Source organism: Malaclemys terrapin, chromosome 1 (genome assembly GCF_027887155.1).
Source record: "Malaclemys terrapin pileata isolate rMalTer1 chromosome 1, rMalTer1.hap1, whole genome shotgun sequence".
NCBI classification, from domain to species: domain Eukaryota; kingdom Metazoa; phylum Chordata; order Testudines; family Emydidae; genus Malaclemys; species Malaclemys terrapin.
The window spans coordinates 54,503,771-54,632,002 of NC_071505.1; the positions used below are offsets into that span (position 1 = coordinate 54,503,771).

At 44.6% G+C, this 128,232-nt stretch overlaps 1 protein-coding gene across 3 annotated transcripts; it reads right to left on the reverse strand.

The window, feature by feature from the left end:
- Positions 1–49,109: 49,109 nt before the first annotated feature.
- On the reverse strand, positions 49,110–118,458 carry GXYLT1 (glucoside xylosyltransferase 1). Of its 3 annotated transcripts, none has more exons than XM_054024477.1 (8): positions 118,151–118,458; positions 98,040–98,132; positions 80,331–80,505; positions 69,909–70,034; positions 69,171–69,422; positions 52,070–52,193; positions 51,549–51,721; positions 49,110–49,892 (listed from the first exon to the last, which is right to left on the reverse strand). In XM_054024477.1, exons 1-8 carry the CDS (start codon positions 118,366–118,368, stop codon positions 49,731–49,733), a joined length of 1,323 nt encoding a protein of 440 aa, XP_053880452.1. In that variant the 5' UTR covers positions 118,369–118,458; the 3' UTR covers positions 49,110–49,730. The 3 variants fall into 3 exon arrangements, with proteins under 3 accessions (XP_053880452.1, XP_053880458.1, XP_053880468.1); XM_054024493.1 differs by lacking the exon at positions 49,110–49,892 and adding an exon at positions 50,536–50,733; XM_054024483.1 differs by lacking the exon at positions 98,040–98,132.
- Positions 118,459–128,232: the final 9,774 nt, after the last annotated feature.

The following is a 128,232-nucleotide window of genomic DNA, read 5'->3' on the forward strand; positions in this document are numbered from 1 at the left end:
ATCAAATGTGCCAGACTGAAACCATTCCTTACTGAAGTTACAGACAAAGGGCCTATTCAGAGTCTTAAAGTAACATGTGTATGGAACTCCAATTCTGATCACATATTACCTACACAGGGACTTTCAGTTTTGGTCATCATCTTATCAGAAATACATTGACAAACTGAAGGAGGTAAACCAAAAATAATCAAGGTGTTTGAGAGGAATGGTTGATTATGCTACCTTTATTCTGTCAGTCTCACAACTCTTAGCTGGCCAGTGTCCCAATGTAGTATACATGATACTACTGCTAACATTATCGCCAATTATTCAGTTGAATTTTTAAGTGAACTAGCTTTGACGGTGTTCACATCCCTTTAGAGTTCCCTTGTGCATAGACGCTAGGAAACAAGATTATCAGCAGGAAAGTTTTTCAAAACATAGTAAATTTTAAACAATTATCAGGAAAAAATTGGATTTTGCTGCAAATACAATTTCAAAACCCCATTCCAAGATTCAGGGCTTGTCTATACAGGGACATCCAAGAAAATGAATTCAAATTAGCTAAAGGTGTGAATTTGAACTGGATCAGTTAAACCTCACTAAATCTCCACAGATAGTATTATTCTGAATTAAAATGTCCTTCATTTGGTTTAGCTAAATTCACTTTGGAAGTGAATTCAACTAAACTCAATTAAGGCCACTTTAATTCCGATTAAGGGTATTCACACAGGGATTTAAGGAGGTTTAACTAATCTACTTCAAATTCACACTTTTAGTTAATTCAGATTAATTTTCCTGGATGTCCCCCATGTAGACAAGCCCTTACTCTTATCCAATCAAGGAACACTAACATATTATATGTCCAGTCAAAACAGTTTGAATTCTGAGTACTCCCAATGAATTGCTCAAACTAGCAACAGACCAAGATTTATAGGCTGAATTATTCAGAAGATTATTTTTAATAAATGTGTTTGAGAAAACAGTGATTTATTTTGGACATATTCACAAAACCACTGAACTAAGCAGACACTTGAAAGGAGCAGAAGGGTAATGTAGTTTCCACTACAGTTTGAAGTGCTTGTACTTATTTGTACTCTCAGGAATTTGTACTTACTGTAGATTTTCTCAAAGCTGCTTTATGTTGTATTCTCTCTCTTGCATTTGGTTTCTGCTGTCTGTGTCTTGTGTGAAAAGGCAAGAATGTTACAGAGATTTGCTTCTCACTGGTTATTCCCCTTCCCCACACACACTCCATATTTGTGTCACACACATTGTTTCTAGACAGGGTGAAAATACAAAACACCACAAGATCTAACCACAGTCAAGACCAGCCCAGATTCACAGCTGGAGATCTCAAAGGTGCAACATTGTCCGGCAGCCACCCCTCTTCCATCTCATGTAGCTGTGTAAAGTGGATACAGTATTACCAACTACAAGCATTCACATAACATGCCAGTCCCTCTCCCTTCCCCCCCCCCCCCCATTCATGAGAGTTTTAAAATTATGAATTGGAGGTTCTTCTTCAAGATCTTGATTAACTGGAGAATTAGTCTGAAATCAAGAAGATGAAATTCAATACAGACAAGTGCAAAGTACTGCACTTAGGAAGGAAAAGCATATGCACAACTGCAAATGGGGAATAATTAGCTAGGCAGTAGTATTGCTGAAAAGGATCTGGGGGTTACAGTGGATCACAAATTGAATATGAGCCAACAGTGTGGTTTAGTTTTTAAAAAAAAGCTAGTCTTCTGGGGTGTATTAACAGTGTCTTATGTGAGACATGGGAGGTTACTGTCCCCTCTAGTCAGCATTGGGGAAGCCTTAGCTGGAATACTGTGTCCAGTTTTGGGCACTACACTTTAATAAAGATGTGAACAAACAGGACAGAGTCCGGAGGAGAGCAACAAATATGAAGTCAGGTTTTATAAACCTTTTATATGAGGAAATGTGTTTATTCTTGAGAAAAGACTGAAGAAGGACCTAATACCAATTTTCAAATATGTTAAGGTCTATTATTAAGAAATCGGTGATCAATTGTTCTCCATGTCCACTGAAGGTAAGACAAGAAGTAATGGGATTAATCTGCAGCAAGGGAGATTTAAGTTAGCTATTAGGAAAAACTTTCTGACCGTAAGGATAGCTGAGCACTGGACTAGGCTTCCAAGGGAGGCTGTGGAATTTGTCATTGGAGCTTTATAAGAAGAGGTTGAACAAATACCAGTCAGAGATACTCTAGGTTTACTTGGTCCTACCTCACCTGATGGGGGCTGGGCTCTCGAGGTCCCTTCCAGCTCCCCATTTCTATGATTGTGCATCAGTGTGGATCCCACTGAAGGGGAACATGTTACAGATGAAAGCAAGACCAGAAGGTTTTCTTAAATAGCAATGTCCATCACGGGCATGCAATTGCCCTATACGTTATGCTCCCATATGAGGGCATAAGAGGTGAGGTAGCTGCAACCATCCTTCAGATTCCTCTTACCACCCATGGCAGAGAGACAGAACCTGGTGAGTTCTTGGCTCAGCCTTAATTTCTACAATTTTTCAAGAACACCTTCAGAACTACTTCTGATGCAACAGTTCAGAGCTGTCAATCTGAACTGAATTCTACTGGTCAGACACTCCCTGTACACCTCCCCTTTGTACAGGCCTCCGTAACATAGCAGAGTTGAAATCTGCAAGTTTTAATCCCTGTCCATCCTGCAAAGATGCAATCTCTTCTGATTGGAGAAATTTCATATACAAAGCAGAAGCTCAGTCTGCTTGGTGTTCTCTGAGTCATAAGAGACAAGGCTAGAGCTCCATCTTCTGGAACAATCCAAGAAGGTCTCATCAGACTTGAGGAGATGACCTCCAGAGTGCTGCTGGCAGGCAAACCAGCTTCATCCAGCACCCCATTTAGCAGACACACCACACTAAAGAGCAGTCCAGAGAAGACAGCACTGAGTAAAGATCTAGCAGAGACTCCAGATGTAGCTCAGTGTTCTCCCATAAGGACTCTGTAAAGCTTCTGGAGATAAATCTATCAAATCCCACCCAACATCAAGGGTTGCGAAGAAAGGCAGAGCCTACGATGTAGCAGACTCCTTCAGCATTGACCGCCGATGCAGCAAACTCCGCCAGCATCCATCAGCGTCAACCCCCACCTCAGAGGATGAGTCCAGAAGAGAACCAAGACAGTCATCGGAATTGAGACAACTACCAATACAAATGTAGGCCATTGTACCAAGAGTGTCATACACTTCAGTGCCACTCCTGGATAAAGTCTACCCCCTCCTCACCATATACATTTTTCCCATCTTCAAGCAGAGAGCTCTCTCCTCTGAAGTTAGCAGGCAATGATGCAGACAGACCTACAAGATTACCCTACAGGGCTCAGCCACCACTGGCTTATCAAGGATGACACTGGACTGGCCGGTACCCAAAAAGCCAGTCATTTCCTACAACACGCCACTGTAGCCCACCACCTCAGGCATTCGCATCCCTAGCCAGACCATCTACATCAGAATGCCAGAAAGAGCTAGATTCAGGGACAGAACAGCACCCTGATCCCCAGCAAAGGACCTTCTGTCTTCATCACCTGAAAAATGGTACCACATGGAATGTACCATGGTACATGGAAAAATGGTACCAGCATCGGATGACTTTAAATCATTCCAGGTGCTCCTTTTGAGAATTGCCAAGACCTATTGTGAGAAAGTCAGATTCCTCTACTTCCCTATAGACCTTACTAGCCAAGTATGAGTTTCTAACCTGGGACAGACTGACACTCTTCCTTGCAAAGCTCCTGCATGGCAACAGAGAGAAGCTTAAAGACATCATTAAGAAAAGGCCAACTAGTGGCCAGGACTTCCCCAAAGGGAACAATGGATGCCTCTGAAATGATGGCCATTTCTGTGGAAGTTGAATCCGTATCTTCCTGTATCTGTATGACTGGCTGGTCAGAGAAAGGTACCAACAGACTCATGCTATTGCAGTCTCCTGTGTCCTTTCCCTGTTCTCTCAATTAAAACTCCTTGTGAACTACAGAAAATCATCACTCACACCACCAGTGTCTATATAGTTCATAGCAGCTATTCCCAATCTGCAAGAGCCTGCCTCCCAGAGATCAGGTTCCCATCTCTTCAGTCATTGACAAAGATCATATCCACAGGCAACAGTGCAAACATGTCTGAGACGGTTAGACCACATGTAGGTGTGTACAAACATGATTGCACTGGCCAGATTTCACCTGCAGCTGTTATGAATGAGACTGAGGTCAGTGTACTCAAGGCATCACATGAGCAAGTGAGTCATAGTCCTCCCTCAGATTCTATAAGAGCTTGTTTGATGGCTAAATCCAAACAACATATGGAAAGGGGTTCCCTTCTGCATCCCCTCCTAGATGATGAGACTCTTATCACCAGCATTTCACGGACAGGCTGGGGTGCCCACCTGAATCATCTGCAGATACGAGGAACATGGTCTCAGAACAACCTGAAGCTACATACAAATATCCTGGATCTGAGGGACATCATTCCTTCCTGCTCTGTGGAAATCCACAATGCAAGTCCTGCCAGACAATATATCCGCAATGCACTGTATGAACAAGCAGGGAGGCACTCAACCATTCTCTCTTTGCCAGCAAGCCATCAGGCTCTGTACCCTCAACACTGAATAGCCCCACTAGCTCTACACCTCCCATCGGTCAGCAGCGACCTGGCAGACTCCGTGAGTAGACACGGGATAACCAGCCATGGGTGATCACTGCAGAAGGTCATCATACTGTACAGGCAATATTTCATCAATGGGGGATTCCCAAGAAAGATTTTCTCACCACAGAGTGCCATGCCAAATGCCTGAATTCTGCTCCAGAGGGGTCCTAAGCCCTGGCTCATTGCCAGGCACCTTTCTCCTGTGGTAGTCTTGAGGATGCCTGTATAATTTTTCCAATGATTGCCCTACTTCCCAGGATAATATCCAAGATCAGATGGGACAAGGCTACGATCATCCTAGTCTCTTACTGGCAGATGCAGTTTTGGCAGTCGAACCTATTGCAGATGTTCAGGCAGCGCTCCCTTGCCACCCCATTCACCTTCTGATTTTCCCAGACATAATATCTCTGAGCCAAAGCCAGACCCATGGTCGTAGCATCTGATGGCTTGGACATAGGCTGGCTGACATTGTGACAGACTGACAATGTCCTGTCATACCTTGGACAAACCTTATGGAATTAATATAAACATTATTGAATTATATTTAATACTTCTGGCTACACATAGTTCAAGATTGTGGAGAATCAGCCTGAGAATCTTTGGCCAACATCTTTGGGTCCACTGAGTTGTATTTTACACAGGACACCTAGGGAAGAGACTAAAAGAGGAGGAAGCATAAAACTATCTTTGTATTCCCCAAGGCTTGTGGCCTGAAAAGGGCTGGCTTCACCCCAGCATAAGATGTAGTAGCCTCAGGGCTTCTGTGAACTTATACTGGCTTGTAATATTCCCCTTGGAGATGTTTCACTGTCTGGGGATCTTCAGAGCACAGCACACTCGAGTCACACCTTTCCCATCCCGTGGGGCCCCCTAAACTGGCTCTACACCAGTCACCCTGTAGGTCAGTTTTTTGTCTCCTTTATGACACAAAGGGAACATATATTGGGAGCTAAGCACAGGTCTATTGATACAATTTACTTTGTTTCAGAGCAGGTGGAGGCACAAACCTCAACCCACAAGGACACATTTTAAGATTAAAAATAAAATTGTCAGATTCGATGCAGAATAACCCAGAATGGTAATTACAAATAGCCATGAATATTCGATTCATTCATACTTCATACATCAAACAAAGAAATCTAGGAGGATTTTGGGGTTGTTGTTTTTCATGCAGAAAATATCCTTAGAAATACCTGACTGCTAGAGACTACCATCTCCATTAGCATCTTTTTACCACTAGACCAGGGGTGGGCAAACTTTTTGGACTGAGGGCTACATCGGCGTTGTGAAACTGTATGGAGGGCCGGGTAGTGAAGGCTGTGCCTCCCCAAACAGCCTGGCCCCTGCCCTCTATCCGCCCCTTCCCACTTCTGACCCCCTGACTGCCCCCCTTAGAATCCCTGACCCATCCAACCCCCCCGGCTCCTTGTCCCCCCAACTGTCCCCCAGGAAACTAGGAACTCTACTTAAAGAGTTGGCTGAGAAGATCTCTGGCCTGCTGGCGTTCATTTTTAATAAATCTCGGAATATCAGGGATATTCCATACGATTGGAAGAATGCTAATGTTCAAAAAGGGCAACCAGGATAACCCAGGCAACTATAGGATGGTCAGCATGACAGCAATTGTGGTCAAAATAATGGTAAAGCTGTAACAGGACTCATTTAATAAAGAATTAAAGGATAGGAGTATAATTAATGCCAGTCAGCATGGCTTTATGGAAAATATGTCTTGCCAAACAAAGACCTGATTTCATTCTTTGAGATTACAAACTTGATTGATAAAGGTAACCATTAATAAACAGATTTTTGTAGGCATTTGACTTGGTACTGCATGATATTCTGATTAAAAATTAGCACTATACAATATTGATAGAGCATACAGTAAGTGGATTAAGAACTAGCTAAGTGACAGATCTCATAAGTATCTGTCAATGGGGAATTGTCATTGTAAGGAGGTGTTTTTAGTGGGGTTCCACCGGGATTGGTTTTAGGTCCAATGCTATTCAACATTTTCATCAATGATCAGGAAGTAAATAAAATCACTGCTGTTACTGAAATGTCGGGTCTGCCTAGCTGAGAGCCAATAACAGCCAGACAGGGATAAGGAAAAGGTTGCTTTATTCTGCAGAAGAAAGGAGAGCTTTGCACCTTGGTACAAAAACTCTAACTCATACAAAAAGCCAAAGATCTTTTATATACACTCAAACACAGGCCCTGGTCATGTTAACATTTGATTGGTGGTTAACAAATTCTGCACTTCTGCAATCTGGTTAGTGAAAACCGGTTTGGGACCAGCTCCAACTGCCTTAAGTCTGAGAAGGGAAGACATTTTAAAAGTTTAGGCTACTGTGTACGTGAGGTGTCTACTTTCCCCTAATGGCCGCTGGCTGCCATAAAGTCTGCTAGCTGTTAAGGGGGAGGTTGCTGTTGACTGTCACAGTCCCCCCTTTGGGCCTGACAAACCCAAATTGTCAGGCCTGTTGTGCAATTTGTGATTAAGCTGGAGGGAAAGATACTGTGTTTTTCCACGGACAGCAGAGCCCTTAGTAACAGCACTACACAAACATTTTGCACATTGCAACATTACCCAAATGACACATAGAAAGAAAAGAAGGAAAATAATTCACTTGACAATTTTTCGGAAAAACCCCGTAAACCATGACCCAAGGTCTGGGAGGAGAGTCCTTAAAACTAAAGGTATGATTAAGAGATACAGCATGAAAAACAACAGCAGCATTTTTAATAGCTTGCAAATCCTCCTCAATTAAGCCAGAGCGATTAATATAAAAACAGCATTTTTTCCCAATGTGAGCACAAGCCCCTCCTACTTCAGCATTTATGGCATCTAACACACGCCTATTTTGCAGCGTTACTTCTGCTATTTTATCAATTTTTTGTTGTAACTTTTGAAAGGCGTCTAAGGAGGCATTAGCTGCCTTTTCAAGCTTTGCAGAAATATTTACTACCGCCCTTTCCAACTTTGGTACTTCCAGCCCAGGAACAAAGGAATGAAACCCCGTTTGCCTGACTACTAGGGGATTTTCGGCGCGTTTAACTCGAGCCCCTTTTAAGGGGTTGAAGAGCTTGTGAGAATAGGTTTCCAGATTGAGGATTTGGCGTGAGTCTAGCGTGGTGTTTACTTGAACACCTGGTAATACTCTGGCCACACCACACCGGCCGCGCCAACCCGGCGGGAGGGCTTTGTAAGCATTATGGCCACAGATGAAATACAGGCCAGGAGTTTGTAAATAAAGGCTGAGAGAGCTTTTTGCTACTTGGTGGCACCAATTTACCCTGACATTTTGATGCTTGGAGTTGCCAACTATTTGGCCCTGGCACCGCCAATGGGACACATTTAAGTGTTTTAGGGCACGGGTGTTGTTTAGGATGCCCCCACAATATGTAACAGCAAATAGGTGTGATGTAAAGCTTACTAGCGCTCCTTGGCACTTAGAAATCTTTTTAGGGATGAGTGAGGTGACAAAACACCAGAGGAAATGTTTATATAATATGTATGTGTTTCATTTATGGGGACCTAACGGAAGGAATGAAAGGAATCCACTCCCCCTGATAACGCTTGCCTGTTAATGCTGCAATATAGGCCTTTTGAAACTGGCAGGGAGGTTTCTGGGCATCTCCAACAATTTTTAAGGGGTAAAAGGTTCCATTTCTAACACTAAACTGAAGGGTTTGATTACAGGCTTCTAGGAGAAGGTAACCCATTTCCCTCCCGGTTCCGTTAACAGCCTTGAAACATAGGGCCAACTTATATCCAATCCCAAGAATATTGAAGAGAGGGACCCCCTTGGCCTCCCAACTATAATGCCAAACTTTGGACATTTTTTCACACTTATTGGACTGGTACTCCCCATCCTACCACCATTTCGTTTTTCGTACTACCTGTAGGGAGAGTGCTTTAGAGAGATTTACAGGCACAGCCCACAGTTTTATTCCTTTTTTAGAGTGAGTCTGGTGACACAACCAGCAATCAGATAAGTGTTCCAATGTGGCCAGTTGCTGAAGGGGTCTGGCTGCGGGTTGGCTTGTAAAAAGGGCAGGCTTAAAAATAATAGCCACCGCAGCACTGTCTGCAAACTCATAGTCACAAAGTCTTAGTATTTTGCTTGTTGGAACAAAAGTTTTAGTCCCTTGAGAAGTTCAGCTTTCCAGGTGTCGCCTGCTTCTGGCTTTTTCGGGTCGCAGTGGGAAGAGCTGGCGGGGCTCCCTCGAGGTCCGGTGTTGTCTGCTTCTGGCCCCGGCCTAGGGGCTAGCTTGACCCAGGCGTGGTGGATTCAGGTATTCCGTTTCCTTACTTAAATGGCAGTGTGGGAGGTAAGAAGGACTTGGAAAGGACCAGCCCACCTGGGTTGGAGAGGCTCGTTTCTCCACTCCTTTACATAGACCCCATTCCCTGGCTTGATCCGGTGAGCAGGTACATCAGCAGGTAGGGACTGAAATTGAGCTGCATACCTGTGAAGACACATGAGAGTGTTTTGGAGGGAAACAACTTATCTGGTCAACTCCTCGTCCCGCCAAGTGGCTAAATCGGTCACAGGTCCTGGGTCAGCAAATCCGGTGTATGGTCTGCCAAATAAAAGCTCAAAAGGTGAGAGCGCGAGCTGGCCCCTAGGGGCAGTTTGAACTGCCAAGAGGACCAAAGATAGTGCCTGAAGCCATTTTAACCCAGTCTGTGCACACAATTTGGAGAGCTTAAGTTTTAAAGTTTGGATCATTGGTTGCAGGGTTTAAGGTATGGCACTGTTTAATTTTTAAGTTGGTCCTGCACAATAAGGAATCTTCCAAATGTGTCAGTTTCTGATAGGTTAAATGCCGAGTGCCCTTTTGGAGTAGTAGTTGTTGGGCCGTATGTGGGGTTTGTAGGGTTATTGGATGGCCTAAAGTAATTTTTTCTGCTTGGGGCACCAGAAGGCCAGCAGCAACCACCGCCCGAAGGCAGCCAGGAAAGCCTTGTGCCACCGGATCCAATTTTGGGGAATAGTAGGCCACAGGTTGTTCTCTGGGTTCAAAAGTTTAAGTAAGAATGCCAGAGGCCACCCCAGTTGCTTATGTACATAGAGAACAAAGGGCTTCCGATAATCGGGAAGCCCAAGGGCTGGGGCTGAGGCCAAAGCTGCTTTAATTTCCTGAAAAACCTTGACGGCCCCAGAATCCCAGTGAAGGGGCTCCTCGGCATCATGGGTAATCTGTTCAAAAAAGGGTTTTGCCATTTCTTCAAAACCTGGAATCCAAGAATGGCAAAATCCTGCAAAGCCTAAAAATCCCCGCATTTCACGTTTAGTCTCTGGTTGTGGGATGTTAAGGATTGACTGGATACGGGGACTAGATAACGCTTGATGTCCCGGGGTAAGTACATGACCAAGATAGGTTACCTGGTCCTTGGCAAACTGAAACTTAGAAGGGGACACTTTATGTCCCTTATCTGCCAAGCAATTTAACAAGTGAATAGTGTCCATTTCGCATGTTACCTGATCAGGAGAACAAACCAGGACGTCGTCCACATACAAGAGATATGTGGACCCACCAGGTAGCCTAATATCAGCTAAATCGCATGCCAGGATAGAGGAGAAAATGGTTGGCAACTCAACATATCCTTGTGGTAGCCGAGTTCAGGTTAGCTGTTTTGCTCTCCCGGTTTTTGGGTCCGTCCATGTAAATGCAAAAATATCCCAGCTGTTTTGATCTAGTGGAATACTGAAAAAAGCATTACATAAAGTCTATTACCGAATAACAAACAGTACCTGTTGGGATGGCAGTCAGGATAGTGTGAGGGTTAGGTACCACGTTGTGTCTAGCCTGAACGACCTTATTTACTGCACGCAAGTCTTGGACAAATTGGTATACCGGTTTTCCATCTGGATTTGTGTTAGGTTTTTTAACTGGCAGAATGGGGATATTGAAAGGAGACTTGGTGCGGACTAGCACTCCCAACCGCAGGAATGTGGTGATAAAGTTCTGGAGGCCAAGCAGAGCTTTTTGGGGGATGGGATACTGACGAATCTGAGGAATTTTAATGCCTGGCTTCGGGGTTATGCATACTGGTTTTGTCTGGAGAGTGCCCAAGTCCGCTTTTGAAGTGCCCCATAGGGAAGCTTGTACCTCCTGTCCGAGTCGCTTGGGTAGGATCAGGCCCACAGGCAGGATCGGGTCCTCTGAAGCCTGGGTTAATGCAGCGCATAGCTGGGGAAGTTGGTTTTGAGGTAACCAGAGGACGATCCTGTCATTAGAAAAGAAAATTTGAGCACGCAATTTACACAACAAGTTTTTGCCCAAGAGATTAACTGGGGAGTCAGGAGCTAACAAAAAGGCATGGGAAGCGGAGACACCAGAGATTTTTACAGTAGCCTCCTGCAACACAGAACAATTAAACGGCTTTTCGCCTATACCCATTACCGGAATACTTTTATCTGTGAGGCTTCCCTTTTTTGGCTTGGCAGTGACAGTAGAAAGGGCAGCCCCAGAGTCCAGAAGGCAAGAATAAATGGTTCCTCCCAAAGTTAGGCGGACCTGGGGGTCATTGGAGGAACAAACATAAGTGGTAAAACCATTTGAACAGGTGACAGAAGGACCCCCTGGTCGCCATCATTCCTCGCTATCGTTAACGTCCGTTTTCTCCATAGCCATCTGGTGTTGCAGTTGGTCTGGGCGGTGGGGCTGCTGTCCAGTGCGTCGGTATGGGCACTCCCTCTTCCAGTGACCAAGCTGCTTACAATAGTTACACATATTATTGGCGTGACTCGGTGCCCCCCCCTTTATTCGGCTTTGATTGTCCCTTGGGGGGTCCCCACCACCCTCGTTTTTCATTCCCAGCATTTACAAGAGCCACCAGCATCCTCACCTGTTTCGTCTCTTGGACCTTCTCCCTTGTGTTATATACACGGGTGGCCATGCTTACCAGTTCCTCCAGGGATTTCCCTTCAGCGCCCTTGAGTTGCTGTAATCGCCTCTTGATATCTGGGGCTGACTGAGAAATAAAGATAAGCCGGACCGTGGACTTTGTGTCCGCGGTCTTGGGGTCTAAGTTAGTCTAGGTACAGAATGCTTTACAAAGTCTCCTATAAAAGTCAGAAGGGTGATACTCTTTTTCTTGCACAGTATTATGAACTTTTGACCAGTCTAGAGTTCTCTCTCCTGCCTGTTTTATACCTTCAAAATACAGTCCCGGAATACCTTTAGGTTCGCCTGGTGGGCCGAATCATTCGGGTCCCACTGGGCCAGGTTAACAAGGGTTATATGGTCATGAGAATGGCTGTTGGCTTCCACAGCAACCCGGGCACCTCGAAGGACCCGTTCTTTCTGCTCTGTGTGCAACAGACAATCCAAAAGTTGGCCCACATCTTGCCAATTAGGATTATGAGACTGAAAAATGGTGCAAAATCATCTATGGATGACATCCAGGTCATCCCTGAGGCGAGGCTTAATGGTTTGCCAGTTCATAAGGTCTGCTGTGGTAAACAGAACATGAACATAATCGTTTATAACAGTCCCTTCTGTTGTGGGGACTGGGATGGTCCGGAGGGGTGCTTGGATGTTACCCGAAGTTTTCTCCCCATAAACTGTCCCCTTTCTAGTGTGGGATGGACTACTAAAGGGAACAGACAAGGAGGTAATGAACCCACTGTTTGTCATTCCACCAGTAGTTGATTCATCTATTTGAATTGTATTGTCCTCAATTTTTGTTGGCTGGGGTTTCTTCGATATTACTACTATCCCTGACCCCGTGGCTGCAGAGAAAGGTACCGAGCCCGCCTCGCTTGGTAGTGCTGCCACTACAGATGGCCGAGGTCGAGGACAATACGTGGGGGGATTATCCTCCCAATAATCAGCCGCTATAGGGGCAGAAGATTTTGGGTATCTTCTTTAAGCGATGATGAGCTTCACTGTCCCACAAAAAACAATAATCCATTTGTCCCGGTGCCTCGTTTTCCAGTACCAGGCGTAAGGGAGTTAAATAAGTCGGAATGTCAAAAGACCCGTATTCGGGCCAACCAGTGCCCAGGGCTGGGCAATTTTGGGTGCAAAGCTGCAACAAGCGTCTCTTCGACATTCCTTCTTGAACACCGGGTAAAGGCCATTTACTTAATATATAATCCAAAGGGCTATCCTTAGAGGGTTTCCTCTGAGACCCACCCATCCTTCTGACACTCAAATAGAGAATTAAACAGAAAGACGGAGGGAATAATGGTTTAATCCAGAAATTCCAAGTCAGGGATCTCTGCTCACACCAACTGCTACAGGGGACGGGACAGAAGGATCTCAATTTGACCTCAGGGCTTCCTCGCACGCTATGGCTTCCACCCCAAGGAATTATGAATGAGAAGCTCAGTTCCACCCACACACCTAACACCCAAGTGTATGAGACAGAAATATTAACCAGTTAACCAGAACAGAACCAGAGCCAGGTAGTGTTTCCTTATCCTATTAGGACTCACCTTATCAGAGCACGAACCCCAGGGCCTGCGGTGAAGTGAGGAAAAGGGGCTAAGCACCCCATTGGCGCCGTTCCTAGTTCGCTGCAGCTGTCCGGAGTCCAATGTCTAAGCTAGGAGGGTCCCATCTGGGTCGCTAGAAACTGTTACCGAAATGTCGGGTCCGCCTAGCTGAGAGCCAATAACAGCCAGACAGGGATAAGGAAAAGGTTGCAGAAGAAAGGAGAGCTTTGCACCTTGGTACAAAAACTCTAACTCATACAAAAAGCCAAAGATCTTTTATACACACTCAAACACAAGCCCTGGTTGTGTTAACATTTGATTGGTGGTTAACAAATCCTGCACTTCTGCAATCTGGTTAGTGAAAACCGGTTTGGGACCAGCTCCAACTGCCTTAAGTCTGAGAAGGGAAGACAGTTTAAAAGTTTAGGCTACTGTGTACGTGAGGTGTCTGCTTCCCCCTAATGGCCGCTGGCTGCCATAAAGGCTGCTAGCTGTTGCGGGGGGGAGGGGGGGAGGGGGATCGCTGCCGACTGTCACACTGCTAATAAAATTAGTGGCTGACGCAAAGATTGATGGAGTGGTAAATGATGAAGAAGACAGGGAATCCACACAGAGCCATCTTGATTATTTAATAAGCGGGGCTCATTTAAACAAAATGTATTTTAATACAGTCAAATGCAAAATTACACTTCTAGGAACAAGGAACACAGGCCATACCTACCACATGGGAAACTGTACTCTGGAAAGCACTGACTCTGAAAAGGATTTAGGGATCATAGTGGACAAGCAACTCAACAAGAGCTCCCAGTGTTATGTGGGGTAAAAATGGCTAATATGATCCTTGGATATATAAAAGAGGGGAGTAGCGAATAGGAGCATGAGGGTGATTTTTACCTCTGTATACAGCAATGGCGAGACTGATGTAGGAATACTGCCTACAAACAGTTCTAGTACCCACATTTTAAAAAGGATGTGGAAAAATTGGAGACAGTGCAGAAAAGGACCACAAAAGTGATAGGAAGGCTGGAGAAAATATCTTGCAGTGCAAGACTTGGAGCTCAATCTGTTTAGTTTATCAAATAGAATATTGAGAAATGGCTTGATTACAGTGTATAGATTACAGTGTATACCTTCCTATGGAGAAAACAGGGTACTAAAGGGCTCTTTAATCTAGTGGAGAAAGGCATAACAAGGACTAATGGCTGGAGGCTGAAGCCAGACAAATTCCAATTAGAAATAAGGCACAAAGTTTTTAACAATAAACTACCAACGGAAGCTCCATCTCTTGCTGTCTTCCAGAAAGGCATCCAGTCTTGATTAGAAGATATGCTTTAGCCAAACCTAAGTTATTGTGTTCAGTACAGGGGGGAAGAGAGTGAAATGTAATGACCTGTGATATACCAGCGATCAGACTACATGATATAATGGTCCCATCTTGCTTTAACCTCTATGACTATCAGTTCTTTATATTGCCACCCATCATAGTACAGCACTTTCCATAGAAAATCAATAGCGAAATACCTAGTGGACATAAAGTGGCCCCCAGCACTTCTCCCTTTGGGGGAAAAAGCTCTGCTTGGGATCAGTGGCTTAGCCAGGTTCTAAGTGCAGGGGGAGAAAACATAAAAAAGGCACCTCCCCCTTGGCTCCTCCTCTGGCCACAACCCCCTTGGCTCCTCCTCCGGCCGCTCCGTGCCCCCCCCCCGCTTGGCTGGCTCCTTCGGCCGCACCGCGTCCCCCCCCGGCTCCTCTGGCCACGCTGTGCTGCGGCCATGCTGCACCCCCCCTCGGAGGGGCTCGGTCCGGGGGGAGGGGCTGGGTGCAGTGTGGCCCGGGCTGGCCGAGGAAGTTTTTAGGGTGTGATCGGGGGGGGGAGGGAGAAGAGGTGAGAAAGTTTCACGCGCCCCCGGGCAGGACTCACCAGCTGCCGAGTGACCTCGGAGGAAGCCATGACACCGGAGGGGGAGGGGAGAGGTGCGCGGGAAGCTCCAGGCGGTTGGAATGTAACGGGAAGCTAGAGGGTCTGTGCGGGGGCAGGGCCAAGCAAACGGGCAGGGAGGGGCGTGGTGCAGGGGGGTGGGGTAACGGAGGTGGCCCGAAGGGCGGGGCCACGCTGTAACCACTTTGCACCCCTGCCCCGCACGCGGCAAGCGGGAGTCTGGGACATGACGTGAGCAGCCAGTTGGTCCCTCCCCACCTCCTCCGCCTGTATAATGGGCCGCGAGCTGCTGCCAGGAGATGCTGCTGCTGCCACCACATTAGCATGGGGCAGGGAGCGCTCGGCTGCTGAGCCCTGAGCTGCCGCAGGCGGCCGCGGTGATGTTGGGGCCACGCTGAACGTGGGGCGCGATGGCCGAGGAGCCGGCCCCCTCACTCCTACGGCCGTGCCCACCGCCCCCCCCAATGGCTCCTCCAGCCGTGCCGCCCCCACCTTGCCTGCAGGAGCCCAGGGCCGGCCCAGTAGGCCAAGCTTCAGAGCGGAGCATGGGCCCCACCCACTGGCGCCATGGTAACCCCTAACTAAGGTGCCACTTTTGGAAAATGTGCTGAGTGGAAGCGGCTGCTTCCCTTGCACCCCCTTAGCTACGCTACTGCTTGGGATAGGGATTTGTCTATCTCACCTGTTGCGAATTGCATTGTCTCTGAACTTTTCTTCATGCTTGGGTAGTGTTTGAAAGCAGTCACCTAGTAATCTTGGACTGTGCATGCTTGAGTACTGGAAGAATGGTTCTGTTTAATATAGCTGGAGACAATAATGGTTCCTTGCATTTCTTATACCATTGCAAACATATTCATGAATAAGTTGAAACAATTATTTTCTGTGCTGTTTTCAATATTGCTTAGTATATCAGTCTAGTGATTTGTTGATGTAACAAGCCAATCCTGTATTCCTTGCCTATTTTCGATTTGGGTATCAAATGAACATAGAATTCGGTCCAATGTGACAACGTACCATCATCTAATGTAAGACCATAATTTAAAGAAAAATAATTTCAGATATCTGCAATCTAGTCAGAAACTGAAACCTGATTGCAATCCCAATCTATACCCTCAAGTATTTTCCAGGATATTTTGGTTTTATACTATTTACTGGTAGTTTTGACTACGTGTTGGTATGCTTTAGAATTTGCTACTATCAGTATAAGGAATTATACGTGGTTTGCAAACTACTACAGTTCAGCAGTTTCTCATTTTAACAATGATAGACTATAAAAGCATTTCAATGCAGGCTCTTCTCAGTGCATCCCAGGATACACTAATACTAACAATGGAACATCCAACATATTTAGACAGCCAAGTGTTAAAATAACAAAAATGGTACATATTAGACATTTGCTCTATTTTTTAGATCAGTAAAGCTGCAAAAAACTTTGTAATCCACAAGTGAAACTTCAAGAAATTTCCCACAAGTACACCCTGTTCATCTGGCCACAGAAAAAGCAAGGTAGAGCAATACATTACCACAGAAGCAGGATATTGATCCACATTTTAGTAATATCATGCCATTATGTATCTTGCTCAACTTCACTGTTTTCATTGAATGAGAAAGAAAGTAGTTCTCCACAGTGTACCTGCTCCTGAGAGCTGTATATAGCACAGCAGGTCTCTTGCAATGCTTTCAGTGAGAGCTATTTTTATACACGCAGCACTTACTTCCCTTGTGTTCTACAATCCATTAAAAAATATAGTGTTTATAGATAGGCCTAAAATTTTGACTTCTCTTATATAGGTGCAGAGAGGTAGGGGGAAAGAGGAAGAGGGTGCAGGTTGCTTCCTCCCATAATCCCTCGCACTCCTGTGAAGCCAGCTAGAATGGCAACCAAGCACTCCATTGCACGCTAAGTAGCTTGGTTAATGGAGTTACCCTTAGTCCATGATGCTTTTTGGAGCAGTTGTAAGGATCTCTGCTGAGCCAATGAGCTCTGAGCCCATGTCTGCGTTAAGCAAGCAGAATGGCTCAGGAGATCGCTGTTAAACTGTTACTGTTCCACAAGCCCAGCAACCTCTCTGATGCATGCCTCTAGCAACTAAAACCAGATTTACCCACCAGTGCAGAGATTCTGTTCTCCATACAGTGACTAGGGGAAGCATAAAGAATTAAATATTGTGATTGTTTTTATTTCAAACTTGAATTAGCTGATTTAAAAAGAAAATAAAGCTCAGGCTCCTGTCTAGGGAGAAAACAATGGGTCTTATTGCCAGAGCTTCAGCCAAGGAGCACCCAGCACAACTTTGGAACAACTCTGGGCCAGCTGAAACTTCGAGATAGGGATCACCTGGGTCTAGGAAAGGCCATGCTCCTTGCACTATCAGCAGGTAGGAGGTGGCATAGAAGCCTCTATGGCAGCTCAGTGCTACCTGAGGATACATCTATGCAGGGTGAATCCTCTTGTGACTGGTTGCCCCAGCTTTAGGGTTGCTGTGGACAGAAGTGGCACAAAGTTGCCCTAATGCCACCACAGATCTGGTCCTGAAAGTGGCTATCTAGTAGCAGAAGGACTCATAGACTTTAAGGTCAGAAGGGACCATTATGATCATCTGGTCTGACCCCCTGCATGCTGCAGGCCACAAAACCCTTCCCTGGACTCTGCCGTTGAAGTCCCCAATCCTGTGTTTTAGTGACTTCAATCAGCAGAGACCCTCCTGCTAGTGATCCCTGCCCCATGCTGCGGAGGAAGGCGAAAAACCTCCACAGGCTCAGCCAATTTACCCTGGAGGAAAATTCCTTCCTGACCCCAAATATGGCGATCAGTAAGACCCCGAGCATGTAGGCAAGAGTCTCTAGTCTGACCCCTGTTGGCCATTATACTATTTACGTACCATTGCTTGGTTTTCCTTGGCTATTATGTTTTACCATTAAACCATTCCCTCCATAAACTTATCTAACTTAATCTTAAAACCAGACAGGTCCGTCGCCCCCACCGTTTCCCTCGGAAGGCCGTTCCAATATTTCACCCCTCTGACGGTCAGAAACCTTCGTCTAATTTCAAGCCTGAACTTCCCCGCGGCCAGTTTATATCCATTCGTTCTCGTGTCCACATTAGTACTAAGCTGGAATAGTTCCTCTCTCTCCCTTGTATTTATCCCTCTGATATATTTAAAGATAGCAATCATATCCCCCCTCAGCCTTCGCTTTGTCAGACTAAACAACCCAAGCTCCTCTAGTCTCCTTTCATACGACAGGTTTTCCATTCCTCTGATCATCCTAGTCGCCCTTCTCTGCACCCGTTCCAGTTTGAGTTCATCTTTTTTAAACATGAGAGACCAGAACTGCACACAGTACTCCAAATGAGGTCTCACCAGCGCCTTATACAACGGAAGCAAGACCTCCTTATCCCTACTAGATATCCCTCGCCTAATGCATCCCAAGACCGCATTGGTTTTTTTTACCGCCATGTCACATTGTCCACTCATAGTCATCCTGCGGTCTACAAGGATCCCTAGGTCCTTCTCCTCTTCCGTTACTTCTAAGCAATGCGTCCCCATCTTGTAACTAAAATTGTTATTAGTCATCCCCAAGTGCATCACCTTACACTTTTCACTATTAAATTTCATCCTATTTCTGATACTCCAATTCACAAGCTCATTCAAGTCTCCCTGCAGAATATCCCTATCTTCCTCCGAATTTGCAACGCCTCCCACCTTCGTATCATCCGCAAACTTTATCAGCCCACTCCTGCAATCGGTTCCGAGGTCAGTTATAAATAGATTAAATAAAATGGGTCCCAAAACCGAACCTTGAGGCACTCCACTAGTAACCTCCCTCCAACCTGACAGTTCACCCTTTAATACGACCCGCTGCATTCTCCCCATTAACCAATTCCTTATCCACCTCTGGATTTTCATATCGATCCCCATGTTTTCCAGTTTAACCAATAATTCCTCATGGGGTACAGTATCAAACCCTTTACTGAAATCCAGGTATATTAGGTCCACCGCATTTCCCTTATCTAATAAGTCCGTTACTTTCTCAAAGAAGGAGATCAGATTCGTTTGGCACGATCTGCCCTTCGTAAAACCATGTTGTAATTTATCGCAATTGCCAAGCCAAGGGGAGTTATCTGGTGTGTCTACCACCTAGCAGGATCAGATGGAGAAGGGAGCACGTGGGAGCAGTCGCATAACTAATGGGGAAGAATACATAGGGTTACACAATGCTTGATGGAAGGGATGGGTGACAGGGATAAAGCTGAGGGGTAGTGGAGAAAGGAAGTAGTCATGAATAGGCCAGGAAGAGCACACATGAGGGAAGTGGGTGGAAGGAAGGAAGGAAACAGATAAGGAAGGGGGCCAATGGTAGTTACTGTAAGCGAGAAAATAGACTCTCAATAAGACACTACTGCACAGGCCAAATTATCATACCATCAGGATGTGTTGCAAATTATCACAACTTTATGGCCTTGTTAATTTTTTTAGTCTAGTAAAAAGAATCACTTCTTTTACATTAAAATGTCTAGAAATGTACATAAAACACATATCAAATTCTGTAAGCAATAGGAATACAGCTATTTCTACTTCTTGATTTTCACATCTGTAATCATAGCTCTCTCACTATCACGTTAACCTTGGAATGAAAAATAAAAAAAAAAAATGCAGAGGGAGCATATTTTAAAAATGCAAAAGAAATATGCAGGCAGAGGGCGAGTATCTACTCTACACAATAGTTCTGAAGTATCTCAATATCTACCACAGGCAAGCAGAGAGACTCTAGGCATCAGCTGTTCAATGAGACACAGTAGGTTAGCATTACAAGGCTAAAACATCCACCTTAATTAAAAATAAATTTCCTACACTCCCAAATTAGGAGTGAAAACTGATAAAATATCTTCCATTTTCTCAAAAGCTTAAAATACGCCCTAAATACTTGAGAATTCAACCACATTGCTTTGTAATTTAGGAAAAATGTCTACATCCACATTTTATATTTTAAAACAATTCATATGAATATTATAAACTAATTTAATGTTAATTGTTCTGGTAAAATGTGTATACGAATGACTGGCAGAACATTAAGATTCATAAGAAAGGAACATAAAAGAAAAAATGAATCTATTGTACCCAGTCTATAATTATGTGAATGAGGATATGATGTTAAATGAGCCAGAGGAAGAGCGTGAGACAAATTGACCTAATAGAATATGAGGGTAGTGAAAAATGCATTAGGCCATCCTAATAAATTGTTCATCTCAGCTGGTTTAGTAATTTTATTAATACAAAAAACTAACTAAAAAAGGTCCTTTAAGAATAAGCAGAAATGGTTTTTTTTTTTGGGGGGGGGGGAAGGAGGAAAGGGGGGGGTGTCATTAACTTTCTTCTAACATAAAACATGGGGAGATGCAGTTTAACAGCAATTCTGCCCAGTTCTCTGAGGTGGGCAACATCTATGCTGCTTGTAGAGAAGTGCAGCTGCTCCTCATTTATTATACATTTTGAACTCTTCCCTATCTTCAGGAGCAAGCCTATACATAAATAGAGAGCTTGTCCCTGTGTAAATAACTATATTTTGCAAGAAGTCATTGGTAATTAGCTACTTGCATGTGGCTGACAAGTAGATTTTATGTTCGAATAGGTCCAGCCTTTTGATTCTTTCCACTACATGCCGATTTGGAAGTCACTGCTGTTTTGACTTCCCTTGGACAGCTGCTGCCACGAGATATTCCAGGACTGGGTGAGAATACATGTACTCAAATCCCTTGCAAGGGACTTGGTACCTTCTATCTCTATGCCTAGATGTGGCTAGAATTGATGCTGGAGTCTGCCACAGGTCTTTTGCAGGCTCCAACATCCATTTGTTTCTAAGGCCTTGGCTACACTTACCAGCTAGTTCGACGGCTGGAAATCGAAGTTCTGGGTTCGACTTATCGCGTCTAGTCTGGACGCGATAAGTCGAACCCGGAAGTGCTTGCCGTCGACTGCGGTACTCCAGCTCGGCGAGAGGAGTACCGCGGAGTCGACGGGGGAGCCTGCCTGCCGCGTGTGGACCAAGGTAAGTTCGAACTAAGGTACTTCGACTTCAGCTACGTTATTCACGTAGCTGAAGTTGCGTACCTTAGTTCGAATTGGGGGGGTAGTGTAGACCAAGCCTAAGGTAGTGTAGACCCCCCTAATTCGAACTAAGGTACGCAACTTCAGCTACGTGAATAACGTAGCTGAAGTCGAAGTACCTTAGTTCGAACTTACCTTGGTCCACACGCGGCAGGCAGGCTCCCCCGTCGACTCCGCGGTACTCCTCTCGCCGAGCTGGAGTACCACAGTCGACGGCAAGCACTTCCGGGTTCGACTTATCGCGTCCAGACTAGACGCGATAAGTCGAACCCAGAACTTCGATTTCCAGCCGTCGAACTAGCTGGTAAGTGTAGCCAAGGCCTAAGGTTATGTCTACACTACGGATCTTACAGTAGCACAGCTGCACCGCTGTAAGATCTTCTGCATAGCTGCGCTATGCCAGTGGGAGAGCTCTCCCGCTGGCATAATTAAACCAACCCCAATGAGTACCAGTAGCTATGTGGGCAGGAGCACGTCCTGACCAACAAAAGTTTTGCTGACAGCAGTGCTTATGTAGCCTAAGTAGGACTAGCCTTCCGGACATGGAAGGGTGCAGAGTGACCAGTAATTTGGGATTTCTCTACCACCACTTCAAATGGTATGTTGGGACCAGTTCTCTATGAAATCCACACCTTTTTTTCCTACATAGAGAGTTGTCCCTGGAGCCCCCATGAGATGAGGGAGAGCTGGGGGGCGGGGGAGAGGGCAGGAGCTGAGTCCCTACTGTGCACCAAATGGGGAAGGGAGGTTTGAAAAGGAGTAAAGCTCCTCCAAAGGGTGGAGCTACCCTTCCAGGTAGATCATCCTAATACCACATCCCCTCTACTTGACTAGGGGAAGGAATTAGTGCTGTTGATACCTCTTGTCTGCAGTATCAAGGTATCAGTGCCCAGTGGTCAAGTCAGCACCACTTTCAACCTATGCAGCAAAGGTGACTCCAATCCTGGGACCACTTGGTATGATAGATGCTCTAGGTGCCAATAGGGACTACAGATGCACCGTGTATCAATGATCAAGTTACCAAGGTGACAGCTACCGAGGACATCAGTGCCAGAGGAAGGATGGGCCACAGGTTTAGTTGGTACTGCAGGTACAAAGTTTAGTTGTCAGTACCAACGTGCCAAAAGGTTCTATGCTAGGCTGTTGGATACCCTTCAACTGCAGAGTCTGGGACAAGCCAGACACTTACTGACTCTTGTCTCTCAGCATGGGCTGGGCCTGGCCCTAATGAACTCAGTCTCTGGCACATGTGCACTAAGAGTGGAATCCATGTGGACAATCACTCACAGCAACTGCCTAGGTTCCTGTACACGTAGCCTCCTTGCCAACGTGGGTCTTCAGAGGTGCAACTAAACAGAGACATGAATTGAAACAGAGACTGCCTGCCTCACCTGTGCTTGAGAGATGCCAAGAACCGGTGGGAGCTAGACCAGAAGACCAACTGACAAGCAGTCAATCTACTGGGACTGCTTTGACATGTGAAAAGAGCCCAGACAAACCCCATATTGGGATGAAGAGTTACAGGTGACCAACGAGTCACTAGCAAGTCTCCACATGCCTGGGACCAAGTTTTGTGGCAGAGATCTGGATGCAGTTTAGTTACAGTAGCCAGAGAAGAATAGACCCTAGAGTTGCTCCCTCTGGCCAAAGGGAAGGTATCACTTTGTTTCTCTTAGGTAGCAGCCTTGAGACTGACCTGAAACTCCTAGCTGCACAATGGAGAGACTGAACCTCCACTGCACATGTGAGGACTGATTGTCAGATGTACGCATGCGACTACCCTCCACCAGGACCCAGGGGACAACCACGGCTTGGGGCCACCAAGCCAAAAGCATGAGTTGTTGGCTTCCTAATGAAGACACCAGCCCCTCCCATAAATCTCTAGTCCCAGATAAGGACAGTGGGGAAACTTTGGGGTTAATTGTACTTAGTTTGTGGGCATTTAGTGTTTGCTTCTGTGTGATTGCTTGATTACTCACTTATTTGGTATCCGATTCCCTTTCCTGTTTCTTTTCCCGGCTTTTAGATTGATCCTAAACCTTTCAAGGAATAAAAACATAATTTATCCTTACAGGTTGGTCCTTAATTTCCTGTACTTATAAACTGTAAAGCTGTAGAGGTCACAGGGGTTATTAGTTTATGCACCTCGCTCACAGGAGGAAGAACCTAGTGTAAAGAAACCAGAGCCCATCACTGTTCCTAACATGAGCCACTGAGCCTGAGGAGGAAGAAATAAGGGTCTGAATCAACCCTGGCGATCGGGGTGTCCCAGAAGGGGGCTACATAAGAAAACAATTGCTGTCCAAAAATATTTTTGGAATGACCCCAACTGTGAAGTTTTGTTAAGAATTTAAATGTGCTCTGTGCTGAACTAAAAACAAAATGAAGCTGCTCTAATATCAAACATTCCTGAAGACTTGATGCTCCTTAGTATGGATATGAAACAAAAACCAAAACAATGTGAAAACCTCCCTCCCCCAAATAAAGTAATTTTCTTCCGGTTAACATAATAATGCAAGTAAATTTAGCTAAACACAATAGGCCAGATGATGGTCCTTAGCTCAGCAAATAGAGAAGGCCCTCTGCACTGGGATTTTGTCCTTTCTGCATAGAACGAGGGCTCAGGCACCAATTCAGCATCTATCCACCTGTCCCTGTGTTCCCCATGGAGTTTTATGCACATGATCTAGGATCTGTGATGGATGAGGGGCTTGAGGAGATGACCTATCATTACAGCTCTACTCATGAGAGAACTAATTTTGTATATTCTGTATAGTCCATGTATCTAGATGTAGACCCTGGTATTTCAGCTGGCTGAAGTCAATTTTCCAGGGCAACAGGGGACACTGCTTGGGGCACGCCCCTGGAGAATCTCAAGGTGGGGGGTTTCCTGTCCATCCCAGGGTATCTGCCAGAGGTGGTGACATGTTCTTCTGCCTTTCCCACAGAAGGGCAAACCTTGACCCATACCCTGAAAGGACGTTTGGGGGGCAGAGGAAGGTGTCTCTGCAAGCAGATCCTCACAGAGATATCTTCTTTCAGACTCCCCTTTAGAGATGATCTGGGCCAATAAGTATACAATCTGCTTAAAAAACAGGGAAAAGACATGTACGAGTTCTCCAAGTTTTATTCTGGAGGGATGCATTTCCAAATAGTTTTTGATTGTATTTCTCCAGTTAAGCTAATGCAGTGGTGTACAAACTGTCAGTATAACTGAAGATACATGACTTTGCAAATTTCTCAGAAAAACCCAAAGACCTTCTGACATTAAATATCCCTTCGAGAACCTTAAAAAATGTATAGGCTTAAGCCATCATACGCATCAGAGTATTGTGAATCTTAAATTTTATTATAGTCTTAGAGGACAAGTTGTTTTCATGTAGCTCCATTAAGCATTTTCAAGAAAGATTTTCAAACTGCTCTTAAAATGAGATTTCTCTTTACTTTGTGAAGTAAACAACTCAACCATTATTAATTCTGCAAATTTATTCAGCCTCTAAAGATGAGCAAATATTGTATATCAATCTACCAACATTACAAAACAATTGTGAGGCAGTTAATATTTTACAGAAGATTGCCAATGCATTATTTAGGATTCAGCAGTGAACTTAAATATGGAAAACAAATTATAAAACATTTCTCTAATAGCACTAAACCTGGGACCCAGCCTAGTATTTTTTTTCAGAGAGTTGTGTGTGTATGCGCCTCAGTTGCTTCACTTATGAAGCTCTGATTTATTGGGCTCATACTTTGCCCGTTCAGCTGGCACAGGAGTAAAGATGTGTGGCAATGAATTTTTCCTACCATCAAGGACTTGTTAAATATCTTCTAGAAGAGGGAGTTAACAGCAGATAGGGGAAGCTGCAGATAATGTTAAATTGAAAAAAATACTGCAAATGCCAACAAGGAGAGGGAATAGTACAAGGTGCATTAGGGAGATTAGAAACATGGCAGAAAATACCATAAGATTCATTTTGAAAAGTGCACATTAAAACAGTCCATCTGTGGGTTTCAGTGTCTAAGAGAAGATTAAAATCATCAGAACCAAGCGCAGCAAAGCATGAACCAGATTCAAGAGCTACATCAGCATCAAGGTTGGGAGGACTGAGATCACATTCATTTTCAGACCCAACACGAGGAAGCTACATCTCCAGTGTCTATGACTCGAAGTCATAGACTTCTACTGAAGCATAAGAGAGAAATATAAGAGAAGCCATGAGGATAAAATCTTTCTTGGCAGGGAAGAAGTCATTTCCTCAGTCTTTTCGCCCTGTAGCAGGAGCCCTTGCTCCCTCTCCCATACCAGGAATAAGGCCAGTAGAGTCATGAAGAAAGAATTCCAGAAAAGGAAGTCTTTGCCCCAGGTTGCTTTCTGCCTAGCAACCATTTTATGGTTGATTTATTTTGTTTGTTTTACATTGAAATTTGTTTGACACTAACCTCACATTGGGCAAGAAGGCATTAATAAGAAGGCTACACCTGTAGTATGTGTCAAACCTGGAGGAGGCAGTCAAAAGGGCTGAATCCACTAGAGGCTGACCTGGAAAGAGCAGATATTAGATTTCACTCAGTGAGTGAAGTCTGTCTGGATTATCTTTATGACAAGCAGACTGGCATCAAGATCAGGAACTATAATTTTATAACGAATAAGAACTATGTACAGAAATGAAAGTTTGTTACCTCTATTACTTGGTGTAGCTGCACAGCCTGTTATGGACTTATTGATTTCTGCCCCAGCAGAAAGTGTCATGTGAAACCAAAGACTACATTTAGATTGTACAGGAAGTGTGGCATCGTCCCTTTTTAGGAAGGCTTTCTACATTTCTTTATTGAACTAAAACACAATTAAATGAAAAACTATTTACAAAGCCATAACTGATTTAACAGCCCTTCAGATTGCTCTAACACAATAATATGTCTCAATCAGTCTCTTACGGCATTTCAGCAATCTTCCCAATCAACTGTATTGCAAACCCTCTTTAGGCAAGTCTTGTCTGTAACAGAGCATTCAGTGTCATGATCAAAATTAGGTTAGTTTGTGAATCTTTTTCAACTTATGTCTGTTCTCACCTCACTTCCTTGGCCAACTTGTCACGTATCTTGGCAGATGCTTACAATTCCTTCTTAAGATTTTGCCTTCGTCTGCGATCAGTGAGTATGAGTGAGGTGACTCTTTTGTTCACTGTAGCCTGGATAGGCCAGTGCCCATCTTTCCAAATTCTCACCAAATCTTTGTTTTCTAACAGAAGAGGTCTTGCTCTTTTATTGTATTATTTTGTCTGACTAAACTTTCCCTTTCTATCGGACTCCTTAGTCATCTCTTGTTTTTGTCCCATATCTAATAATTAAGTATTTACACATCTGTTGTAGAAGAGCTCAGCAGCTGACTTTCCACATTGCAGCAGTGTAGGCTCTATAATTGAGTAGTGCTAAACATGGATCTTTTCTTGCATCGATTTCCTTTTTGAGCAAAATTCTTCACTGAATATACTCCACATTCAGCTAATTCATTGATTTGAGGATATCTGGGACTAGCTGTCCCATGATGATAATTGTACATTTTAGCAAAGTCCAGGAACTGTGAGGCACTGTATGTTATTACTGTTCTTGGAATTCCATGATGTGCAAATACAGATTTAATGGGCCAAAATACTGTTGCTAGTGTGATATCTTCAAGTATGACTTTCAGGGAAATTGGTAAAGTACTCCATTATAATTAGGTGATCATGTCTTCTCAAATTGAACATGTCAATTCTGACTTTGTCCCATGGAACTGTGAGTTCTTTGTGTGGCATCATTGTTTTTTCTGCTGGGACTCTCCGTACTTATGATATATTCCGCACCTGCTCACCTTTCTTGAATGTCACTATTTATCTGTGGCCAGGTTACAACTTCTCTGGCTCTCCTTTTTGAGTTGGTCATCCTCAGGTGCCTTTATGTATTTGTTGCAATATTTCTCTTCTCATCACTATGGAAATCATGATCTGTGTCCACCTCGAGAGCACTCCTGAGATCACTGAAAGGTCATTTTTATAGTGAGAATATGGAGGTGGGAAGTGATTTCACCCCCGCATCCTTTATTGCTTGTATCACTGCTTATGACATTGCATCTTTACTGTTTGTCTGCATTTCATTCTATATGCCTGGAGATACAGCATCTTACAGTTATCATATTCACATGTATATTTACTGCTTGTTCCAGATCATCAGGCTTTGTACTGTCAGAGCATATGCTCTTGAAAGGGTCGGTTATTACTAAGTGGCATCCAGGTTGGAACTCCAGGGTCACATCAGACTTCCATATTTTCAAAAATATTCACTAGTATCCTGGGTGGTTCTTCTCCAAGTCCCTTTCTGTGTATTGCAGTCAGTGGTTTGTGATCAGTTTCTGTTTTGAAGCTACGACCATACAGTTGTGAAAACTTGTACATCCAGTGTCTCTTTTTCAATTTGTGTGCATATCATCTCTGTGGCTGTCATCGCGCCAGATGCATATGAGATTAGCAACCAATCAGTTCCATGACACTGTAATGACTGCTCCAAGCCCTCCTTTTGAGGCATCTTGGAGAGTTTGCCATTCAATGGGTCAAAAAATTACAGTACTGTAGCTGATGTCAGAACATACTTTAAATCATTGAACTCTTTTTCATGCTGTGGTATCCATGCCCATTCAGTGACTTTATGGAGATGTCTTAAACTGTAGCTCAGCTATGAACTTGCTGACATAACCCAACGTATCTAGCAGCCTCTGAATTCCCTTTCTATCTTCAGGCCTCAGCATTTTCAGTATTGCCTAAATCTTTGATTCATCAGGAAAGATTCCCTGGGAGGTCAGTCTCTCTTCCAAGTATGTTGTTTCCATTGTTTGAAATGTTTAAGATTAGCTATCCTCAATTTCCATTTGCTGTCCCAAATTACATCAATGTACACTTTCACTACTGCTAGACCCTCTATCATCTGGCTCATGGTATGGTGAAATACTTCTGAAACGGAACAGATTCCAAACAGCACTCTTAGGAAACAGTATCTGCCAACTGGTGCATTGAAAGTACAATTTAGGGGGCTCTGTATCCAAGAGGATCTGCCAAAATACTGTTGATATCTAATTTGCTGAAGAATTTGGATCCTGCCATCTGAAATAGTTCACTTCTCATGGACAAATGTTCTCTTTTCGTGTTTGTTCTACTCTTCAGGGTCCATGCTCAGCTGAAGTCCCTCCTCCTTTTTTCTCTGCAATTACTAGGAAGTGAACCCAACCTGTCAGTACTTCCATTCGCCAAATGACACAATTTGCTGTTATGTTTTGCAGCTCTTCTTCTATCCTCTTTCTTTAGATTTATGGAGCTTTTCCTGTAGCAGGTACCATAGGTTCTGCATTTTCTGTATTACTGGGAGGCACCCATGCCCTGTGAATATCTCTTCATATAATGCTATTAATACTTTCATATTTGGTTCTATGTTGTATGTCTGTCTGTGGCATACATCCTCTTAATGAGACCAAGCACTTCTCACATGTGTAAGCCCAAAACTGATTGCTTGACTGCATGTACTACCACAAACTCCCTGTTTTATCATTTTCCCTTTCTATTTAAATGTCAGTGTGCACTCTCCCAACACTAGAATTGTTCCTTTCACAGACACTTTTACGTACTCCTTACATTTCTCTATTCACTTAGTTATGACATTTACTGGTGCCTCAGTGTCTGTGTAATTTGTGCATATTTTAATTAGCCAATCTTTTGAGTTTTCAGCCTCCTCCATTATTGAGCTTAAGAACAGATTTTCCTAGTCATTGAGGAATTGATTTTTGCACTCAATACATGCATTGTCCTGCTCTTTGCACATTTGAGCATAATAGTTGGTCCTATTAAAGTTTCTTCATATTTTTATGAATGCTGGGCATTTCGTATACTCATGCTAGTTGCCACATCACTGGCATTGTTTCCTGCTTTCCATTTTCTATCCCTGGCTAATCTAATTTTGATGAACTTTTCTCTTGCTGATTTAAGCTATGGTACCTACAGTCTCATGCTCTGTGCCTTTCTCTTGGCTGTGCGTGCATGTGCTCTGCTGCTTGGTGTATACGTATTGCCCTCTAGTGTCAGTTCCATCTCCCTTAGTAATTCATTCACATATTTTCTTATTGTTACATCCCAGAACAATATGTTCCTTAATGAGTCTTTTAATATTCCATAATGACAGGACTGACTTTTTAGTTTTAAGTATGTGACAAATACCTCTATTGTTTCCCCTTCATTCTGTGTTCTCATCCTGAGCATCTCTCATAACTTTTTTTTTTCTGGATACATAACAATCCTCAAACCTTTTCATTATTTTTTTACATTACTATTATTCACCTTCCCCAGCACCATCTGTACGAAATGCAATCTGTCTATCTAGGGCAGTGGTTCTCAAACTTTTTCACTGGTGACCCCTTTCACATAGCAAGTCTCTGAGTGCGACCCCCCCTTATAAATAAAAAACACTTTTTTACATATTGAACACCATTATAAATTCTGGAGGCAAAGCAGGATTTGGGGTGGAGGTTGACAGCTCGCGACCTCCCCATGTAATAACCTTGCGACCCCCTGCGGGGTCCTGACCCCCAGTTTGAGAATCCCTGATCTAGGGCTTCTGTGCCCACCAATGTTAAGAGCAGAGCAATCTTTTGCTCATCCTCGAGTTTATTTGCCCTTCTGACTTTCATATATAGCTCAAATTGCTGTATGAGCCATTTCTAGGCATATTCAGTATTTCCCCTGATTCTTGGGGCTGGTGGAGGAGTCATGTGCAGTTAAACAGGCTCTGTAGCAGCCATTACAATGTGACCTCTCACTGTGTTTTCCAGCATGCGGTGCCTTCAACTGCTGGTACCAGATAGTATCTTATTGATAAGCAGAGTAGTGTCAAGATAAACCGTTGCTATGAACAGAACTATGGAAATGCGGTAAAAAAATCTTCCTACTGCTGTGTAGCTACAGTCTGCAACTGCCCAGTCCTGGACTTTTTTGTTTCTGCCCAAGCAGGAAGTGTCACAGAGAAAACCAAAGACTGAAGAGTGTGTTCAGGAAGTGTGGCATCTGTACACTTCCTGGAGACCTTACCTACAGCGTGCACAGGGAACTGAGTTGGGCTGCTGGCAGACAGAGCCTCCCTGAAGGAAGGTAGGTAGGCCTGCAACTAGGAGATCAACAATTGGGAAGAAGTGAGGCCACCCAGATTCTCTGTGCTCATAGAAGGGCCTGCAGGGAGTAGGAAGACTCCTGCTGAGTCAGGACCTGACCTGCTAGGGGAATATAGAATTCTCCTTCAGCAGAATCATCTAGGTGGTATAAAGTGCTAAGAACCCTGCAGTAAGCCGGTGGAAGAGGCTTAGAAAGGGAAGAGCTGATACACGGTGAACCCAGGAAGAAACTGCAGAAAAGGCCCAAGACAGGGCAAGGTAGAAGTGGTCCAGGGAATCAGTGATGGTTCTGTGTAGCCAGGCCTTGACTGGTTATTAAAGAATTTCTGGACCAGAACCCAATGGCCTAGGTTCCCCTACAAGCCCAATGAGGAAAGTGTAGGAGTATGTGTGGGGCAGAATTGCAAGAAGCAGCAGACCACTGCAGGGCTGCAGCAGCGGTCAGCAGGGGATGCAAAAGGAGAAGAGCCTGCGGTGTGTGGCCAGCCAGCTGGTGAATCACACAAATGCAGACACTTATCGTGTGATGTCCTATCCCTTTCAAATGTTTGAGCACGCCCTATTCCCCAGTGAAAAGCCTCGTTGTCGTGATGGCTTCAGTTTTGCTGCCACAAAAACAATAAAGTCTCTACAGCAGACAGTTGTGTTGTTGGCTACCCAGGTATCTATCCTTCACTGCTGGGTTCATATGTAAGATATCAGCAATGAAGATCTTCTATCCCATGAGTGTCCAGTGCTCCCACTGCCTGAACAAGAAAAAGAAAACAGATACTATTAAAAAAAAAAAAAAGAGGAAAAAAGTTCATCTAGAAACAGGGCTGGCAGACTGTTGCGACATTTCGCTTCAGGTACAGCTGGAACAAGCCAGCTAGAGAAGGGTAAATTGGCAAATACAGTCAGAAACACAGAAGGAGTTTTCTGCCATTACTGCCTAACTGTTGAAGAGACAAAGCAGATGTTTTGAGCAATTTGAAGCTTGCAACACCATTCCAGATGGAAAAGGAGCTTCAGCCTTACTGACAGTCATGAGTCCAGAGACATACGGACTGCTACATGACCTATTTTCTCCAACTTGTGCCCAGCATTACAATGTACACTGCAATTACTGCAGCAATGTGTAAGCAAATTCAGAATGATCCTGGCCCAGCTCATTACATGCTTGATCATTGCCTCAGACTCCATGGACACATATGCATGTGGAATTTGCTGGAACATTAGAAAGTTGTGTGGTTTTGGTCGTAGATGACGCATATTCAAAATGACCAGATGTTTTCAGAATGACATCTACTACAGCTATCAAGACCATTGCACATCTTCATGCCTTGTTTAGCCAGTTAGGCTTACCAGGTCTGTTTCGGTCAAGTAGGAGCAATTAGAATGACGTGAGCTCTATCCCTTTTTATTTTCAGCAGGACCTTCGACAGTAGGGGAAATGGAGGAAAGGTATAGAGAAGGTCCTTGTCCCAGGGGAGGAGGAGAGCATCGCCCAGGGAGTGTTGTTCCATCTCTGCTCTGGAGCAGCAGCATGGAAATTTCTTGTTCAGGTGAGTGGTGAAGAGATCTGTGGACATTGTCTCCCATTGTCTGAATAGGTTATGACACACTGTGGGGTATATCTCTGACTCATAGTCGTGTGGGAATTTGTGACTGAGACTGTTCACTATTGAGTTTTGTGTGCCCGGGAGGTAAGCTGTGGACAGTGTAATGTTGTGGGAGATGCACCAATTCCACAGCCTCATCATTTCTGCACATAGGGAGGGTGACTTGCCCCCACCTGCTGATTGATGTAGTACATACAGGCTATGTTGTCTGTTAGGATCTTTGTGTGTGATCCTGTGATCAGAGGGAGGAAATGGACGCAGGCATTCTTGACCGCTCTTAACTCGAGATTGATGTGAAGGGATATCTCCATGGGTGACCATTTGCCTTGTGTTATGAGGCTGTTTAGATGTGCACCCCACTCTATGAGTGATATGTTGGTAGTGAGAAGAAATGACAGATGTTTGAGAGAAAGAAACCGCTTTGCAAACATTGGCTGGGTCCTTCCACAAGTCTAAGGAGTTTCTGATCCTGGTGGGTGCTGACAGGGATTTGTCAGGTCCATCCTTGTTTGGTCCGTAAACTGAGATGAACCACATTTTGGTACATCACATTTGAAGCCTGGCATGTGGTATTACCATACCATTACCATATGCTCCAAGAGTTAGAGGCAGAGCCTAGCTGGTATTTGTGGTCTGTTTTGAACAGTGTCTATGAGTGAGACTAAGGATAGGAACATGTGATGAGGTAAGAGGGCTTTGGCCTGTTACAATTCAAGGATGGCCCCTATGAATTCCAGGCATTGCACTGGAGTGATGGTTGACGTCTGGGTGTTAATCTGTAGACTCAGTTCCGTAAACATGTGAATTGTAGCTTCAGTGTCTTGGTGAGCCTCTCAGAGAGATTGAGCTCTGAGGAGGCAATTGTTCAGGTAAAGATAGATCATTATCCCTTGAAAATGTAAATGAGCGGCCACCACTGAGAGAACCTTGGAAAATACTCTCAGGGCCAATAATAGCTCAAAAGACACTCTGTATTGATAGTGGTCGTGTCACAGAGTGAATCTGAGAAATCGTTTGTGAAGAGGTATAATTGAGATATGAAAATAGCCATTCTGAAGGCCAAGGGCTGAAAACTAGTCTCCCTGTTCCAACACTAGAATGATCATTGATAAGGTGACCATCTTGAATTTTTGAGCCTTGACAAATTTGTTGAGAGCTCTGAGGTCTAGTATGTGTCTCCAACATACCTTTTTGGATATTGGGAAATAACGAGAGTAGAACTCTTTGCCTCAGACATTGAGATACTAGTTCCATGACTCCTAATTGGAGTAGGTGATCTATCTCCTGTTGTAGTAAACTCTCATGAGAAAAGTCCCTGAAGAGGGATGGGGAAGGGTTTTGTAGAGGGGATAGGGAGGTAAAATGGATTGAGTACCCAGTTCAAACGATCTCCAGGACCCATCGGTTCAATGTTATGCATTCCCAGGCACTGCAGAACGCTGCCAATTGGTGGCCAAATGGATGTGGAATGATGGTCAGCTGTGTCAACTGAGGGGAGTGGTTTGAGGGACAACTTAATCTGGGTAAAAGTAATCATGTAAGGGGGTCAGCCACAAGAATCCCTAATTCACCCACCCTCCTTGCAGATGTTATAATGACAAGGGAGGAAGTTTTCACTTTCAAGTTGTGTTATTAATACGTAGCCAATAGTTCAAAAAGGATGACCCACGAGGCCTGACAAAACTATGTTTTAATCACAAGTAGGGGTCACTTCCCTAATCGGTGGAAATACCAACGATAGATATCTGGTAGTGGTAGGATGGGGTGGAGGAAAGGAGAGAAACCATGAATGCTTTTATAGCTGGATGGTGAGCACAAATACAGCAAAATGTACCACGAGAGAACTGATTGAGACACCCAAGTTCTTAAGGGAGAGTATATACACTTCAGAATCAATAGGAATTTTAGAGTCCAAAAGGTATGAGGTGATGTTGTTCACACCAGGCCATAAATCTTCTGTTCATTTTATAAATCTTTGGAGACTCTTCTGTTATTAATACATTCTGTACTTCAGATGAACATTCCCTTTCTACTTTTGATAGTCATACAAAGGCCACATAGTTAGATAGAGTGTAGAGGTTGAGATGCTGGACTATTGTTCTGGGATAACAGGTCTGGATCTGGCAGAAGCAGTATTGATGGGCAACTCAAGACATACAAGCAGAGAAAACCAGAAGGACAGGATACTCACCCTGTGCAGAAACTAGATCTTTGAGACATGTGACCCTATGGGTCCTCCACTTCAGGTGTGTGTGATCCTCACGCAACTTTGATCAGAGATTTTCATTAGCAGTGTTCATTAGGCCTGTGCATGTGCCTTTCACTTCCTCCTGTCTCGCACTAAGTCTATATAGGGCTATGTGGGCAAACTGCCCTCAGTTTGTCCTCTACCACAAAGCCTCACAGGGGAACACTGAAGCAGAGGGGAAGGAGGGTGGGTAGTGGAGCACCTATAGGGACATATATCTTGGAGACTTGCAGTTACAGCACAGGATGAGTAACCTCCCCCTCTTTGAGTAGTGTCCCTACAAGTGCCTTCAGGTGACTCCTGAGCAGCATCCCCACAGGGAGGAGGTAGCTTCAGAATGGAGTCCAGAACTAAAGACAGAACTGCATTGTCAACTGCCGCAGCACATCTAGAGGGTACAAAGCCTGGAGAAGATATATACTGAAAACCATGTAGCAGCTTTACAGATTTTGGATACTAGAAAGTCTTTAAGACCCAGATGCTGACTGATCTTATAGCAGAAGGTTGCATGCTGGCAGCACCATAACATGCAAGAATACACCCAGAGATCCACGTAGAAAGCCTTTGCGTAGAAACTGTGGCTCCTTTAGATGGAAACAGACACTTTAGGAGACTTCTGGAATGGTTTAATCCTGTAGAGGTAGAAGGCCAAAGCCCTTTTAACATGTAGAATATGAAAAGAAGACTTTTTTAGAATTATGTGGTTTTAGAAACAAAACTAGGTAGATCGATGGTTTCATAGAATCATAGGACTGGAAGGGACCTCGAGAGGTCATCTAGTCCAGTTCCCTGCACTCATGGCAGACTCAGTATTTTGACTATGATATTTGAAAGGCACCTTCAGTAGGAACACTGCTCGAAAAACTGCCTGGGCCACACTAACGTTATTAAGATAATCTTTACCGCATCCTGCCTGATTTTTTTAAGTACCTTAGAATTGGTGGAACTGCATACATTTGAGTACCTGACGATGGTCCCAGGACTGAATCCCCTCTGGAACAGAAAGCTGGACATTTCCTGTTACTGTGTGTGGCAAACAAGTCCACTGTGGGGAGACTCCATTTCTTGAAGAGGGTTTGAATAACTGAGTCCTTTATCTCCTATTCATGGTATGTGGAGAAGTTCCTGCTCCAATCATCTGCCAGTGTGCTCTGCAGTCCTAGTAAGTGGATAGTTGTGAGTATAAAGTGGATAGTTGTGAATGCACCAGATCCAAAGCTACACTGCTGCTCTACACAGGGGAGATACTAGAGCCACCCTATAGTGATCCCTCACTCTCCAGTGGGGAGGGAGGCCACTCTGCCTCTTGTATTGGGCAGTAACCCTCAGGCTTGGGTCGCACTGGTGGGGCCGAGTCATAAGTAGTCTATAGGTCGGGGCCCAACTAACCAAGGAGTCTTTAGCTCACAGCCCTTCATCTAGGGCTGGCAACACTTAACAGTTTGAAACTCTAGCCCTTTGGGTGGGGCTGAGCAGAGCAGGTGGTAGTCTAAGCCGCTGGGCCAAGACAGCCAGTTAACACACAGACAGTCTGGGGCTCTAACCCTTTGGGTGGGTGGGGGCAGAGCAGGGAGCAAGCTTTAGCCTCAGCCTGTGGGCTAAGGCAGCCAGCAAACACACAGACTGGAGCTCTAACCCTTTGGGCAGGGCAGACCAGGGAGCAGGCGTTAGCCTAAGTCTTCTGGCTAAGGCAGTCAACAAACACTCAGTTCAGGGTTCAAGTAGGGATGAGCACTCACACAGTCTAGGGGCTCCGGAAGTCAGCACCAACCGAGTCTAGCGTCATAGCTTGACAGAGGTAGATTCACACAGGCCTCCTACGGTGGAGAGTCGGCCACCCCAGTAGTGGGGTGGCAGGTGGGGTAGGAGGATACGGGCCTGCCCGACTCCATCATGTCCCAGCCCAGGGCCCTAACAGTGGTGGAGTGGTCCGCCACTGCGTCAGCGGGGATCCAACCACAACACGCTGACCTAGAAGCAGTCAGCCACATAGCCAGACAGTAGTCGGCTGCTCCTGGCCTACTTCCTACCTCCCCGGGATTTGATACGTCTGGAATCCACAGGTCCTCTGGCTCCTCTGGGTACACAGTGAATGGTAGTCATGGCAACTCCCCTTCTGGGTCCATCTCTTCTGGGGCAAGGTGATGCAGAGCGCAGATTCAGCTCCCGGGTGTCTCCTTCCCTGGCTCCCGCTCAACTGAGCTGCAGAGCCCTTCCTTTATACTTTCTGTCCCACCCCAGTACTTCCGACGAGGGGGTCAGGGCAGGTTCGGCTATACCAACTAGGGGAAGTGTAGTGATCCCTCGCTCTCCAGTCTGGAGGGAGGCCACTCTGCCTCACTACACCCTGTGCCCATTTAACTAGAACATAGCAGTTGTATTGTCCATGATCTAGGTGGAATGACTGTGTATGAATGGGAGGAACTCCTTGCAGGCATTCTGAATTTCCCAGAGCTCTAGGATATTTATGTGGAGCTGAGATTCTTTGGACATCATCAACTCCCAGGGTTTTTACAAAGGCCATGGAAGTAGCAGCTGCATTTCTTTGAAGATCAGTAGTGCAGGTTTATTCCTACCTAGATGACTGGCTTGTTAAAGGCCGGTCCAAAACAGCAAGTGCAGAACAGTGTTATCCCGATGACTGTTAATCAGCACAGAAAAACCTCTCCTCTCCCCTGTCCAGAGGACAGATTTTATAGGGCCTGTATTGGACTCATCTCAAGCCACGGTCTTTCTTCTGGACTCCAGGTTCCAGGCAATTGAATCAACTGTCATAGGGTTTGAAGGCTTATCTGATCAAAACAGCATGAAACTGTTTGAAGCTTCTGGGTCACATGGCCTCTTGCATTTACAGGGTTCAACATGGCAGATGGCAACTCAAAACTTCACAGGACTGGCTGGCACCAGCCTACTGTCAGTATCTTAACAAGGCCAGGAAGGACCAAAGGTCAGATCTGGGTCAAACCTGAGGCTGGAAGTACCAGAGGAGTTCGCAGTCAGGTTCCACACCAGGACTGATACCAAGGGTCAGAGTCCAAGTTAGGAGGCAAAATCCAAATCAAGCCAAGGTCGAAGCCAAGAGTCCAGGAGTAGCAGAAATGATTGTGGCAGCTACAGGAGATCTGTGTTATTCCCTGGAACACCCCTGGGGTTTATATAGGGTGGAGAGCCAATCAGTAGCCATGAGGCTGTTGCCTGTCAGACCCTTTGAGGTGGAATTTTCCATGGTCTGTGTCCATAGCGGGTCATGGGGAGTGGAGTACAAGGTAGCTAGACTTGCTGCTGGGTGACAGCACAGAGATGGCGGTTGCCAGGCAGCTCTGCACACCCAGGGTTCTAGACCCACGGGGCCTTGAATTACTGCCCCCTCCCCCCCAGGATCATCAGGATGGGCTGCAGGGAAGGCCACCACAAGGTCAGAGGCATGAATTTGAGGACTCAGACTCCGAGGATTGCTCTTCTGGGACATAGCCCTCCCAGTCTGACACACCAGAGGGAGCTGCATCTGATTTTTGGGTCCAGTATCTCGTGGACCTACTACTCATCGTGTCCTTGATGGTGGCTGAACCCATGAATGAAAAGGTTGTCGACACAGGGGTTTAGCAAGGATACATGGAACACAGAGAATTGGGTAACTGAAGCTTCATGATCACTGGGCTGATTACCTGGCTAAGAGAATATGGACCAAGGTATTGGTGGTCCAGTTTATGACATGGGTGCTAAAGTTTGGGGCTGAAAGCCACACATTTTGCCCAACAATGAACGTCATGCCTTCTTGGCACCTGCAATCAGCGTCCCACTTGTAGTCTTTCTTGGCCTTGTCCATGTCCAGATTGGCCTTGAGTACTTCTTGGACCTCATGGATCTGCCACACCCAATCAGCGGCCGCAGGGTTGATGGAGTTGACAGGTATAGCCAGACGGAGACGGGGTGGACACCACAATTTGCATAAAATGGACTGCCTGGTGGAGACATAGCATTATTGTAAGCAAACTCTGCTTGGGCATCGGAGGCTTGACCAGCTGTCCTGGTGGAAATTCGTGAAGCAGCGTATAAGTATTGTTTTAACACTTGATTTGCTTATTTGTACTCACCATTAGTTTGTGGGTGATAGGTGTGGATTTGCAAACAATCATAGGGTTTCAGGCCAAAACCTTAACACAAACTGCAGATCCTGATCAATTGTGACTCATTCTGGGAGTCCATGGAGACAGATGACATGAGTCAGCAGGAGCTGAGCCATTTCTTCTGCAGAAGGCAGGTGCATAATGACGACAAAGTGAGTTATTTTTGTCAACTGGTCAACCCCAGTGAAGACTACAGTGTGCCAGTGAGACATGGGGCGCTTGACTATGAAGTCAAAAGTAATGGCCACTAAGGGTCTAGATGGGGTCTTGGAGGTCATTAGATTGTGGAGGGGTTTTGAGTGTGGAGTTTTGGTGCACGTGAATGTCTCACAGGAATCAACATACGAATGGAATATCATGCACATTCAGGGCCAACAGAAGGAGCAGGTGGCCAAATGAGGGTCTTGAGGCACCCCAGATGGCCTGCTAATGCTGTGTCATAACAGAGCTATAGTACCTCTAACTGGGGAGGTCCCAGAAGAATATACAGGCGGCCCTTCACACAGAGCAAGCCATCCTGGACATGGTGTTGCTCCTGGCTTGTTGTCTTGAGTTCCTTGGGAGGGGGCTCCTCTGTAGCTGAGACCATCTGACTGTGCCAACTTAGGCACCAATTTGGACGAGGAGTGCTTTGGTTTGAGGCATACTCTACTGACTCCTTCTCAATCCTCTTTCCCTGGCAGGTGTCTGTCTAGAAGCCTTGTACTACTTCCTTGGTAAAGGCAAGGGAGAATAATACTAGGATTTCACTAATGCTGGAGGTACCCAATTATTGAGCACTTCTGACACATTATGATTACGTGAACTATAACAAGTTTACAGAATTTATTGGTAAAATTCCACAGGAACTCAGAACAGTTTGTCACTTATAATAAAGGGGCAGTTGGCAGCCAGAACTTCTCTCCAAGTGGTGCTTGATGCTGGAAATATGGCATCATGATCCATGGCTACATCAGTTGTCATGAGACACTCTTCCTGGGTACAGACATCAAGCATACCAGGAGAGGTTCTGTCTGTCACGGAAGACTTGCCATTAAAGGGCCCCAACCTGTTTAGTGAAAAAATAGATGAAGCTCTCAATGCACTTGAAGATTTTCTGGTCTGTAGTGCTCTTCTTTGGAGTATATATACTTGTTCTAAAGACAAAGTATGCCAAACCTTAGTCTCACTCAGGTCAGAGGCTACTTCAGATCGGGTTTTATCATCAGAGACCATAGGAGTCTCCTAAAAAGAGGTAGCAGCCACAGAGGGGAAGACCCTCTATCATACAGTGTCCTTGCAGTTAGCATCTTAAAGTAAGCAACTTTTTTGACAAGTTGTCAAGAACTGCAAAGTGATCATTCTTATGGCTATTGCTCCTTCATCTTATACCCATGCATCATTTGGAAACTGCCTCTTCATTTATTGTCATTCTTGGAACATCATACCATCAGACAAGTCGTCATAGCATTATAATGTCTCTCATACAATCGAGTTCCACACTCTAGCTACCCATCCCCTTTCAGTCCCTTTTCACAAGTGGTTACTCATCCAAAAGATCATAGAGTATCAGGGTTGGAAGGGACCTCAGGAGGTCATCTAGTCCAACCCCCTGCTCAAAGCAGGACCAATCCCCAAATAAATCATCCCAGCCAAGGCTTCATCAAGCCTGACCTTAAAAACCTCTAAGGAAGGAGATTCCACCACCTCCCTAGGTAACCCATTCCAGTACTTCACCATCCTCCTAGTGAAAAAGTTTTCCTAATATCCAACCTAAACCTCTCCCACTGCAACTTGAGACCGTTACTCCTTGTTCTGTCATCTGGTACCACTGAGAACAATCTAGATCCATCCTCTTTGGAATCCCCTTTCAGGTAGTTGAAAGCAACTATCAAATCCCCTCTCATTCTTCTCTTCTGCAGAAGAAACAATCCCAGTTCCCTCAGCCTCTCCTCATAAGTCATGTGCTCCAGCCCCCTAATCATTTTTGTTGCCCTCCGCTGGACTCTTACCAATTTTTCCACATCCTTCTTGTAGCATGGGCCCAAAACTCGACACAGTACTCCAGATGAGGCCTCACCAATGCCAAATAGAGGGGAATGATCACATCCCTCGATCTTCTGTCAATGCTCCCTACTTATACAGCCCAAAATGCTGTTAGCCTTCTTGGCAACAACCAAGACTCATATCCATCTTCTCGTCCACTGTAACCCTTTTCTGCAGAACTGCTGCCTAGCCACTCGGTCCCTAGTCTTTAGCAGTGCATGGGATTCTTCCATCCTAAGTGCAGGTTTCATTTAATTTCTTAGGTTTTTTTTTTTTTTTAAATAGGAAAAAGTTTTATAATTATAGGCAATCAGGCAAACAGCACCTGTCAATGTCAGTAGTAAACAGCACACTTCTAAAATTAGAAAGCACAAGTCAGCCAAGTTTCAGGCTAAATACATATTTCTACACCTCTATGCATATAACCTTACCAACATGCAGTTTGAGAAATTCTTAAGGAAGTGCAAGATCCTCACATCACATGACCAACCTTTCATTCTCCTTATTGTCTCCAGGATGTCTGTTTTGTAAGTTAGGTTTGTTTTTTGCACGTAGAAAAAATTATGATTCATAGACCCTAGAGAACTTGAAACTGAAAAAATCCCAAACAATTTAGGAGACAGACAATTATGCTGGAAGGCTAATCAGACACTGGGAAGGTTCACCAGCAGCACATGCTCACTTTTAACCACTTTTGAAAAGTTTACACTTTCCAAGAAGCCCAGATGTTCACTGAGGTTGTCTTAAGTTTATACATGTTAAAATCTATTGCACAGAATGCAATTTTCAAAAATATTAAAGCAAAATCTGTTTAATTAAAGCACAACTCACTGTAGACTGTCTATTCTATGACAAGCTTTAACTTCAAATTCAGACATTTTTGTTTCAGTTCTGTTCAAAAAGAGTACAAGTGGATTTTTTTAAATGAAAAAGTTACTGCTGCTTTTTGCACTCCATCATTTTGTTTAAAAAATGGCTCAAAGGATTCACCAAAACTTCAAAAAAAACAAAACCCAAACACCCAACATCTGTATAAAGATCAATCATGAAACATCAGTCTCAAGAGTGAATATTTCAACAAGTTATAAATGTGCAAAAGCAGGGTGTTACAAAGGAAAGTGTTTGTAAACATAATCACACAGTACTATTAATAGAAGTAAAAAATTGAAGACAAAAACTGATGCAAAACAGTTTATGTAAAAAAATAATGCTTTGCATGCTGCAAGTCACTCAACTTTGCAATTGCATTCATGGTCATATAGATTTTAAATCTAGAAAGAGTTTTTAAGGAGATAAACATCTTTCACTTCATAAATATGGAAACCATAAGTATGAACTAGTTTCAATAGTAAAGTAAATCTTCTATGGTGTTTTAGTGTGCAAAATATAAGTAAATACACAAACATTAAGAGAATTATTTGATTTCCACATTATTCTACAAATAAAAATATACGGTGTGGTGACCATTTGGTGACTTCCAATAGATGGTTAAGTAGAATTAACATGATTTATCTGGCTCACTAATACTTTTTATTTGATATGCAACATGTGTATGCACAAAAAATGCACTGAGTGAAGTCAGGGCAGATTAGTTTCTGGCATCTGAATTTATGTGCTATAATGATAATCAAAACCCATAAACAGTTTCCAATGTTTTATACCTATTAAAAACAGCTTCAGATTTGTCTAATAAGACTAGTGGTTGTGCACTGCACAACATGCAAGAGATTCTGGCTTCTACTTCCCATCCAGTCTCTTGCTCCCTGGGCCAGCAGGGGTTGGGAGTACAACAGAAGCACTGCTCACAATAGAGGGTGTGCTTTTGTATTGCTCAGCGACTCCTTAGATCCAGCTGGATCTGACAGACATAACAGCCAGTCATCCTCAGACAGAAAGATGGCCATTATACGGGGCCTCATGGAAGGTGGGGGATGACTAGACAGTGGCGGGATCTTTCAAGCTCAGATTACAAAGGAACTCTCAGAAAAAGCCACCGTATAACTAGTTCATTCCAATTAGAACTATTATCTAAATTCAGCTCAAGTATTACCTAAAACAGCATTCATGCCATTAAGATATAAAAGACAGTTACTTACCTCTCGTAACTGTTGTTCTTCGAGATATGTTGTTCACATCCATTACAATTAGGTGTGCGCGTGTCGTATGCACGGACATTGGAAACTTTTTCCCTTAGCAGCTCCCGTCAGTACGGCAGGGGAGCTCCCTAGAGTGGCGCCCTTATGGAGGTGTATATATTACCCTGCCGGCCCGACCCCCGTCAATTCCTTATTGCCGTTTACTCCGACAGAGAGGAAGGGGGGTGGGTATTGTAATGGACGTGAACAACACATCTTGAAGAACAACAGTTACGAGAGGTAAGTAACCATCTTTTCTTCTTCGAGTGATTGTTCACGTCCATTCCAATTAGGTGACTTCCAAGCTTACTATTGGAGGAGGATAGGAGTCATGGAACGATTGATTGAAGAACAGCTCTGCCGACCGCCGCATCATCTCTGGCCTGTTGGTTAACAGCATAGTGGGCTGTAAACGTGTGCACTGAAGACCAGGTGGCTGCTTTACAGATCTCCTGGATAGGGAACTGAGCCAGAAAGGCTGTCGAAGATGCATGCACTCTGGTTGAATGGGCCATAATGGCTGGGGCTGGGACCTTGGCAAGCTCATAGAACTTGTGAATGCAGTCTGTGATCCAGGACAATATGCGTTGCACAGAGACAGGAAGGCCCTTCATTCTGTCGGCTATGGCGATGAAGAACTGGGTCGACTTGCAAAAAAGTTTTGTGCGCTCTGTGTAGAACTCCAAGGCTCTCCGGACATCCAGCATGTGTAGGCTGTGGTGTCTCGAGCTTGTGTGGGGTTTTGGAAAGAACACTCGTAAGCAAATGTCCTGACCCATGTGGAATTGTGAGATCACCTTGGGGAGAAATTTGGGGTGTGGTCTAAGCTGCACCTTGTCCTTATGAAACACCGTATAAGGTGGTTCAGAGGTGAGGGCTCTCAGCTCGGACACCCTCCTTGCCGATGTAAAGGCCACCAGGAACGCCGCCTTCCAAGAAAGGTAGAGGAGCGAACAAGTGGTCAGGGGCTCAAACGGTGGGCTCATGAGTTTGGAGAGGACCAAGTTCAGGTTCCAGGTTGGGACTGGTGGGTGAAAAATACGGGAACACCCTCTCCAGCCCTTTGAGGCATTGCCTCAGGATGGGATTTGAAAACACCAAGCGCCCAGACTCCCCTGGATGGAAAGCTGAAATGGCCCCCTTTCTTATGGAGGAAAGGGATAGACCCTGTTGCTTAAGGTGTAGGAGGTAGTCTAAAATAACTGGGATAGGAGCCTGGAGCGGTTGAAGGCACTTGGGTTCACACCAACAGGAAAACCTTTTCCATTTCAGCAGGTAGGTAGCCTTAGAGGAAGGTTTCCTACTGCCGAGGAGAATTTGTCTCACCGACTGAGAGCACTGGCTCTCCATGGGATTTAGCCATGGAGTTTCCAAGCCATGAGATGTAGAGATTGCAGGTTCGGGTGAAGGAGGCACCCATGGTCCTGCGTGATCAGATCAGTGTGGTGGGGCAGGGCTACTGGGGCATCTACGGACAGCTCTAGGAGGGTTGTGTACCAATGTTGCCGGGGCCAAGACAGGGTGATCATGATTACCGTCGCCCTGTCCCTGCGAATTTTGAGGAGCCGCCAGTGGACGAGCCGGTTAGGAGGGAAGGCATACTTCAGACCCTTGCCCCATGGTATTAGGAATGCATCAGCAATCGAGCCTGGACTGTGGTTTTGGAATGAGCAGAGCTGAGGGCACTGTCTGTTGCTCTTGGTGGCGAAGAGGTCTACTTGGGGATAACCCCACTTTTGGAAGACTGACTGTATGATGTCCGATCTGATTGACCACTCGTGCATGTGGTATGACCTACTGAGGCGATCTGCCAGCTCATTCCATACCCCTGGAAGGTAGGATGCTTTGAGCTGAATGGATTGGGCTATACAGAAGTCCCAGAGAAGAAGAGCCTTGCGGCAGAGAGGTGAGGAGCGGGTGTTGTCTGTCAGGATGGTTATGCTGTAACCCTGCAACGTGGTGTGAAAGGTTTGGCAGGCCAGACAAACTGCCCTGAGCTCCTTCAGGTTGACATGAGGTATCTTGTCCCTCGACCACAAGCCTTGTGTCCTCAGATCCCCTAAAGTATGCGCCCCAGCCCAGATCTGACACATCTGTTACTAACGTCAGAGAAGGTTGGGGCTTGGAGAAGGGGACCCCTGCACAGACCAGCCACCAATGCAGGGGTTCTAGAACCTGTCCCGGAATTGTCACCACAAGGGGTCTCGGTACAGACAGTAAGACAGTGCGAGCCACGCTTGCATGCATCTGAGTCTCAATTGGGCATGCTTGACCACGTACGTGCATGCTGCCATATGCCCTATTAGCTGCTGCAGCAACACCTGACTGTGATGGTGGGATACTGAAGCACTGATTTGACAATCTGCTCTATGGCTTGGAACCTGGGCTCTGGAAGGCTCGCTTTTGCCCATATCGAGTCCAGGACTTCCTCTATAAACTCTATCCTTTGGGTAGGTATGAGTGATGATTTGGGTACATTGAGGAGGAGCCCCAGTCTATGAAACATGTCCAAGACCACTGTCATGTGGGACTGGACCTCGTCCTTGGAACAACCTGTCAGTAGCCAGTCGCTGAGGTACGGGTACACTCGAACGTGCCTTTTCTGCCACCACTGCTATGCATTTTGTGAACACTCAGGGAGCTGTGGTCAGGCTGAAAATGGGAGAACCGTGAACTGGTAGTGATACTGGTTTACGACAAATCAGAGGAAGCGTCAGTGCGCTGGATGAATGGCAATATGAAAGTATGCATCTTTCATGTCGAGGGCAGCGTCCCAATCCCCTGGATCCAACGATGGAATGTGCTTAGGGGACCATGTGGAACTGGTCTTTGACCATAAATTTGTTGAGTCCGCAAAGGTCTAAAATGGGTCTAAGACCGCCCTTTGACTTGGGGATTAGAAAGTAACAGGAGTAAAATCCCTTTCCCCTTAGCTCCTGTGGAACCTCCTCCACTGCACCTATCTTGAGGAGCGAACGAACCTCCTGCATAAGGAGTTGCTTGTGAGAGGGGTCCTTGAAGAGGGACGGGGAAGGTGGGTGGGAGGGACGGAAGGAGGAGAACCGGAGGGAGTAACTGTACCACACGCAGGACCCAGCGGTCTGATGTTATATGGGACCTTGCACGGTAGAAGTGGGATAGCTGGTTTTAAAACCATGGGGATGGATCCGGGAACTGGGTTGGTACACTGTCCTTGGGAACGCCTTCAACCCCTAGCTTGTTTCTGGGCCAGGGTTTAATCCGGCCTTGGTTAGGCGCATTATTCTGCTGTCTACGCCTGTTATTTCTGCCCCGCCTGCGATACGGCTCCTACCTAGGGCGGTGTTGATACAGCCTCTGCAGCAGAGGCTGAGGCCAGAAAGGCTTTCTCTGGGTTGCTGGCATATATATCCCTAGCGATTTCAGGGTGGTCCTAGAATCCTTAAGGCTGTGCAGCCTGGAGTCTGTTTGCTTCAAGACAAGGCCCGAGCCCTCGAAAGGAAGGTTTTGGAGGGTATTCTGGACCTCTGGAGGGAGACCCGATGCCTGGAGCCATGCTGAGCATCGCATGACTACCCCCGAGGCAATGGTTCTGGCCGCAGAGTCAGCTGAATCGAGGGAGGCTTGTAGCAAAGTCTTACCCACTGTCTTTCCCTTCCCTGATTAACGCCGCAAATTCAGAATGTGAGTCCTGGGGCAGGCGATCCTTAAACTTGGACATGGCCATCCAAGAGTTGAAGTTATGTCTATTAAGGACCGCCTGCTGGCTGGCTATGCGCAGCTGGAGGCCCCTGGAAGAGTAGACCATCCTACCTAAGAGGTCCAAATGCTTGGCCTCCTTGGCCTTTGGGGCCAAGACTGTTGGCACTGTCGTTCCTTCTCATTGACTGCTGAAACGACTAGGGAACAGGGAGTTGGATGGCAAAACAGGAACTCATAGCCCTCGGAAGGGGCAAAGTATTTCCTTTCTATCCACCAGCCGTCGGCGAAATGGAGGCCGGGGTCTGCCATATAGCGTTGCAATTCGTCTGTATGGTCTTTATGAGAGGGAGCGTGACTCCGGAGGGACCTTCGGGTGTCAGGATGTCCACCATCGGATCCTCCTGCTCGACCCTTTCTTCCGCCTGGAGCCCCATACTGAGGGCGGGTCCTGCGGAGTAGTTCCTGGTGAGCCCCGTGGTCGATCGGTGGCAGTCCTGAGACTGATGTGCCCGCCACCGCCTCGTCTGGGGAAGAGGAGGAAGTGAGGTGCTGCTGGTTGCCCTCATCTAGACCCTCCTGTGTCCCCCCATATGCCTGGGACACTTCAGAGCCCGGCGTGGCTGACACCTCTCGAAGTGTAGCAGTGCTTGGCACCGCCTTGGGCATTGGGCCTGGAAGCGCCGGTTGCTCTTGGAGGACGGGGGCCGCCTAGAGAGAGTGGCCTCCCTTGTCCTTGATGCATGCCTGTGTGGTAACCTGGAATGGCGTCGCACAGATTGCGCAGACCTAGAGGCCCTGGAGGTGATGCCCTATTGCTGGTGGTAGGCCCATGGGGTCCAGAAAGGCCACTGACCCAGAGGAAGTCATTGTGGCTGCTATGCTGATTGGGATTCTCTGCTGGCTACGGTTCGATGTCTGCTATAGCTAGAGTGACCGGAGTTGGCCTCGGAGCAGGAGGATGCTGACAGAGAGGACCAGGGCAGTACCGAATGTTGAGCGGCCGGGGAGCAATGCCTGGCTGACTGGGACCGCAAATGGTACCGGGAGTCTCGGGATTGGGACTGGTGCCTCTTACTCGGTGCCGGTGAGGTTATCGGTGCCGTACTCCGGTGCTGGGCGACCGATGGCGTTGTGGACTGGCGTGCAGTCGCCGCGGGCGGGTTCACCTCCAGTGCTGTAATCTCACACTGGGTCGCGGGTGCCAGGGAATAGCAGGATGCCGAGCTTGAATGGGAGCAGTGCCAAGAGCGGTGCTGAGACGGTGACCTTGAGAGGTGCACCATTGCCGGCTTCCCTCTGGACAGCACCCTCTTGGTTGGTGCCAGAGGCTTCTTCCTGCATGGAAGGGAGTTTGGCGCCGACAACTCAATGAGGTCTTTCACTGCCTCGAAAGAGTCAAGTGTGGAGGGGTGTTCGAGGACCTCCTTCAGACATTCGTCGGCACTGAATCCACTGGGTACTGGACTCAACGGGGTCTGTGGTACCAGAGTCGATGGTGCCAGTTCTTGGCTCAGTCCCAACAATCTGTCTTTGCGTGCCAGGAGCTTCTTTGAGCAGCTTAGTAGCTCTTTGGGGAGAGCACCCTCTTTCTCCTTTCTTGTGACGCTTTGTTGGGGCTGGAGAGTTCAACCGCTATCAAGGTTGGTCGTCCCATCTCGGTGCCAGCGATTTACGGTGCTTGGGCAGTGCTGGGTCGCACATGGATGCCCGGGCACTTCGCAACGAGGAAGCTGGGGCCGGAGCCGGAGCCGGTCGGTCAGGGGCCGGTGGTTGTAAAGTGGCCTCCATGAGCAACTGCTTAAGGCGAAAGTCTTTCTTTCTTAGTGCACGGCTTGAAGACCTTGCAGATTTTGCAGCACTCTGCCTGATGAGACACTCCCAGACACCGGAGACAGGAGTCACGGGGTTCGCTGTTAGGCATAGACTTGTGGCCGTGACACAAGCTTTGAAACTCTGGGCTTGCGGCATTCCCCACAGACCAAGGCTGGTGCTGGAACTAGCTTCCAGACACCTGAATACAATGGTATTTAACTAACTGATAACTATCTAAGAACAACTCTAACTAGAAGATTGAAAGGCTAAGGGATCACTTGCAAGCGAGCGAGCAAATGTTCCAACGCCTCCATGGACGGTAAGACAGAACTGAAGTGGGGTGGGGCAATCAGGGTAATATATACACTGCCATAAGGGCACCACTCTAGGGGGCTCCCCTGCCGTCCTGATGGGAGCTGCTAAGGGAAAAAGTCTCCAACGTCTGTGCACGCGGTGTGCGCACACCTAATTGGAATGGACGTGATCACTCGAATAATATTTTATTACTATTAGAACCAATAGATTTTTTCTTATTTTGTTTCGTTTTTCAAAAGGAAATAATTTATATCCTGAAAACAATGGAACAGGTTTCCTATAAACAAAAACACAGGGGCCTAATACTCTTGTAAATCAGCATAGCTCTATTGGTGTCAATGGAATCATTCATCTGAGGATCTGTCCAAGATTTTTAAGCTTTGTTATTAAGCACATATGAAAATCTATGGGGGGGGGGGGGGGGGGTTATGAGGTGAAGTGGTAATATACGTAATATTTCCTCATGATTAATAGTTCTCATAGGAAACATGTCCTATATGCATTTTGGGAACAATTAAGAGCCCCACTCACAGCTCTCTACCATATCATGTAATCATTCTTAGTAATTAAATATAATAGAGGAAACATTCCATTATATACTTTTGCTTCCAGAAAGCTCAGTGAAGTTGCAAAAAAGTATCATTAAAGTGATAAAAACTATTTCTAAAAAAATCTCATATTGTATCTTTGTAAAAAATTCAGCTGTAGTATTTTGTCAAGATGGCTGAACACAGCATCTGTTATGAGGTTGTATCACAACAAGATATCAGTAACTACAGACGGGAAACTAGTTCCTCTTACACTAGTGATTAATTGCTTTGAAAATCTTGTTTATAATGTGCAGTTTACATCTAAAATATGAAACATGATTGTCAAAACAATATTTTAACATGTAGGAGATGAACACATCTAAAGGCACATACAGATTGTCAATGGTTACATCACATTTCTTTGAAAACAGAATAACTTCTGCCCTTGTAAACAACTTTGTTCTCACACTTTTAAAGTGAGGTTAGTGCTGACTCAATTATTGCTACATTCACAGTTTAGCAGAATCATAGATAATGTATGAGGTACATTCTACCAATAGATCTATCTTCATTTCTGTTTTACCCATTTGAGTATAACAGGCAACTGAATTATGCAGAATAAAAAAACCCGACTAGAACAGCCAGTAACTCCCATATTCACTAGAACTGGAATGAAAATTAGCAGTGATTAAAAAATCAAATCTATCTTCTTTGCTGGAAAGTGTATTCTTCATAATATGAACAGTTTCTTCATTTTATCTACACGGGTAAACATTTACCTAGGCACGCTAGGAATAGGTGATTCAAGCAATATTATATTTCTTGCATGAACATCCTTCATACATTTTATATATTCCGTCTTTGTTTGAATTCAATAGTTTTGTGAGTTTGTAGTAAGAATCAACTTCCCTTTGATCTTCTATCATAAATATCTCTTATGCTTTTTGTTAGCTGCTTTATGAACACTTTGTATATTCTTCCACAGTACGTATGCATTGTCTTCTGCAGTTCCAGTTCTAGGGGCTGTAACAGGAAATTAACCAGGTCATCACCAAAGGAATACTAGAGGGGAAAAAAAATGAGAAGTGACATTAAGATCATGTGTAAGAACAATATTCCTTTTTTTTTTTTTTTTCCAAAGAAGCAAGAGTGTTATGAAAATGCCTTCCATCATTATTGTGAAACACAAAAGTAACTCCATAAATATGGTTACTTGATGCTCTAAGGCTAGTAAAAACTTTGCTCAGCTTGTTTTTAATACAATATGAAAAAGCCATCACCCAAATATTGCTTAGACAAAATACAAAATCAAGATACTAAGCCATATAAACAAATTCAAAATAAGCTTTAAAGATCTAACATAATTCATGGGTTGTTCACACGATCACATGCCTACTGCATCTCAGCTTTGGCTTAAAAAATGTACAATTATCCCAGTCTAAATCCACTTCTTTAAAAAATTACAATTCTTATTGAGTTACAGTGAATCAACAGCACGACGGATAATCTATAGTACCAATAAAGACAGAACAATTTCATTAAATTGAATGAATGTCAAGCATATATTGTGTTTAACATGAAGTAAAAATACAATCATTAATTTAGTGTTATAATATTTTTTCATAAGAGATATGAAACAAATCATTTGCAAAACCAACATTTCATAGTAAAATAATTTTGCTAATCTTAAAACCATCAGATCAGCATTGTTTTATATACTTTTTGTGGAATATTCATAAACCAAATGGTGTCATAAATAAAAAGGAGATACTTTTTTTCTTTTTGACAATGCTCAAAGGAAACAAAGAATCTTATTTTTATGAGAACAAATTTTCTCTTTCTGTGCAGTGTGTTTTCAGACCCCCGAAAGTACTTTTCTTCATTTTTATATCCATATGACAACCTGCAATAAAGTGCCATTAAAATATACTACTGATTTTCGAAGGCCATATACAAGATAGTGTGTTACATTAAAATGTGTATCAACGCTACTTTTTACAGCTCTTCAGTGAATATACTGATGTAGTGATAAATACTTTACTGGAAGCCGTATTTGCAGAATAAAAAAGAATCCATTGTGCTTAGAAGAGAAACTTGCATGCATTTAAAGTGATAACTACATATTAATGTGCCTAGCATACAAAACAGATCACAATATGATACAAAAATATTTGTCTTCCAGTGGGCAAAGTATGCCTACAATAAAATTTTAACAATTGTATGGTATAAGAACATTGTAAAGTCTTTGGGGCCGGGAATGTCTCCTACTCTGTTTGTATAATGCTTAGCACAATGGAACCCCAATCTCTGTTGTTTTGTATCCTAATACAAATAAATATTATATGGTTCTTTACATATTTGTGTTTAACTGTTATAAGACTCAGCATAAGGTCTTTTAATAAATATACTGTAGTTACAGAATACATCTTAGATTCCAAACTGATCATAATCCTTGAATAACCTAAAATGTTAGTTTCAAAGAACAATGAACAATTCTGTTTCTATTTTATCATAAAACCAAACTTGAAGTCCAGCTGAACTGCAAATCATTTAAAAAGTGTTACTGTGTTAATTATCTAGAATTGATAAAGGTGGGGTATTATTATAATACAAGAAAAAGTGCCCATGTCCCAAACATGTTAAACTTTAACCGATGATACATTTTATAAATAATTCTACACAAGTTATGGATGATTGTAGTTTATTACAGTTACTTACTTTTTTTATTGCTTCATAAATAGCCCTAAAAGTTGGTTGTTTATCATCATGGTAAACACCTCTGTTTCCATGAAGAATAAATATTCCTTTTTCTTCAGCTTCCTTACAATTGCTTCCATAAATGCAGTGATCAGGACGATAATTCCATTGACAGGGAAAGACAAAAAGGCTCTCTGTTCAGAAAAATATACAGTACACAGTTGTTCATAACAAAACTCTTCGAGAACAAATCAATAGTTTTTCTTGGTAAGATAACATCTTTCAGAGATTGTGTTAAAATATTTGTATACAATTACATTTAAAATAATTAGGTGGCATCAATACAACTTAAATCTATTTTGGACTAAATTATGTTGATTTTGAGATGAAGAACACTTTTAAAAGGAATAAACAAAATGCTATCTGGAACATATCCATTGAAAATTCTGAAAATTTTCTGCATTTAGAAACTAAATACAAGATTAATATTTTACAGTTGTAGTGTGAAACAATATCAAAGTTAAACATAGAAAAGGACATACCTGGATTATGAAAAAACATAATATTCAACAGATCTTGATCACCCCATGTTATGTTTAGTTTATATTTTTTAAGCAATGGCATAAGAATTTCTCCCCACTGTAGCCGAGCAGTTGTCATATCATTCTATTAAAAATAAATAAACAAACAGAGAAAACATTAGAACTATGTCACAAGAGAAATCAAAGAATCCCAGTAATCTGCTTTTCAAAACCGGAATCTCTGAAATTGCATAGGATTTTTCTTTTAAACATGTTTTTCATATTTCATGAAAATTAAATTACATCCAAGTCCAATATGTCTTAAATTATGCCTTGTTTCTCTTGAAAATATTAGGTTAGTCTTTTGCAACTTTGTTCATCTCCTCCTCTTAATTACCATAGAAAATAAAGTAGTAATTTTTCATTTGTGATCATGAATTATTTCCCATAGAAAGCGCCTTGGTATACAAACAATACCAAGAAACAAAAAGTACCCTTTGCTATGGATTAATGGAATCAAATACAAAATCTATTCTAATAGAAAATTCTGCAAAAGGCTGTGCAAGATATTTTAAATTGAACTTCAGATTTCCCAGTCTCTCCTCAAAACCCATACCTCAAGCAGTTTTTTTAACATTAATAAGAGAGAATATTGAACTGAGGCTGAGTTACAGGATGAAAAAATATTTTTTTTACATTGATTTCAAAATAAAAGTCTTGATTAACTTTAAATTGGCTAAATTTCCCACATAAAAACTGCCGTGAAAGATTATTTATAAAACAATTGCACTAATGTAAAAAAATCAAGGTTTTTCACTGAATCAATCTTATTAAATATTAACTTATAACGAACTCTTAATTATGGCACCATAACTTGATCTAGAAAAGTAACTACACAAACTCTTCACCTGTAGATTCAAATGAATACTTCAAAGAATTATGCTGACGATGTTGGAGAGTGCAAGAAGCAGTAGTGGTTCTACAGTTAAAGTTGAGATGAATTTTGGATTTAAACCAGAGACGGTTTTGACAACTTGTTATATCTGAAGAACAAATATCCTTCTCAAAATTACTAAATGCTAATTACAGAACAAATAAAAATAATGGAAGGCTAATTACAACATAAATCAATATGTAACCAGGGGTGATGGCCCCACATGTCAGATTTTACAACACTAGTGTAAATCCCAATTTTCAGAACTCAAACTGGGTCACAATTTTGTAACTAACTGTGATACTTACAAATGACAAAATTTAGACATCTTATTTGGTGTTCCATAGTGTCATTTGTGCCTACAAATTGGAAAATTACTTTACTGTAGTTCACCTTCTCTGAAGGTGTAATTTAATAATAAAAAAAAAATCACTCGTGAACCTCAAATTTCCAGTGTAAGCCAGAGGAGAATTCTCCTAGTTCAGAGGTGTTTAGTTGAATAATGCTGCTCAGATAGACTCTAGATGAGGTAGACTCTAGACTGCGAGCAAGTGAACAGAGAGGGGCTGGAGAGAGATGGGGAAATAAATCAGCAAGGGTGATGATCATTATATGATCGAGCTACAATAGCCTTTCTACTGGTATGTTGATTTCAAGGTTAAAGTAATCTTTGATTACACACCTAGAACTGAATCTAGATGGAGAAAGAGAGATAGTTGAATTCCTGTCAGTTAAACAAACTTCAGAACAAGAATATGAATACCAAATCTGATACTATGCATATGAATACACGAACAAATGATGGGTAGTGTCAAACATACTCAATAATTAGCTACTGCAGTAGTTTCCAAATTTTTCCGTTTCAGCCACCCATTGGGGATGCATTAGTGAATGAATGTGTTGCCTTCTCTTCCACTCATACAGTTACCACAGCCTTTCCTTTTTTTCCTGTTCATTTACCCTGATTCTCCCTTTTGGGTCTGTACATTTTTCCCTGTGTATTTTTTCCCCCCTTTTTCTTCTTCCCATTGTTTCTGGTATGCTTTTATTTATTTTCCTGGTTTTTCCTTCCCCACTCATTCCAAGCAGCTCTATTACTCCATCCTGTGGTCCTTCTCATCAGATTATATGACACTGACGGTAAGGGCACTTGTTGATGCCACCCCCCAGATGAGCTGAAGGACATGGGAACAGAGAAGAGAAGCTTGGATTACAGGCTGCTTGCCAACTGCATCTGCAGACCTGTACTTCTAAGATGCTCCCACAGTCCTGAACCATAGAAAGAACAGAGGTGGTGACTTTCCTCAGGCACACTTTGGCCCAACCTCCAACTTGGGAGATATTGATCTACAGCCTTTTTGCCTATACTAGTGGGTTCCTGTTCTCTAAATATGATATTGACCATTCCTGCAAAACTTCAAGATCTTGTATCTTTCATCATACTGCTAAATAGGGATCCCAGTTCAGCAAATGAGGTTCTGGGGACTACGTTTAAAAAACTGTGAAGCAAACTAAAGAACAGAACCTCAAAGACTACTGCATTCTTAAGTCCAAAAACAGTTGCAGAGAGGATACCTAAAGGTATGGTGGGAAAGGCTGGTGTGTGAGAAGATGGTGCTTGTATAGCAACAAGTCCTTTTCTCAAGTAGTTGTGACCAAAACAGGTGAAACAGGCTACTTCTGAACAGACAGCAGATTGAACTGTGTGCAAATTACAAGAACAGGTCTCAAAAAAACCCAAAAAAGAACACATACAGAAGTGGTAGGAAAAAACATAATATGGTAAGAATGAAAAGAGACTTGTTGACTCACCAATTCACCTTCCTGCCAATGCAATTCCCAATAGTATATTTTTAGTGTATTGTTCAGTTGTTTTAGGCTAAGTGTTAAAAAGGTAGATAAGGAATAAGTAAATAGTAAGAGGTCAAGAGAAACTGGGAGGATTAATAAAGGAAAAGAAATTTAATAAAATAAAGGGGAGGACTAACTGTAAGAAGAGCAAGCTACTTTGGATATGAGCACCATAAAAAAAAAAAAAAATAGATGGAATCCTAAACAAAAAACAATAATATACCAATTTGGACAGAGAAAAGGGGTGGGGAGTGGGATTTTTAGGGACCTAACATTCTCATTATTTGTCCATGAAGGTAGGCAAACAGCATGTTTACACAAATTATACTAATTTAGAGGTCTTGCCAACATCCACAAGGACAGAGATATGGAAAGTTACCTAGACACATATGGGCAGGAAAAAAATAAGATTCCACACAGATAAGTAATTTGAAACATGCTCAATAGAAGGGAGAAACACAGACAGGACTATATTGAAAAAATATCTATGGATGATAGTTAAGTCTGCGAGTTTGTCACGGAGGTCACGGATTGTGTGACTTTCCATGACCTCTGTGACTTTTGCAGTGGCCGGTGCACCTGGCTCAGGGGCAGCTCAGGCAGCCCCTGCGCCGCGGTACTGGCCGCTGCTGGGGCAGTCTTGGGCCTCCACGCCCTCCCTCCCCCCAACAGAAGAGACTGGGTGTGAGAGGAGGCAGGGGGTGGGGGCACGGGACGGGGTGAGGTGGGTTCTGGGAGGTGCTTACCTGGGGGGCTCCCTGGAAGCAGTGACATCCCCCTCACTCAGCTGCTAGGTGGAGGTGTGGCCAGGCAGCTCTGCGCATTGCAGCTGCCCAGGACACCGCCCCCACAGCTCCTATTGGCTGGGAGACGGCCAACGGGAGCTGCGGGGGCGGTGCCTGCAGGTAGAGGCAGCACGCAGAGCTGCCTGGCCACGCCTCCACTTAGCAACTGAGCAAGGGGATGTCCCAGCTTCCGGTGAGCCCCCCAGGTAAGCGCCACCCAGAGCATGCCTCATCCTGTCCCGTGCCCCAATCCCCTACCCCCTCCCAAACCCAAACTCTGCTGCGGAGGGAGAGGGGGGAGAAGCGCGAGCCAGGTAGGAAGCCTGCTGTCCCCACCATATATTTAATGTTATAGCAGTCTCGGATGATGACCCAGAACATGTTGTTCATTTGAAGAACACTTTCACTGTAAATTTGACAAAATGCAAAGAAGATACCAATGTGAAATTTCTAAAGATAGCTATAGCACTCAACTCAAGATTTAAGAATCTGAAGTGCCTTCCAAAATCTAAGAGGGATGAAGCATGGAGCATGCTTTCAGACGTCTTAAAAGAGCAACACTCAGATGCGTAACCTACAGAACCCAAACCACCAAAAAAGAAAATCAACCTTCTGCTGGTGGCATCTGACTCAGATGATGAAAATGAACATGCGCCAGGCTGCACTGCTTTGGATCGTTATTGAGCAGAACCCATCATCAGCATGGATGAATGTCCCCTGGAATGGTGGTTGAAGCATCAAGGGACATATGAATCTTAAGCGCATCTGGCATGTAAATATCGTGCGATGCTGGCTACAACAGTGCCATACAAACGCCTGTTCTCACTTTTAGGTGACATTGTAAACAAGAAGCAGGCAGCATTATCTTCTGCAAATGTAAACAAACTTGTTTGCCTGAGGAATTGTGTGAACAAGTAGGAGGACTGATTGGACTTGTAGGCTCTAAAGTTTTACATTGTTTTATTTTTGAATGCAGGGTTTTTTTTGTACATAATTCTACATTTGTAAGTTCAACTTTCATGAAAAAGAGATTGCACTTGTATTAGGTGAATTGAAAAATACTATTTCTTTTGTTTTTACAGTGCAAATATTTGTAATAAAAAATAAATATAAAGTGAACACTGTACACTTTGTATTCTGTGTTGTACTTGAAATCAATATATTTGAAAATGTAGACATCCACAAATATTTAAATAAATGGTATTCTATTATTGTTTAAAAGCGCGATTAATCGCGATTAATTTTTTTAAATCGCTTGACAGCCCTGGTTATTAGAATTACTGATGGTGTCTAAATGCTAAAAATGCTTGGGGGAGAAAATTATTAGGAGCAAAGTGGAGAAACCTGCCATCCATTCTCTCCTTCCTTTGACAAGAAATGGAGTTGAAGGGCAAAGGTGTGGGAAACAAGAAAAAACCTTGGATGGAAAAAACTGATTGGGGGAATAGGTTAATAGCATATTACATGATCCAATTCTCTAATCATTCGTTAGTTTTCTCTAAATCCTTCCAATTTATTTAATTTTTTTAGTACAGAGCTTTATACAAATGAACAGAATCTTCCAAGTACAGCCTCAGATTTATCTCCATTTTTTTTGCCAGGATAACTCTGTGTATCCAAAAAAAATTAAACTATATGCAATACTGCATTGCAAATTCATCTAATGTTCCATTTACTGTCACATTCAGGTTTTATTTCCTCAATTATATCTGCTTGCAATTTTCCAAACCAAGTAACTATTTTCTGTCCGTGTTTCTAATCTCTTTAGGTAATTTTGTTTTATTTTCCATCTTCAGTGGTGTTTGCTGCACCCCCAATTTAGTATCGCCCCACAAGTTTCTTTAATATTCTAGGTTTACCCCACATTTTCTGATCACGGTCTAAAAACAGAATTAATGGCAGTCACTAGACACCTTTCTGCAAACTCAGTACAGTAACTCCTTGCTTAACGTTGTAGTTATGCCCCTGAAAAATGCGACTTTAAGCGAATCCAATTTCCCCATAAGAATTAATGTAAATAGAAGGGGTTAGGTTCCAGGGAAATTATTTTCACCAGACAAAAGACTATATATACAATTTAATACCGTACACAGCAATGATGATTGTGAAGCTTGGTTGAGGTGCTGAAGTCAGAGAGTGGAAGAGGGTGGGATATTTCCCAGGGAATGCCTTACTGGCTAAATGATGAACTAGCACTCGGCTGAGCCCTCAAGGGTTAACACATTGTTGTTAATGTAGCCTCACACTCTACAAGGCAGCACAAATGGAGGGAGGGGAGACAACATGGCAGACAGAGACAGAGACACAGACACACACCCTGTATGAGAGAGAGAGAGAGATGCGCATTGCCCCTTTATGTACGCTGACCCCACTCTAAGTACATTGCCTTTTAAAGTAGATCAGCAAGTTGAGACAGCCGCTGTTGCCAGAAAGCTCCCTCCCATGTCGTCCTTCCTGCTCCCCCCCCCCCCATGGAGATGGGGTAAGCTGGGGGCAGGAGCAGAGGGGAGAGGGACACCTTGACATTAGCACCCCTCCCTCCCCCCCCCCCCCCCACGCAGCAAGAAGGCGGCTCCCAGGAGCAGCTCCAAGGCAGAGGGCAGAAGCAGCACATGGCAGTGGGGGAGGGACAGCTGGGCGGCTGCCACACAGGGAACTTAGGGGAGCGGGGAGCTGATGGGGGGCTACCGGTCCACCCTGGGTCCAAGCCCCCACCAGCTAGCTCCAATGGGCTGCTCTTTCTGCAAGCAGCGGACAAAGCCGGCGGCTGCCAAACAACGTTATAAGTGAGCACTGTGCAGCTTTAAACAAGCATGTTCTCTAATTGATCAGCAACGTAACAATGAAACAACATTAACAGGGACGACTTTACGTGAGGAGTTACTGTATCTTCTTTAAGATCACTTCTAATTTGAAAGGTTAGATACTATTTAATATAGTTGAATTCTGCTAATACTGGAAGTGAGTGTGTGTGATAGAAAGTCAAAATAAATTAACATACATGTTTCACAGTTACATCACACATTTGCACAGTCAAACAATGCAGTACAAAAAGCTTTAAAAACCTGTTTAATAGATTTATATTGTTATTTGTTTGTATTGCAACGGTAATCTTCAGCATTTATAGTACAATCCTGTTTACTCAAGTGGCCTAATATCCAAAACTTCTGGGCAATGGGCATTCAGATAAATGGAAGTGTTAATTTAAGCAGCAGTTTCACTGACAGAAATATGGGGAACCAAGGGAGTAATGCTGATGTTTACTTAATACTTGTACTTTTAGCAAATGTATTAACACACCAACATTGTATTACAATTAGGTCCACAGTGGTTTTAATACAATTTTGGTGTTTCAGTAAACATTAATTTTTGTTACTCTGTATTAAAGTACAAAATATTAAGCATTAAAAGTACAAAGCTGTTGATAGCACTAAGAGGCTAGTTGAGAAGTTATTAGCAGATGATTAACTAACACAGGGTTACCTGGGGGAAACTGTGGATTTCGATTTTTCTTGTAAAGGGAATTGGGATTACTGGAATTATACCATATACAGGCTATTAAGGAATTTAGGGTCTATATGAAAGGATAGACTAACAAGTCTGGGACCATTCCAGTTCACTGCAAAAAGAACAGAAAGCCTTCTTTTTTCACCAACAGTCTCTCTAATCTTAACAGATAGGATTTAAGTAGTATTGCCCAACCAACACATGAAGAAGGGTGGTGAGGATGAAGAGAAAAGGAAAGAAAGGTTATTTACTGGTAACTGTAGTTCTTGGAGGCCATGTCTACACTACAAAAGTATGTCAACCAAATTTACATCAGCATACAGCCACCAGAGTTATTAAATTGCTTGTTTTTGCACACTTGGCTCCTTTAGTCGGTGGTGCGCATCCTCACCAGGAGCACTTGTATCAATTGTCTTGTCAGCATGGGGCATTGTGGGAGTTCCTGAAAGCCATTAACAGTCAACATAAGCAACGCAGTGTATACACTGACACTGCACTGACCTAATTACATTGGCTGTGACCGAGGAAGGTGGTGCTACTAAATCGGCGTAAAGAGGCACTTACATTGGTGGGAGAGGGCAAAAAAACCAGTTACCTACCTTTTCGTAACTGTTCTTCGAGATGTATTGTTCACGTCCATTACACATAAGGTGTGCGTGCGCTGTGTGCACGGACGTTGGAAACTTTTCCCCTTAGCGGCTCCCGTCGGGCTGGCAGGGGAGCCCCGCACAAGTGGCGCCTCATGCTGGTGCATATATACCCCTGCCGACCCGACCCCCCTTCGATGCCTTCTTGCCGGAGACTCCGACAGAGGGGAAGGAGGGTGGGAAGTGTAATGGATGTGAACAACACATCTCGAAGAACAGTTACGAAAAGGTAGGTAACCGTTTTTTCTTCTTCGAGTGATTGTTCACATCCATTACACATTAGGTGACTCACAAGCTTACCATAGGAGGAGGGTAGGAGTCATGGAACAATTGATTGAAGCACAGCCCTGCCGACTGCCGCGTCCTCTCTGGCCTGTTGATGGACTGCGTAGCGGGCTGTGAATGTGTGCACCGACGACCAGGTGGCTGCTTTACAGATCTCCTGGAGTGGAACCTGCACCAGGAAAGCTGCTTAGGACGCTTGAGCCCTAGTCCAGTGAGCCATGATCACCGGGGCCGGCACCTTAGCAAGCTCATAGCACGCGCAGATGCAATCTACGATCCATGACGATATCTGCTGCCCCGAGATGGGGAGTCCTTTCATTCTCTCCGCAATGGCGACGAACAACTGTGTTGACTTGCAGAAAGGTCTAGTTCGCTCCAGATAGAACGCCAGGGCCCTACGGACATCCAGAGTATGTAGGCTACAGTGACTCGGGTCCACGTGTGGTTTGGGAAAGAACACTGGCAAACTAATGTCCTGTCCCATATGAAATTGCGAGACTACTTCAGGGAGGAATTTAGGGTGTGGCCTGTCCTTATAAAAAACTGTATAAGGGGGCTGTGAGGTGAGGGCCCCCAACTCGGACACCCTCCTTGTGGACATAATGGCCACCAAAAACACCACCTTCCGAGAGAGATGAGTGAAAGAGCAAGAGGCTAGGGGCTTGAAAAGGGGTCCCGTGAGCTTGGTCAGGACCAGGTTAAGGTTTCAGGAAGGGACCAGTGGGCATGAGAAGGAAAACACCCTCTCCAGTCCCTTGAGGAACCGGGCTACCATGTGGTTGGAAAACACAGAATACCCCAGTTCCCCGGGGTGGAATGCTGAAATGGCAGCCAGATGCACTCTAATTGAGAAGGGGGCGAGACCTTGATGTTTAAGGTGCAGCAGATATTCCAGGATAACTGGAACGGAGGCCTGAAGTGGCTGTATATGCTTTGGTTCACACCAGCAGGAGAACCTCTTCCACTTAGCGAGGTATGTCACCCTCGTGGAAGGTTTCCTACTACCGAGGAGAATTTGTCGCACCTGAAGAGAGCACTGGGTCTCCATAGCGTTCAACCACAGTTTCCATGCCATGAGAAGCAGAGACTGCAGGTTCAGGTGGAGCAGGGGCCCGCGGTCCTGCGTGATGAGATCTTGGTGCAGGGGCAGGGCAATCAGGTCGGCCACTGACAGCTCCAGCAAAGTCGTAAACCAATGTTGGCGGGGCCAAGCTGGGGCGATGAGAATCAGTACCGCCTTGTCTCTGTGAACTTGGAGGAGAACTCTGTGGATGAGCAGGAGTGGTGGAAAGGCATACTTCAGGCTCCTACTCCAAGGGATCATGAAGGCATCTGCGACCGAGCCCAGACTGTGGTTTTGGAAAGAGCAAAACTACGGGCATTGACTGTTGTCCCTGGTGGCAAAGAGGTCCATTTGGGGAAATCCCCACTTCTGGAAGATCGATTACAAGACATCCAGTCTCATCCACCATTCATGCATGTGGTACGACCTGCTGAGGCGGTCCGCCAGCTCGTTCTGCTCCCCCGAGAGGTATGACGCTACGAGGTATACTGAGCGGGCTATACAAAAGTCCCATAGGAGAAGGTCCTCTTGGCAGAGGGGAGAGGATCGGGTTCCGCCCTACTTGTTTATGTAGAACATGGCGGTAGTGTTGTGTGTCAGAACTGTCACACTGTGACCTTCTAAAGCAGCGTAAAAGGTTTGGCAGGCTAGGCGAACCGCCCTGAGCTCCTTTACTTTGATGTGGAGCAAGATTTCGTCCTTGGACCACATCCCTTGCGTTCGTAGGTCCCCCAAGTGCACTCCCCAGCAGAGGTCTGATGCGTCTGTTACCAGCATCAGCATGTTGCGGTGTGGTGAAGGGGATCCCTTCGCAAACTACCTGCTGGTTGAGCCACCCGCGCAGGAAGTCCAATACCTGGACAGGGATTGTCACTACAAGGTCTAAGGGGTCTCTGCCTGGGCAATACGACTGGGCTAGCCACAATTGCAAAGTCCTGAGCCGCAGTCGAGTGTGTTTGACTACATGGGTGCACGTCGCCATGTGTCCTAGGAGCTGCAGGCAGCATCTGGCCGTGGTTGTGGGGAAACTCAGCATTGAGTCTATGGCACGCGCGATGTCCAGAAATCTGGATTATGGGAGGCTCGCTCGTGCCTGTACCGAATCCAGGACTGCCCCAATTAACTCCAGCCTTTGCGAAGGTATCAAGGAGGACTTGGGCATGTTGACTAGAAGGCCTAGCCTGGGAATACGTCCAGTGCCACCGCCACATGGGAACGGACTTCCTCCTCGGACCAACCTGTGAGAAGCCAGTCGTCTAGGTACAGGTATACTCAAATTCTCCTTTTTAATAGAAAGACTGCCACTACCGACATGCATTTCGTGAACATGTGGGGGGCTGCTGCCAGGCTGAAGAGTAGGTCCGTAAACTGGTAGTGGTGCTGGTTTATGGTGAACCGCAGGAACCGCCGGTGAGCAGGATGAATAGCAACGTGAAAGTACGCATCTTTCATGTCGAGGGTAGCATACCATTTCCCCCGGATCCAGGGATGGAATAATAGTGCCTAGGGAGAACATGCAGAAGCGGACCTTGACTAAGAATTTGTTGAGTCCGCGCAGGTCTAAAATGGGTCGAAGAACCCCCTTTGCTTTGGGGATAAGAAAGTAATGGGAGTAAAACCCCTTCCCCCTTAGATCCCGAGGGATCTCTTCCACTGCCCCCACCTCGAGGAGCATCTGTATCTCCTGCATAAGGAGTTGCTCATGAGAGGGGTCCCTGAAGAGGGACGGGGAAAGGGAGTGGGAGGGAGGGAAGGAGAACTGAAGCATGTATTCCCACTTGTACCGTGAGTAAGACTCAACGGTCCAATGTTATACGGGACCACGCACAGTTGAAGTGGGGCAAGCGGTTCAGGAAACATAGGGAACGATCCGGTAACTGGCTTGGTACCCTGTCCTTCAGTGCACCTTCAAAACCCTTGCTTGTTGACGGCTTGCGGCTTGCCCTGGCCTTGGCTAGGCGTGTTGTTCCGCCTGCGCCTGTTGTCTCTGCCTCTCCTACGATACGGCTCCTGCCTAGGACGGGGCTGGTATTGTCTTTGTTGAGGCGGCTGGGGCTTGAAAGGCTTCCTCTGTGTCACTGGGGTGTGCATTCCCAACTATTTGAGGGTTGCCTGGGAGTCTTTGAGGCTATGCAGCCTGGCATCCGTTTGGTCCGAAAAGAGACCAGACCCTTCGAAGGAGGTCCTGAAGGGTATTCTGGACCTCTGGCGGAAGGCCTGAAGCCTGCAGCCACACTGAGCGCCTCATCACCACTCCTGAGGCGATTGTTCTGTCTGCTGCATCCACCAAGTCGAGAGAGGCCTGCAGAGAGGTCTTGGCTACTGCCTTTCCTTCATCCACGAGGGCCGCAAACTCAGGCTGAGAGCCCTGGGGAAAGGAGTCTTTAAATTTGGAAACTGCTGTCCAGGAATTAAAATTGTGTCTGTTCACGATCACCTGCTGGTTCGCGATCCTCAAATGGAGGCCCCCAGAGGAATAGACCTTCCTGCCCAATAGGTCTAGACGTTTAGCCTCCTTGGCCTTAGGAGCCGGGGCTTGCTGACCATGTCATTCCCGTTCATCGACCGCTGAGATGACCAGCGAACAGGGGGCCAGGTGACAAAAGAGGAAGTCGTATCCCTTAGAAGGGGCAAAGTACTTCCACTCTACGCCCTTTGCTGTTGCCACGCTAGAGGCCGGGGTTTGGCAGACCGTCTTGTAGTTGGACTGGATTGTCTTTATGAGTGGGAGCGCAATTCTGGAGGAGCCCTCGGAGCTTAAGATGTCCACCATAGGATCCTCCTGCTCTAATGCTTCCTCCGCCTGCAGGCCCAAGCTCCGGGCTACCCTGCGGAGCAGCTCCTGGTGCACTCTGTGGTCAATCGGAGGAGGCCCCGACACCGCGGTGCCTGCCACGGCTTCATCTGGGGATGATGAAGAGGTGAGGGCCTTCTGCATCTCATCTTCCAGCCCTTCTTGTCCCTCCTTGCATGCTGGGGGCTCCTCCGGGTCCTGCCTGACTGACTGCCTCCAGGACGGCACCGGGCTCGGTGCGGCTTCCGTTCTCCTGTGTTCCGAAGGAGCGTCTGGGTGGCCTGGATACTGTGGCCTCCTTGGGCGCAGAGGGGTGCTCTGATGCACCAAATAGCCAAATCTCGAGGCTCTGGAGGAGGTCCCCTGCTGTTGGTGATAGGCCCATGGTGTCCAAAAGGGCCACTGCCCTGGCGGGCCCCATTGGGGATGCCATGGGGCTTAGGGCTCCCTGCTCGCCGGTGCCCTGAGAGCATAGCTGGAGCGGCCTAAGTCCACCTCGGATTCCGAGGACACCGACCTGGAAGGCCAAGGCGGTGCCATAGAACGGTGCTGCTGGGGGGGGGCTGGAGAATGGCTCCTCGCCAACTGGGATTGGGATCATTGGCTTCTGCTCAGGCCTGGAGACTGATCTTGTGTCGCCTCAGTGCCAGCCCGGCGATGGCGCCGGGGAGCAGTGCCCTGGAAGGGCCGATGCTGTATGCTGGCTGGGATCCAGTGCCCTCGAGTCCTGCTGGGTATGGGGCAACTGGGAATTCGCAGAGGCCGAGCTCGACCGGGACCGACACTGGGAGCGGTGCTGGGATGGTGACCTCGATCGGTGCACCACTGCCGGCTTGCCTCTTGACGGCACTCTAGGAGATGGTGCCGGAGGCTTCTCTTTGGCAGGGAGGGGGCTTGCCGCCGATAACTGGATAAGGTCCTTTGCCGCCTCAAAGGTGTCTGGTGTGGAGGGCTGTTCTAGGAGCTCCTCCAGCCCTTCCTCCACACTCACGGCGTTTAGCCTGGGGCTCAATGGGCTCTTCGGCGCCGGAGCATGTCCTGGGGCAGCACTGTCCTTTTAAGCGCTCGTTTGCTTGGGCGGTGCCAGCTTCTTATGCAGCGGGAGCCCTCAGCCTGTAGGCTGGCCCTTTGACCATGCTGGTGAGGTCAAATGGTGCCGGGGTTTTTCTTGTTGCCTCAGTGTGGCATGCTTGCAGTGCCCCACCGGTGCCAGACTGCGAACTGACGCCAGGGCACTCCGCACCGAAGACGTTGGCGCCAAGGCCGAAGGGTGCAGCGTGGCCTCCATAAGTAGCTGCTTGAGGCGAAAGTCTTTCTTTCTTAGTCCTTGGCTTAAAAGCCCTACAGATCTTGCAGCATTCTGTCTGATGCGATTCGCCCAGGCAACAGAGACACGAGTCGTGGGGGTCGCTAATCGGCATAGGCTTGCGGCACGTGGCACAAGCCTTAAAGCCTTGGGCCTGTGGCATGCCCCGCAACCCAGGGCTGGTGCTGGAGACAACTTCCAACACCTAAAATAAAGAAAGCTTAACTATCTACTATGAAGAAGTGCTAACTACTAACTACTGATAACTGTTAACTTGCTGAAACTATTCTAAGGGACACTCGCAAGCGAGAGATAGAAAGTTGTTCCAACGCCGCCACAGAGGGTAAGAAGGAACTGAAGGGGGGTCGGGTCGGCAGGGGTATTTATGCACCAGCATGAGGCGCCACTCTGGCGAGGCTCCCGTGCCAGCCCGACAGGAGCCGCTAAGGGAAAAAGTTTCCGACGTCCGTGCAACATGGTGCGCACACCTAATGTGTAATGGATGTGAACAATCACTCTAAGAAGAATCATAATGTATCTTATACACGATAAGTCACATGAGGTATCATTGAAAAGATTATGATTTACTGAATACGGTTATCCTATTTGTATGCATGTATCATTTTTGTATATGAAGTTAAGAATATTGATTCTATATCTGTATTACAAATGTGTTTACACCTGGGGAATGCCCACTAGGCAGATTGCGCTAGATGGCTGGCTGGGAAGGACCCATTCAGGTTAAAGGGCCATTAGGAGAAAAAAATATGCCTTTGAAGTTCATCTCCCACCGGGGGGGGGGGGGGGGGGGGGGGGGGGTTGGGCTTCCTGAGGATTCTACAAACAGCCTCTGACTCATGGCTGCTATGACACTACAAGCACATGTGACCAGGTCACCTGGTACGGGACTCCATCTTGAGATACCAGTGTTTTTCCACTGACTGGCATGGGAACCAAGCTTTGAAACAAAGGGTTCCCGCCATATGCAAAAGCTATTTAAGGCAAGACAGTGACATTATCCTGGTTCTTCACTGACTCCCCACCCAAAGAGACTCTTGGAAAACATCTAAGGAACAGAGAGAGACTGAACTGGGAAAAGTGCTGGATCCAGGGCTAAAAGGATTTTTAGCCTGTGAATGAAACACCTGGGGATTCCAAGCTGTAAGTTAGTGCAGCTTGCCCATTAAGAATCTGCTGCATGCTTGGATCATCTAGAGTGAGAATTTGCTGTTTAAATCCAATCTCTTTAGTATATTAAGCTTAGTTTGTGTGTTTTGTGTATTTGCTAGGTAGTCTGCTTTGATTTGTTTGCAATTCCTTATAATCACTTAAAATCTATCTTTTGTAGTTAATAAACTTGTTTTTGTTTGTCTAAAACCAGTGTGTGTGGAAATCATAACGCAGAAAGCTGGTGTGTGTGTGTGTGAGAGAGATGATCTTAGCTGTACAGTTTTCTGTGCAATGCAAGACAGTATAACTGAGTTTACACTTCAGAGGAGGGTACGTGCCTTTGGAACTGGGAGGTGCCATAGCTTGTGTCTTCCTATGCAGGGGCTGGTTAAAGATCCTGTGTGCATGTAACTGCAGCTAGGTGTTTCCCTACCTGTATGTGTGCTGGTAGAAGTGCAGGCTGGACCCTGGGAGGGCTTGGCAGGCTGGTGACAGCAGTACAGTGTAAAGGGAGCCCAGGCTGGTGGGTCGGGGGGTCTCAGTGGTACCCCAGTTCCAGGTGGCACCCCAGGGGTAACCCATCACAACCCCCTCTTACTTATTTGATTTGAACTGCCCCAACAGGGGGAAAGCCTTGGACTAAACTGACTCAGGGGGGAGACAAGTGGAAGTGGCCCAGGGAGGACAGCCTTAAGCAGCCTCAATTGCCAGACCCAAAGGGCCTTGGGTCGGAGCCCAGTGGAGCGGGAGAGCCCAGGCTCCCCTCCCCAGAATCCCACTGCTAGTCACGGATTGCAGCCTTGACCACTAGGCCATGCTTCCCAACCAAACCCCAAGTGAGGACCACTACAGCCCATGACATTTAGATGTATAATATTATATTGCATATGGCTAGCTATACTTCTGGGCCCTGAAGCCTCACAGTATCAGAATTCTCACTGATGATTTTGAAAAATTTGTTTTGGCCATTTACTTGGCTAATACCAGCAAAACAGAACTGGCCTCCTCAAACTCTGCTCCATCTTTTTCCATCTCAGGAGTCTTCCCTCCTCATTGCAATTAATGTTTCAACTGCTACATGTCCTTCCCTGCCCCCCCCCCCCCCATATTGCATCTGGCAAACTCACAAATGCACTCTTCATTTAACAGAAGACATATCCTCACTCTCTTCCTTGCTGATTAAGCAGTTAGGTGTTTTAAAGGGAGATGTGACAATGGCCAACAGTGAATATGCAAACCAAATTTTAGACTGCAGTTTAAAAGGATATTTGAATGGTTGAAATCTAATGAAACAGATTAACTTTTTGGTAACTATTGAAGAAAAACGTCAGAGTTCCAATTTGGGATTTGTCATGCACTTAGCTGTCCTTCATGGACAAGGATACAAAATTTCAATGCTCAAGAAATGTACACATAAATAAATCATCTGTATTAGGCATCTATATTAAGTTTGACTTGAGCATCTATGAGAGTTTTGCTTGAATAAGGACTTCAAGATTTGGCTTTCTATTCCTACTTAGTAAGGAGAATATTAAAATCAGAATATGCTTTCATTTGTAGCACTTGATACAGAGCTTTTAATCTGAAAGCTTCAGAGCACTTTATAAAGGTGGGTAAGAATTCTCTCTACATGTGATTATTGTCAGACAGAGTGGCTAGTTTAGGTACCGAAAGACTAAGCGACTTGCCCATGGTAACACTGCACTTTAATGGCAAAATTAAAAACTTCATCTCCAGCCCCAAGTTCTAGTCCGTAGGCAACAAAATAACTAATATTAAAAAAATTGTACATCACCAGTATTTTTAACTCTTTGATAACTTAGGGCTAGCAGAATGGACTCCCCCTTGCCCCACCCTCCCCCTTAAAATAAAGTGAAACAAAATTCTGGGACAAAGAATGTCCACCAGGAATTAACAACTGGGCTGAAGCTATAATTTATTGTAAAAAATTGTTTTCAGGACAAGTGCCCTCTCTTCAATTGTAACTACATATGGCACCACTTCTGTAATACTGCTTTTCAAGCATATAATATTACTGATTTGGAAGTTTTCCTATGTATACTTTCAGCTATTGTATACTTTAATAAAAAATTCAATTTCTGTAGTGATACAACTGGTTACAATACAAAAGCAAAGTTGGAGAGAGAAATAAGTCATTTTAATGACTTAGATGTTGATGAAACAACTCAAATCACCATTACTTAATTTAACTGAATGATCTTTTGAAAGTAAAGATTAAAATTAAGAAATAATGTAGCATATGGCACTAAAGGAGTCACAATGTCCTAATAAGTAATCTAGTAGCACCACCTCCTGGTCATATTACCATGCACACATACTCAAAGGCTGAAAACATTCTACATGCTGTTAATTTTACCATATACAACAAAAATTGCATAAATCATTTTCTCAAAGAGATAAGTATATTGAGAAATAAAGGTAAATTAAAATATCTGCTGACAAATATAACTTGCTGCAAAAGACTGGGAATTATTAACAAGCAAACATTTTGCCAGAATTCAGGAAACTGAGCAAACCAGTTTTTAGTAAAAGTCACAAATTCAGTTTTTTTAAAACATCCCTGCAACTAAATGTGAACTTGTGCACTTCTTAAATAAAACATACTTTTATGCAATATTCTGATCCCAGAACAAGAGAAAAATGTACTGGAAAAGAGCATTATTTTTCAAAATTGATGTTCATTATTTTAAACTATTTTTCTTCACATTTTGAATGAAAAAAGGTGAATGCTGACAAATCAACCAAAGCAGCATACATACCTTGAAATACTTTCTTCTTATACGTGTCATATTCATTAGCATTACTCCAGAATTTATTCCAGTTATTCCATAATATGGGTGTCTAGCAAAGCGATTATACCATCCAATACGAGGTTCCTCGTGTTCTGGTGCCATTGCAGCAATGTGTGTGGAATTAAATTTTTTCAGAAAAGACCAAATATCATCAACAGGTCTCAAAAACAGGATGTCAGTATCAACATACAGTAATGAATCCACATCTTTGAGGATTAACTGTAAAGAAAAAGTTAAAATCAAACTGTAGGTGATCCATGAAGTAACTGTTTTGCTTTTTTATAGCTTACTTTGACAAAAAAAGTTATTTGGAAACCATTCACTTCCATGCACCCCTTCCCCTCACAGAGTAGTTTAGTTTATATATTTTCATGAGCCAATGAATTCACTTCAAACAGATAGTTTACAAATGTACAAATTCTTTTATTACCCATAATAAGAACAGAAAGAAACTTAAACCTGATGTAGAACAGTTTAAGACATTGGTGTACCATGCAATTGAAAATGCAACCTTTTTTCCTTTAGTATATTGCTACTAAGGGGGGAAAAATGGGAGTAAGTGTTTTTGTAAAATGTGACAAAAATTATTTTTAGTGGAAACAGTTCCCTGCACAATTTCAGCCAAAAGTTAAATTCAAAAACAATTCTTGATGAATTCATAGAAAACCTGTAAACACTGTACTATTATGAAATAAGATAACTTACTGGCAAGAATAGCCTTTGTGAAGCACAGGGTTTAAACAGTTTCTTCCATTCTGCTGCACTCTCAGTTGGAAATGTTATTGGGTATACGGTATAATTAAATTTTCCTTGATATGGCAAACCATTGAGCTAGGTAAAGAAAGGACACAAAACTTTTTAAGCTTAATTTTATCAGAGAATAATGTATCATAGGAAGAACTGATCAATTAGATTGATAATTTAATTGAAAACATGCAGAAGTATGTATTGATCTAATTGATTTTATTAATCTCCTCCTCCCTCCCCAAAAGTGGAAACATTTTTTTAACTACAAAAATCAGCTAGAATATTATTCAAGTAATGTCAAGTAAAAAGTGATTCAGCAAAGGTCTTTAAAATGAGAGCAAATCAAAGATGGGATACAAAAGTAAAGGAGACCGTAAACACGTTAAGCAAACTGCTGATTTTGTAGGGGGGGGGGGTGTCATTAAAATTAAAAACAAAACTGGTATGTAAATAAAGTCACATAGGTCTCAAGTAACCTTGGTAATTTAAAGTATCCACTTTTTAATGCAAAAATAACCAAACCCACCATAACTGTGCATCAATGAACCCAATTCCTGCCTTAGATTATCAATCTGGTCATAATTTTCTATTTCAGCAGCTGGAATTTGCCAAGAAGAGACATAACCCAATTGATTATTTTCACCACTACTGTCATTCCAATCTGCAAAGACACTACCATGCAGACAGCTGGTGGGACTGCCTGGTCAGAAGGAACAGGTCCAGATTTTCTCCTGAAGACAAACTATTCCTTGGCTGTTTTGAAAGAAGCTCTCAGCTGGATGATGTTCTGAGCAGGAAGCTGGTTTGGATTTAAAATGAACTCACATTGGCAGAACTGGGTCACTACAGTTTATGCAGTGAAGAAGAGGTTACTCACTTTGTGCAGTAACTGCAGTTGAGATGTGTCCCCCTATGGGTGCTCCACTTCATGTGCACATGCAACTATGATTGAAGAGTTATGGGTAGCAATAACCATTCGGCCTGTGCATGTGCTCCAGACACTCTCATGCCCTTTACCGAGGACATAAAGGCTACACAGATGAACCTCTCTCAGTTTCTTCTGTACCCAAAGACCCATGAGACGAAACTCAAAGCAGAATAGAAGGAATTTAGGGGTAGAGGAGCAACCATAGGGGGACACATCTTGAAGAACTCTGGTTACTGCACAAGGTGCATAACCTCTTTTTCTTCAAGTAGCATTGCTATGGGTGCTCCACTTCAGGTGACTTGCAAGCAGTATCCCCAGAGGGAAGAGGGAGCTTTAGAATCAGATCCAACATGGAAGACAGGACATCATTTTCAACTGCAACATCTGATCTGGAAGCGTGAACCAACACATAGTGTTTGGAGAAAATATGTATTGAAGTCCAGGGTTGCAGTTTTGCAAATTTCAACAACTGGAAACATTTTTCAATAATGCCATAGAAGTAGATTGGAACTTTGTAGAATGGAGTAGTACTCTAGGAGGAGTTTGAACGTTGGCAGCCTCATAACAAGAGAAAGTTCACCCAGACATCCACTTTGAGAGTCTTTGAGTGAAGACTGTGTATCCTTTTGATATGCCTTCAAATAAAAAAGTCTGGGAGACTTTCTAAATGGTTTGGTTCTGTCCTGAGAGGATGACAACATCTTTCTGACATCTAAGGTATGTAGAGCAGCATCCTCCCTGTTCTGGTGTGGCTTTAGGGAGGAAAAAAAACAAAACAGAAAATGAATAACCAGGTTAATATTGAATTCAAAAGATACTTTAGGTAGAAATTTAGGGTGTGGTCAAAATGAACTTTTCCCTAAAAAATATTTTAAAGGGAGGATCAGCCATTAAAGTCCCCATTTATCTGACACTTCAGGCAGAGATGGTGGCCACCAAGAAAGCCATCTTCACAGACAAGTGAAGTAGAGAACAAGTAGTCAATGGTTGAAAAGAAGGCTTCATAAGGTAATTAAAGACGAGATTTAAATCTAATAGAGGAGTGGGCTGTCGAATCTGTGGGAAAAGATTAATCAACCACTTGATGAATCTTGCTGTTGTGGAGTGGGTAAACATTCAGAATCCCTCTACCTGTGAATAAAAGGCTGTGATAGCTGCCAACCGAACCCTGATGGAACACATGGAAAGACCTGACTTTTTTTTTTTTTTAATTCCAACATATAAATTGAGATTAGCAGAGAGCGAGAGCGAAAAGGCAAAAACTGTTGCCAAACACACTAGTGGTGAAATCTCATCAATTTTTGAAGGTAAACGTTTTGCGTTCTGTTTAATACCACATGTACTTTTGCCAAACAGGAAGTTTCTATCTTTGAGAGCCATTGAGGAGCCAAACTCCTAATCAAAGAACCAGGCTAGAAGTCTTCACATAGGACAGGAAGCAAGGTGGATCAATTAAAGGTACTAGACTTGTCTCTGACAGTTCACTACAACTAAAATGACACTGGCTTTTTCTTATTTGCACTTGTTCAACGTGCTCAAGATCAATGATGTCAGAGGGTATGCACAGAGAAGGACCTTCATCTAAGGAGTGAGGAAGGCATGCCCTAGGGAACGAGGACCCAGTCTTCCTCTCAAACAGAATTTTATGCACTTCCTGTTGGCAATGGCAGCAGAGAGCACCACTTGTGGAAAGCTCCAGATTAGAAAAAATGTTCTGAGAATCCACAAGTCTAGCTCACATTCATCATCTTGGAAGAAGTGCCTGGTGACATCATCAGCCCTGGTGCTTTGTATGCGTGGAAGGTAAGAGGCTGAGATGACTATGTGACTGGCTATGCACCAGTTTCATAGCTTCATTGCTTCAGCACAAAGAGAGGAAGATCTCACCCCACCCTGACAATTGATGTAGAGCTATGTCTATATGATGTTGTCTATCATAACTTTGCCGGATTTTCCTGACTAATGGAAGGAAGCAGATGCAGGTGCTTCTGACTGCTTTCCATTCCAGAAGGTTGATGTGTAGACCATTTGCCCTTAATGGTGTGTCCCTCTTCCCACAAGAGATGAATTCAACATTATAGTGATGGTAGGAGTAGGTTGAGTGAAAGGGACTTCTGCATAGACTTTGGAGGGATCCGTCCACCAACTAAGCGAGTACAGAACTCAACAAGGGACAGACACTAGCTTGTCTAGACTGTGCTTGTTTGGATATAAACTGTTCTGAGCCACGCCTGGAGCATGACATGTTGTATTATGAAAATACAAGCTGTCATATGTCCTATGCCATAGGACATATGCCATACATCCTAGCAGTTGAAGACAACTTCTTGCTAACGTCTAGTTGCTTATTTGAACATTGAAAATTAGGTTTGCTAGGAGATGCAAATCTGTCCACAGGAAGATAGAGCTCTGATTGTTACGGCATCCAGAGAACCCCCTATGAAGTCTACCAAAGTGCACTTTTCGATATTGAGTTGAAGTCCTAATCTGTGGAATGGGGACGCTGCTGCCAGTACTGCAGAGAGAACTTTGTCACATGACCAGGGGTTGAAGCAGGGGAAGATGATTATTCAAAGTCAACATAGATGAGAGGCTACCACTGCCATGATCTTTGAGAATACATTTGGGGCAGAGGAGAGGCTGAAGTGAAGCACTCTACTCTGGAAACGATCCTGGTCAACTGTAAAACACAGCAACTTCTTGTGAGGGGGATGGACTGCGATGTGAAAATATGTGCCCTGAAGGTTGAGGGCAGTGAACCAACCAATCCTTGGAACACAACGATGGAATTATAGCTGTAAGCGTCACTATCCTGAATTTCTGTGATTTCACAAAGGTGTTTAGGATCTGAGCTCTTATACTGGTTCCCATCTTCTGCTCTTTTGGGGACCAGAAAATACTTAGAATATAATCCCTTCCCCTCTGTGCTGGACTGGAACTGTTTCTATGGCCCTCATGGATAGAAGAGAGATGACTTCCTGTCTTAGTAAGCGTTCATGAGAGGGGTCCCTGTAAAGGTATGGGGAAGGAGGTTAAAGGGATGGAGGTAAAATGAATGGAACAACCAAATGTTATAGCCTACAAAACCCATTTGTCAGTTGTAATTTGTTCCCATGCAGGTCAAAAGTGGGAGAGATGGTCCCCAAAGGGAGGGAGGTGGGTGGTATGGTGCAGCTGAAGATTCCTGAGGTGGGGCTGCTCCAGACCCTCAACCAAACCATCAAAATTGATATTTGATATTGAGGTCAGCCGGATGGTGGTAGCAGTCATGGTAGGCAGTCTCTTCTTCTCATATCTCTGTCACTTTTTAGGTGGTTCAGAAAGCCTGTGGTAACTGGGGAACTGAACTGGGTGAGAGCTCTATGCTGTTTGCAACCTGCTAAATTTTCTTTTGTTTTCAGGCATATATATGCCAAGGGACCTGAGTTTGACTGTGGAATCTTTCAAACTACAAGAGAGATTCATCCATGAACATGATGAATAGCTTAAGTCCATCAAAAGGGAGGCCTTCAACAGTATTTTGGGTCTCCCTAGAAAAACCAGACAGCTGTAGCCATACTCTATGAATGACAACAGCAGTAGAGATGGAATGGGCCACAGTGTCGAATGCATCTAGGGAGGCTTGCAGCGAGGTTCTTGCTAAGAGCTGACCATCAGCTATGACAGCCTTGAACTGCTCATGATATTCCACAGGAAGGTGTTCAATAAAATTCTTGAATTTAATCATAGTTGGTGTAGTTGTACTTTGCCATTAGTGCGTGGTAATTTGCAATACAAAATTGCAGGATTGTGGAAGAGTAGCTTGGTCTTTAACATAGGGTGTAGACTTCATATGATGTTGTTTTCCACACTCACCGATAGCCTCACAACTAAAGAATTTGGTGGAGGGTAGCAGAAATAAAAAACATTCAGAATTTTTCAACAGGATGTAGTACTTCTTATCAGCCAATTTGCAAGTAGGTGATGTGGTGGGAGAATCCAGTAAGACTTTATTCAGTGGTAGAGCCACTTAGAGGCTGTAGTATGTAGAATGTCCACAAGTTTATGTTGTGTCTTCTGGACCTCCTCTAACAGAGTGCATAATGAGTCAGCAATCCGTTTAATCAGTTCCAGAAACTGCTTGAAATCATCAGCAATAGAAGGTGGAGGAGACATTACAGCTTCATATGAGGACAATGAAATATTAGTTTGTGGTGTCATGCCCTTATCCGCTGTAGCCTCTTCCGCCTCGACAGACTCCTCCTCAGTTTGGGGTTGTTGAAGAGGGAGTGATGGAACAGGAGACTGTCCCATCCATTATCTCCTTAGGAAGAGCTAGGAGGTCTTGAGAATTGCTGGAGACAGGCAGCCCACGAGACCCAGTACAGAGACTGATGTGGGCTATAAGGCGGGCCAGGGGGCACATCCAGCATTGGTTATGCCAGTAAAAACGAGCACAAAATTGTTTTTTCTTGGAATTTCTTGCTCAAGGAAGGTGGTTTGGGAAATATCCGGTTCATGGCAGACAGCATATCCCTGTACTGAGATGAGAAAACTGAGGAATTATCTTCAACCTACTCCAGTGGCGAGGTGGACAGTGAAGATGAAGACAGCTGTCTGTCCGGCCCGACTGGTTCCAGAAACTCAGGAAATATAAGGGGAAGATAAGACTTCGGTGACCCAATAGATTTTGGTGTTGATAGTCATTTGGTACCCATTAACAAAGGAGAGACTGCATTGTCTGAAATTTGAAAGTCTCTGGAGTAGCTAAATTCCTGTGGTATCAGGTGTACAGGAACTGAAGAAAGTCGAGGCTCTGCTGTGGTCAGCATCAGTAATGAGAGAGCGCTGACTGCTTCAGTGGTCCCATTTTAGAAGACCGTATCCCTGGTACCAACACTGACTGTTTCAGTGGTACACATCTCTTGGATGACACTGGTACTGAGGAAATTGACTTTTGGGATACCGGTTTGGGTACCAACATTGTGGAATCAGTAGGTAGCACTGATCTTCCTGAAGCACAATTCTGCTTAGGCCGTACCTTGGTCGGTTTCAGTACCCAGCAGGGCTGGCCTTACCATGAGGTGAACTGAGGCGGCCGTCTCAAGTGCCAGACTGTGGGGGTGTGCCACTAGGACCCAGAATGTAGAAAATTGTGTCTGCTGCTAGTGCATAAATATTCTCTCTGCTCTAGATGCACAGATATGGTGGAGTGCTGTGCTGGAGGAAGGAGGGCACAAGAGACATAACAGACAGGCAGGAGAAAAGGTGAGAGGGAATAGCAAAAAGCACCAGGAGCTGCGGGGAGAGAGAGGAGGAGGAGCCTCTTATGTATCTTTCTAGGACCCCGAGGAGCCTGGACTGATTAACACCAGCTTCTCAGGGAGCTTCCTGTTTCCTGCTGCTTCCCTGAACCCACTTGAGGAGAACAGGCAGTCAACTGAAGTAGTAGGAGTCAGTTAGGCCCTTAAGTCGCAAATGTTCACAATGAGCCTTCTGACCCCAGTGAGGATGAGAGTGGTGAGAAGATGCCTGATCTTCCAGTTAGACAGAGTGCAGGTGACCTGGCAGTTACTGCAGCATCCATATCTCCATTTCAAATGGATGTAACTATGCACATTCCTGAAGAAAAGTGTAGATCAGAGAAGAGTGTGAGTTTAAACTGCTGCTGAGTTTAGTTCCTTATGTCTAGATGATCCAGGACCGTGGACCCACTTGAGCAGTAGCCTGAGGGACTTCCTTGTACAGCATGGGCCACAGCAAGTGAAAAACTTCATGTTCCCCAAAGACAATGACAATAGACGTTTCCATCCAACACATTACTGGTGTGAAATCCCCCAATGGTAACAAAGTGGAGAGGCCATGGCTTATGTATTCAAAAACCCAGAATGCTGCATACTGTTTTTGTTGCAATCTCTTCCAGTCTAATGTTCCAGACATATTGGGTTCTACAGGAACAAAGGACTGGAAAAATCTGGCATGCCATGAGAAGGCAGCAAATCACCAGAGAGCATTCCATAGGTGGAAAGAGCTTGAAATGAGACTAAGGTAAAAGGCCAACACAGATGGTGGTGTCTCTTTACTGGCAAAATGTTCTGAAAAGGCTCACTGCCATTGTGAGAATGTTTGCTACCCAAAACCCAGAGGGGCACTGTGTGGCACTTCAGATCAGCTGTATGTGCCAAACATTGGAAACGTCCTTAAAACTGTGGAGCTGATGGCTGAGTTTGATGCTGTACTCCAGGAGCATCTAAGAAGAGTCACCTCCCAAGAAATGTACACACACCACTACCTTGGAAAAACAATTCAAAATGAGATCATATAATTACTGGCAACAAAAGTCAAACAGAAGATTGTGGCAGATCTGAAGTCAGCAAGATATTGCTCTGTTATTCTGAACTGCACACCTGACATCAGCCATACGAAACAAATGACTTTAATGGTGCATTTTGTAACAACAACAGAACCTAGTGAAAGTGTCCCTGCAATGGTGACTGTCAGAGAGCATTTTCTAGAATTTATTGACATTGATGATACTACAGAAACTAGTATGACAAATGTTCTTCTTAAAAGGCTGGAAGATACGGGAATTGCGATAGCTGACATGAGAGATCAGGGCTACGATAATGGTGCGAACATGAGAGGAAAGAACAGAGAAGTGCAGACACAGATCCGAGAGTTAAACCCTTGAGCTTTTTTTGTCCCATGCAGTTCTCATTCATTGAACTTGGTGGTCAGTGATGCGGCATCAGCTTACAGTGAGGCTGTTGAATTTTAATGTAATTCAAAGCATCTATGTATTTTTCTCTGCATCAACTCATCGATGGCAAATTTTGAAGCAACATCTGGAAACATCCTCTCTGACACTGAAACCACTGAGGGTGTCACACGATGGGAAAGTCGAGTGGAGGCGATAAATCCTATCAAACACCAACTTGGGAAGACAGATGATACCATACTTGCCATTATGGAGAATAATGCTAGGACAGGAACTGTTCGTGGGAGAACAGTGGCAGAGGGAAATGGAATCACCAGATACATACATAACTTCAAATTTCTGTGTGGCTTAGTGATGTAGCATGATATACAATAAATGTTGTAAGCAAGAGACTCCAAGGTTTTGACCTTGATATATCTGGAGCAATGAAACAACTGGACAAAGCAAAGTCATACCTACAGTCTTACCGGTCAGATGAGGGATTTCAAAACGTTCTGAAGAGTGCACAGAAGTTGGCAGAGGAACTTCACTCTGAAGCTATTTTCCCACCCATTCAAGAATACAAAAGAGTCACCGAAGAAGACGACATTTTGATTACGAGGCATGGGATAATCCCATAAGAGACCCCAAACAACAATTCAAGGTTGAATTCTTTAACCAGCTGCTAGATTGTGCAATACAGTCAGTTGAAGAACATTTCATGCAGCTCAAGGAACACAGCAGTATAGTTCGGATGTTATATGATATTCCAAAACTCCTCACTATACCTGAAGAAGACCTACACCAGCAATTCAGGGCACTAGAGACAGTGTTGTCACAAGATGACATGCGCTATATTGATGCGAGCGATTTAGGTGATGAACTGAAAGCCCTTTCAAGATACATTTCAGCAGGATCAATTCCACAGGCTGTTCTGAATATATGTGCACAAATAAGATGACCACCCTCTTTTCAAATGCTTTTGTTGCTCTGCACATACTTCTAACTTCCTGTAACAGTTGCCAGTAGAGAACGCAGCTTCTCCAAGCTGAAGTTAATAAAAACACATCTGTGCTCCACAATGACACAGGAGAGGCTGGTCAGCCTTGCAACCATCTCAATAGAGCATGAGCTGGCCCAGATTGTGGACCTTCAGGAAACAGTTCAAATCTTTGCAACCAAGAAGGCACAGAAAGCACCACTTTGATTATTCAAACAGATAAAAATGCCAGTGTTTGCTATGCAGACAAGAAAAGTTACATTTGCTGTTCGGGCGTTTGAAAGTTAAGTTTCAGAGTAACAGCCGTGTTAGTCTGTATCCGCAAAAAGAAGAACAGGAGTACTTGTGGCACCTTAGAGACAAACTTAGAGACTATGTATTATGCTCTAATAAATTTGTTAGTCTCTAAGGTGCCACAAGTACTCCTGTTCTTCTTTTTGAAAGTTAAGTGCTACTTAAAATTTTTGAACAAGGCATTTTAAGTTGTTAGTTCTCCTTTATTGGGGGAGGTAGCAGAACAGTACCATGAGAGGAGTAGAACAGGAAGAAGGCAGAATTGAGACCTTTCAAAGTTTTGATCCAAGCGAGGGGACATTGGGGTGTCATTTGAGCTCCCCGCCTCAGGTACCAAAATGTTGTGGGTTGGGCCCTGGTACCAAGGTATGTCTGGCACTATTTTTTTTTTGAAGAATTAAAGTCTTGAAGAACTCTTGGTACTAAAGAAGCTTGGAGCCTCAAAAGGTACTCCCCCAGGGAACTGAGCTCTCCAGAACAGTCTGTCTCTGAAGTGACCAATTTCTCTTTGAAGGAGGCTCTGTTATGAGATCTAAACCACCTCCTCTTTGGAGCCTTCCACACTCTTCTCCCATGATGTTCTGTGACCAGGATTCAGAGGTTGACAGGGCACTAAGGAGATGCCTACACTGCCAAAAAAAAGACCTGGCAGATGAAGATGCGGAGGGGTTAAGGGAAATAAACTTGGAAGAAATTGGGGAATAGGGAAAAGTGTCTTAGAAAGACCAGTAATTATGTACCACAGACATCTTAAATGGGGTTGTGTGTCACTATGAAAACAGAATAAGTTTAGAAGAACAAACGCCTGGCAGAAGGAAAAGTGTGGGTCCCAGAGGGGAACTGGACTTCAAGTCCAAGACAGTTGAAAATGTATCACTGAAGGAGGGAACCAGAGATTGAATCAGAGACTAATAGGTCAGATGAATGAAACTTGAGCTTGGAGCCACAATGATGATTAGTCTTAGAGAGGCGCCATAAGCAACGCCAGTGAAACAGAGTGTAACCCTTGGCCTGAGGTTGAGGAGACAGCACTGTTGCAAAGAAATAATCTGCCACAGTACCTGTTGTGGATCCCCTCCCACTCTGAGGGCACTTTTTACTCATTCTACTAACTTTTACATAAGCTCTGATAGCCATCCTTCAGTAGCCCTACAATGGAAACAGGGAACAGAACCAGTAATAACCTCTGGGGTGAAGTGGGCAGGAGAGACACACTGCAGCTGGAAGAAAAAAAAAAAAAAAGAAAAGAAAAAGTGACCAAGTGTGCTCACTGATGGAGACAGTGAAGTGGGCCTGAAATATCGTGCAATGGTCTGACCAACAGAGAATATAAGGACTTCCTAATGTTACACACACACACACAAACCTGAATCATTGCAACTACATCTAACAGAACAATACCCAGCAGTAGATGTCTAAGAGAAAGCCACACATACCTCCACTAAGCTACAAACTGGTTCAGTGTGTGACTTAGATACTTACTATGCCTTTGAAGCTGTTGTGCAGTTGGCCCTCTGCAAAAATATGAAACTGTAGAGGTTGGATGCTGAAAATAATGGCTGATTTCAACATAGTAACAGTCTCCTCCAGCCTTTCACCACAGGCAACCACTGCTAGATGCATCTTCTCAGCAGGCTGCGTTTTCATAAAATCATATCTAATGAAAAACAGTAAAAATTAAATTGGCATTTTCCAAGAACAGATATAAAAAGTTATGTCTTCTTAAATGCATAATCTGATTAACAAAATATTCTTGCTCTAAATTGAAGTTAGGAAGTAAAAATGGTATTTCTTTAACAAAAGATAACTTGGAACAGGACAGAAAAGATAGTACTGAGTTACATTTGTCTAGATTAAAGTTTAGTCTGACCTAGCCTCATATCCACAAAATTATACAGCAATACAGATACAAAATGTTAGCAACACTCACAAAAGGAAATAACCACGTTATTGGAAACTTTACATTACTATCCTTCATTTAAATTCACCTACTGAGTAATTCCATCAAAATAATTACATTAACAGAATATGATTACAGAGTTACAAGTGTCACGAAGTCAAAAATGCCACGATTAAGGTTGAGAGCGCAACCTTATATCTTATGTATATATTTTACAACAAAGTTCTTAGTCATATGCTCATTATATTCCTTTCTCATGGGATCCTACCTAATTTAATGCAGAGGCTGGATAATCTGCAGTAAATGAGACAGGACTCCAAAGACTGAACGAGGGTAAATATTTATAAGTCATTTAAAAACATTAATTTTCCACAGAGGAAAATTGCTGGATGACTTAAGCAGTTATACAGGGTACAGCTTTTTTCTGTTCTAAGAAGTTACTTTGAAATAAATGCTTCACACCTGCCTCATTCACCGTGTGCTGGATTAAACAAGAGTCTAGCAGAAAAGCAAGCATATAATAAACCATAACATAATGCATATATACAAGCAGATAGAATTAACATTGGCATTTCCTAACCTGGTAACCTTAATTTAGGAAGTGCCTAAAAATAATATTTTTATAATAAAAAATGACATCTACATCTCTAGAGAAGATTCCATAATATGAAACTAGACAGAAAGAGCATATGGGGGTGAAATGCAAGAGAAGCAGAATTATAGGGAGAACAGGCTTTAACTGAAATGATATTGCAGGAGAGAAGTGGTGGAAGCAGAGAGAAACACTGACTGGCCACAAGTGGTTCAGAGCACAGATCCTCTCCAACCAGACCTCTTCCAGCTCTCTCTCTCCCAACTTCCACTCAGCACTCCACATCTTACTGAGCAACTACTATCGCCCGACCATGCACCCACTTCCATGCCCGCTCAGGTTCTCCCTATCCCCAACTTGCTTCCATGTTGAACCCATGACCCTACAGCCCTGCTCCTCAATGTGTTTCCCGCCACCTAAATCTTTACTCTTCACCATGCTCCCCTACACCATTCGACTGTTAAGTATCAATTTATATATATAAGAGTTTAAAAGCTGAATATGGCAGGGAAGTACGGGACATGGGGGAAAGAATGCATTTCCCCACAGACCAGGACAAGAAGCCAGGTTATACGGACTTGGATTTGGGGGGGGTGGGGAGAGGATGGCAATAAAGAGATATATTCTTATTTACATAAACTGGAAAACTAATATATAAAAAAATCTGGTCAACTTCAAGTTAAGTCATTCAACAGTCCACCTATTCCCCACTCAGCAGATCTTTTTCTCAATTTCAGCTACCTCCAATTCATCATCCATAGCCTGTGCATCTCCATCCACATCCTGCATAACCAATATGCAGCTCTGACTATATTTATTGGTCATTAGAGGTCATGTGTTTTAATAATTAACTGTTTAGATAGAGTTAAAGTTGGGAGTATGTATAAGTAAGGTTAAAAAAATTACATGGATGTTGTAGTTATCCCGCAATGAAGGAAATTCAGAATTAAGCTTAAATTTACTTTTATGTGTTTGGATTACCTTAGGGAAATGCAGTTAGAGCACCTAAACCTTATTACCACTATGTAGTGAAGCAATGCAATAACCATATGATTAATTCATAATCGGTGTTTATGGTGCCAAATTAATCAATTTAATTTAATGACAAATTAGATTTTACCACCACCCCCACTGGACATCACTACAAGCCAGTTTTACAGAACTCTGAAGAGCATTATTCAACATGTGTGTGATGGTTCTTGGGATATCCAGAACTGAGAGTCACCTTGTTACTCCCTGCCTCTAGTGAGAGGAAGTCTCTCTTATCGTAGCTGGGTGTCAGCTCTCTGACCTGTCAGCCCTTCAGTCACTCAAGAGCTCTCCTCTGGGCTTATGCCAGCCTTTCCTTCACCTTGCAGGCTAACAATAAGGTGCACCCAAACCTCCAAATCCCTTTGAATAGTTCCCATGTGACATCCAGCCCCCGACACTGGCTACTCTCAGAGATTCCAGATCTTTTGCACCCAAAGGTACATTATATCCTGTTTACCAATTCTACCTTAAACCACTGCTCCTGTAAGCCACACAGAAATTTAACTGGAAAAAAACATAGTGGTGGAAACAAACGGTTGCAATACAAAACAAAATCATAAAAATGCAAAGCTGGCTCTACACTTAACAATTACCTATCCTATCTTAGTAGATTTCCACCTCCCCCACGCCAAAGTTCCAAGCTCACTGGTTTCTCAAGAACCAGGATCCAAACACACAAGAATTCCTTTGTGCCTGGGATTTTCCTCAGTGAATGGATCCAGAGTGCCTCCCCCAGTCTCTGTTATACTGAAAACAGTCTTTTGTTTCTATTCAAAAAGGTGAACGCCTGCCTTGTGGTAGCATTTCTTTTCTACCTTTAAGTGGTTTCAACTGTTGTTGTCTCGGTCTCTGATAGTTTTCCATGGACTGTGACAAGGGTAAACAATAGAACCAAGCATTCATTACCGACTGACCTGGGAGGGGTGACAGCTCCATTTCACTTGAATGGGTCATCATAAAGACACATTACCTCCTGGTTACTAATGTCTACTCCAACTACATAAAACATACTTTCAGTATAAACACATTATCCCTTAAATATTATCTGTACATACATCTCACAATGATTATGAGTTTTGACAAGTTATGAGTTTTCTACTGATATCTTACATGTTAAAGGATATTTATCCATAAAAAGTAAGACACGTTTGGTGGAGTGAGTTTGTCAGGTCTGAGGTGAGAGCTGTTTGTAAAGAACTGAGGATCCTTTGCGAAGGGTATCTGTGTCACACCATTCTAGAAAAGAAACTTTCAGTTATGAATCAATAGCAAAGAATTACTATTAATCTTACACACAAAATTTCTTCAAAATTTAACCTGTGCATAAGATTTCCATGAGTTTTAACTACACAGGAAATTTGAAGAGTGACCTATTCTGCAACAAAAATTCTGACACAATACTAGATTTCTTCAAATGCCCTTTTTACCAATTAATTCACATACAAAACCTCAGAAAATTCATTCTCTGGACAAAAAGTGGTGTATTGAGGGAAAAGACTATTTTTCATATATAACCAAGGAGTTGAATCCTGCACGAAGTGCAAAAAAACCCTCAATTCAACCTTAATTATAGAGCCACAAGTGCCCCCATAATAGAGGGCTGGTGGAAGACTTTCATAAACAACGTTCAGCATAGATCAGTACAAAACCAGATGAAGAACTAAGTGAATTAGATATGTTATATTGCAAATGGTGGCTGAGAGATGTTTTTCTGCAATGTTTAATAACGTTTTGTGAATGGATCATCTGAATTTTGTAGTAATTTTTTTCATAGCAATTACATAATTATAACCAAGTGCACTCATGTATTACACTTCTGGCCAGAGTTAAGGCTGCATGCTGTTTAAGAAGAGAGAGAAAGCATATGAATTATGGGTGGTGGAAGGGAGGTAGTTGATATTATGAAAGAACTGCTGAGTAGAATGTAGATGGGGTGTTGAAAGACTTAGCTGCTTAACGGAATGCTCTTTATGGTTTGCATTAGTGGGATATGTAGCCCAGAAACCTTAACTCAAATTTAAGTTCTGTGGCAGAGCTCTGACCTTGTCTCAGTGGGTCCCGCACTTCTTGTCAGATTACGCTAGCCTCAGAGACTCACTGTGACCCTCTACGTAGCCCTTTTCATTATAAGCCAGCAAGGAGGTTGATGAGAGAACTCCCACAGTCTCTGTTGTCCCTACGGGTTTATTCCCAAACAGTTTAGCCTCATGTCCTGTCAGGAGCCTGTCTTCCCCACCCAGGAGATGTTTCTGTAGTGGCGAGCTGGGGGGAACCCAGGCCCGCCCTCTACTCTGGATTCCAGCCCAGGGACCCTAATGGTAGCAGCTGTTGGCAGCCAACCTTGCTCTGCCAGAGTTGCTACATTTCCCTGGGCCACTTCCCCACAGCTCTCCCGCTTCTCTCTCTCTCTCTCTCTCTCAACACTTTCCTCACCTTTACCTCAGGGCTCCCTTTCCAATGGTTGAGGGTGTCTTCATTACCCAGCCCCTCAGCCACACTTCCTCTCCTCTGGCTTCCCTCAGCCTGACTGGAGTGAGCCTTTTTATAGTATCAGAGAGGCCTTAATTAGAGTCAGGTGTTCACATTGGCTTAACAGCTTCAACTGACTCTTTGCAGGCTAATTGGAGTCATGTGTCCACCCTAGCCTGGAGCAGCCCCTGCTCTGGTCAGCCAGGGAACAGAAAACTGCTTATCCAGCGGCCAGTATATCTGCCTTCTACTACTCTACTGTACCCCACTGGCCTGGGTCTATCGCAGTTCTTATTCCCCCTCCCAAGTTTCTCTCCCTCCCCCCAGGGTAACAAAAGAAAAACCCAAAACACTGCTCAGGAATAAATTTTAACCATTCACAAATAATTATTTGACAAAGGAACTATTTTTTTAAATTTTAAACTTTTGACTTAGAATGCTTCCAAACCTATTCTTACTAGCTAACCAACAGAGGACAGTATGCAACATTAAATGTGAACTGAGGTGAAAAGTATCTAGAGGCCCTGTGAAGACAACTAAACTACTGATTCCACTAGAGCAAATCAAAATTCACTGTATATAATCTCACCATAGTGTTTGACACCATACATAACATCTGATTAAAGGATCTCTCAGGGGTTCTCAAACTTTATTTAAAAGCCATATTTCATTAGACATTTGTAAAGCATCTCCCATTCATGACTGAGCACCTCCTGCTACCCTCATTCCACCATACAGACCTGGTCCCTTCCCATTTGTGATCTCAGAACTGGAGGGACAGGACAAATGCCTATTGGGGGAGCTGATATATGTTTCTTCCACCACAATATCTTGCAGAGGCCAGAACAGGACCTGAAGAAGGGGCTTAAGCAGCCACCACAGTGCACGAGATCAGGCCAGCCCCCTGGAAAGAAGGTATGAACAGATCTCCTCTCCCTGCCTTCCAGCAATTGTGGGTTCTGGCAGAGTCACCCAGCCCACCAGAGGGTCAGGAGCATGTGCACCAGCCTCTGGGGAGCACAGGGCATCAAGCACCAGCCAATGAGGAACAGAAATAGGAACTGCCAGGATGCCCCTTCCCAGCTTGGAGCCTGCTCCCGCCCCACCACAAGTGTCAGTTGCTCCCCTAGCTCCACCTCCTATCCATCCCCCTGCCCCAGCACATAATTAGCTGTAGCTGCTACAGAAATTACATACATGGGAAAACAGCATTAGAAATATATTTTAGATGCATAAATTCAATTGTTTTAATGAAGTTTGTCAGCAATAAATACAGAGGAAAACACAAAGAATCTGTCTACGATATTATCTATTCTCACCAATCCTCCAAAAATGAGAGCTACATTTCAAAATGAAAAATAATATGCTCTTTAGTGTTTAATCATTAATCCAGTCAATGCCATTAAGGCATGTATTTAATTAAGGACAGTTACGCACAAAGCTGCCTTCAAGTTATCAAAAGCTGCTTTGCAAACATGTTAACTTTTTACAATCAGGCCAAAACACATTAATATGTACAGTTCCAAGACCTATAAAATGAAATAAAATGTTACTCATAATAAAAAGAATTCATACTAAAAGAACTGGTGAACTTCTAGCCTTTAAAACAACTGATCATTACCCTGTCCTGCTCCGCTTTAAATCATGCTTTTTGCTTAAAGTGGTGCTAAAAACTTCTAAATCCTAAAATTTTCACCAATAAAGTTTTAAAGTTAATTAAGCTTCATAACTGGGTGTGGACCATGCTTTTCTCTCAACAAGAGAGAGTTCTTATTAGAAGATTCAAGGGATGATAACATCCAGCAACTCTGGAATAGAGCTGGATGAAATAATTCAGATGAAACTTTTCCCTGAAATCTGCAGATTTGGAGAGAGAAACATTTCCATGAATGTCTGTCAATTTTGCAAATTGTTTCGGTCAAAATGCAAAAAGAAAGCATTTCCAAAATATCAAACTGAACCATTTTGACATCATCAAAACAAAACATTGTTTTCAAGCTACTTTCAAAAGGGGATTTAGGCACTATTCACATAACCAGTAGTGCCATTCCCTTTACCCACTCTTTTAGGCCCAATATCCAGGGCACTTACCTGGAATGTGAGAGACCCAGATTTGAATCCCTGCTCTAGTTCAGGGACTTGAACCCAGGCCTCCCCTCTCCCAGGCGAGGGACCTACCTAACCACCAGGTATATTCTGGTATGGGTCTCTTTTATCCTGTCCTGTTGAAACTGTACCACTTTGAATCAAATACTTGAATGGTCACTGGTCCAGAGAGAGTAAGAACGACACTATTCCCTTGATGGATAAGGGTAGATATAGATGGCTTGGGTTGTCATTTAGCAAGTTCTGTACCACAGACACTCTAGTTGTCTGCCAAAGAACCACAATGACCTGCATGGACAGAGCAAAGACAGATGTACATTATATAGAGAGATGTTGGGATGTTATGTTAATGGAATACATATGCTCTTTCCACAAGTCTTTTCATCCATGTCAAGTATCCCACAACACTCTGAAAAGCTGAAGTCAGCTTTGCCATTTGAAAATAGGAAATTTGTCTAAGCAAAGATGCATGAATACTTTGTACCAAGTACAATGTTGACCAATATATGCTTGGCCATTGTATACATCAATATGTATTATTCACACCACATATATTAATATGCATTAGACACACAGTATTAATATAATATTATATTGCATACATATTTGTAGGAGTTACATGGCCTGAACTGGCCTATGTCCTTCTATAATTCTGGTCACATGCTAAGTCAGCTTTGGCATTAGAAAATAAGAAATGTATCAAACCCAAAATATATTAATGTTCTGCCCGATACAAGTTGGAGAACCACCTTCCTCGACCATACCTGCAACACTTAGCGAATACTTTCATGGTTCATGAACACTTGGAATGTAGTTTTAAAACAAGATAGAGAAAATATAGGTAGATACGAAGGACAAAGCGGGCACAAACTAGTGAGTTAAATTTAAAACTTTAAGTAACATATGGGGCTTTTAGCTTGTAAACAACCACAATATGAACAACCCACAATATGGGTTTGAGGACGTATCTTTGAAGCACACCTTCTGAGTAAGGTGAATACACAGTGAGAAGAATTCTTTCCCAGAAGGAGGGTATGTACGTCTCCTCTTTGTATTGTACTGTTTTGTCTTTAGGTAAAAAGTTTGGCTAAACTTAGTTAACTGGCCTCAAATATTCTTAATAGTGAAACAAGGGTTGTCAAGCAATTGGCTACCCTTTTAATCAATAGATATGCTCTAAAAATATTGTTTCACAAATCTAAAATTATAATGTTCCTCAACTTCCTACCCTCTCCCACAAGAGAACACAGTCTCGTATAATGGCTTTGCACTATACAGATCTAAGTGGCAACAAATCAGGAACCTGCTCAGTACAGAAGTTTTACATGTTTGCATAATATTTATGGTTCAGAGATGGAGAGTGTCTCTATGGTTATAAGTTTTAATGTTCAATTAATCAAGTACAGCAAGGTTTCACTATTATAAATGTTTTCTAATAAAAGAAAACTGGATTGGCCCAGTGCCCACGTAAATGAGCTTGACACAGCTACAAAACTTGGATCCAGCCACACTGAGTCACATGTTTTGGGACTATCCCAAGACATAATCCGTTTGATTAAAAGTAAATAGGAGGATTAATCGGATTAAAAATTACTTCCCATTGTATTTTGGAATATATCCCACCATCCTGGAAACTCTCCAGTTCCCAGAAAGCTTGGTTCTCTATAGTATTGCTTATAACCAAACGACTTGCTTAGATGAAAGAGCACATTGCCCCCAGGGATGGAAGTTTGTCACAGCAACTCACCTAATCTAGCAACTAAAGAACAGGTAACGTTTCAGAGACGACACCACAGACAAATTTGAAAAGATTGAATCTAATTTTTTTTAGAAACCTTTCATTAATTCCTACCAGACAGAAGAGATGTTCTCTCCTTTTCCCTTCCTACCCCCACTTTGTCTCCTTTCCCTCCTCCCTCTCGTTTCCTTATCTTTCGATCTCAGGTCTATTGTTCTCCCCTTATTTGGGGGAAATTTTTCGATCAAATATAAATAAAAACCTGCGTCCAGTCTTGCACACTTCAAGACAGCAGGTTTTGGGGGAAAATACATTGTGTTGCTCTAGAACAGGGGTAGGCAACCTGCGGCATGTGTGCTGATTTTCAGTAGCACTCACACTGCCCGATCCAGCCACTGGTCCGGGGGCCTCTGCATTTTAATTTAATTTTAAAGGAAGCTTCTTAAACATTTTAAAATCCTTATTTACTTTACGTACAACAATAGTTTAGTTATATATTATAGACTTATAGAAAGAGACCTTCTAAAAACATTAAAATGTATTTCTGGCACGTGAAAACTTAAATTAGAGTGAATAAATGAAGACTCAGCACACCACTTCTGAAAGGCTGCCGACCCCTGCTCTAGAATAAGCTCTATGATATAGACATTACGTTAACAGGATTTAAACAAAGTCCTGTCCAGCCCTCTGTGGCCAAGAACGATTGCCGTGACAGGGGTCTTGACAGAGGGAAGGGAAGAGACAGACAGTAATATATGCTCTAAGGTTGCTGACAACTGCAGAAAGGTATTCAAAGCTTAAAAGTGTTGGAACTAAAACAAAACAAAAAAAAACAAAAAAAACCTCACCCTGTGAGGTAGCAGATTCTCCAAGATGGTGTCTCTGTGGGTGCTCCACTTCCAGTTTTGGTGCATCACTGGGGCTTTGATCAGAGAATTTTAGTAGCAGTGCTTGTCTAGGTCATGCATGCACTCTCCGTGTCTCAGACCCCCCTCAGTTCCTACTCCACCACCAAGTCCATAGATTAAACTCTGAAATAAAGAGGGGAAAGAGTGGGTAATAGAGCACCCACAGGACACCATCTTGAAGAACTTCAGTTACTGCACAGGGTGAGTAACCTTCATTTCTTCAAAGTGTGTCTCTGTGGGTGCCCCATTTCAGGTGACTGTTGAGCAGTGCCCCTCAGTAGATGGAAGGGGCTTTGGAGTTGCATGGGTAACTGATGATAGTACAGTAAGTTCTACCAATGCATCTGATCTTGATCTATCGCATAGTGTTTTGTAAACATGTTGGTAGATGCCCGGGTGGCTACTTTACATAGGTTCATGATAGGTATATTGTTGAGAAAAGCTACTGAGATTGATAATGACCTGGTAGATTGGGTTTTAATGTATCCAGAAATCCATTTGGACAGTCTCTGCTTGTAAATAGTGGAACCTTTAGATCATTCTGAAGTTGAAATAAAAAGTCTCTGACTTTCTGAAGGTCTTGGTTATCTCAAGGTAGAATGCTAGTGTGTGTCTGATGTCCCAGGTATGTAATATTCAGTCCTGTTTGCTCCCATGAGGTTTGGGGAAAAATGAGGGAAGATGGATTGGTTGGTTCAAGTGGAAAGAGAAGGGTACTTTAGATAAAAATTCAGGGTGAAATCTTAAGGTGACTTTATCTTAGAAAAAGATGGTATATCGTGGGTGCGCCATGAGGGCTCCTAACTCTCCCACTCGTCAGGCGGACGTGATAGCCACTAAGAATGCCACCTTCGTTGACAGATGTGTTAGAGAGCATGTTGCTAATGGTTTGAATGGGGCCAGGTAAGGCAGTCATAGCACCAAGTTCAAGTCCCAAGATGGGCTAGGTACTTGTATTTCAGGGTAGACATTTCTGATACCCCTAAGAAAGTGTTTGGTGGTAGAATGAACAAATATCAATATCCTGTCCACCTTGTGGCAAAAAGCAGTAATAGTGGTGAGGTGTATTCCAAGCAAGCTAAGGAACAGGCTGGAGTTCTTTAGTTCTAGCATGTATTCTAAAATCATTGGCAAGGGGGCGGTAATAGATCGGGTTAATTTGTTTTGACACCAGATGGCAAATCTCTTACCTGCATAAATGGAAGTATTCCGTGTGGTTGTCCTCCTACTGTTTCCTAATATGTCCTTCACCTGTGCAGAGCAGGTCAGTTTGTGATGCTGGAGCCATGCTCCTAGGTGAAATCTCTCCAGGTTTAGATGGTAAACCTGTCCGGCATCTTGCAAGAGAAGATTCAGCAAGAATGTGCAGTGCACGTACTGCCATCCTCAATAGGTATGCTTTCCAAGTTTGTCTGGGCCACGTGAGGGCTATCAGGATGACCTTGAACTTGCCGTCTCTTATTTTGTGTAGTACCCTCAATAGCAGTGGGATTGGTGGAAACACGTACAGCAGAAACATATCCCAGTTGAAGAGAAAGGGAGTCCAACCCTGCTCTTGAGCAGAATTGCAGACATTTGCAATTTGGGAGGTCGCAAAGAGGTCTATGGATGGGTGTCACCAATGTTTCAATATGCTCTGCACGACCGTGTTGTTTAGCTCTCACTTCTGGTCCTGCCAGAATTCCCTGCTCAATGTATCCGCTGTGGTGTCCTGGAAGATACGAGGCTGACATTTTGACCAGTTCCATAGTTTCATGACTTCAGTGCATAGGGAGTGTGACCTTTCTCCTCCCTTTCAGTTTATATAAATCATGCAGGCAGTGTTGTCCATCATTACTCATATAGTCTCGTTCCTGATCAATGGCAAGAAGTGCAAGCATGCATTGCAAATTGCGCACAGTTCCAGGAGATTTATGTGCAACAGTGTCTTGGTGGGAGACCACCTACCCTGAATTGTGTGGTGCTGTATATAGGCTCCCCAGCCTATCAAGGCATCCGTTGTGAGAATCATTGAAGGTGGAGTCTGTGTGAAAGGGACTCCCACACACACATTGTTGGGCTGTGTTCACCAACGTAGCAAGTCTTTGACTTTGAGCGGCATTACGAGGCATTTGTTTAAGCTGTGTTTGTATGGTATGTAGAGGGTTATTAGCCAGTCCTGAAGGCAGCATATGTGAAGATGCGTGTGACGTACCCTAAGTTCCCTGTAAGCTGCACGGCCTCGCAGCAGCCAATTTAGTGTCGTGCAGGTGCTCAGGGAACCTGCCCGGGAACGCCCCTCTCCCAGCCCCAACCTAGCCTGGCCTTCAACCTGCCATGGCGGGGACGGCCCCACGGCCCCGACTATGCCACAGCCCAGATCAGCCGTGGCCAGGGCACCCCTATCCTGGCCAGAACCCAGCCGTGGCTGGGGCGGCCCAGACCTGTCGCGGGGTGCCCCTTCCTGAACCCAGCCCTGGCCGGACCTGCGGAAGCCAGAGGAGGGGCACCGGTCCTGTGGCCCCAGCCCCGGAGCTGCCGCGGTGGGGAGAGGCACCTCTCCCCCACAGCCCAGATGCTGCTGTGGGGAGTCCTCATGCCCTGCTGTAGCCCCGGAGCACCCTGCTCCACCCCAAACCCCTCATCCCCAGCCCCACTTCAGAACCCCTGGGAATCAAGACTGAGGGGAAAAACAACTGAGAAGAGTTGGCAGTTTTTCAAAGGGACACTATTAAGGGCCCAAAAGAAAGCTATTCCGCTGAGTAGGAAAGATAGAAAATGTGGTAAAAGACCACCTTGGCTTAACCACGAGATCTTGCATGATCTAAAAAATAAAAAGGAGTCATATAAAAATGGAAACTAGGACAGATTACAAAGGATGAATATAGGCAAACAACACAGGAATGCAGGGGCAAGATTAGAAAGGCAAAGGCACAAAATGAGCTCAAACTAGCAACGGGAATAAAGGGAAACAAGAAGACTTTTTATCAATACATTAGAAGCAAGAGGAAGATCAAAGACAGGGTAGGCCCACTGCTCAGTGAAGAGGGAGAAACAGTAACAGGAAACTTGAAAATGGCAGAGAAAAGTTAGATGCCTGCAAGTCACCAGGGCCTGATGAAATGCATCCTAGAATACTCAAGGAGCTAATAGAGGAGGTATCTGAGCCTCTAGCTATTATCTTTGGAAAATCATGGGAGACGGGAGAGATTCCAGAAGACTGGAAAAGGGCAAATATAGTGCCCATCTATAAAAAGGGAAATAAAAACAACCCAGGAAACTACAGACCAGTTAGTTTAACTTCTGTGCCAGGGAAGATAATGGAGCAAGTAATTAAGGAAATCATCTGCAAACACTTGGAAGGTGGTAAGGTGATAGGGAACAGCCAGCATGGATTTGTAAAGAACAAATAGTGTCAAACCAATCTGATAGCGTTCTTTGATAGGATAATGAGTCTTGTGGATAAGGGAGAAGCTGTGGATGTGGTATACCTAGACTTTAGTAAGGCATTTGATATGATCTCGCATGATATTCTTATCAATAAACTAGGTAAATACAATTTAGATGAAACTACTATAAGGTGGGTGCATAACTGGCTGGATAACCGTACTCAGAGTTGTTAATCCTGCTAGAAAGGCATAACAAGTGGGGTTCCGCAGGGGTCTGTCTTGGGACCGGCTCTGTCCAATATCTTCATTAATGACTTAGATATTGGCACAGAAAGTACGCTTATTAAGTTTGCAGATGATACCAAACTGGGAAGGATTGCAACTGCTTTGGAGGACAGGGTCATAATTCAAAATGATCTGACAAATTGGAGAAATGGTCTGAGGTAAACAGGATGAAGTTTAACAAAGACAAATGCAAAGTGCTCCACTTAGGAAGGAAAAATCAGTTTCACACATATAGAATGGGAAGAGACTATCTAGGAAGGAGTACGGCAGAAAGGGATCTAGGGGTTATAGTGGACCACAAGCTAAATATGAGACAACAGTGTGATGTTGTTGCAAAAAAAGCAAATATGATTCTGGGATGTATTAACAGGTGTGTTGCGAGTAAGACACGAGAAGTCATTCTTCTGCTCTACTCTGCTCTGGTTAGGCCTCAACTGGAGTATTGTGTCCAGTTCTGGGCACCGCATTTCAAGAAAGATGTGGAGAAATTGGAGAGGGTCCAGAGAAGAGCAACAAGAATGATTAAAGGTCTTGAGAACATGACCTATGAAGGAAGGCTGAAAGAACTGAGTTTGTTTAGTTTGGAAAAGAGAAGACAGAGGGGATATGATAGCAGTTTTCAGGTATCTTAAAAGGTGTCATAAGGAGGAGGGAGAAAACTTGTTCACCTTAGCCTCTAAGAAGCAATGGGCTTAAACTGCAGCAGGGGGGGTTAGGTTGGACATTAGGAAAAAGTTCCTGTTAGGATGGTTAAACATTGGAACAAACTGCCTAGGGAGGTTGTGGAATCTCCATCTCTGGAGATATTTAAGAGTAGGTTAGATAAATGTCTGTCCAGGATGGTCTAGACAGTTTTTGGTCCTGCCATGAGGGCAGGGGACTGGACTCTATGACCTCTCGAGATCCCTTCCAGTCCTAGAATCTATGAATCTAAACCCACACCCCCAGCTGGAGCCCTCCCCCACCCCAACCGTGTTCCCCAGCCCTGAGCCCCTCATTCCCAGCCCCACCCCAAAGCCCACACCCCCATCCAGAGTTCTCAAACCCCTGCACCCCAACCCTCTGCCCCAGCCCTGAGCCCCCTCCCACACTCCAAACCCCTCTGCCCCACCCCCACCACACGAATTTTGTTATGTGCACCGATATCCAGGTGATGTGTCACACATCACTTCCATATTGGTGCATATAACAAAATTCATTCCACACATGGGTGGGAAAAATGACCAGTGTTCCCTCTAATACCATGAATGTGCTTGCTGCCATCTGGCCTAATAGTTGGAGGCAGATCTGTGCCGATATCTGTGGGCTGTTCTGTACGGTATCTGATTGACTATAGGGAGGAATCTGGTCAATGGTAATGACGCTTCGGCCTCTTTTGCATCAAGATTCTTCCTGATGAAGTCCACTTTCTGCACGGGTGTCAGCATTGATTTTTGTACATTGAGTTGTAGTCTCATCTGCAAAAAGAGGATGCTAGTCATGTGTATAGTGTCTATGGCATCTGCTCAGGTGGGTGTTTCTAAAAGGCAATCATCCAGATAGGGAAAAATTGCCACTCCCTATTTGTGGAGGTGTGCCACCACTGCGTGAGCACTTTGGAAAACACCTGAGCCGCTGTCGAAAGGCCAAAGAGCAGAACCTTGTATTAATAATGTTCTGTCCCCAGAATAAACGTGAGGAATCTCCTGTGCACAGAATGTTTGGTTCCATGAAAAAAAAAAAAAAAGTAGTCATCTTGGAGGTCAAGGGCTGAAAACCAGTCCCCTCCTTCCAGTGCTGGTATTATTGTTGCTAATTTGTCCATCCTGAACCATTGGACCCTTATGAAGTTGTTGAGTTCTCGGAGATATAAAATAGGCCTTCATCCTCTGCTCTTTTTCTGGGCTAAGAAGTAGTAGGAGTAAAAACCATTCCCTCTGTGCTGTGATAGTACCTGCTCCACGGTGCCCAAATGTAGGAGGTGGTTTACTTCTTTCCGTACAAGGTGTTTATGAGAGGGGTCCCTGAAGAGGGATGGAGAGATGAATGGTATCATATAGCCTGAATGGATTATTTTCAGAACCCAGTTGTCTGTGGTGATGGATTGCCATGCTGGTTATAAAGGGGTCAACTGTATCCAACACGGAGGATGGTTAGTGATGGGGTCAGCACTGAAGAATGTGGGAGATCTTTTGGGCCCTCAACCAGACCCTCAAAATTGTTGTTTTGCAGAGGGCTGGTGGGATGTTGATGACTAAGTTGGGAGATTGGCAATGCTTTGGAGGCCTCTCTCTTTGCCTTTGTATGTCATCGTGCCTCTTTTGTGAGATGTACAGAACAGACCTTGTACGTTGAGTGGGATAAAGTTTACCATTTTCTTTTTGACGCAGGTGTGTATACACCCAGGGAGCAAAGCGTCACCCTTGAGTCTTTCATGGCATGAAAAGACTCATTGGTTTTTGCCGCAAACAGCTTCTGGCCATAAAACGGGTGGTCCTCCATGGTGGATTGTACCTCCTTTGGGAAGCTGGACAGGTGGAGCCACAAAGCCCGGCATAAAACTATGGCAGTGGCCTTGGAGCATGCTTCTGTATCAGCCACATCTAAAGATGCCTGTAAGGCAGTTCCAGATAGGAGCTGGCCCTCCAAAATGATGGACTTAAATTGGTCTCTTTTGTCTTCCAGTAGGATGTCAATAAATTCTGCAAGCTTGGAATAATTTGTGTGGCCGTATTTCCCCATTAGAACAGAGTAATTGACAATCCGGAATTGAAGAGTGGCGGATTAATAGGCCTTGTGGCCAAAGAGATCTATGTTTCCACTCTGTTGTACGGGGTGGATCTGGGTTGTTGTCTGCCTCATTGGTTGACAGCATCAACCATTAGGGAGTTTGGTGTGGGTGAGAAAATAAGAAGTCCAGTCCTTCAGAGGGAATGTAGTACTACTCTCTTGGGGGTGGGCAGTATCGTAGCCAGGATCTGAGGTATGTTTTTGACCGGCTCCATGAGTGCATCATTTATAGGAAGCACAATTTTTGATGAGGAGAATGTCCAGCAATTTGTGCTGGAACACTGGGACCTCCTCTCAAGAGATCTCTAGGGTATCAGCCATTCTTTTAAAGAGTTCTTTAAAAAGTTTAAAATAGTCTGCCGCTGTGGGTGGCAATGGCATTATGGCCTCGTCTGGGGACAAGGAAGAATGTTTGCTCGTGGTGTTGTGTCCTGGTCCCAGGCCGCCTCCTGTTCTTCAAAGCTTTCCTCAGGGAGCTCTGAAAGTGCAGTAACTGAGGATGGTGGGGGAGATCTAAGTCTATCCCTGTATGGGTTCTGGGGTACTGTTTCCTGTATGCTCCCGAGGGGTCCCAGTAGGGCCACTGAGTGGAGAATGGCATAGGCGGTGGCATCCATGGGGGGGCTATACCAGGTCTGGGTGTCAGGCCTGTGATGAGCTTTAGGCTGCACAGGGAGACCCAACACTTCAGTGATTGAATGGGAGAGGAATGGTGAGATGAGAATGCACCCTCCCCCTCAGTATCTTCTTCCTTGCTAGAGAATGGAGGGGCCAGAGGTGAAGTGGGCTGACATGGTTCTGTATGCGCCAAAGAAACACTGTTGCCAAAGAGAGGTGATTCCGGCATTGAGACATGCAGGTCCGCATGATGTAGGAAAAGGTGCGGTGCCGATGGTTTTGGAACCGAGGTAATCGGTGCAGATGGCGCTGTTGTAGTCATGGCTTTTGGTGCCTGCATTGGAGCACTCTGCGCTACTAGGTCAGAAGGTGGCATCATAACCTCTCAGTGCCGTAACCTTCAGGAGACTGTCGGTGCCATAATGGAGGAAATAGGTTTCTGTTTGCTCCTCAACTCCGAACCTGCCTGCTCAGGGTCACTGGCTTTAACGGTACATGTGGTACCGGAGGATCCCCTGCCTCAGAAGTACTCAGCCATGGTGTGGTTGGTACTGAGAATGAGGAGCGGACCGGAGAGGAGAAGTCAAAACCCTTTTCGTCACTACCCTTTTGGTGAACGGGGCGAAGTCACCGGAAGCCGTTGTCCAGGGCAGGTCTTTGGATCTGGATAGTTTCAAATAATAAATCTGAGCACTGGAAATGAGCAATTGCAAAATGTGTTCTCGTGTACTTGTTCTATCTATACTGAATTAATCTGCAGGTTTACAGCTCACTGCAACAAATCTTATCAGCTTGTTAAAAATGGTGACCCACAAATAGTTTTTCATTATGTTAGGCTAGAAGAATGGTAAGTGTCTCAGAAAAAAATAATGTTGAATATTAGCATTTGCTAGACATGCTTAGTCTGTTAAATATGAGTAAATAGAGATTTCATTCAATTTAATAAAATCACTAGAAATGATGTCAGTGTTTTAATGAAACTCATTCTGTAATATCATAGCACCCGGTTAAACAGAGAGCTAATGACTATATTCCTACATGTCTCTTGAAACAAAAGCTCATTGTTTTAAAAATTATTCTTTTGTTTTTTATATTTACATGGCAAGGATTTGTAAGCCTGTTAATAATTTCTAAATAAGTAGTAATAAAAAGAAAAGAAATAATGCAATAAAGAAAATTTGTTAAATATTCTCTGGATTTCTTCTTGATATTTAAATTTCTCAGTATAAAAGATAATGCACAAAGTGTCATTAAGGGGGCATACAAGTCCAGTTTATGAAGACAATTGCACTATGAGCACAAGAAAACACATCTGAAGTAATTTTTAAAGTGTGCTTAATTTGCCAGTTTTTATATAACTGATACTAGCTGCCAGTAATTAGTTTCTATTTAATATTAGAGCCTACCTAAAAGCAGCTTCCCAAAAGCAGTTCATTCCACAAACATCAGAGGGCAGCATCCAATAGGAATTCCAGTAAGATATAGACAAATTCTTACACCTAACAGGATAAGACAGAAATAACAATCCTATAAGAAAGTTACTGGTTTTACATCAAAATGAAATGTATTATTTTCAGCTCAAACATCAGAACTGTTATTCCGTGGCATAGCAGTTCCATAAAGAACACTAGCTTATATTGTATCAAGACTTAGATAATAAACCAGATACCTACTAGCCCAAACACTAAACATACTAGCTAGAGCAGTGGTCGCCAAGCTTTTTACCTCCCGCCCCTCTTATCTCGGTCTGTGCTCCTCCACCGCCCCCCTCCCCCAGAGCGGGGGACACAGACAGGGGTAAGGGGGTCAATGCTGGGGCTTCAGCTGGGGGCAGGTGCAGAGCTCTAGACACTGGGCCAGCAGCTGGGACCCCAAGCACAGGGCCAGGAGCGGAGCCCCAGACACGGGCTGACAGCCGGGAGCAGAGCCTCAGGTGCAGGGCTGCAGCTAGGACCACTGGTGGGGGGGACTGGCAACTGGGGCCAAGACCAGGAGTGGAGCACGGTGGCACTCTCTCCCTGCCCCCCATGGGGGCTGTCCCAAGCCCAGCCAGGCCCCGCCCCAAATATTCCTTTGTTCCCCCCTAAGGGGGCACACCCCACACATTGGGGACCCCATAGAGGTACATCTATAAGAGAGTATTGGGCACCATCAGCAATGTCCAAGAGCAATTCTATTATGAGAAGCCCCGTCCTCACTCTTGCTCTCCCTTTCCCCCACCCCACCATTACCTCCAAATGCCAGGAAGGGAAAGAAGGCTGGGCTTTTTACCAGGCTTCTGACCCAGACTCTTCTTGCGTCTCTCTTTGGATATTAGCCTGTAGTTAATAGGCATCATACTTTTGAAATGCTTCACCCCTAAAGGTTGGCAAGGAGGAGCTGTCTGTCTTTTCACCGCATCTTTAATATTTCCTATTCTTGTGAGGAGGGAGGATTTCTATGACTGCATATGTCCTCTCCACATGCACATACTATTTACTGAATTTTTCTCCCTGGTACTATTTCCAGTGCATGCTTCTACTGATCCTCAGTTCTTTTTAAAGCAAAAACAGCATGAAATTGACATTTTCATTGCTGCCCACAGAGTTTTCAGTAACAGCAGTGAAACTGACCAGTCTAATTTCATTCTGCTTACCAAAGCTGTGACCAGCAGAATTGTTTGCTATGGATAAGTGAGGAATATAATACATAAGTTTAATAGTAGTTTTTACAACCCCAAGAACTAGATTTTTTTTAAAATGAAAACTTAAATGTTGCAGAAATTGAGGATATAGATCCCCTCGCAGTCCAGAGCAAGCTTTTAATTTGCCATGGGCAAGTGGCAAACCACTATCTACATTACAGGGATATTTTTATTAGAATCAGAGGGTACCTTGCAAATACTGGTTCTCTTGTGACCCAAGGAGCAAGGTTCCATTTAAGTTAGGGTTACCATATTTTGAGCCTCCAAAAGGAGGACACTCCATGGGGCCCTGGCCCCGCCCCCAGCCCCGCCCACACACACCCCGCCCCAACTCCGCCCCCTCCCCTGCTTCCCGCGAATGTTTGATTCGTGGGAAGCCTGAAGCAGGTAAGGGGGGTGTGGGGGGAGGAGGCGCGGCCCAGTCTGGCCCCCCCAGCGTCTCCAGCCTGGGTCGGCTCGGGCCCTGGGGTGCCGGCCCGGCCCCCAGGCCCCCGGCTGAACACCCCCGGCCCGCCCAGCACCCCCGAGCCCCCGGCCCAGCACCGCACCGCCGGCCCCGCCCCCGGCCCCGCACCGCCGCCCCCGCACCGCCGGCCCCGCCCCCGCACCGCCGGCCCCGCATGTCCTGATTTTCCCAGACATGTCCGGCTTTTTGGGGATTTCCCCCCAGACGGGGATTTGGAGCCCAAAAAGCCGGACATGTCCGGGAAAATCCGGACGTATGGTAACCCTATTTAAGTATTCTCAGGAATTTTCTTTTTCTAAGGCCTCATCTAGTCTAGAAAAATACATGCTTTCTATACAAAAAACCTGTTCGCTAAACTAACAGGCTTCAAAGCCCTAGCGTAGATGGGGCCACTAGTATTTCACCATAACATTTTTTAACAGATTGAAGAGCTAGCATATAAGTGTTTTTTCCTCTAGACAGCCTAAATCAGTCCTAAATTAGAAAAGCTTTTTAAATATAATCTTTTTTAAATGACATTTTGTCTGTTTAAATGTCATTCCCGTCCACCCAAAAACCTTCATTTAATATTCGACTAACATGTCTACACAAAGTTATTTTCATAGACGATGGTAAGATATGACGTGGCAGAACCTTATTTCTTTGTAGTCACATTTACAGTGATGTGCAGTGTCATAATAACCATCCTTGGCAAGTTTTCCTCCTTCATATTAATGACATGTGCAATAATGACCTATATTAGATTAAGAACTGAAATAGCAGGTTCTATTGCTGCCCTACCCACTTTTACACAGTATTAGGCAAGTAATGACTAGGGAAAGCTTTTTAAATGCATGTTCAAAGGCCTATGTGAGCAAACCAACCTCAAAATTTCACTTACACACACATTTAAAAATGATAAATTTGAGGATGCTGAAGTGCAGATATACTCTGAAGTGACCTCCTATGCCCCATTTTCCCAGGGCCACAACTAGGATGGGGCAAGATGAGCAGCTGCCTAGGACACAGAGCTGGCAGGGGCACTAAAATGGGGCAGTGCAGGATTGAGCCCAGCGGCATCAGGCCCTCTCTCCTCCCCCTCCCCCCAGAGGATTGGGCTCAACACCACTGGCTGGAGTCCAAGGGCATAATTTGAGGTGGGGTGTGGTGTGGCATTGCCCCTCCCCCTAAATAGAGACCTGGGCCAGGAGTGGATGGCATGAAGCTGCTTCTCCTGGCAACGGTACCGCTGCAGCTGGATGCCATCTCCTGAATCCTAGTGCCTTCTACATGTGCTGAGCTCCCTATTTGGCCTCCATCCTGTTTTCTGTACAACCGTGAGTGCCCACAGGGTGAGGAAGCAGGGCAAGGGAGGCAGGGTGTAACCCTAGGGGTTGCAATATTCTCAGTCTTGCTTTCCGGAGCTGGCAGGAATGAGTCCACGCTTCCAGCAGTCACCGGTCCCCAGTTCCTGGGCTGGGCACTGGGCTCAGATGGCTGAGTTCAGAGCTCAGGCTGTGTGACTGCGAGCCCAGCAGCCATGGGTTTGGGGCGGGGCAGCAAAGGAGAACAAGGGGCTGTTCGGCTCTATGCACAGGGAGTAGGGGAGAGTGACCTGGCTGCAATGGCAGGTCCCCAGATGGCAACCGGGGTGTGACCAGGCTGCTGAGAGGCAGATGCCCAAGGGGCATGAGTACTGCAGCAAGAACCTTGGGGAGCATCTCATGGCAGCCAGACTCCACGGGCAGGGGCTGGCTCCAGGAGGTGTCACAAGTCAGCACCAAGCTCCTTCATGGCGGAGGCAAGAGTGTGTCAGGGGCACAGCCTGGAGTGTGCTGCCCACCCTGCTTGGGGAGTGGCCGGTCGTGCAGAAGAGCACAGAGAACCACAGGCCCAAGCGGCTCCTACCAGTTTCCCAGCTGCTGGCTTGTAGCAGGAGGTGACTGTTTTCTAACTGGGGGGTGCATCCCCCTAGGGAGGCACATCCTGCAGTTTAAAAACCTCTGAGCTAAATGGGAGGCAGAAATCTGGGGAGAGGGCACATGACACCATGTCACCCCCCCCCCACACACACACAAACACGCTGCCTCTAGAGGGCGCAAATATGATTGCTCACCCCGGGTGCTAAAATGCTTAGCTACGGCCCTAAGTTTTCCTAACTAGAATGTGGTGGTAATAATACCTACCCTCCTTTGAGCTCTAGGGATGAAGAGCACTTTGGGAGAAGGGACGGGGGGAGAAAAAGTATGTTTTTGTGTAAGTGTAAAAGAAGAAAACCACAGTGTTATAGTACTAATAATATTTGCATTATTTTGATTACTACAGTGATTTGGAGTTTTTTTGCTTATAGACTCGGACTTCTACAGACTCAACCTGGAACATGAAAATTAAGTTGAGTTCTTTCCTGCTTGTACTTTATAAGCACTACAGATTTAACAATTAGACTAAAACAAGTTCTGTTGATACCAAAGGCGGGGGACAAAAATCATCTTGCTGTCACCATTAAGCTTCTTATAGTATTTGTAGTAGAAGCTTTTGTCAAAGTAGTAAGCAGATGACTCCTAATACATACAAAGACCAGATTTTGATTAAGGTGGCTTTTTATTAGGTGGTCACTTTTCCGACTATAAACTGTGCTTTAAATGCCTTAAAAAAGTTAGTGCAAAGTTAAATACTACAAAATCATCTTTGTACCTTAGTCAATTACTGCACATATTCAAATATAAAGAAGCTATATACAATATGCAGGAGAACGTGTCTTACCTGTTAATTTCTTTTTTCAGATATAAAGTGTCTGCCAATCAGACCAATAATTCCACCTCCCCTTCTCATGTATACCAACAGAAATTGCAACAAAACTGTAAATCTCAGAAGAGATATAGGAAGGCTAGTTCATCCAATATTCCTGACAGAATTATTTCAAAGTTTATTCAATTGACATACCATATAAAGTGTGTAACCATGACAACCAACAATTAGGCTAATGTAAGCATGAGCTCTCGGGTCTGAAGGATAGCAAAATCTTTTTTTTTTTTTTTTTTTTTTTTTTTTTTAAAAACACATGTACCTACTATAATGATTGTACCAAATTAGCAGACATGCATTAATTAGAAAAAGAAAACAGATAAGAAATAATCTTGTGTCATATCAAAAGAATGTCCAATCACCACCATAGGGAAGTTACTGAAAGTAAAAAAATTGGGAGGCAGACAGCATTTAGACAAATTAAATAGTCCTATATTTTTGCTTTTTATTGTCGACCATTGCCTACAGCTTGCAGATATGGTCTTCAGAAAGCCAGAGGAGACCAGACCAGTATATTCAACCTGTACTAAGCACTAAGACTTTTGAATAGGCATTTTAAAAGCTTTTTCTGTACTGCAATGAAGTACTTATTTTACACATTTCTTCCACTGATGCTCTGAGCTATGACCATCAAAGCCTTCATGGAATTGGCTTTAGTTCCCTGAAGTGATGAATCATTTGTCTTGAAAGACAACATTCCTTAACACATCTGACTCCAGCAATCTTGTTGTCTTTGAACCTTGGGTGAAACACAAACAGGACAGAATATTTCCAGTATGGTTTAGTACTCATGTAAGTCCAGTATTCAGTTTCTTCCAGGATACTGCTTCACTGTGTAAAATGCTTGTGCAGATAGATATACCTTGTCATAAAAAGGCGCATTGTAAGATGTTATGCTTCAAAAGCTAAGATTCCCCCCTTGATGCACCAGCAATACTATATTTTCTGCAGTACTGCATCTTCGATTTTGAATCCTTCCTGAAGATTAAAGCAACACCTTCCTGAAGATTAAAGCAAGAATCTATGCAATTTATTTCAACCCGTTTGACAGATGACTCGAGATAGAACTGGGTCCCAGTATAATAGGTTCTTCCTTAATCAGGAGAGACAGTGGTGCTGGCATCAAAATCTCTATACTATTGGAATAGCTTTGCTTCTTCATTCAACATGGAGCAATTAGTATTACACATATATTATCATCATCATCATCTTCTCAACAAGAGGCATTTGTGAATAGATTGCTGAAAACAACATGAGAGGATCATATGGATGCCCTGTCATTTGCCAAAAGAAAAGTGCGTCTACTAGGTGATGTCTCCATTTACTTATCACAGAGATCGGCAACCTTTGGCACGTGGCCCGCCAGAGTAAGTACCTTGGCGGGCCGGGCCAGTTTGTTTACCTGCCACGTCCGCAGGTTCGGCCGATCATGGCTCCCAATGGCCCTGGTTTGCCGCTCCAGGCCAATGGGGGTGGCAGGAAGTGGTGGCCAGCACATCCCTTGGCCCGCGCCACTTCCCGCAGACCCCATTGGCCTGGGACGGCAAACCGCGGCCAGTGGGAGCCACGATCGGCCGAACCTGCGGACGCGGCAGGTAAACTGGCGGGCCGCGTGCCAAAGGTTGCCGATCCCTGACTTATCAGATGGTTAAATACTAGGACTGTCAATTAAATCGCAGTTAACACAAGCAACTAACACAAAACAAATTAACACTTTTTTCAACAAGCATTAAATCACACACCTCTCTTTTGACCCACTTCACTTACTGTATTTCATCGCTTGGTGACCATTGGCACAGTTCTACTGTGTTCTCATGATCTGGAGTGATTAAATATTAGAAAAAATTAATGGAGCAATGTAGTAACAGTTCAGGTCTTTTGAAGGGGAAGTTTAATTTTTAAAAAACTTCCGGATGGTTCTCTGGATTAAAAAAAAAAAAAAAAAAAAGGACTTATCTGTAGCTATTGCAATGCTTCGAAGTACTTCAAGTCTGCAGTACCACCTATGCACTAAACATGCTTTCATCTCCAGGTTTTGTGCCACAGAAAACCCACCGACAGCAAATAAACCCCGCCAGCCGCAACAGTGTATGCTTACAGAGTTTCAGAATAGCTACAAGCCCATGGATCAAACTACAACAGCTTAACCAATGCTATTGCAAAGTGGATAGCTATGGACTCCAGCCCACTCAACATCGTAAACGACAGAGGGCTAAGAGATGTTATTCAAATTGCATCTTCCAATCAGTCATATACTTTGCCCTCCAGAGGAATACATGACCTGTATCACAACAAGAATACTATAAAGTTGGAGTTTCTGAAAAATAAACTAGCTGTTACTTTGACTGGTGATCACTGGACATCCTTGAGCAATCACAGCTATCTTGGAGTTGATTGATTACTGCATGGACACTGCAGTCATTTGCTTTATGAGTAATACATACTGAAGAGAGACATTATGCTGAAGCATGTGCCAAGTGTTTTTTGGATATTGCAAAAGAATGGAATATTCAAATAAAAGGTAACACTTAGTACTGACAGACAGGGCACGTAATATGATTGTCTGCTGCTGTCATTTGCCTTTTGAACACAAGGCATGCATCACTCACAGTCTGCAGTGATGCATTACAGTGGTGCTTGGTGACGGTGGTTTTGAAAATGTGTTGACAAAATACAGAAAACTTGTGGGCCATTTCAAACACAGTGCAGCTAACAGTACAGAGCTAGGAATACAAGCTGCAAATGGACAGAAACAAGAACCTCCTCTACAAGATATTTCAACCAGATGGAACTCCACATTGGGTATAGTTCAGCGCTTGCTTTGCAATAAAGTCGCTATCACAGCCACCTTAGCTCTTCAAAAGCACAATCAGTACCAACAAGGATTTTGAGAAACTGTCAAAATCTAGAAACACTACTTGAGCCCTGCAGATTTGTAACTGAACTCCTTGGGGGAGAATATTGTCTCCTGCTCCGTGGTTTTACTCGCATTCTGCCATATATTTCGTGTTATGGCAGTCTGGGATGATGACCCAGCATGTGTTGCTCGATTTAAGAACACCTTCACTGCACATTTGATAAAACGCAAAGATGATACTAATATGAGATTTGTAAAGATAGATACAGCACTCAACCCAAGGTTTAAGAATCTGAAGTGCCTTCCAAAATCTTAAAAGAGCAACACCCCAATGTGGAAACTACAGTACATTACCCACCCAAAGAAGAAAAAAAAAAAACGCCCACACGTTCTGTTGGTGACATCTAACTTAGAAGATGAAAATGAGCGTGCGCTTGTCCACACTGCTTTGCATCGTTATCAAGCAGAACCCATCATCAGCTTGGAAGCATGTCCTCTGGAATGGTGGTCGAATCATGAAGGGGCATATGAATGTTTAGCATACCTGGTACGTAAATACCTTGCAACACCAGCTACAACAGTGTCGCTCGAATGCCTGTTCTCACTTTCAGGTGCCATTGTAAATAAAAAGCAGGCAACATTATCTCCCATAAATGTAAACAAACTTGTTTGTCTTAGTGATTGGCTGAACAAGCAGGACAAAGTGGACTTGTAGGCTCTAAAGTTTTACATTGTTTTATTTTTTTAATGCAGTTATGCAAAAAGAAAATTCTACATTTGTAAGCTGCACTTTCACAATAAAGAGATTGCACTACACAGTACTTGTATGAGGTGAATAGAAAAATAGTGTATTTTTTACAGTGCAAATATTTAGTCAAAAATATAATAAAGTGAGCACTGTACACTTTCTATTCTGTCTTATAATTTAAATCAATATATGTGAAAATGTAGAAAACATCCAACAATGTTTAAATAAATGGTATTCTATTGTTTAACAGTGGACTTAAAATGGTGATTAATTGCAACTTTTTAAAATCTTGTGATTAATCAATCACAATTGTTTTAATCATTTGACAACCCTGTTAAATACATCTCGGCTCAGATTTCACTCCTCTGATGAGTAATCCTGCTGCAAAATCAGGCCATTGTTACCCTGAGGCCTTATCTACACCACAGTTTTGTAGAAGCAAGTTATACCAACAATCAAAAACCAGTGTAATTATGTTGCTTGTGCACGTTCATACAACGCTCCTTCTGTCGGCAGAGCGTGTACGAAGTTGGTGCTCTAGCACCGACAGTGAGAACAATGCACTGTGGGTAGCTATCCCACTGTGCTACTCACTACTTTCTGCAGCTACAAGTTGTGGGAAGGCAGAGTGGATCTCAATGCATCATGGGTGCAGGTTCAACATCCCATGATGCAGTTTTTTTCCATCCTATCATTCCATGGGCTTCCAACTGCGTTTCATGACATTTTTCAATTACTCTTGTTTACTGAGTGCCAGTCATCTGTCTGAAAGGATGGATCCCGCACTGCTCTCTAATGTTGTGGTCACTGTTATGACCCATTGCGAATGGTCACGCAGTATATCATGAACTCCCAATTTGAACAGCAATCAATCAGAGTTGCCTGACCTGCTGTGTCCCATGGAAAAAAACCCACCAGATTACTTTTGGCATTCACGCAGCAGCTGCACACAGTGGACCATCGTTTGGGGCTCAGGAAACAAGCACTGAGTGGAGGGATCGCATTGTTATGCAGTTCTGGGATGACAAACAGTGACTGCAGAACTTTTGGATGCAGAAAGCCACCTTTCTGGAACCGTGCACGGAGCTCGACCCAGCACTTCAGCGCAAGTACACCAAAATGAGAGCTGCCCTCTCAGTGGAGAAGCACATGGCAATTGGTGTGTGGAAGCTGTCAACTCCAGACTGCAACCAGTCAGCTGCGAATCAGTTTGGAATCGAGAAGTCCACCGTTGGGGCTGCATTAAAGCAAGTGTGCAGAGCCATTAATCGCATCCTGCTATGAAGGACTGACTCTCGACAATGTGCGTGAAACAGTGGATGGCTTTGCAGCAATGAGATTTCCTAACTGCGGTGGGGCGATAGATGGCACACATATCCGAATTTGGTCCCCAACCATCCTGCGACATCAACAGAAAGGGGTATTTTCTATATTGCAGGCACTTGTGGATCACTGTGGGCGTTTCACGGACATCAACATGGGTGGTCCAGGAAGGTGCATCACGCACGCATCTTCAGAACACTTGTGTGTACAGAAAGCTCCAAGCATGGACTTTCTTTCCAGATCAGAAGATTCCAGTGGAGGATGTTGAAATGCCCACAGGGATCCTGGGAGACCCAGTGTACCCCTTACTCTCACGGCACATGAAGCCTTACACAGGAAACCTGGACAGCAGCAAGGAGCGCTTCAACAGTAGACTGAACAGGTGCAGAATGACCAAGAATATGCCTTTGGCAGATCAAAAGCACACTGGCGTGTCCTTTATTGCAGTTTAGATCTAAATGAGGAAAATATTCACATGGTCATAGCAGCCTCCTGCACACTCCATAATATTTGTGAGGCTAAGGGTGAAAAGTTTCCTCCAGGGTGGAGTGCAGACACCAATCGCCTGGCGGCTGATTTTGAGCAGCTGGATGCCAGGGCTATTATAGATGGGCACAACAGGGAGCTATCAGAATCAAGGAGGCTTTGAGGCAACATTTTGACAATGAGCACCAGTAATGTGTCTTTCTATACAGCACTCTGCCATGTTTTAATTTGCCACCTTGCATGAAAATTGTGATGATTCCTGACTGTGATTTGGAGTCAGCAAATGATCATATTGCCACTGAGTATTAATTCCAGCAGCAACAACCACATACAGAAGACAAATAGATATTGCTTATCTTTCAGAGAGTTTGTTTTTATTAAATACCAATTAACATCACACATAAAAGGCTTGGTGGGAAGGGAGATAACCGTGCAGGGCAATCTCTCATAGCTGTGTGTAAGTCTAGCTATCATTTTGAAAGCTGTTCAAAGGGGTGGATTGAACAGGGTACCGAGATGTTCCAGGAAGTTGCAAGGAATGTGTGGGAGGAGTTTGGGGAGGGCATAGAAAGTAGTTCTGTATTGGCTGCAAAGGGAGGTGGGGGAAGCAAGCACGTGTTCTGCCTGGAGCATGATTTAGGGACTTCAAAATCTCTGTTTACTCCTCCAACATTTATCATCCATTCCTGGCCCATTACAATTCACTCCTCGCTCTCCTTTCTGTACTGCCTGTCTATATTAATTTTCTCCTTCAAAGTTTTTCTCCACTCCCTGTGTTCTTGTTTTTTGGCCTCTGAGGATTCGAGCACCTCTCAGAACATGTCCTCCTTGGGCTCTTCCTTATCTGGCAGAGGCATTCCGCCAATGTGTAAGGGGTTCCCCAGAAGGCCACATCTGCAAGTACGGTAACAATAAACAGAAGTATGATTGTTAGTTCACGCACAGCATCAAATCATTATTGTAAAATACCCCTCTTTTTACATATGAATCAGTTTCTCACTGTCCCTTAGCAAGCACACATCTCAAACACCCTAAACATTGTGAGTTTGGCCCGGGGTGGGGGCACAAGATGGGGGAAAGGTTCTAGGTGGCTTTTTAAGGGGATCGCTGCAGGTGACTAAGGACAATATTGTAAATTCTGCCACCATTCTCCATAGGCTGGGGAGGTGTCACTGAAGCCAATCTCTCATTCCTGAGGGCAAGGATGCTTGTACATTTCTATCTCTTCACCCACTTCTAGAATAAACAGAGCTAGGGACAGCTCTACCTCATATAAACGAGCAGCATCAACTCAAACAGATCACTTACCAGAGCTCTCCTCTCCTGCATCATGCGTGCCAGAGACAGCCTGCTGGCACTAGCTAGATCCCTCCAGAGTGGAAAAGAGGTCCTGACTCGCCACGCCACTGGACGACTCTGCCATGTTCTCCACCTCATCCTCCAACTTGAGCTCCTCATCCACTGTCCGCTATCTCCAGTCACGCCAAAGTATCCACCAGGCTCTTGGCGGTGGCGGTGGAGGTGGGGTCACCAACGAGGATTATGTCCAGCTCCTTAGAGAAGTGGCAGGTCTTTGGCCCAGCACCAGAGCTACAGTTTGCCTCCCTTATCTTCTGGTATGCTTGCCACAGCTCCTTTATCTTTTGCACAGCACTGATGCATGTCCCGTTCATAGCTCTTATCCAATATGCCACGAGAAATCAGACTGTAGGTATCAAAATTCCTACGGCTGGAGCGGAGCCCCCTGTCCCCACAATGCCAACAGATCCAACAGCTCACCCTCCTCTCCCCACAATGCCAGCAGATCCAACAACTCAAGCGGAAAAGCGTTTGCTGTATGGAGCCACTATGGTCAGCCAAGAAGATGCAATCTGAGCTCTCCACACCGAGCAAACAGGAAGTGGAATTTCAAAAATTCCCGGGCCTTCAAAGGGGGAGAGCCAGATGCCTGTATATCTGGATGCAGGGTAGCGAAGTTCAAACTGCTGACTAGAGTGGTCAGGATGGGCATTGTGAGATACCTCCTGGAGGCCATTTACAGCAACATAACCAAGCTTGGTGTCTACACTACCACTTGGTCAATATAACTTTGCTACATTTTGTCACGAAACCAGGAGAGTTTTGTGGCAAAAGGAGCATTGCAATATGTACACCTCCACTGTTTTGTCGACAAAACCTGACTTTTTGTTGACAAGGCCTGAGTTTCTCTTTCATGAGCTCTAAATTGAAGCTAAATAGTCTGCCCAACTGGACAGTTGCATAATTTGGAGGAGATCATTGCCTCTGGTACCTCCTTACTTTTTCAGGTATAATACTACTCACATGTTTTCAGAAAGCACAAGCTGGCACCCTGAACCCTTTTTTAAAAACGCCATAATAGAGGCTCAAACTATAGGTATACCTCAAATTAAAAACCGTAAGAGGTCCAAAAAATGCCACCATGGCTAAAACAACAAAGTAAAAGAGGTGATTAGCGACAGACATCTTTTAAAAATTGGAAGTCACCGCATACTAAGGAAAAGAGAAAAGGACAAACTGGCAAGTCAAATGTAAAAGTATAATTTAGGCAAGCTGAAAAAGAATATGAAGAGCAACTAGAAAAGGACACAAAAACTAACAGCACAAAACATTTTTAATATCAGAAGCAGGAATTCTTCCAAACATCAGTGGAGCCACCAGACATGATCAAGGTTAAAGGAGCACTCAAGGAAGACAAGATGCTAAATTAATTCTTTGCATTGGTCTTCACTGCAGAGGATGTGAGGGAGATTCCCACATCTGAGCCATTCTTCTTAGGTGACAAATCAAAGGAATTGCCCCAGATTTAGAAGTCAATAGAGAAAGTTTCAAAACAAATTGATAAATTAAACAGTAATAAGTCACCAGGACCAGAGGGTATTCACCCAAGAGTTCTGAAGGAACTCAGATATGAAACTGCAGCTCTACTAATGTGGTATGTAACCTATTGCTTAAATCAGCTTGCTTACCGGATGACAGGCAGATAAGAGGGAAGGTCCTCTCCTGGATCAGTAACTGGTTGAAAGATAGGAAACAAAGGGTAGAAATAAAGTTTTCACAGTGGAGAGAGGTAAATAGCGGGGTCTGCCAAGGACTTGTATGGGATCTGTGCTATTCATCATATTCATAAATGAACTGGAAAAAGGGGTAAACAGTGAGGTGGCAAAGTCTGTAGACAATACAAAATTACTTAAGATAGTTAAGTCCAAAGCTGACTGTGAAGAGTTACAATGGAATCTCACTAAACTGAGCGACTGGCCAACAAAATGGCAGATGAAATTCACTGCTGATAAACGCAAAGTAATGAGCAACAGAGGGTCCTGTGGCACCTTTAAGACTAACAGAAGTATTGGCGCATAAGCTTTCGTGGGTGAATGCCCACTTCATCAGACACAAGTAATGGAAATTTCCAGAGGCAGGTATAAATCAGTATGGAGATAATGAGGTTAGTTCAATCAGGGAGGGTGCGGTGCTCTGCTAGCAGTTGAGGTGTGAACACCAAGGGAGGAGAAACTGCTTCTGTAGTTGGATAGCCATTCACAGTCTTTGTTTAATCCTGATCTGATGGTGTCAAATTTGCAAATGAACTGGAGCTCAGCTGTTTCTCTTTGGAGTCTGGTCCTGAAGCTTTTTTGCTGTAAGATGGCTACCTTTACATCTGCTATTGTGTGGCCAGGGAGGTTGAAGTGTTCTCCTACAGGTTTCTGCATATTGCCATTCCTGATATCTGACTTGTGTCCATTTATCCTCTTGCATAGTGACTGTCCAGTTTGGCCAATGTACATAGCAGAGGGGCATTGCTGGCACATGATGGCATATATAACATTGGTGGACGTGCAGGTGAATGAGCCGGTGATATTGTAGCTGATCTGGTTAGGTCCTGTGATGGTGTTGCTGGTGTAGATATGTGGGCAGAGTTGGCATCGAAGTTTGTTGCATGGGTTGGTTCCTGAGTTAGAGTTGTTATGGTGCGGTGCGTGGTTGCTGGTGAGAATATGCTTAAGGTTGGCGGGTTGTCTGTGGGCGAGGAGTGGCCTGCCTCCCAAGGTCTGTGAAAGTGAGGGATCATTGTCCAGGATGGGTTGTAGATCACTGATGATGCGTTGGAGAGGTTTAAGCTGAGGACTGTAGGTGATGGCCGGTGGAGGTCTGTTGGTTTCTTTTTTGGGCCTTATAGCAGGAGGCTTCTGGGTACACGTCTGGATCTGTTGATTTGTTTCTTTATTTCCTTGTGTGGGTATCGTAGTTTTGAGAATGCTTGGTGAAGATCTTGTAGGTGTTGGTCTCTGTCTGAGGGGTTGGAGCAGATGCGGTTGTACCTCAGCGCTTGGCTGTAGACGATGGATCGTGTGGTGCGTCCGGGGTGGAAGCTGGAAGCATGAAGGTAGGCGTAGCGGTCGGTGGGTTTTCAGTATAGGGTGGTGTTAACGTGGCCATCGCTTATTTGTACTGTGGTGTCTAGGAAGTGGACCTCTCATGTAGATTGGTCCAGGCTGAGGTTGATGGTGGGATGGAAGCTGTTGAAATCATGGTGGAATTCTTCCAGGGTCTCCCTCCCATGGGTCCAGATGATGAAGATGTCATCCATGTAGAGCAGGCAGAGAAGGGGCGTGAGTGGACGAGAGCTGAGGAAGTGTTGTTCCAGGTCAGCCATAAAAATGTTGACATGTTGTGGGGCCATGAGGGTGCCCATAGCGGTGCCACTGGTCTGGAGGTATATATTGTCACCAAATTTGAAATAATTGTGCGTGAGGATAAAGTCACAGAGCTCAGCAACAAGTTGTGCTGTGTCATCATCAAGGATACTGTTCCTGACAGCTCGTATTCCATCTGTGTGTGGGATGTTTGTGTAGAGAGCCTCTACATCCATGGTGGCTAGGATGGTGGTCACCAATGCATTGTAGTTTTCTCAGGAAATCAGTGGTGTCACGGAAATAGCTGGGTGTGCTGGTGGTGTAGGGTCTGAGTAGGGAGTCCACATATCCAGACAGTCCTTCAGTGAGAGTGCCAATGCCCGAGATGATGGGGCATCCAGGATTTCCAGGTTTGTGGATCTTGGGTAGTAGATAGAATAACCCCGGTCGGGGCTCTAAGGGTATGTTGAATTGTTCCTGTGTTAGTGTAGGGAGTGTCCTGAATAGATGGTGCAGTTTCTTAGTGTATTCCTCAGTGAGATCTGAGTAAAGTGGCCTGTAGAATTTGGTACTGGAGAGTTGTCTGGCAGCCTCCTTCTGGTAGTCAGACCTGTTCATGATGACAACAGCACCTCCTTTATCAGCCTCTTTGAGGCTGCACATTGAAAAACATAATCCCAACTATATGTGCAATCTTGGAGTCATCATGGATAGTTCTCTGAAAATATCTGTTCAATGTGCAGCAGCAGCCAAAAAAGCTAACAGAATATTGGGAAAGGGCTAGTTAAAAAGACAGAAAATATCGTGTCACTATCTAAATCCATGGTACACCAACACCTTGAATACTGCACGCAGGTCTGGTCACCTCATCTCAAAAAAGATATTAGAACTGGAAAAAGTAAAGAGAAAGGCCACAAAAATTATTACAGGTATAGAACAGCTTCTATATGAGGAGAGATTAAAGAGACTGGGACAGTTCATCTTAGAAAAGAGATGAGTAAATGCTTCAAACAGGTCAAAAAGATACGAGCTTGTTCAAGAGCCAGTATCATCAATAGAGAAACCCCATTCCTCTACTGACTGTAGCAAGAGTGTACTCTGTCAAGAAGTCACAGGTCCAGAGTTGATTAATCCAGTAGAATCAAAAAGAGCATGTTGGATTTGGCTATCAAAATCTCAGACATTTTCATAAGCTGAATGCACTTTCTATATCTATGGACATATGCCAATTAGATTATAGTTATGGTATTGAAAAGACTAAACAAGAACAATGGATGTTGGCACAAATCCTGCTACATCAAGTTTAACAGGACCAAACCTAAAAAGGCTGAAGAGAAAAAAAAAGGTCTGAAAGCTGACAAATAGCAGAGCAAATACACACATTTAAGTGCCCAACACAAAGGCCCTCCAGAAAAAGAAGCCTGTTTTATTTGTGAAATGAACATACCATCAGAAGTATCAGAGGGGTAGCCGTGTTAGTCTGTATCCACAAAAACAATGAGGAGTCTGGTGGCACCTTAAAGACTAACGGATTTATTTGGGCATATGGTTTTTTACCCATGAAACCTTATGCCCAAATAAATCTGCTAGTCTTTAACGTTGTTTTTGTGGATACCATCAGAAGACCTCCATGAAGTTTCTACCCTTGGCATTAAGAGTCAAGTCTGCCAGTGTGCATTTCAGCTGAAAGACCAGCACTTGCTTGCGAAACTAAGTGCAGGGGACATAGTAGCCCAAGAGGCAAAGTATCATGCAAGGTGTTTGGTATCTCTCTACAAACAAAGTCACGAAGAAGAACACTGACAGAGAAAAAACAGATGATGTTGCATGGGATTCCCTCTGGTGAACTACCTGACCAGATACACTGAAGAGACAAGACTGAATAAAGGAATGGCTTCAGTATTTAAACTAGCAGATCTCATAAGGCTCTACATAGCTAGATTAGAACAGCTGGGGATGATACTGGCTGGGCACATTCACAGCACTGAACTAAAATCCCATATTCTTTCACACATTCCAGATTTTCAAGCATGCAAAGAAGGCCTTCAAACAGGATATTGGACATGCCCTCCAAAAAGCATATGAGAAAGACTGTGACAAAGAAGCACTTCACCTGTCCCAAACAGCTAAAATTATTCAAAGAGACATGATTGAAATGAAAACAGTTTACTGGATCATCTGACACAGGATACTAAGCAAAATCTATGCCCAAGTCACTGCTGGCGCTGATGTCCAAGGTATTGGATGGTCCAAAAACATTAGAACTCAGTCAGAACAAGTTTCCATTCATCCAGCTATCCTTACTTTGGCACAATAGTTACAGTACAATAGCAACATCCATCGCTGCGAAGGAACAAAAAGTTTGTACCACAGCTAAGCTCAAGAAATGCCTTTACAACAGAGACCCCCAAAGTATGGGGCGCACCCCCTAAGGGGGTATGAAGGAACATCCGGGGGCCATGGTGGGGCCCAGGCTAGCCCCCACAGGGGCGGGGAGGGAGTACCAACCAACTCTGCTCCAGTCCTGCCCCCAGCCCCGTCCCCGAATCCCAGCCCCGTGCCTGGCCCTGTCACCAGCCTCGACACAGCTCTGCTCCTGATCCCATGCCAACCCTCAGCCGCTGCTCCATTCCAAGCCTGGGGCCAAGGCTGGAGGTGGAGCGGCACCTGGCACCTGGCCCCAGGCCCAGGCCGCAGCTGGTGGTGGGTCTGGGGCTGCAGCCAGGGGCCTTACCCTTGTCCGCATCGCCCCCTCCCGCTGAAGCCGTGGCCCCACTCCTGGCCCCAGGGAGATGGGGGGGATGACCCTCAAAAATGTGGGGACCACCACTTTACAATCTACATTCATTTGACGCTTCATGCAGAGACATGAAAAAACAAGCTAGTAGATACCTTTTTAAAAACTTTGATTGTCCATGTCCTGTGACAAAGTGCTAGCCATTTCTACCAGCATGGCAAACAGTGCATGCCAACACTGAAGAGGAGAATGTAGTCTGTCCTTTAAAGCATTGTGGTGGCCTGTTCGTTACTGTGGCATAGACAACATAGTCCATAATTCCAGCTCCACACAGCAACAGACTCCTTCCAAGGAATTGGGATATTACTTTTTCAGCATTGCAGTACTCAAGTGGAGGGAGTTGTCCATGGAATTCCCACCCCAGACAGACTGCAGCACCAGTGAAGAAGACTATATCATTTTCTGAGTCTTACACTATTGTGCCTCAACTGACCTTGAAGAAAACCATTGCTCCCATCCTTGCTGCAAATGCTGAAATCAAGACTGACTGCCAACTGATTACCCAAATCCTGCAAGAGAAGAATGCTTCTTGCCTTACTTATTCAAGCCACCCACAAGCCTGGATACCTTCAGTGGAGATCAAGCTATTTCCTGGGAAGCTTACCATGCCAGCAAACAGCCAGTGCCAGACATCACTCAGGTCATCACTGCACTTCTTCCCCACTTTTCAACTGACTTTAAGTCTGTGACAATGATTCATCACACCATGGATGTATACCACATAAACCATTTCAATCATAAATTCATTTAAAACATCAATGTCATTCAACAGACCTTCACCTCTGTGCCAAGAATTTACTTACGGCATTCAATGCACCTGCACTGTGCTTTGCCAAGAATCCTTCTACAGAGGTACAAGTACATCCTTATTTCCCTTAATGTTACTAAATTGGTCTAGGAGAGAACTCTATAGTGGCCCCAGAAGATAGGTCACTACTCTGTTGGGGGAGAAGCGGGGCAGCGTTTAGAGCAACTGAAATTAATGTCAGTGGTATTCTTTTGTGGTCACCAAAATGTTGAAATTATTATTAATTTTATTAATATGGGTACCACCAGACAGTAATTTAACCATGAATTCCTTTATTAAATAAAAAGGACAAATAGTATTTATACAATTGCTCTAAATGTCTAAATAATAAGCAATTACTACATTCATACAGTAACAAACATGCATAAGCATTTGATCAGAATACTCACGAAAGGATCAGTCCCGGGGATAACCCTCTTATCCTGGCTTGCTCCAACATCGGATAGGATCGGCTAAATACCCCTATCAAGCCTTGCTCCTTTATAAAGTGCTAAAACAACTGATGCCATATTGACCATTATTAGCTTAGCTTAAAACAAAACAAAACAAAAAAAAAAAACAGGTTTTGGCCTGTTTGGGTATGACCCCTTTCTTCGCCTTGGCTAAAATAACATATGGTAGCTGGGACTCTCTCTTAAATGTATGGATCTTAAAACTAGCTGCACCTAGCATTTTATCTTCCCACAAAGGCCCATATTTTAAGATAACAGAGGTCTGTGAGACGACATTAAACATTTACCACATTTAAAAAACACTTCTCTTTGTCTGTTAGAATCAGTTTATAAACAGTCTTCTATAATTTATAGACCCTTTACCCAGAAGCCTCCTTTTTGTTTTATTAGTCATATAACAAGCTTAGCATCCTCTGAAAACTTGTCTTACTAGATGCCACCTTCCTCTTACCTCATGAGCCTATTTTTCAAGGCCTTATAAATTTGCTTAACCACCTACACAAGCTACGAAGCACACATATTTTCCTATCCAAGCTAAACTAACCTTACCTCTTCCATCCTACACCCTATAAAATTACTATAACTTGGCGGTTCTCAAACTTTATTACGCCACAAACCCCTTCGGACAATAAAAATTACTATACGGCCCCAAGAGAAGGGACCAAAGCCTGAGCCCTGCCACCGCAGGTTGAGGGGACACAAGCCAAAGTGTGAGCCCCACCATCCCGGGTGGGGAAGCTGAAGCCCAAGGCCTTCAGCACCACGGGTGGGGGGGCCTGTAACCTGAGCCCTGTCATCCAGGCCTCCGGCAGTGGGGATTGGGCTTCAGCCCCAGGCCCCAGCAAGTCTAACACCAGCCCTGGGGTCCCACCCCCAGTTTGAGAACTGCTGCTATAACTGTGATGGGAGAGAAGCTACTCCCCCCCTCCCCTTGGGGATGTGACAGCAGTTTGTACAGAGACACCATCGCCGTGTCTCCTGGGTGTCCAGCTGGGTCCCAGTCCCGTGCGGGGCAAAGACCTTGGCTAATCGTTCCCCTCACTCTGGGGGGCTTTTCCGCCCTGCCACGAGGAGACAAGCCAAGCCGCGGCACGGCGGGATTGGTGCATCTCCCGGCTGGCGGGGGACAGGGCCGGAAAAGTGCATTCAAAACTGTCCTGTTGAAAAGCGGCTCGATCGCAGCTGGCGGCGTCCCCTAAACCCCGCGCTCGGGCTCCCAGCGGCCCCCGCCAGGCAGGAGAGCGCCGCTCAGGCCGGGGCTGGAGCCGCACAGCTTTGGAGAGACCCTGGAGCGGTCCCAGCGCGGGTCCTTTAACATCGCTACGGCGTAAGGGAAGAGGGGACGGCGCGAGCCCGTCCGCACGGAGCCCCGCACACCCGGGGGCTCTTCCACACGAGCCCCGGCAGCACCAGCCCTTGAGCCCGGCCCCTCCCCGCGGAGAGGAAGGGGCCAATCCGTACCTGTCTGGCAGCTCCGGCTCCCCGCGGCCTGCGCTTCCCGCCGCCGCCGCCACCCTCCCGCCGCCGGCGCGCTGTCTCCGGACGGGAGCGGCGGGGTCTCGGGCCTGCGGCTTCCCCCAGGCAGGCTCCTGCTCCAGGGCCAGCTGGCTGGAGCCGTAGAGCAGCGAGCACAAGCCACAGCCCAGGCACAGCAGCGCCACGCGCACGTAGCGCCGCATCCTCCCCGGCGGCCGGGGCCCGACCGGCAGCGCGAGCCCCAACGGACACGGCGGCAGCGCGAGCCCCGCGTTGGGGTCACTGCAGCGCTGAGGTAGCAGCGTCCTCCGTGTGGGAGGGGGCGGGGCTGGGAGGAGCCAGGTGCCGAGGGAGGGGGCAAATGGGGGAAAGCGAGGGCGGCCCATGGTGGCGCCAGGCAGGGCGAGGTGATGGCGGGTCGGCAGGAGGAGGAGCTGCGGTACAAGGGGGCATTGGAAGAAAGGGAGCCGTGGCAGGGGCAGTAAGACACGGGGGCCGTTTGCACGGCGCTCAGGGGGTGTGTCTCAGCACCCAACGTGGTGCGTTCAAAAGCCTTGTTAATTGCTGCAGCATTAAATAGTGGCTGGTTTCCAGTCTAGCAGAGTCGGAAAACAGTGGCCGCGCTTACAACATACAAAGTAAAACAAAAAAAAAATCGCTCCTCCCCTCTCCCTGACTTGTAGGTGAGGCTAGCAGAGATGATCTGTCATTGGCGGGGGGGGGGGGGGTGAGGGGACAGAAGTTTCCTTGGGTGGTTGCTTTCATTGCTGCTGTTGTAGTGAAAGGCTGATCCTGTTTCCTTTAAGGCAAAAAGATCACAACTTTTGTCTTGCAAAGTAGCTGCTAGGAAATTACAGACGCAGCACACAAACCTGAACAGCCATTCAGCCTTCATTGGGGGGGGAGTGTGGACTTAACTCAATGCATAGTAAAATCCTAGTGAAGACAAAGTAGATTTTTAGTTTTTACGGGAGTTAGTAGGTCATCTAGCAAAAAGAAGAACAGGAGTACTTGTGGCACCTTAGAGACTAACAAATTTATTAGAGCATAAGCTTTCGTGGACTACAGCCCACTTCTTCGGATGCATATAGAATGGAACATATAATGAGGAGATATATATACACACATACAGAGAGCATAAACAGGTGGGAGTTGTCTTACCAACTCTGAGAGGCCAATTAATTAAGAGAAAAAAAAACTTTTGAAGTGATAATCAAGCTAGCCCAGTACAGACAGTTTGATAAGAAGTGTGAGAATACTTACAAGGGGAGATAGATTCAATGTTTGTAATGGCTCAGCCTTTCCCAGTCCTTATTCAAACCGGAGTTGATCGTGTCTAGTTTGCATATCAATTCTAGCTCATTGTTGGAGTCTGTTTTTGAAGTTTTTCTGTTGTAATATAGCCACCCGCAGGTCTGTCACTTTTTGCGGATACAGACTAACACGTCTGCTACTCTGAAACAGGTCATCTAGGTAAACCTTAGGTGCCCCTGGCCTCTATTCTTTAACTCAACCTGCTAACACGTGTTAAAACTACGAACTGCCTTGGCTTCACTAAATTTTACTGGGTATTAGCTAACTTGGGTTAAGAAGACATCCTTTTTCCTAGTGAATATTCTCCCTGAAACCTGACAATCTTTTATTAATGTTGGACTAAGGGATTACTTTCAGCTTGCTTTTCACGGTCAGGTAAAGTGTTAGAAAAGGTGGCTTGCTCAGACAGACTTGTATTTGACAGAAGGCAAAAAAGAGGAAGAGAGGACAGAAGAAAAGGTGAGAAGTGGCAGACTATGAAGTGGGTAATACCAGGCAGGTGCACATTTGAAGTGTGTTCAAGTTTCAGCACAATCCAATAAAGGTAATGTCATCTGGTTTCCTCAGTCTGCTCAGGATATCTTTCATGCTCAGAACAGCAAAGGCTTTGATGCACCCATTTGATACAAAATTGCCAATCTCAAGCATTCAAAAATCAAACAGGCCACCCAAAATAATGATATTGGCTTGAAATTTTTGAAAATAATACATTTTTAGTTCTTTTTCTGTGCCTTTTGGTTTTTGATCCTTTAGGGTGCACTCAGGTCACAAGCTTTCCTCTGCAACAATAACAGTTATAAACTCAGGGTTTTTTTAAATGAAAGCTTGGATTCCCACATAATCACATGACTCCGGGAACTGGGATTTAAGGAAAAAACACCAAATATAAAACTTGCAAGACATTTGGTGTGCGTATGTGTGTGTGTGCGTGAGCCATGATGGTTGTGGCTCACTGACCTATGGTGATCAGTGTGACAGGTTGGATCACAGAAACCCCCTTGGGATCTGCCACCTAATGTACTAAGGCTACATCTACACTACAGGGGGGAGTCGATTTAAGATACGCAAATTCAGCTTCGTGAATAGCGTAGCTGAATTCGACGTATCACAGCCGACTTACCCCACTGTGAGGACGGCGGCAAAATCGACCTCTGCGGCTTCCCGTCGACGGCGCTTACTCCCACCTCCGCTGGTGGAGTAAGAGCGTCGATTCGGGGATCGATTGTCGCGTCCCAACGGGACGCGATAAATCGATCCCCGAGAGGTCAATTTCTACCCACCGATTCAGGCGGGTAGTGTAGACCCAGCCTAAGACTACCTCTGCTTCTGTTTTTCCTGCCAGCTTAGGACGTTAGCACCCTGTCTTGCTGAGCCAGACACTTCCGTCTGCTCCAGCACAGACCCAGGGTCTGAATTACTTGCCCCAAAGCTGTAAGTTTACCTGAAAACAGCTCACAGAAGAATGCTTGTCTATAGCACTTAGATGCCCAACTCCCAATGGGGTCTAAACCCAAATAAATTCGTTTTAACCTTATGCAGAGTAAACTTATACATTGTTCGCCCTCTATAACACTGATAGAGAGATATGCACAGTTGTTTGCTCCCCCAGGTATTAATACATACTCTAAGTTCATTACTAAGTAGAAAGTGATTTTATTAAATACAGAAAGTAGGATTTAAGTGGTTTCAAGTAGTAACAGAAAGAACAAAGTAAGTTACCAAGCAAAATAAAATAAAATGCGCAAATCTATGTCTAATCAAACTGAATACAGATAATCTCACCCTCAGAGATGCTTCAGTAAGTTTTTCTCAGACTGGACACCTTCCAGGCCTGGGCACAATCCTTTCCCTGGGTACAACTCTTGTTCCAGCTCAGGTGGTAGCTAGGGGATTCTTCATGATGGCTCCCTCCCCCCCTCTGTTCTCTTCCACCCCTTTATATATTTTTTGCATAAGGCGGGAACCCTTTGTCCCTCTGGGTTTCCACCCCCTCCCCACTGGAAAAGCACCAGATTAAAGATGGATTCCAGTTTAGGTGACATGATCACATGTCACTGCAAGACTTCATTACCCACTTGCCAGCACACACATATACAGGAAGACTCACAGGTAAACACAGCCATCTGCGGATAATGGGAGTCATCAAGATTCCAAACCACCATTAATGGCCCACACTTTCCATAATTACAATAGGCCCTCAGAGTTATATTTCATATTTCTAGTTTCAGATACAAGAGTGGTACATTTATACAAATAGGATGATCACACTCAGTAGATTATAAGCTTTGTAATGATACCTTACAAGAGACCTTTTGCATGAAGCATATTTCAGTTACATTATATTCACTTATCATGTTTTTATAAAACTATTCCAGTTACATTATATTCACTTAATATCATGTTTTTATAAAACCATATAGGCTGCACAACATCACAATCTGTTCAGAAGCTTTGCTGTTCAATCCACCTGCCTCCACTCCACCCATGTAAGCAAGTTGCCCAGTGATCCTCCAAAAATTAATTTCCTTAAATAGGCAACAACCTTATCCCATGAACATTGCCTGATCAAAACATGTTTCTAGAGATTCCAGTTATGAATATATCCTTCCAATTCTACAGTCCCCCAGCTTGAGGCTGTGTCAACCTGTGACTTCCTCTGCTGTTTTGTATTGGGCCCCACATGCGAGTTAGGCTGAGGAGTGTCTATATTTCCCCCCATTTGCGGATTGCAAGCAGAGATAGGCATCTTCTTGCAGCCTGGATTTAGGCACCTATCTCCAGGAGAAAGAGCCAGGGCTTAGGACACACCCTTATTGTCAGCAGCACCCATTGACTGGTTTAGGCAGCTCCCTGCTTAATGTGCTGGTTTTGTGGATCCTAATCTAATGCATCTATCTCTCCCTATTCAGTGTATAGGAACCTAGGTTTTGTGGATTGGAATGTTGTTCCTGTGATTTTCTAGGTCCCTGAAAGTAAGCACCATGATGCTCAGCATTGCAAGCCCTGAGTCCTTTCATAGATCTCAAAAAGAAGAACAGGAGTACTTGTGGCACCTTAGAGACTAACAAATTTATTAGAGCATAAGCTTTCGTGGACTACAGCCCACTTCACTTCTCTAAGGTGCCACAAGTACTCCTGTTCTTCTTTTTGCGGATACAGACTAACACGGCTGTTACTCTGAAACCTGTCTTCATAGATCTCATCCTTTGCTTCTGTTATTGCTGCTGCTTCTTAACCTGCTTCCACTTCCCCTGCTGATCAGTGCTCCCTTTGGCACTCTCATTGAAGGAGGAGGAAGAGTTGAAGTCAAGGAGGCAGCAGCAGTGAGGGAGTTTCAGCAAGATGCCCTGCCCATCTTGACCAGTTCCCAAAAAATGTAATCAGAGGTGAGGCTAGAAACCTAGAGTCCCTAACTAGAAGCTGGAGGTTAGACAGCTCTGGGAATGAAGTATTAGGAGGAGAACTGGGGGAAGAGAAGGAAGTATAAGAAACCTGGGTAAAGAAGCTGAGGGATTGTGGAGGACGCTGAGGGGAAATGAGGAATTGTGAAGACTAAGGCCATATCTACGCTACATAGTTAAGTCGACTTATGTTGAAAGCTGCTTTAATTACATCAGTTGTGCAAATCCACCCAATGCTCCTTGTGTCAGCATAGCACACCCAGAGTTGGTGCTCTTGCATCGACAGAGAGAGTGTCGCATTGTGGATAGCTATCCCACTAGGCAACTTGCCACCCTGGGTCACCCTTTGACACTGATAGCTCTGGGAACAGATCATGGTGCATCATGCAGGTGTGCTCGCTATCCCACGATGCAGTTCTTTCTGTCCCATCATTCTATGGGCTTCCAACTTTGTTTCGTGCCATTTTTCAACAGCCCTTGTAAGCTGAGCGCCTGTCATCTCTGCCTAACAGCATGGATGGATCCTGAACTGCTGACCAGTCTAGTGATGAGCATTATGAACACAATGCAGGTAGTCCTGAAGTATTTCATGAGCTGTGAAACCGAGAGTGAATCAGTGATGCCTGCCATGCTGTCTGTCATGGAAACAAATAATTCAAGATTGCTGCTGGAATTCACGGAACAGCTGCACATAGTGGACCATCAGTACTGGGATAGGGAAACAAGCACTGAGTTGTGGGATCACATCGTGATACGTGTATGGGACGATGGGCAGTGGCTGCAGAACTTTCAGATGTACAAATCCATCTTTGTGAAACTGTGTGCAGAGCTCACCCCAGCTCTGCAAGGACACCAGAATGAGAGCTGCCCTTACTGTGAAAAAGTGACTGGTGATCGCTATGTGGAAGCTGGCAACTCCAGACTAGTACTAATCAGTCACAAATCAGTTTGGAGTTGGAAAGTTCACCATGGGGGTTGTGGTGATGCAAGTGTGCAGGCCCCTTAATCGCCTCCTGCTACAAAGGATTGTGACTCTTGGTAATGTGCAGGAAATAATTGATGGCTTTCAGGCAATGGGATGCCCTAACTGCAGCGGGGTGATACATGGAACGCATATCCCAATTTTGGCCCCAGACCATCTTGCAATGAAATATATCAACCAAAAGGGCTACTTCTCCATGGTCTTGCAGGTGCTGGTGGATCACCGGGGCCATTTCACTGATATCAGTGTGGGGTGGTCAGGGAAGGTGCATGAATCATGCATTTTTTGGAACACTGGACTGAATAGAAAGCTGCACTCTGGGACTTTCTTTCCAAGCCACAAGATGCCAATGGGGGATGTGCAAATGCCCATAGTGATCCTTGGAGACCCCGCCTACCCCTTGCTCCTGTGGCTCATGAAGCCTTACACCATGAATCTAGACAACAGCAAGGAGTGCTTCAACAACAGGCTCAGCAGGTGACGAATGACTGTTGAATGTGCCTGTAGGAGACTAAAAGGTTGCTGGTGGTGTCTTTTTGGCTGTTTAGACCTCACTGAGGAAAATATTCTAATGATCATTGCGGTCTGCCGTACTCTGCATAACATTTGCTAAGTGAAGGGGAAAAAGTTTCCTCAGGGGTGGGCTACTGAGGCTGATTGGCTGGCTGCTGATTTTGAGGAGCCAGATATCATGGCAATTAGAGGGGCACAGCAGGAGGCTATTGAAATCAGAGAGGGGGAATGGGCATTTTGACAATGGTTCCCAGTAATGTGTCTTTATGTGAAGCATTTGGCCAGGCAATGTTTACTTGCCGCTTTGAATTACCCCTGTAGTGCTTGCTTCCTGAGCCTTAATCGTACTAAGGAAATATTCCTATAGCTACTCTGTTTGTATGTTAGCACTGACCAACACGTGTATGACACAAATACTCATTTTATTTCAAAGACTCAAGTTTAATAAAAGGACAAAAACACAATTTTTTGGTCAAACGGGGGACACGGCAATGAGGAACAGTCTTGCAGTTAGGGTTCTCACAGCTGTGTGCATCTCCAGCTTTCGTTGTGAAACCAGTGCATAGGTGTGGAATTCATGGGGTACTGTGAGGGACAGAGAACGTGCAAGGAATGTGGTGGGGGACTTTGGAGAGGGCATGGAAGAGAGTTCTGTATTGGCTGCAAGGGCAATCATGCAGATTTGCTCAAACTGCAGTATAATGAGGGACTTCAGCATCTCTGTCTGGCCCTCCAGTGGCTTTATCATCCACTCCTGTCTATCTATCATCCACTCCTGTCCCTGTCTCCTTTCCAGGCTATCCAGCCTGAGTCTTTCATTAATTGTCTCCCTCCATGCTCTTATTTCGTTATGTGTTGCATTTGTTGACTGCATCACTTCTCAGAACATATCCTCAGAGTCCTTACTCTTCTTCATTCAGTGTCTTCTATGACTGAGGCACTCCACTGGTGTGGAGGAGTGGGTCCACACGGGCACATCTGCAGAAGCCAAAAAAACAGTGAACAGAGATAGCATGGTGAGTGTGCTCACAGCTGTGAATCACAAAAGTTACACATACCTCTTTCTCACTGTCCCTTGGCTAGCACACAGGTAGGCATGAGTACCAAATATGGTGAGTTTGCCAGGGGAGGAGGGGTAGCAAGGGGGAATGGGCAAGAAGGGACAAAGGATAGTTTGCGAAGGGGGTTACTACAAGTGGCTAGGAAGACTATTCTGAATATTGGTAATCTTTTCCACAGAGTAGGGTAATTGAACCGATATCTCACTCCTAAGGGTAACCCAAGATGCAAGGGTGCATCTCTTGTGTGTGTGTGTGTGGTTTCAGACTGGTCCCCTATGCTTCTTACCTGTGTGCCATTCTGGTCTCTGCAGAAATAACTGCCAGGTGGCATGGCAAAGTTTCGGTGGGAGAAACAAGGCAGCTCTCCCAAGGAACCTTCAGCAGAGGATTGCAGAATATCTACAGGAAAGTTTCTTAGAGATTTCAATGAAGGATTTCCAGGACATCCTGGTGTACATTAACAAACTTTTCCACTGGGCCCGCACTGCGTAGTTGCACAGGCTCTGTTGTTAATTTCTGTCCCATATTCGTCCTCTACCATATAACTAAGCACATGAGAGCTCAATCTCCTCTCACTGTGCAGTATCAAAGCAAAATGAGCACTTACCAGAGCTCCCCTTTCCTGCATCATGTGCACCAGAGCCAGAGTGCTGGGACTGGCTGCTAGACGAGGTCCTGAAACGAGGTCCTGACTCACTGCACCACAGATGACCCTGTTGTGTGCGCCACATCGTCCTCCAGCTCCACTTCCTCATCCACAACTTCATCCTTGGAGCTGAGCCTTCAGTCCCCCTGAAGTATTCACGGGGCTCCTGTAAGTGAAGGCGGGATTGTGACGTTGCAGTCAAAATGGTTTTATAAAAATATGCTAATAAGTAAATATAATGTAACTGGAATATGCTTCATGCAAAAGGTTTCTTGTAAGGTATCATTACAAAGCTTATAATCTACTGAGTGTGATCATCCTATTTGTATAAATGTACCACTTTTGTATCTGAAACTAGAAATATGAAATATAACTCTGAGGGCCTATTGTAATTATGGAAAGTGTGGGCCATTAATGGTGATTTGAAATCTTGATGACTCCCATTAACCAGAACAATCGTCTGCAGATGGGTGTGTTTTACCTGTACGTTTTCCTGTATACGTGTGCTGGCAAGTGGGCAATGAAGTCTTGCAGTGACATGTGATCATGTCACCTAAACTGGAATCCATCTTTAACCTGGTGTCTTTCCATTGAGAAGGAGGGAGTGGGAACCCAGAGAGGGACAAAGGATTCCCCCCTTATGCAAAAAATATATAAGGGGTGGAAAAGAACAAATTGGAGAGAGGAGCCATAATGAAGAATCCCCTAGCTACCACCTGAGCTGGAACAAGAGCTGTACTAGGGGAAAGAATTGTGCCCAGGCCTGGAAGGGGTCCAGTCTGAGGAAAAAACTTACTGAAGCATCTCTGAGGGTGAGATTACCTGTATTCAGTTTGATTAGACATAGATTTGCGCATTTTATTTTATTTTGCCTGATGACTTACTTTGTTCCGTCTGTTACTACTTGGAACCACTTAAATCCTACTTTTTGTATTTAATAAAATCACTTTTTACTTATTAATTAACTCAGAGTATGTATTAATACCTGGGGAGCAAACAACTGTGCATATCTCTCTATCAGTGTTAGAGGGCGAACAATTTATGAGTTTACCCTATATAAGCTTTATACATGGTAAAACAGATTTATTTGGGTTTAGACCCCACTGGGAGTTGGGCATCTGAGTGTTAAAGACAGGAATACTTCTGTTAGCTGCTTTCAGGTAAACCTGCAGCTTTGGGGCAAGTAATTCAGACTCTGGGTCTTTGCTGGAGCAGACGGAAGTGTCTGGCTCAGCAGGCAGGGATAGAAGTAGTCTTGGCACATCGGGTGGCAGCTCCCAAGAGGGTTTCTGTGATCCAACCCATCACAGGGATCACTGCCAAGGATGGCGTGCAGCTCCTTGTACAAGTGGCATGTCTTCGGTGCCACACCAGAGCATCCCTTCTGGCATGCCTGCTTCAGCTCCTTGATTTTAGCATGGCAGTGCTGTGTTTCAGGCCCCTTCTCCTGCATGCCACTAGCAATCAGCCCATAGTATCAAAGCCTCCTCTCCCCATAGACTCAGCAGATCCAACAGCTCCGGTGTACTTTACGTGGGAGAGCGTCTGCTGTGGAAAGCTGGCGTGGTCGGCTAGGAACTGTTAACTGTGTTAACTGTGCACGCTGAGCAAACAGAAGGGGTGAGGGATGCATACCTGTGTACCTTCAGGGCAGTGGAGTTCAAACTGCTGACCAGAGCAGTCAGGATGGGCATTGTGGGATACTTCCTGGAGTCTAATTAGGGTGACATAATCAAGCACAGTGTCTACACTGATTCTGCGTCAATCTAACTATATCACAAAGAGCTCTGCTGCTTGTTGAGGTGGTTTTATTATGTCGGTGTACAGGGCCGGCTCCAGGCACCAGCTTCTCAAGCAGGTGCTTGGGGCGGCCGCTCCGGAGAGGGGCGGCATGTCCAGGTATTCGGCGGCAATTCGGCGGACAGTCCCTCACTCCCGATCGGAGCAAAGGACCTCCCGCCGAATTGCCGCCGCAGATCGCGATCGCGGCTTTTTTTTTTTTTTTTTTGGTCTTGGTTGCTTGGGGCGGCCAAAACCCTGGAGCCGGCCCTGTCGGTGTAGCAGGGGAGTTACATTACTGGAAGGAGCATTTCAGTGTGAATACCTCCCGTTTTGTTGACGAAAGCTGACTTTTGTTGACAAAACTGTGT

What these genes read in the sequence shown, in the direction of transcription:
- GXYLT1 (XM_054024477.1), bottom strand. Translation starts at nt 118,368, where the DNA reads ATGCGGCGCTACGTGCGCGTGGCGCTGCTGTGCCTGGGCTGTGGCTTG. An exon ending in TTTTGGGAAGCTGCTTTTAG is followed by an intron (nt 80,506 to 98,039) that starts GTAGGCTCTAAT and finishes GTTTTTCATTAG; the next exon opens with ATATGATTTTATGAAAACGC. An exon ending in TATGTTTTTTCATAATCCAG is followed by an intron (nt 51,722 to 52,069) that starts GTATGTCCTTTT and finishes TTTTCTGAACAG; the next exon opens with AGAGCCTTTTTGTCTTTCCC.